The following is a 144,179-nucleotide window of genomic DNA, read 5'->3' on the forward strand; positions in this document are numbered from 1 at the left end:
GGTTCGGAACAGAGGCAGCAGGAATGGCGGCATTCCCAGAAACAGATTCAGTAGAAACCCCAGGGGCAGAGTCCTCATTGGTTGCATTCCCCCCTCATCAAGAGTTTCACCATCGGTATGGTAGTCCACCAGGGCAGCTATCAGCTCAGCCCTAGACTTATCCACACAGTCTAACTCCCTGGCTTCACAAGCACTCTGGAGAGCCTCTAAGCTCATCCGAGTCAATTTACCATTCGCAATAGACTCCATTGCTTGTAATGCAGTTATTTTGTACACACCCAAACCTTAATCGAATAAAGTACAGATATTTTGTAAGTGGCACGGTTATACACTGATTCTTAAAACCATAAGCATCCCAATGCTGCCACCAGTGTAAAGACTGGTAGGGGGTGTCTGTACTTCCGCTCTCTATATGGTAGAGGAGAGGCACAGAAGACCCCAGCCAAGATTCTCTATAAGGTAGCAATGGACGAGCAATCAAGGCCTAGCTTCTCAGGAGGTGATGCAGGCTGGTTCTTAAATACAGTGTAGTCCCCAAACCCCCACAAAGGAATGTCCACACACTGTATTACTGAAAACGCAGTCTTTATATAATTAATATTCAAAGGTATGTACACGATCACAACAACGCACTTTGTACTCGGAAGTCAAGTATGATAAATATATACAATTCTAAAGTGGTACCACCAATGTTATCAAATCTCATTAAAGTGCATCAACTGTACGGTTAAAATGTCACACAAATTAATAACGAGGAAACCAGCAATAGAATTAGGACGGAACGCAAGATGGTTGAAACAGTCGGCAGAATACTGGCCCCGTACCCTAGACACAGTTCTGTGTGGAGATCCCCCCACCTGGGCAACCTGTAAAATAAGATATATCGCACAAGCCCAGTCCATGGGCCTCATTACGACCCAGGCGGTAAGTTACCGCCTGGGTCGTACCTTTACCACCATGGCGTAAACTATGTTTACGCCATGGTGGTTGGCGGATTTACCGCCCCATTCCGAGGTTGGTGGGGCGGTAAGTCCCCAATCCCATTTACCCTTCCCCATTCCCATTTTTGCCCCATAGGGCATAATGGGAGTGGGGAAGGCGTTAATTACGCCACCGTAAATTACGGTGGCGTAATTAACATCAAGGTCCCTTAGCGCCATGGATTTTAACACCTGCAGGTGTTAAAAGCTCCATGGCGCTAAGGGACCTCGGAATCAGGAGGTAAGGGTCGGCGCTGTTTACGGCGCCGTAAACCCCTTACCGCCTGAGTCGTAATGAGGCCCCATATGTTCAATAGTCTCACTTCTTCCTATTAAGGTTTTTACCCCCCCCAATGTACCTGGTGCAGTAGAGTTCTCCGACGATGCGTTGACCGATCCTTCTTGAGTGCCTCCCTTTCAGACGGGAGCCACAGATCGTCGAGAGGTGTCGGGGAACTGGGCGTTCGGTGTCGGGGAATCGACGGCCCTTCTTGAGTGCCCTCCCTTTAAGGCGGGAGTCACGGGTCGTCGAACGTCCGACGGTGAACAGGGTCAACTACGGCAGGGAAGTGGCAGCTTCGTTCCTTGCGGTGCTCGTCGACGACAGAGCGTTGGCGTCCTGCAAGGAAGAGGCGTGCGGGGCACCTCGGTGACGATAGTTCTGGACCGCAAAGAGATGATGAAGAACTGTGGCCCAGCAAGGGCGTCGAGTCGTCGGCGTCTCTGTGGTCCTTAGGTGGCGGGAAATCCACCGGTGGATGCTCCTCGGCGCGTCGACAGTCGGGCCTTCTCCAGCGGGAGACAAGCGGATGACGATGCAGGCGAGAGCGTCCGATGATCAATGACAGTTCTTAGGCAAACGGGAGCACAGCGATTCCGGTCGGCGACGGCGGTCGTCGACAGTGGCGGACAAAAGTCTGAGTGCTTCTCCTTGGAGTTCCGCAGCAGTCCCCGTATCGGGTCTGCAGCCTGTCGTAGGTCTGTCTACCAGGGAGCTTTGGCAAAGATCAGCTGTGCACAATGGTCCCTCGTAGCTCGGGAAGAGAGCACCTTACCAGGTCCTCTCTGGGTCAGTCCTTGGAGGCACAGCAGCTTTCAGATTGTGAAGGAGAGCAACAGCAATTCTTCTCATCCAGCGGGGCTTCAAGGTCAAGCGTCAGTTAATCCAGTTACTCGTCGTAGTGGACTTCAGCTTCTGAACACGATTCCTAGCAGTGAGAGGTCCCCAGATATACTGTTGATCTCCCATTTATTCCGCTGGGTCACACTCAAGCATCCAATCACGACTACGTGCATTCATGCAGGCAGGCAGCCAATCAGGCACACAAGGTATTCAGGCCATTTACTTCTCTCCAGACACTCACAACAAGTTATGTGTATTGGTACAAGTACCGAGCCATTCAACACTCCAAGCTGCATTCATACCGGTTTCGGGCAGGGTTGTCTCAGTCATTGTGTCAACCACCAGATACTAGACACCCACAACACAGAATGCATATTCGTCACACACTCTATTCACCCAGGTCCCACCCACAAGAGGTACCCACAACATACATCACCGGGAAGGCTCCAGCTAGTCTGGCCGGGCCTTCACAACAACACCATATATGGCATTTCCACCCAACAGCCAGTCAGGCGGAATGGACAGAGCCAGGGCTTCCCAGGACTTTGGGAAAACAAGGTAATGGGTAATAGAAAGCAAGAGGCCACCGGGGCCATCTTGTTTTCCATCGGGAATCAACTGATCCCAATGGCAGGGCCGGGGTATCCCAAAATGGAGGATACTCCGCGCACCTGTCAAATTCAGCATGGAGCTGCCACCAGCCCATACCCTGCTCTGCGGGCCACCCACAGGTGCCCAAAAACATACACTAGGGGCACAGGGTTGTACCCCCACCCATGGGTGCCATAAGGGTATCCCACAGGTCCGTTCACCAAACCAAAAGAAAGAGAGCTGCACCGCCAGGAGTCCCACATGAACTCCTGCACGGAAAACACGACAGAACACACGATAAAAAGCAGTAAAGGACTAGGATACGGAGGCCCTGTCCCTCCGATGCATTTCCAGCATAACAGTGCCTGACCCCTTTTTAGATTTTTTAGTTTTATGCTGGTAGAAGATAGAATAGTTGCTGGGATTATCATGCTCCCAGTCACTCTTGCCTTGATAGCTTCCGCAGAGCTACGCAGACTTCCTCGAGCCAAGGTCCTCTTCCATTTCACTATTATTAGAGAGATCAACAGGAGAAATCACTTCTGTTCGGAATACCCGAGCTCCGAGATGGACAAGCTGAGGAACAAGGCTCCAAATATATCACAGGTTTTTACACATCACTTTGAAGCCCTTTTTGGGTGATAATGAAATCCTTGATAAATGCTAATTTAGCATTATCTATCTATCTATTTATCTGTCTATTTATACATATAGGGCCTCATTACACGGAAGGCGGTAATGGTTAACGGTCACCGTTAATGGTAACGGTGACCGTTAACAATTACTGCCTTACTACGAGGTCCCTTAGCGGGTTGGTGCTTTAACGCCTGCTTTTTGCAGGCGTTAAAAACCAACCCGCTAAGGGACCTTGGTGCTAATTACGGCACCGCAAAATTGCGGTGCCGTAATTAGCACCCTCCCCATTCCCATTATGCCCTATGGGGCAAAAATGGGAATTGGCAAGATCAGTGGTGGAAGGGGGAATTACCGCCCCGCCAACCTTGGAATGGGGCGGTAATTCCCCTTTCCACCAAGGCGGTGCCGGTATTTTACCGGCATTGGACCAAGGTGCTAATAGCACCTTGGTCCTCTGCCTTCCGTGTAATGAGGCCCATAGAAAAGGGACATATGTGGATATGTATATGTGTGTGTCTGTTCAAAATGCCACAAACCTGAGATTTGGCATGTGGGTAGACAATGGTCCTCATTACGACCCTGGCGCTAAGTGTTTAACGGCGCCGTAAAAGGCTGCAGTGCCGTTAAACACTTAGCGCCTTACTACGAGGTCCCTTTGCGGGACCCGACCTTAACGGCTGGTCTACACCAGCCGTTAAAGTAGGGACCCGCAAAGGGACCTTGGTGCTAAGTATTGCGGTACCGTACTTAGCACCTTCCCCATTCCCATAGAGCCCTATGGGGCGAAAATGGGAATGGGGAAGGGCCATGGTTCAATGGGGAATTACCGCCACGCCAACCTTGGGATGGGGTGGTAATTCCCCATTGAACCATGGCGGACCCGTTACAACACCGGTACCAACCATGGTGCTAATACCGCCATGGTTTAGCGCCGGTGTTGCAATGAGGGCCAATGTAAAAAGTGTAAAATACACATTTTTCAAAAAATAATTTTAAGCAGTCTGTACTGCTTATTGGTCTTCGCCGTAGGTCTGCCATAGTTTTACATAAACTTCAGCAGTTCATGGTTCCTAAACTCTCCACACTATCAGCATTCTAGCTGACATTAGCGGCACTCACTTTTAAGGTCATGCGGGTAGCAGGAAACGGACAATAGTGTCCGCAATGACGTTGTCTGTCACGTCGTGGCAAATCTCTCATGATAATGACAGGAACTTAATTTCCCGCAGAAGTTGATAAAAGAATGCCATGTCAACAGTACGAAGTTCACATGCTTCAGCCGTACATGTACGGGTATGGCACTCCAAGCTTACACGCTTCAGCCCTACATGTACAGCATTCATGTTGAGGTTGCTGCTGCCTCGGCTGTAGATCGGGACACCAATGATGTTGCTGCTCTAAGGAAGGCATGGTATCAAAGTAAGACAGACGCAAGTGATCACAGTTCAAGGGTGTTTATTGAACTTTATCAGGGGTGTGAAAAACTCCTAATCTAAACCTAAATCTAAGATTGGAGCAAGCTACGACCAACAAATAATAATAATACAGTCCTAGTGGAGTCTAGTCAAATCAAAATGGGCCTATACTAAAAACAAACTATTGCCATACCTTACCGCTATGCTACAAAATAGTGTGGGATAATGTTCACAAAAAGAAAGCAGTGTTCACAATATGATAAGTCAGGATGTTAAGGCCGAGGGCCTCCCTTCCCCATGTTTTTAGCACGAGACAAGGCTGGTCACTCGAGCACAGCACACTCTTGGGCTTCTTTGGCACAAAGTCACAGTTCTTTTTACCAACATCAGGGCCTTTTGTGCCCAAGTCTCTTTTGTTCAAAGTCTCTTGCTTCAGAGGGCCTGATGTACCAGAAACAACAAAGAAAAGTTCCTTTCCAAATATTCCTGTTGGGCGATTTACTCTTCACCCTGGAGCCCCCTCAGCCGGGCTCAGATCCTTCTTTCACAATTAGCCTCCCTCAGTCGGGTTCAGACCATCTTTAATTTTCCCAGCATCCCTCAGTCAGGTTCACATTTGCCACACCAATATCTTCTCGGGTGTGTTACTCTTCACCCCCTCTTCCGGGCTCAGATCCCCTAGTTTACAATTAGTCCCCCTCAGCCGGGCTCAGACCAATTTCAGTTCATAGGCATCCCTTGTCCATAGTGGTAAAGTCTGTCGAGGGCCTGGGTGGTTGTTGTATGCGAGTGTTGGATTGTGTTGGGTGTTTGATTGTGTGTAATTTTGTTGGCCGATCCACATGTATAGTACAAATGAGGTGTGTAGGAGGGGAGCAGAAAACGGGTGCTTAATGCATTGGGTACTCTCAGTTCCTCTAGGTCGCTAATCTGTAAATGTCTATCCAAATGTGACGCATGGCTAATCTTTATAATTCTATCTAAACGTGACGCGAGGCTAATCTTCAGAATTCTATCTAAATGTGACGCACGGCTAATCTTTACAATGACGTCTAATTATATCTACCAGTAGAATATTTACATCCACAATTAGGCCGTTAACTCTCAGAAGACTGTTTACTAATAACACTGGCGGGATCCAAACAGCACAAAGTTTGTGGTTACTGTTTGAAGGGGTTGCTCAAAAAGATACCTGGAAAATTCGTTTTGGCAGGTTGTGGATAGGAATAGCCATAGACATTAGCAGTGCTCCAGATAAGGTTTTGAGGTGGGAGTATTTTATTCCCCATTTTTAAACTTTGAGAGTAAATGTGATTTCAAGAGAGTAAAAATGACTTTTCTCCTTTGCAAGAGAGTCAAATGTATGCGACATCCAGCCGATGTGTGCAAAAACTGTAGATAAATCATTACCATGCGAAAGCTTTGTGCATTGGGACAGAATACACCTTTCATTATTTCTCTAAGGTCTGGCCATTACATCTCTCCTGTATATATTTAAATGTTGAAAACACAAACATCTAGCCAAATACATAGCAAAGCAACAGTAATTGTATTCTGTGTTTTGAGATTCGATAGCAGAATTGTCTTTTGATGTTTAATGAAAGTCCTCAGTTCCTGGGCCATTACTACCTAATGGTATGCCAGTGTTATGATGCAACAGTGCAGAAAGGCAAGGACTCATACTAAAATCTATACCTAATCTCATGGTCAAATGGATAGTTATATAGCGCTTTTGGCAAAGCACTGTACATAGAACATATGTATCACAATTGGTACTCCTTTATCAACCTCGAAAGGATGAAAAGCTGAGTTGCCCTTGCTGGGATTCGAACCTGCAACCTACAGATCACACACAGATCGCAGCAACAAGTGCTCAACCGGCTGAGCTATCTTATTGGCTAACATCCGTTAGAGGTCGGAAAACTGAGTATCGACTGAGGTATAATAATCAGTGCCTAGATATTGGACAAACCATATATGAAGCTCTACATAAAGTTAAATACCTATCTGGATTATCACAGGGACATGTTTTGCTGAGTTTCTATTTCAATTACAAATGTAATTCATTTGTTTGTTTTTGAACAGTGCTTGCTCTTCCTGGAGAGTCAGGTGTTGGATGTTTTAATTGTAGTCTTGCTTGAAGATTTGAGAGGCTAGAACACCTGTGATTGATGTAATGACAATCACTCACCCTTGAGCAAAGACTCTGCTGCCACTGACCATTTATAGTAATGTGCCCCATTGACTGCAAGGGTGAATAGATGTAAACTAGACCGTGCATACTCATCATTTTATACACTGGGCCTCATTATGAGTTTGGAGGTAGCCATGCCGTCATTACCAGCATGGCTACCTCCAAACACGGGTCCGGGTCACGCAAAAGGGGACTTACTGGGCCATTCCGACCTTGGAGGGCCCGATAATTCCCTTTCGTGGGACCCGGAACCGGTATATCCACATTCCCATTTGAGCCCCCATAAAGCTCAATGGGAATGGGGAGGATGCTAACAACGGGCCCGTTATCAACGGGCCTGTTGTTAGCATCCTGTTCTGCTAGCAGGTCCCGCTCTGCACGTCTGGTCTGGTCTAGCCAGGCGTACAGAGCGGGACCTGCTGCAGAACTCGTAATATGGCTGCCCGGAATGAACGGTGCCAGTCCCGTACCGACACCGTTCATTCCGTGGCCGCCACAATCCTAATGAGGCCCACTGTTTTTATAATTAGATTGTAAATTAAATTATAAGTGCAAAAATGATCTGCCTCTTCATGATTATGCACACAGCACAAGAACTCTGAAAAATACAATTGTGCAATACTGTTTTGCTTTCACTGTAGGAAAAAAGCATACTTTGTTACAAAAGATGAATTGTCAATTGCAACTTGCAGGCCGATTCATGGAATCAACGTGCACCGAAAAAACGGCGCACGCGTGCGAAAACGTGCGATTCGCAGAGAAACAGCGAAAATCGCAGTGCAAGTGCGATTATCGCACAGAAAACATCGCACATCAATTCATGGAAGTCCGTGCACGCTCGAAATGTGGGATGTGCGCTGAGAAAGTGCGCGGCGCACGCTGGCGCACAGGTCAACGAACGCCGTGCGATAAGGCCACAGCGAATTCGCACATAGCGCGGCGCACATAACAAAAGTAGGCGTAACACGGGGCGTCACACGCAGAATGGGGAACAACTCGTGAAAATGTGGGCGTCACGGGGGAAGTACAGGAGGCAAGTGCGCAGAACGCCCACACGCTCGCCTACAACTCGTATTCATGGAATCGAACAGGGAATTATAGCGCACGGCCAAAGACGCGCACAGGCCCATACATGTCCGCCACACGAAAGCAGGCGGTAGCGTCCCTGCGCAGGAAAAAAATGTGCGCCAAAGTCCTACACGCGTGAGAAGGCCCACACGCGATCGGGCCTGGGGGAGCGTGTGCGTGTATATCAGGGGTGCGCGTGAAGTTCCACACGCGATTGGGCTGCCTGCAGGTATTTCAGGGGCTCGCAGGTGTATTTACATGCGACCGGGCCTGGGGGAGCGGGGTACGTGTATTCCAGGGGCTCGCAGGTGTTTTTACACGTGACCGGGCCTGGGGGAGCGGGGTACGTGTATTCCAGGGGCTCGCGGGTGTTTTAACACGCGATCGGGCCTGGGGGAGCGGGGTACGTGTATCCCAGGGGCTTGCGGGTGTTTTTACACGCGATCGGGCCTGGGGGAGCGGGGTACGTGTATACCAGGGGTGCGCGTGAAGTTCCACACGCGATTGGGCTGCGTGCGGGCATTTCAGGGGCTCGCGGGTGTTTTTACATGCGATCGGGCCTGGGGGAGCGGGGTACGTGTATTCCAGGGGTGCGCGTGAAGTTCCACACGCGATTGGGCTGCCTGCGGGTATTTCAGGGGCTCGCGGATGTATTTACACGCGACCGGGCCTGGGGGAGCAGGGTACGTGTATTCCAGGGGCTCGCGGGTGTTTTAACACGCGATCGGGCCTGGGGGAGCGGGGTACGTGTATTCCAGGGGCTCGCGGGTGTTTTTACACGCGATCGGGCCTGGGGGAGCGCGGTACGTGTATACCAGGGGTGCGCGTGAAGTTCCACACGCGATTGGGCTGCGTGCGGGCATTTCAGGGGCTCGCGGGTGTTTTTACACACGATCGGGCCTGGGGGAGCGGGGTACGTGTATTCCAGGGGCTCGCGGGTGTTTTTCACGCGATCGGGCCTGGGGGGGAGCGGGGTACCACTCACCGTCTGCCTTGCGTGTAGAAGAACGCGTAGCCAACACCCGCTGTGAAGTAATAGCGTGTGAACCCCAACGGATGGAAAACACACTCCCGCACGAAAAGCACATACAGAGCAGTGTAAAGGCACGCGGGATCTCCAAGCCCTGCCAGGGCAAGGCCCGTGCGCGAAACTCCACAGACGCGCTTACGCTGTAAGGGCCTTTGGTCCAATGAAATCGCGTACGCGTGCTGACGCGCTTACGCGCTAAGGCCCTTTCCTCGAATTTCACGCTGACGTGCAGGATTTTCACGTGCCAAATCACTCCGTATCAAGCTGGCCACGCGAAAACACACGGAAGACCACGCTCCTGCCCAGAAGGCCGAATCACTGCCCCCCAGTGCCCCGAGCAGCCTCCCACGTGCCATCTGCTGCCTGCCTGCCTGCCTGCCTGCTGCCACCGTGCCCTGCCATTTGGTGCCTGCACATCAGCCATCTGCAGGGGTCCAGTTGCTGTGTCCACCCCTGCTGGAACAGAAGACTCCCGACTCGGATAACATCGCTCCACAGCCCAGCCCCAGGACCCAGTTGCCCACCCACTCCTGCCCCTGGGGTTTCCATGTCGGGCACATCAACATCTGACACCAGTGGCAACCCCCGGCCAGAGGGGCAGAGGGGCACCAGCTTCACTGCCACCGAAGTTGGTGTCCTGGTGGAGCAAGTCCTGGGGCAGTATGATGCCCTCTTCGGATCGTCCCGCGCCAACAAGGAAGGACGGGAGAGGATCTGGGCCGACTGTGTGGTTGCCATCAACGCGGAGGGGGTGGCAACCCGCACCATCCAGAAGGTCAAGAAGCGCTGGGAGGACTTGAGGTCCAAGACCCTCATAAAGGCCCGGCGCCTCGTGGAGGGGGGCCGGGGCCGCATGAGTTCCATCCAGATGAGGGTCCTGGAACGCGTACACCCAGCGCTCCACACCCAGGTCCTTGAGAGGGAGACCCGTCTGGAGTTGAGCGGTAAGTGGCCAAGCATTGCTGTGTGAGACAGGGCATGTTGCAGTGTGCTGGTTGTCTGATACTTGCCTGCATGTGTGACATAGGCCATGTACGCATGTATGTGTGCAGGGACATCATGGTAATGCATGTGCGACCAGTAATGTGTGAACCGCACGGTTGTTGCATGTGTTTAAATGCGACATGGGGAGCCCTGTGCAGATTGCACACATGAGAGCATGGCAGTCTCTGTTCCTGGACATGGGTGGGGGTGAGGGATGGGTGCTGATGCCAGGTACATATATGGTATCCATGTCTGTGTGCCTGACCTGCGTGTCTGTGACTTGTGAATGCCATGGATGCATGACACATGTCTGTGACAATTTACAGCTTCACTGATGCAGCCTAGTCATCCTTGTATGCACTGTGATTGGGGTGTACGGGGCCAGATGGATGTGACTGAGGTGAAGTGTGTGCATGTGATAGGCATGACCCATGATGCATGTGAGTACCATTACATTGTATGATTCGAGAGTCCATTGGACATGTATGGAAATGTCCATGGCATGCACCATGACTGTCACTGTCTGTGTTATGCCTGGACTGACACATGTGTTGTGGAGTGACATGATGGAAGTGTACTTTGACGGTGGCACTCATCTGCTATTGCTTCCTGTCTAGGGGACCATTGTACAGTACCCTGATGCTTGTGTTCTATGTCTCCCTCTACGCAGCGGCTAGTGAAGAAGAGGGCGGAGACGGCGCTGTGGAGCAAGGCGGCAGGGATGCCCCCACGGCTGCAGCGGAAGGGGTGGGTGAGCCCCCACAGGGGCCTGCTACGGCGGTAGACGGTGAGGAGCCATCCAGGTTGGTGGTTTCCACAGAGGAGGAGGAGGCCGCCACTGAGGCGCACATGGGGCCTGGTGGGGGCATCCCTGCTGGTGCAAGTGGTGCAGTCCAGGGGCAGGGGCAGGAGGCAGCACAGGTCACTGTGGAGGGGCCTGTGCATGTCGCTGTCCCTGACCCTGTGGGTGCACCACCATGCACCAGCAGGGATGCCCCATCCCAGGCCTGTCCGCAGGTAGAGGGGATGTCCATGTCATCTGACTCCCCTCCACCTGCGGACGAGGGGACCCCTGGCCGTATGGAGAAGGTCCTGATTGGGGTCGCGATGCGCACGGCTGTGATTCGTGATGCCGTGCGTGCTTCCCAGGAGGAGCACGCACGTCATCACGAAGAGCACCGTGCCGACGTGGCCCAATTGGGATCGTCCATGTTCGGGGGTTTCCTGCATGTGTCGGCCAATCTGGCGGCCATCAGTCGGAAGTCAGAGGTCCAGCAGGGGTGGACACCACAGCAACTGGACCCCAGCAGATGGAGGATGTGACGGCATCATCGGGCAGGGCACGTGCACGACGGCGTCGGTGGTTTCCATCAGCCTGAATGCCGTCGTGCTGGCACAGGCAGTTGCGTCGGAGGCAGCAGCAGGCTCAACATGGGAGGCATCATGGCTCGGGGCCATCAACATCAGGGGTGCAGGCATCGGCCGGAGGGCAGGAGAACCCTGGAATGGGAGTGGCTTCTGTGTGGGAGCGGTTGTGCCAGCAGATAGGTGTGGAGCGGCAGCGGGCAGAGGAGGAACTGCTCACAATGGTCAGGGCGGAGGACTCCATGCGGAGGGCGCTGAGGCGGGCTGAGTGCCTCGAGGGTCTTCGCAGGGAGTTGGAGCTGGACACTGCATTATCCCTGCGGGACCTCGGGGCCAGGGAACATGCCCGCCTCCAAGCCATTGACCAGGAGTTCAATGATGCCCTGGCCCATGACAACAACCAGTGAGCCGTCGGACTAGCTCGCTGCCTTTGTATATAGTTATATAGTTAGTGTTAGGTTTCCTTTAATTTCTTTTTTTTATTTGGTTGCGATTGGACAATGCGCCACATTTTTGTATATAGTTCAGTTTTTAGTTAGTTGTCATAGTTAGGTTTCATTTGGTTGGGCTCATGGATCCGGGATTATCTTGTAAATAGTTCTTCAATGGCTTTTTTTATTTTTTGGATTTTTTTCATGGACATTCATCTTCTTTTGGTTGTTTTGCTTTGTGGTTTTTCTCATTTCATTTCCATTCAAGTTGATTTTCAATACATTTTTATTTTCATCCTTCAATGTGTCGTATCATCTCATTGCTTTCATGCATGTCATGTTGGGTGTTTTAACATTAACTTGCAGCCATTGTGTGTGACAGACATGTGTTCATTTGCATGATTTACATTGGGTGTCTAACATGTAATTGCCTTTGATATGTGGGTGGATGTGATAGTTGGTTGGGCCTTTTGGCAGGGGAGGATGGCCATTACGGACATGATTGGGGATTGTTGGGACCCAGGTGCAGGGGGGCATGGATGGGACATGGGCGAGGGCCTGGTGGAGGGTGCCCCTGCACTGCTGGGGGGAAGGAGGTGGGGAACATGAGTTGGACATGGGTGGGGGCTTGCTGGCAGGTGCCCCACAGTGCTGGGGGTGGGGGTGGTGCGAGACATGGGTGGGGGCCTGGTGGAGGGTGCCCCTGCACTGCTGGGGGGTGGGGGTGGTGGGGAACATGAGTTGGACATGGGTGGGGGCCTGCTGGCAGGTGCCCCGCAGTGCTGGGGGGTGGGGGTGCAAGGGGACATGAGTTGGTGATCATTAGTGCAAGGAGACATGTGCCTTTGCTGGGGGGCATGCCCATGTTGGGTGGGCTGCCTGCGGGACATGACCAGGGATGCAGGGTAGTCCCCTGTGGTGCGGGCTGCCTGCAGGGGCCGTGGAGGGTGAACAGGGAACACCTGGGAGGACCCACACTGGCAAATCACATGTAGGACTCCCCGGCACCCCTGAAATACACGTACCCTGCAGAAATCGCGTGTGGAACTTCTCGCGCACCCCTGAAATACACGCACACGCTCCCCCAGGCCCGATCGCGTGTGAAACTACCCGCGAGCCCCTGGAATACACGCGCCCAGGCCAATCGCGTGTGGAACTTCTCGCGCACCTCTGAAATACACGTGCCCAGGCCAATCACGTGTGGAACTTCCCGCGCACCCCTGAAATACACGCGCCCAGGGCAATCGCGTGTGGAACTTCTCGCGCACCCCTGAATTACACGCACACGCTCCCCAAGGCCCGATCGCGTGTGAAACCACCTGCGAGCCCCTGAAATACACGCGCCCAGGCCAATCGCGTGTGGAACTTCTCGCGCACCTCTGAAATATGCGCGCCCAGGCCAATCGCGTTTGGAACTTCTCGCGCACCCCTGTAATACACGCACACGCTCCCCCAGGCCCGATCGCGTGTGAAACCACCCGCAAGCCCCTGAAATACACGCGCCCAGGCCAATCGCGTGTGGAACTTCTCGCACACCCCTGTAATACACGCACACGCTCCCCCAGGCCCGATCGCGTGTGAAACCACCCGTGAGCCCCTGAAATACACGCGCCCAGGCCAATCGCGTGTGGAACTTCCCGCGCACCCCTGAAATACACGCACCCGGTGCAATCGCGTGTGGTACTTCTCGCGCACCCCTGAATTACACGCACACGCTCCCCCAGGCCCGATCGTGTGTGAAACCACCCGCGAGCCCCTGAAATACACGCGCCCAGGCCAAACGCGTGTGGAACTTCTCGCGCACCTCTGAAATACACGCGCCCAGGCCAATCGCGTGTGGAACTTCTTGCGCACCCCGCTCCCCCAGGCCCGATCGCGTGTGAAACAACCCGCGAGCCCCTGAAATACACGCGCCCAGGCCAATCGCGTGTGGAACTTCTCGCGCACCCCTGAAATACAAGCACACGCTCCCCCAGGCCAGGTCGCGTGTGTTACTTCTCGCACTGGTACAGGGTTGGCGCAGCCCTTTGCGATGGTTTTGCGATCTTGATGGCTTTTCCTTGCGCAAGGGCGTTCTCGGGGGCGTAACTGGCGCTGCTGCAGGGTCACTGCGCCACTCTGCGCCACGTCTGCTTTTGGAGGTGGGAATCCATGAATACGCTGTGCGCGGAAATTGGTTTTATCGCACGCGGCTGGCGCAGACATTTGCACGGGCACGCTGTGCGCCAGCCGCGTGCGACACTTTTGGAAGGGATTACATGAATCGGCCTGTTAGTTTTCCGTCTTATTCTTATACAGTCCTAAAATGCTAGGAAAATAAATATGCACAGTGCGTCTGTTTGCCCAATTACCATCCACACACAACACAGCAGAAGCTGAATGGAAAGAAACCATTCCTTTTATCACAGTGTGCAGTTTCTTTTTTTGAAAGGCTTCAGAGAAATAAATTGTGTTTCGGAGACTTTTCTCCATGGCTTGCAATTACATCCATGTAGATACAAATCAAAAGAAGCCTTCTGGTTTCTGTCAAGTAACCTGACCTTTGCACTGCCTTCTGCTCTAAACCTGTGTGTCAATGTACACAGGAAAATAATAAAGCGGTCGTATTTACAAGACTTTCTTGTGGAAAAAGGTCTGGTACGAACCATATCTGGAGGCCTGGACATCAGAATGCCCATGGGCAGTCAATAGGGAGTAGGTGGTAAATAACCAGACAACATCCACAAGCTGTGTGCTCCTTCTCATATCCCATCTCCCTCCTACCATTACTCCAATGCATGGGGTTTTGGCTTACAGGAGGTACTTATTTTACATAGATTTCAGCTTTTACCCCCAATGATGAAATTAAAGGACCCCAGAGCTGGGAGAAAAGCCCTGCAGGGGGCGCTGTATAGAAGAGCCCAGCTCATTCCCTCTCCTGGGAGAGATTTCCTCCAGGATTATTCAGTCTATTCCAATAAACCTAGGAGAAGGTCCTGACCATTTCCTACCTCACTCCAGATGATGATAAGTGCCTCAGAGCTGGGAGGGAAGCCCTGCAGGGGGCGCTGTATAGAAGAGCCCAGCTCAATCCCTCTCCTGGGAGAGATTTCCTCCAGGATTATTCAGGTATTTCTATAAACCCAGGAGAAGGTCCTGACCATTTCCTACCTGACCCCAGATGATGATAAGAGCCCCAGAGCAGGGAGGAAAGCCTTGCAGGGGGTGCTGTGTAGAAGATTCCAGATCAATCCATCTCGTTGGAGAGATTTCCTCCAGGATTATTCAGTCTATTCCTATAAACCCAGGAGAACGTCCTGAACATTTCGTACTTGACCCCAAATGATAAGAGCCGGGAAGAAAGCCCTGCAGGGGGCGCTGTATAGAAGAGCCCAGCTAAATCCCTCACCTGGGAGAGATTTCCTCCAGGATTATTCAGTTTATTTCTATAAACCCAGGAAAAGGTCTCCGACCATTTCCTACATGGCCCCAAAAGATTTATTTATTTTGGCATCTCGGCGCATGTACATATTCAATAAAAATATTACACAGTGGCAAGGATTCAGAGGAATAATGGTAGCAGGAACATAGCATTGTAAGGTACGATACTCAGGTTAAATGGTTACAAGCAGAGTCACAAGAATTTCAGCAATTTAGAGCCTGGTTATCAGCTTTTTACGGAAGGTCCAGAAGGATGGTTCAGCTCTTAGAGACCGGGGTAAGGTGTTCCAGATTTTAGCAGCGACCACTGGGAAACTGCTACCCCCTACTTTCTGAGAGAAATTTGGAAAGAACTTCAGAGAGCGACATGGGTCTCCAAGGAGACCCTGTGCAGGGAGTCCTAAACCCCTCCCTCACATCCTGTCCCCCCCAGACATACAGGCAGTGGAGTAACTTTGCTGAAAATGTTGAGGGGGGGACGACATCTAAAGAAAAGGTGCCCCAGCCAAATGAATGGGGACAAAATAGTGTGCCATGAAAGTTGGGGGGGACAAACACCCCCAACCCACCTAAAATGACGCTCATGCATACAGGCGCCTAAGGAGGGCTTCTGCGTAGAAGCCCGCGAAAAGACAGTGAACAAAGGAGTCAAACCTGGTTTGGCGCGCAGAGTAAAACACGAGAAAGGCTTTTACAAAAAGAAATGTAATAAAACATGTATGGTCTAGCGGGTTTAAGTTCGAGGCTACCAAGATAGCCTAAAACAATACAAGGTTATTTAAGATAACTGCGGTAGGAAAAATAGGGTAGTTACACTCCCCGGGGTCCGTGCAGTCCCTTAACACATTGGTCTGTGTAAACGGCATTACACTGATGGGAGGGAGGGGGAGTATTAGCAGGGACTTTGGCAGACATGCCAACATTCCGACTCACCTGGGCAGGAGATTTAATCAGGGAAATTGGGAGTCACACATTTTCCCATAGGGATGCATTGGCATTCATGCCAACATTCTGAGGCACCTAGGAGGGAAATTTCACGAGAGAATTCGGGAGACATTAATTTCCCCATAGGCATAAATTGGGGCTAGAATTATTTGGGGTGGGAGAACGTGAAAAAAAGCAATATTTTTCAGTTCAAAATCGGGAGTCTCCCGCCTAAATCGGGAGGGTTGGCATGTCTGCATTGGGGCTAGAAGTATTTTAGGTGGGAGAACGTGAAAAATAGCAATATTATTTCACGAAAAGTCAGGAGTCTCCCACCTAAATCGGGAGGGTTGGCATGTATGCTTTGGCCCCTAGGAAATGTGAATGGGGGTGATGATAAAGGGGGAGGGTGAATAATGCAGCGTGCTGTGTGAAATAAGACTGGTTTTAAAATCCATTGAGATTTTTTGTCTCACATTACTTTGCATGGTCCCATGCAGGATGGGAAACTAAATCTAAAGCCATACTTATTTTGCGCAAGCTGTGTCTATGACAATTCATATAGTGTAAGTTTACTTTATTATGAGATGCTATTTTATTATGTTGTGTGCATTATTTTCAAGGCATTTCTTTAAATAAAGTCTTAATATGTTTATATAAAGTAAACCAGGCAATTGCTTTAAATTACTACAAAAATAACATAGGGCCTCATTACACGGAAGGCGGTAATGGTTAACGGTCACTGTTAATGGTAACGGTGACCGTTAACCATTACCGCCTTACTACGAGGTCCCTTAGCGGGTTGGTGCTTTAACGCCTGCTTTTTGCAGGCGTTAAAAACCAACCCGCTAAGGGACCTTGGTGCTAATTACGGCACCGCAAAATTGCGGTGCCGTAATTAGCACCTTCCCCATTCCCATTATGCTCTATGGGGCAAAAATGGGAATGGGGAAGGGCAGTGGTGGAAGGGGGAATTACCGCCCCACCAACCTTGGAATGGGGCGGTAATTCCCCTTTCCACCAAGGCGGTGCTGGTATTTTACTGGCATGGACCAAGGTGCTAATAGCACCTTGGTCCTCCGCCTTCCATGTAATGAGGCCCATAGAGTCGAGTGGTGGCAAGGCAGTTTAAATCCCCATTGTCCGTGTGGATCTATTTCAGATTTACTGTGTGTCGTCTTTATGTGGTAAATCTGATGATGACTTTTCATCTTAAAGTGGAGGCTTTACTTATAGCATCCTGTTGGGGGAAAATCTTCTACTTTTAGGTCAATTCCACCACTTTTTTACCACGCTGCCAGATTTGTAATGCCGTCTGTTGTCAGGTAATACTCAGGTTGTGTTGAAAAGCCGTACGCTTAGCAACTGTGCATAGTGAACTCCCACTCCAGAGACCTTGCAGTGGGAATGCAACCACTCCTGGGTTATCCCAAAAGTGGGAGGCTTCAGAAATTAAAACCTGCTTAAAAAGCAGGCGCCTGCTGCCTAAATCTAGTGGGCTGGGGGCTGGCAAGTACAGAGGGTAGTGGCCTGCACGCCCCCCAGCATAGAATGCATGCAGTCATGAGGAGGGGTGGCCACCTCTCCCCTCAGGAGTGGCTCTTGCCTTCCTCATGAGGAGTGGTGGCCACCTCTCCTCTCAGGAGTGGCTCCTGCCTTCCCCATGGGGAGGGGCCGAGGAGGGGTGGCCACCTCTCCTCTCAGGAGTGGCTCCTGCCTTCCTCATGGGGAGAGGCCGTCACCTCTCCCCTCAGGAGTGGCTCCTGCCTTCCTCATGGGGAGAGGCCGTCACCTCTCCCCTCAGGAGTGGCTCCTGCCTTCGTCATGAGGAGGGGTGGCCACCTCTCTTCCCTCAGGAGTGGCTCCTGCCTTCCTCAGGAGGAGGGGTGGCCACCTCTCCTCTCAGGAGTGGCTCCTGCCTTCCTCATGGGGAGGGGCCGAGGAGGGGTGGCCACCTCTCCTCTCAGGAGTGGCTCCTGCCTTCCTCATGGGGAGAGGCCGTCACCTCTCCCCTCAGGAGTGGCTCCTGCCTTCCTCATGGGGAGAGGCTGTCACCTCTCCCCTCAGGAGGGGCTCCTGCCTTCCTCATGGGGAGGGGCGGCCACCTCTCCCCTCAGGAGTGGCTCCCGGCCACCTCTCCTCTCAGGAGGGGCTCCTGCCTTCCTCATGGGGAGGGGCGGCCACCTCTCCCCTCAGGAGTGGCTCCTGCCTTCCTCATGGGGAGGGGCGGCCACCTCTCCCCCCAGGAGTGGCTCCCGGCCACCTCTCCTCTCAGGAGGGGCTCCTGCCTTCCTCATGGGGAGGGGCGGCCACCTCTCCCCTCAGGAGTGGCTCCTGCCTTCCTCACGGGGAGGGGCGGCCACCTCTCCCCTCAGGAGGGGCTCCTACCTTCCTCATGGGGAGGGGCGGCCACCTCTCCCCTCAGGATTGGCTCCCGGCCACCTCTCCTCTCAGGAGTGGCTCCTGCCTTCCTCATGGGGAGGGGCGGCCACCTCTCCCCTCGGGAGTGGCTCCTGCCTTCCTCATGGGGAGGGGCGGCCACCTCTTCCCTCGGGAGTGGCTCCTGCCTTCCTCATGGGGAGGGGCGGCCACCTCTTCCCTCGGGAGTGGCTCCTGCCTTCCTCATGGGGAGGGGCGGCCACCTCTCCCCTCGGGAGGGGCTCCTGCCTTCCTCATGGGGAGGGGCGGCCACCTCTCCGCTCGGGAGTGGCTCCCGCCTTCCTCATGGGGAGGGGAGGCCACCTCTTCCCTCGGGAGTGGCTCCCACCTTCCTCATGGGGAGGGGCGGCGACCTCTCCCCTCGGGAGTGGCTCCCGCCTTCCTCATGGGGAGGGGCGGCCACCTCTCCGCTCAGGAGGGGCTCCCGCCTTCCTCATGGGGAGGGGCGGCCACCTCTCCCCTCAGGAGGGGCTCCTGAGGGGCTCCTGCCTTCCTCATGGGGAGGGGCGGCCACCTCTCCCCTCAGGAGTGGCTCCTGCCTTCCTCACGGGGAGGGGCGGCCACCTCTCCCCTCAGGAGGGGCTCCTGCCTTCCTCATGGGGAGGGGCGGCCACCTCTCCCCTCAGGAGTGGCTCCCGGCCACCTCTCCTCTCAGGAGGGGCTCCTGCCTTCCTCATGGGGAGGGGCGGCCACCTCTCCCCTCAGGAGTGGCTCCTGCCTTCCTCACGGGGAGGGGCGGCCACCTCTCCCCTCAGGAGGGGCTCCTGCCTTCCTCATGGGGGGGGGCGGCCACCTCTCCCCTCAGGAGTGGCTCCCGGCCACCTCTCCTCTCAGGAGGGGCTCCTGCCTTCCTCATGGGGAGGGGCGGCCACCTCTCCCCTCAGGAGTGGCTCCTGCCTTCCTCATGGGGAGGGGCGGCCACCTCTCCCCTCAGGATTGGCTCCCGGCCACCTCTCCTCTCAGGAGTGGCTCCTGCCTTCCTCATGGGGAGGGGCGGCCACCTCTCCCCTCAGGATTGGCTCCCGGCCACCTCTCCTCTCAGGAGTGGCTCCTGCCTTCCTCATGGGGAGGGGCGGCCACCTCTCCCCTCAGGATTGGCTCCCGGCCACCTCTCCTCTCAGGAGTGGCTCCTGCCTTCCTCATGGGGAGGGGCGGCCACCTCTCCCCTCAGGAGTGGCTCCTGCCTTCCTCATGGGGAGGGGCGGCCACCTCTCCCCTCAGGAGTGGCTCCTGCCTTCCTCATGGGGAGGGGCGGCCAGGCTCCTGCCTTCCTGAAGCTCTAGTAAAGTCTCCTCTTTCTCTGTAGGGCCTCCTGGGGCCCAGCATCGTTATTCCCCATTGCAGAGCTCCCTAATAAAGGAGCTGTAGCTCGCGGGGTTATTCCCCATTGCCCTCCCGCCCCACAACTCGCCATTGTTATTTCTCTTTGGTAAGCCCCGCCCCCCGCGCGTCATCGCCAGTGGACGGAAGTCGCGGCTCGGGAGGGTTATTCCTCATTGATAAGCCCCGCCCCCCGCGCGTCATCGCCAGTGGACGGAAGTCACGGCTCGGGAGGGTTATTCCTCATTGATAAGCCCCGCCCCCCGCGCGTCATCGCCAGTGGACGGAAGTCGCGGCTCGGGAGGGTTATTCCTCATTGATAAGCCCCGCCCCAGCCCGCGTCATCGCCAGGAGACAGGGACGCTTGCTATTAACCCTTTGGCGGTGCTCTGGGCTGAGGAGGGAAGTTTCCGGGCCCCTGTGCATGCACAGAGAGGAGCAGAGCTAAGGACTGGGGCCACAGCTGTGCAGCAGGCCTGAGGACGGGCCCATAGGAGGCGCTCTCACTCTGGCCTGCAGCTACTGCACACATCATCCCTCCTGGGCGAGCCCTTGCACTCTGAAGCACCATGCTCTGCCAGGCCTCCAGCCTGGGCCATGCCCCCCACCCCTGACACCTCCAGGGGGGCAGGCAGGGAGGGGGAGCTGGGCGGTGTGTGCCAGAAGCCCCTGACACCTCCAGGGGGGCAGACAGGAAGGGGGAGCTGGGCGGTGTGTGCCAGAAGCCCCTGACACCCCTAGGGGGGCAGGCAGGAAGAAGGGAGCTGGGCGGTGTGTGCCAGAAGCCCCTGACACCCCCAGGGGGGCGGGCAGGCAGGGGGGAGCTGGGCGGTGTGTGCCAGAAGCCCCTGACACCCCCAGGGGGGCAGGCAGCCAGGGGGGAGCTGGGCTCTGGGGGTGTCAGGCAGCCAGGGGGGAGCTGGGCGGTGTGTGCCAGAAGCTGCTGAGGGTTGCAACATGAAGACCGGGGAAAGCACCGAGAGCACAGGTGCAGAAGGGGGCAAGAGGAAGCCTAAGCTGCAGGGGAGGGGGCCCTCCTCCAGGGCCACACTCTTGGGGTCCCCAGGCCAGGAGCCACAGCAGCTGATGCCGCCACCACCACAGGCCCCTCAAGTGCACCCGCCGGAGCAGCAGCTGCTAGCAGTGCTGAAGCAGGAGGAGCGAGGAATAATACCACTAACACCCATGCAGCCGGTGGACCACAAAAGGAGCTCTTGGGCATGGCGCTATTTCAGCGCTGCCCCAGGGGAACCCCAAAACAAAAAGGCCTCAAAGGTTGTATGCCACCTCTGTGGGGAGGTGGCAGGCCGGGGAAAAGGCCCCCATTTTACCACCACAAGCATGCTGAGGCACCTAGGTAGGAGGCATGTCAATGTTACTGCCGGTGCCTCTGCGGCGGCCAAACCTCCTACCACTGCCATCCACAAAAGGAAATGCCCACGGCAGCCAGCAGCAAAACCTCCCCACCCAGAAGGAGACAGGGACCGGCAGTTGTCCTGGGATTTCTTTTCCCAGGTATGCAGTATCTGTCATGCGGTAGTGTCGGGGGCAACAGTCCGGGACAGGGGTAAAGCCAGAGTGGCACACCTAAACCGCTTTCATGCAGACACATGGAAGACCCACCTGAGCCATGCTCAGTAAAAACCCCAATTTCATGTTTTCCAAGTTTTCATTCACCACTTTTTATCCTACACCTGCAAACAAAATAGAAAATGTGAAAATCCCACCCAAAAATACAATAACAAATAAAAGCAGAAAGCAACCAGTTTATGCTGCTCACTATGCTGAATTCCTCCCACTTAATAATGGTGCCATTCTAATTATTGTTTCACATTTTAACAGTAATCATTTAGTTACGCTTTTTCTGAAGCACATATAAATTCCTGTGACTCCCCTGAGTAAAACTCATTTTCTGAGGACCAGAACTGGACTATTCAGATAATCTACGGCTCTAAAGACCTATTAGGTCCCAGCTGGGCTCGCTGTTAGTCATGTACTTCAGACAGTTTTATTAATTAAGCTGCCCTCAATTAGTGTTCAGCAGTGGATCCAAAGAAGCAGGTGGTCCTAGCAGATCTTACCATTAATGAGGTACATCTGACATTTGTTTATTAATGCAAAACCAAAAGGTGATGGCTGGAAGTTTTCAAATCCATCATAACCACTGGCGTTGCTCTGGGCAACCCTGCAGACCATCGTTCTTCGCCTGCCAAGCCATTACAGAAGGGGAAAGACCATATGCAAATCAGGCTTGGTCCCACCCCAAAAGGGCAAGTCCAGCCCGAACTGCTAGGTCACATCCCTTCTGCACAAGACCACAAGCATCCACAGTCTGCATCAGTCTTCAAAAGTGGATACAAAGAATCTTGTGGCTCCAACGGGTCTCCCCTGCTAAAACATGCCTCTGACACCTTTGTTGTTAGAGTCTCTGAATGTTCGTGTTATTCAAGGTATTGGTAAAGTACAATTCACTGCATGAGTGAGAAACACAGGATCATTCTGTCTCTGCATTTGATGAAATTCCTTTGACTGGCTTAAGTGGAATTAGCCCTGTGTTTTTCTCACAGACTAGATTGTTCTTTGAAAAATGGTTCTAGCTCTCCCTCACAGAAAATAGTCTATCTGAGAAATGTCCATTGCTCTACCTTGCAGACAAGCCATTATCTGATCAATTGGCCCGTCTATCCCTCGCAGAAAAAATGTACTGCAATACATTTAAGGCCATGTTACTGCAGGCCCAAACCTGCATTTCTGTCATAATAACCTGCTATAACTATTTGTGGTGAGATTGGTGGACCTAGCTCAGTCTTTCACAGACACAAAGATGGTTTCTCTGCTTCCATCGGCATTGCATTTGCTAGCACTGATCACCCTCCTCAAACATAGTCAATGAGTACATACGTGAAATCAAGTTCTCTGACTCACAGTCACCAACCTCCTTGGACAGCAATGCTTGGGGGAATAGTGGCCTCATTATGAGTTCAGCCGTGTTGTCAAAAACGGTGATAATGTAGTGGTAACAGAGTTACCACTGCATTACTGCTGCATTACCATACTGCCGAACTATGGGTTTGGAGGAAAACCTGCCAGTAATGTCGACAACATCTTCATAAATGGGTGCTAACTCCACATAACTGCCACTTGTAATCAGACGGTAATTCCACTGGACCAAGTGGCGGTAACAGTAAATCCGTTTGGTGCTATCCTGGTGGATTTACCACCGAGATACCACCAAACTCATAATGAGGCCCTTGAGATAGCTTTTCATGAAAGCAATTTTATTTCAGTAAATACTGGTGGGAGGGTGGCTCAGAATCTTACAAGCTAATCAGGAAAGGACGGGCCAGATCTGCTTCGTTGACAAGTTGCCAAAACCTCTCCTGTAGTTTGAAAGGCACTACACTGTGTCTCAACCCGTTGCTTTTCCGGGATTATTAGTGGTATACCTTCCCTTAGTGGGGCATGCTCCCTGCAAATGAGGCAAGTGGCTTCTTCAAACGGTCTCAAGAGATGCGCACTGTGCACTGTAAGGAATGAAGCAGAACACCATCTGGTACTTCATGCTGCAAGATGTCTTCTTTTGGCCCAGCATTCTTTGACCCAGTGGAGTTCCACGTTCCACCTTCTGGACACATCTCGCACAAGGAGTTGAAATGGTAAGTTGTTCTTTGCCTGATTTTTAACCAGGCTTCCCTTGCCTTCACAGAATGGCGAAAATGGCCACCTGTTTTCTTTGCAGTAGCCACCAAAGTAACAATACTGCTGCTCACCTTAAAAAAGTCATTTATTTTGTATTTATTTATTAATTTATTCATTCATTCATTATTTTGAATAACAATAGATTTCTAAAACAATACAATTATTTATTTTACAGTTATTTATATAGCACCTTGATCCACAGCGCTGAACACAATACAATGGTTGCTACGCAAATGGCAGCACAACAAATGAATATCATACCAAGTCAGGTCAAAGGTGGATATGAAAAACTAAATTCAACTCTAGACTTAAATTATTAAGAGGAAAAGGCACAGTCTTAAAGATGTTGTTTTAGGAATTTCTTAAGTGAAGACAAAGAAGAGCAAGAAGGGATGTCCAGTGGACGAGCGTTCCAGAGTTTAGGAGTGAGATGTTGAAAAGATTGAGAATGGGTGCTTGGAGGGAATTGGAAAGTAAGAAAAAACTGATACGAGCAATGAGAACTAGTTGTATTATAGAAGAAAACAATGGGCCTCATTACGAGTTTGCCGGCCCGGGAACTACGGTACCAGTAAGCATGCCGCTGCATCCGCCTTCCCCATTCCCATTCGGGAATGGGGTAGAACATTTTCTGGCATCCTCAAATGGGCAATTACCGGATCCGCCGGGTTTGTAATACCCCGGTTATTGCGCATACCAGGGTGCTGGAAAAATGACGACTGCGGCGACAGCCGTGCCTGTATTGCAGGCACGGCTACCGCCAGAGTCGTAATGAGGCCCAATATCAGAAAAATAAGCAGTTGCAAGTGCATAAACACATTTAAAAGTACTACAAAGAAATTGAAACTGGAAACAAGCTGGAATTGGAAGCGAGAGAAGGTGAGCCAAATTAGAAGAAATTCTGGCAGAAAACCCAAGATGACAAACAAACACGAACCCCAGCATGTGATATAGAACATAAAGCAATACGTGCATATAGACAGCCAGATGTGTCGTGAACAATAGTTTGTAAAAGGAGTTTAGTGGAAGAAAAGGTAAGATGCCACATTTGATATATATTGAAAAGTTGAACACGCAAGTATACACAATAGAGAGATTCATCTTGGTAGGACAGATTTGCATAAAAAATTAAGCCGGAGTGGCAAGCACTCTTAGCAATAGGTAATTGTAGCGGATGGCATGAAATGAATGAGGCAGAGTTGATAGCAGGAAAAAAAGCAATGTCAAGCTTCTTTCGATTAAGACAAAGAAAATCCCAACCAAGAATTGCCTGGAAACACAATGTAGCCTGTGGTGGCATGTGTAGCAACCCGGTACGTTCTACATGCATTGTACGCCAAAGAAGACATAGGGCTGGGGAGGAAGGACCTGATTAAGGGACTTTGGGGTTATGGATACACAGAGGGATGTGCAAAGGATAAGATTTGTTTAACTGCAAAGGTTGATTTAAACATTTTTATTATATATTTTGGATAGTGTCGTTATTTTAATGGCATTTTGCTGATTAATAAATGAAGTGAATGAACAAATCGATAGATAGTAGTCGTTGATGGAGGTTGTTCATAAAGGAGGGATAGTAAAGGAACATGTGGGTGTCTTGTGAAGGTCAGGGTCCAATATTATTGAGGCTAGCGGGTTAGTGTAGAGCGTAACGGGAAGAGGACCCAATACTGAATCCTGAGGCATCCGTAAAGGTAGTAGGCAAGGTAAAGACGTAGAGCTTTTCAAGACCCAGAGAAAGTATGATTCGTTAGATAAAATGGAAACCAATTCAAGACAGAACCAGAGGACCCAAAAGATGACAACCAACTAATGCATGCACTGTTCTTTCCAAGACTTTACCTAAGTATGTAAGAAAAGAGATGGGATGGAATTTAGGAGTTCGGAAGATTCAAGATTGTCTTTCTTCAAGAGAGGAATAATAGAAGGTCTCTGGAAAGCATCAGATTGAATGGAAATGGTACAAAGAGTAACCAAAAGGGAGATTGAGAAGGAAAAATAAGGTTGACTAATGATACTTGTAGAGGCCGTGTTGGGTGGGAGCCACTTCAGTTCCAGATACAGTTGAGAAATGATAAAAAGAAGGTACATAATAGGTAGCAGTGAAAATATTCCTGCAACTCGCAGAGGGGCTTGGATTACAAGTAGATCTGGTCGTTTTAACTTTATTCAAAGAATAAAACATTATTAGAGTTAAAGCAAGCTGCTGAGATGAACCCTTAGATGATACGAGAGACTGAACATGGTAATCTTTGGCAGCTTTAGTGGTAGCAAGAACGTGTATTTGTTTTTCTACCATATGCATTCAGCACAGCAAAGCCGAGTTCTAAGAAGCGTTATTGGGTCCGGGAGCCAAGGCCGAGGAGGTATGCCCTTAGATATGAAAGGAGATAATGGGCATAGCTTATTGAATTATGATAAAGTAATAGAATGAAAATCTTCTGGTATAGAATCAGCATTAGATCTAGAAAGTATTGGGTAAAGAGAGAGTAGAACAAATCGAGTCAATCAGAGCTGAAGATTAAGTCCTGAATACATGGCAATACGTCTAGCAGAGATTGTTGTGGCGTATCAGACTATGCAAGTAATGGGCAAAGCCTGGTGCACAGTGGAATCATCCCTTTCGCAATGAAGACACTATGGCCCTCATTACAACCCCAGCGCTAAACCATGGCGCTATTAGCACCATGGTTGGTGCCGGTGTTGTAACAAGTCCGCCATGGTAGAATGGGGAAATACCGCCCCATTCCAAGGTTGGCGGGGCGGTATTTCCCCATTTCACCATGGCCCTTCCCCATTCCCATTTTCGCCCCATAGGGCTCAATAGGATTGGGGAAGGCGCTAAGTATGGTACCGCAAATTGCAGTACTGTAATTAGCACCCAGGTCCCTTTGCGGGTCCCTACTTTAACGGCTGGTAAAACCAGCCGTTAAGGTCGGATCCCGCAAAGGGACCTCGTTATCAGGCGTTAAGGGTTTAACGGCGCCAACACCTTTTATGGCGCCGTTAAACCCTTAACGCCAGGGTCGTAATTTCACGCCTAGAAACACGTGTGTACAGGTGCGTTATAAATGACTCATCATATCATATTACAGCATGGTGCCGGTGTTTCCACTTACCCCATTCCCATGGAGTCCTATCGGACTCCATGGGAATGGGGATTTACCGAATTCCGCCTCCGGAATTACCGGGTCACCGGGGTTGTAATACCCCGGTGATTCCGGGAATCACGGAGGCGGAATGGTAATACGAGTCTGGCGGTAACCTGCCGGTTTTTCCGGCTCGGTTACCGCCGGACTCATAATGAGGCCCATTGATAATGAGCTCCTCCTTCCAGATATAGCACCGATCCTTCACCTCTTTCCTCTATTTCCCTCTTTTTCTTACCAACCTCTACCAGTCTGATAATGCTTTGTTTTGCTCCACCTCTCATGACTTCTTTGTTCTACTCCCCTGGCTCTTTTCGGTCTCGGGCCCTGGGTTATTCTCATTCTCTCCTCTGTTTCTATTTCTTCCCAGACTTCTAGTTAATTCTCATCCCAGCCCACTCAGTGTTTCTCCTTCCAGGCCTCTGAGTCCTTTTCATTCCAGCCCTCTGGGTAATTCCCTTCCCAATAATCTGTTCCATTATCTTCCCAGCTGTCTTGGTGTTCTTCCTCCCATCCCTGTGGGTCTTTCTCCTCCCATCCCTGTGGGTCTTTCTCCTCCCATCCCTGTGGGTCTTTCTCCTCCCATCCCTGTGGTCTTTCTCCTCCCAGAACTCTGGGCCTTTCTCCTCCCAGAACTCTGGGTCTTTCTCCTCCCAGAACTCTGGGTCTGTCTCCTCCCAGAACTCTGGGTCTGTCTCCTCCCAGAACTCTGGGTCTTTCTCCTCCCAGCCCTCTGGGTCTTTTTTCCTCCCAGCCCTCTGGGTCTTTTTTCCTCCCAGCCCTCTGGGCCTTTCTGCTCCCAGCCCTCTGGGCCTTTCTGCTCCCAGCCCTCTTGGTCTTTCTCCTTTCAGCCCTCTGGGTCTTTCTCCTTTCAGCCCTCTGGGTCTTTCTCCTTTCAGCCCTCTGGGTCTTTTTTCCTCCCAACCCCATGGGTCTTTCTGCTCCCAGCCCTCTGGGTCTTTCTCCTTTCAGCCCTCTGGGTCTTTATGCTTTCAGCCCTCTGGATGTTTCTCTTCTCAGCTCTTTGGGTCTTTCTCCTCCCGGCCCTCTGGGGTTTTCTCGTTTCAGCTCTCAGCTTCTTTCTCCTCTCAGTCCCCTGGGTCTTTCTCCTCTCAGTCCCCTGGTTCTTTCTCCTCTCAGCCCCCTACGTATTTCTCCACTCTGCCCTCTGGTTCACCCTCTTCCAAGCCCTCTAGTTCTTTATCTTCTCTGCTCTCTGGGTGTCCTCCTCCTAGCTTTCTGGCTCCTTTTCCTACCCGCCCTTGGGGTTTTCTTTATCAAAGCCATCCGAGCTCTCCACGTCCAGGTTCTGTCTTTCCACACACTCCTGAGCCTCCCCTGTAGCCTTCTGTGCCCAGCCTTCTGTGCCCAGCCTTCTGGACCTTTCCCCCCTCTCCTATCTCCTTCTCTTCCAAGGGTCCAAGGGCTCTCCTCTATCCCGTAGTCAGCCCATGTGGCTCCTACTCGAGCTCCTTCTGTTCACCTCTCTAGTCTGCTCTGAGGGAACTCTTCCTCCTAACTCGTACCACCTTCCACAGGACTTGCCTTTTCTAGAGCGTTGGCCCTGCCTTCCAGCCGCCCTCTGGCTTAAGGGAACAGGGGTGAGTTTCCATAGGTACCTGGGATAGGGATCGGCTGACAGACCCCATCTGAGTGATCCTCCCTGTGTCCGCTGTGCTCCGCCCTCAGATCAGCTGGTCTTGAGTATGAGTGTGGAGGCTTGGAAGCCTGCAGTCTGTCTAATCATGGATTTTTAAAATGATGTGTTTACTAATAATTTGGATAACTGGAAATAATGTGTGAAATAGTAAAGTTGGCATTAGTGAAATCGCAGACGACTGTTTCTATGGAAACGAGGAGTAGTGTTGTTACCAGGCATAATGACACTGGGATCGCTCTGGTAACTCTGAAATACACAATCTGGGAAGGCTTTGCTAACGGGGGCCCTTCTGGCCAGTGACCAGCTAAAGGTGCATTATGGCACCTCGAAATGATGGGCTCACAGCCATGGGGGGGGGGCATAGTGACAGTGCAGGCACACGGGCATGATAGAAGCATGGAAGTGTGGCACGCGTTTGATAACTGGACCTGAAATTCGAAGGTTTGGAAACATTGCAATGATTTGCCAGCTGTGAGTCATGGAACATAGAACTGACAAGATAACGGGCCATTATGGAGACAACTCATTGTCTGCTGACGCGACATTATGTGCCAAGTATGTGCTTGCTGCCTGTAATGATGAGCTACATAGAGAAAGAAAGAGAAGCTGAGCACATGGGGAAAGGGGGTGTGCGAGCCTGGGGAATGCCACTTCCAGCTGGATATTTGTGTGTATATCGCCTATAAAGCCATGTGCCTTTTCTCTGTCTCTATAAAGGTCCGTAATCTTTGAACATACCAACAATCACTGCTGCAGTTTATAAAGAATCTCTGGTGGATAGGGAAGATTGAAGAAGTAGTAAAATCACTTGGCTGGAAACATCAGCGCTCATGGGGGGGGGGGTGGAGGCTGATCATTCTCGCAGTAATCGCTGAGAGTCCGGGATCCCTCTGCCAGTGAGGGCGGCTGGAGTGAGTGCAGGGGGGCCCTCTGCCAGTGAGGGCGGCTGGAGGGAGTGCAGGGGGGCCCTCTGCCAGTGAGGGCGGCTGGAGTGCAGGGGGGCTCTCTGCCAGTGAGGGCGGCTGGAGTGAGTGCAGGGGGGCCCTCTGCCAGTGAGGGCGGCTGGAGTGAGTGCAGGGGGGCCCTCTGCCAGTGAGGGCGGCTGGAGTGAGTGCAGGGGGGCCCTCTGCCAGTGAGGGCGGCTGGAGTGCAGGGGGGCCCTCTGCCAGTGAGGGCGGCTGGAGTGCAGGGGGGCCCTCTGCCAGTGAGGGCGGCTGGAGTGCAGGGGGGCCCTCTGCCAGTGAGGACGGCTGGAGTGCAGGGGGGCCCTCTGCCAGTGAGGGCGGCTGGAGTGAGTGCAGGGGTGCCCTCTGCCAGTGAGGGCGGCTGGAGTGAGTGCAGGGGGGCCCTCTGCCAGTGAGGGCGGCTGGAGTGAGTGCAGGGGGGCCCTCTGCCAGTGAGGGCGGCTGGAGGGAGTGCAGGGGGGCCCTCTGCCAGTGAGGGCGGCTGGAGTGCAGGGGGGCTCTCTGCCAGTGAGGGCGGCTGGAGTGAGTGCAGGGGGGCCCTCTGCCAGTGAGGGCGGCTGGAGTGAGTGCAGGGGGGCCCTCTGCCAGTGAGGGCGGCTGGAGTGAGTGCAGGGGGGCCCTCTGCCAGTGAGGGCGGCTGGAGTGCAGGGGGGCCCTCTGCCAGTGAGGGCGGCTGGAGTGCAGGGGGGCCCTCTGCCAGTGAGGGCGGCTGGAGTGCAGGGGGGCCCTCTGCCAGTGAGGACGGCTGGAGTGCAGGGGGGCCCTCTGCCAGTGAGGGCGGCTGGAGTGAGTGCAGGGGTGCCCTCTGCCAGTGAGGGCGGCTGGAGTGAGTGCAGGGGGGCCCTCTGCCAGTGAGGGCGGCTGGAGTGAGTGCAGGGGGGCCCTCTGCCAGTGAGGGCGGCTGGAGGGAGTGCAGGGGGGCCCTCTGCCAGTGAGGGCGGCTGGAGTGCAGGGGGGCTCTCTGCCAGTGAGGGCGGCTGGAGTGAGTGCAGGGGGGCCCTCTGCCAGTGAGGGCGGCTGGAGTGAGTGCAGGGGGGCCCTCTGCCAGTGAGGACGGCTGGAGTGCAGGGGGGCCCTCTGCCAGTGAGGACGGCTGGAGTGCAGGGGGGCCGGTGCCCTCTGCCAGTGAGGGCGGCTGGAGTGAGTGCAGGGGGGCCCTCTGCCAGTGAGGGCGGCTGGAGTGAGTGCAGGGGGGCCCTCTGCCAGTGAGGGCGGCTGGAGTGCAGGGGGGCCCTCTGCCAGTGAGGGCGGCTGGAGTGCAGGGGGGCCCTCTGCCAGTGAGGACGGCTGGAGTGCAGGGGGGCCCACTTCCACTGATTTCCAAGACTCCACGAACCAAGTAAAGGTTGATGGGGGGCATGGGGCCCTTCTGCCAGGCCTAACCAGCCCTGTCGTGGGCAAAGTGTTGAAGATGGGGAGGAATCTTATTGCGGGAATAAGCGGGCTATGTGCACCTCTTGAAGATTAATCTTGGGAATCCTCTCCTCTCCAGTAAACTAGGGACGGGGGTGGCCAGCAGAGTCCTCTACAGTGTGGACCGACCTGAGAATGAAAAGCGGGCCACAGAGGGGGGCTGCCTTACTAACAGCCTGAAGAACTAGTGAAAGGTGTGAAGTTTAAAGATGAAGAGGATTCGGTCACTTGTGATGGCCAGGATGTTGGAAAAGAACCGAGGATTGACAGCCCCGTTTCAGGTAAGAGCTTTCTTTACCTGCCTGCAACATTCCCCCTAATGCCATGTCATGATTTGGAATGTACTGTGGTCAGCAGTGTTTAGCGTCAGGGAATCCGTCTGCGAGCTCGTGTGTGATGTAGAACAGGGAGCGAGCACTCACGCTTCCTGCCCAGGCTCATTCCTTTGGCGAAGAGATTTAGCTTCGAGTAGGGCCTTATTTGGCAGATAATTGTTTATCAATACCAATCATGCGCTAGAATATGAAATTCCTTCGAGCAGGCCACATGGAGCATGTGTTTGCAGTTACTCTGTGCCAGCTATCGGACAGTAAAGCTCACGATGAGGGCACACAATACAACAGGAGCCTCATTTACTGTGGTGGCACATGAAGGGCAGATGAGTATAAATGAAAGATGTGCAGACACTCACGTGTGAAAGCTTTGTGCATAATGCTGGTTTATGAGGAAGGAAGATGCCAGGTACTGCTTTCTGGAGGTCACCGGGACCCCTTAAGTAAAGTGGCTGATGCCCTTCCACCTGACTAGGCATTTAAAGGATTGAACGCAGGTGGTGCGGATGCTGTGTGATCCATGGCTGATGCTGTGTGATCCTTGGCTGATGCTGTGTGATCCTTGGCTGATGCTGTGTGATCCTTGGCTGATGCTGTGTGATCCATGGCTGACGCTGTGTGATCCATGGCTGACGCTGTGTGATCCATGGCTGACGCTGTGTGATCCATGGCTGATGCTGTGTGATCCATGGCTGATGCTGTGTGATCCTTGGCTGATGCTGTGTGATCCTTAGTTGATGCTGTGTGATCCTTGCAATGCTGTGTGATCCTTGCAATGCTGTGTGATCCTTGCAATGCTGTGTGATCCATGGCTGATGCTGTGTGATCCTTGGCTGATGCTGTGTGACCCTTGGCTGATGCTGTGTGATCCATGGCTGACGCTGTGTGATCCTTGGCTGACGCTGTGTGATCCTTGGCTGACGCTGTGTGATCCATGGCTGACGCTGTGTGATCCATGGCTGACGCTGTGTGATCCATGGCTGACGCTGTGTGATCCTTGGCTGACGCTGTGTGATCCTTGGCTGACGCCGTGTGATCCATGGCTGATGCCGTGTGATCCTTGCAATGCCGTGTGATCCTTGGCTGATGCTGTGTGATCCATGGCTGATGCCGTGTGATCCTTGGCTGATGCCGTGTGATCCTTGGCTGATGCCGTGTGATCCTTGGCTGATGCTGTGTGATCCATGGCTGATGCTGTGTGATCCTTGGCTGATGCTGTGTGATCCATGGCTGATGCTGTGTGATCCATGGCTGATGCTGTGTGATCCTTGGCTGATGCTGTGTGATCCTTGCAATGCTGTGTGATCCATGGCTGATGCTGTGTGATCCTTGGCTGATGCTGTGTGACCCTTGGCTGATGCTGTGTGACCCTTGGCTGATGCTGTGTGACCCTTGGCTGATGCTGTGTGATCCTTGGCTGATGCTGTGTGATCCTTGGCTGATGCTGTGTGATCCTTGGCTGATGCTGTGTGATCCATGGCTGATGCTGTGTGATCCATGGCTGATGCTGTGTGATCCATGGCTGATGCTGTGTGATCCATGGCTGATGCTGTGTGATCCATGGCTGATGCTGTGTGACCCTTGGCTGATGCTGTGTGACCCTTGGCTGATGCTGTGTGATCCTTGGCTGATGCTGTGTGATCCTTGGCTGATGCTGTGTGACCCTTGGCTGATGCTGTGTGATACTTGGCTGATGCTGTGTGACCCTTGGCTGATGCTGTGTGATCCTTGGCTGATGCTGTGTGATCCTTGCAATGCTGTTGTGTTTGGGAGCTGACACATATGTGACCGTCCCACTGAATAACTAAGCGTTTGCCAGTTCACAGTGCCTGTTTTCTAAATTGTTTTCACTTGCCTATTTTTATTGGGATCTGCTTGGGACCTCTTTTGGGGATACATTTGAAGTGTAAGTGACGGAATTAGGTTTGGGACACAGGACTGTGGACTATTTACTTTTTACAGATATTCAGATGCATGCTTAGTTTTATTTGAGGCAGGGAAACTCCTCCTAGTTATAGGGACAGGCAGGGTAGTTTTCCCTATTTTCAATTCAAAAAAGGTTTATGGCAACAAATGTGCCACAAGTGTGCTCCCTTTGTGTCCCGCGTCTACTTCTGCACTGTTACAATATATCCTCTCTTTTCTCTGTCATCGAACTCCCCCAGTCTCCCCTCTCTCCAACATTCCTTGTTCCCTTGTTTTCTCTCTCTCTCTCTCTCTCTCTCTCTCTCTCTCTCTCTCTCTCTCTCTCTCTCTCTCTCTCTCTCTCTCTCTCTCTCTCTCTCTCCTCCCCCCCCCCCGCCCCCTCACTCTTGCCTTTTATAGCCCAGCGTACCCTATTGTGGAGTTCCTCCTGCCACCCGTTAGCCCTCCATGTCACATGCTTCCCTTGGCCGATCTCCGTCTAAGCTATTACGCTGGGTTTTGGAAGTCTTCGCGCCCTGCCCCCTTTTTTAGTCTCCACATGCTCCGGATGCTCTTTCTCCTTATTGTTCGCCTCGTGGGCTGGTGGATCTTGTTTCCACCTGGGTTTGGGGATGATGTGTGTCTTTCCCTGTTCCCCTGCAGTATCTCTTCACGCTCAGTCCATTGTCTGTTGCCCCAGCATTATTCTGGGAACCGTCTGGGGTTGGTGGGTCAGTGTTTGGCATCTCATCCATTTTGGACAGGGAAAGACCCAGTCCATTCCATTTCTAGTCTCGATAACATTCCCCTTGTTCTGGTCCTTATTTTCCTGGCTGCTCCCAGGTACATTAGGGGAGTTGTGGTTCTCAATGTCAATCATTTTTACTCACCTTTATTTTGGGTAATTGCCCAGAAAAGCACAAACACAATAAATAAAATAAAAAATACAACCGTATTAAAAATATAAATCATGATAAGGAGACAGATAAAGGATTACATGAGATACATGTTAAAATATAAGACCTATAAAACCATGGAACCCAGACTGGATCAGGCAGTTCATAATTCTCAAATGTTCCTTCTCCAATCGCAGGCGTTGATAGTATAGTCAGACATTCCAAAGGCGACTTCAGAGTGTGATATGGCATAAGCGGAGAGCTGACAGGGCAGAGGCTGATGGGTCTTGCGGCAGGGAGATTGGTACCAATATCCCTGCACATGTCGATTCACTTTGGGTGGGCGGGGGTTATGGACATGGAATGACACTAGAAACTTCTGGCCTTCGGGGGTGCTGTTCAGCAGCCTAGAAAATGGCTGCCCTCCTCTGAGCTCCATATCACTGTTAATATGTAAATGACCACGCTTCACGCTGATGCTTGTCTTTATAGAGAGGCTTTATTTCTTTAGTTCATCCAAGAGAAAGGCCCCCAGCTGTGGCTGTCCTCCTGCTCTCAATCCTCTCTCTCTCTGCTGCTAGAATGTGGAACCTTTGCTTAATCATAACAACAAAGGTTCCTTGGTAACTAGGTTACATGGCAGCAGCTGAATTGATGTGATTGTAAACTCAATGAAGTAAATGTAACCACCTCCTAACACCTCCCTTCCTTTTACCAAAATATAAGTATTTGCCTAAACTAGATAATAGATTTCATTGAACATAAGTAGTTCATTATTTACATAGGGCCTCATTCCGAGTACGGCGCTAACCAATGGCGCTATTAACGCCTTGGTTGACGCCGTACCCGGACCGGCAGCGCCTTGGTGGATGGCGGAATTACCGCCCCATTCCAAGGTTGGCGGGGCGGTAATTCCCCAATCCCCATTTACCCTTCCCCATTCCCATTCTTGCCCCATAGGGCATAATGGGAGTGGGGAAGGCGTTAATTACGCCACCGTAAATTCCGGTGGCGTAATTAACATCAAGGTCCCTTAGCGCCATGGTTTTTAACACCTGCTAAAAGCAGGTGTTAAAACCTCCATGGCGCAAAGGGAACTCGGAGTATGGCGGTAAGGGATTACCGCCACCGCTCTCGTTAGCGGTGGCCGCTATCCCTTACCGCCATACTCGGAATGAGGCCCATAGTATCTGATACACCGCTATATGAAGAAATAATTAAATTGCTTTAAATACCTTGCAGTGCAGTTACAAGTTGTTGTTTACCTTTTTGCAAATTGCTATCCTCTCCTTGTTCCAGACCCCACCCCCTTTAACAAGCACCGAAGATCCCAAATCTTTAACAACTTGTTTGGGCTGTGAAAATATGGATGCACCTTTGCGCACCTTGGTGGGAAGTTTGATCTTGATCCAATCACCTTCCTCAAGACTGAATTCTCTACAAGCATTCTTCCTGTCATATTGCTCCTTGGATCTGACCCCAGATTCAAATATCTTCTCTCTCACTCCCTCCAGATCTATTCCTACGAATTTTGACCTTCCCATCCAGCCTGGACACATGTGTGAGTTAGGTTTCCTCCCTCTTAATAGTTCAAATGGGGATACACCCGTAACACTGTGTGGTGCTAGTCTATATTGGAATGTTCTCTCCATTATGGTCCTGATCCAGTCACCTCCTGTTGCTACCGCAATTCTAATTGCATCCATGAGAGTGCGGTTGAAGCGTTCTACACACCCATTGGTCTGGGGATGATATAATGAAGTGGTTACTTGTTCTATTCCATGGTTACTCAAGAACTCTCTAAATTCCTTGGAAACCAATTGGGTCCCATTATCTGATAAACACTTTCTGGGGAATCCCTCTCTCCAAAATAATTGCTCCAAACATTTAATGATGCTACTGCTGGATATGTCTCTTAGTGTAAATATTTCGGGCCACTTGGATAATAAATCTATGACAACCAGTACATAGGTGTCTCTCCCACCCTTGATATTGAAAGGCCCTAGTAAGTCTAAAGCAACCTCATCCCATGGAACTGTGGATGGCTTTCTAACAGTCATGGGTACTTTTTGAATCCTGAGACCCTTATTACCTTCAATGCAATCACAACAATTGTTGACCACTTCTTCAGTGTCTTTGTCAAGATTAGGCCACCAAAATTCTGCTCTAACCAAGCCTTTGGTTCTAGGCAGTCCCAAATGCCCAACATGAGCTAGCTCAATTATTAATTTTCTCATTTTAATAGGTACAACCATCTGATGTCCTCTATGTAAGTATCCTTTATCAATCCAGAGTTCTTCCTTAACTTTGGCAAACCCGCCTAAATCACCAATATAGTTTCTTATTCTGTTCTGCGTCACCAATGTTAAAACTCTCTGGTACAATTCATCCTCTGAACATGCATTGTCCCACTCCTCTTTCTTTACTGACTCATGAACCTGAAATATTTCAACACCTTTCTCACGAGTCAGAGGAGACTCCTCAGACACTGTTTCTCTCACTACTGATCTGGATAAGGCATCAGCAACTACGTTGGTTTCACCACTAATGTGAAGCATATCATATTGCAGGCCTTGTAGGGATGTCACCCACTTCATGATGCGTCTGGAGACTCCCTCCAGACCACCTTTGGTAAATATTCCTATTAGGGGTTTATGGTCTGTACATACTGTGAATTCTCTGCCCCACAAATATCTTTTGAACTTTTCCACTCCCCAGACACAAGCCAATGCTTCCTTTTCTACCACTGAATATCTGTTCTCAGGTCCTTTGAGAGATCTAGAGGCAAATGCTATGGTGTGTAAGCCCTCCTGATCTTCCTGCATTAGGACTGCCCCAATACCATAGTCACTTGCATCCACAAATAGTAATGAATGTCTACTTTCTTCAAACGTTTTCAAGATGGGTGCATTGACTATAGCATCTTTAATCTTACCAAACTCTTCCTCACAAGATTCATTCCACTTGAACGTAACACCTTTACGAGTCAAACATCCTCATGTTCCTTGACAAATTTGCCAACCCTCTAACAAACTTGCCATAAAATTCAACCAGACCTAGAAAAGATAGTATATCTGCTTTGGATTTTGGTGCTTCCATCTTGCGAATAGCTTCTATGGCCTTTTCTTTGGGTTTGATCCCTTCACCTGTAATTTCATGACCTAGATATTCAACTTTGTCAGTTTTGAATATGCATTTCTCTAACGATACTGTAAGGCCAGCCTCTTTGAATATGTTCAACACTCTCTCTAACCTTTTATCATGTTCTGCTTCATTTTTCCCACATACTAGCACATCATCCTGGTAACACATGACACCTCTCTCTCCTCCCAGTAATCTGTACATGACGTTCTGAAATACACTAGCTGCTGAAATCAATCCAAATGGCATTCTTATACATCTGAAAAGGCCAATAGGGGTAATGAAAGCTGTGAGATCTCTCGAATCAGGGTGTAATTCTACTTGGTGATATGCAGATTTGAGGTCAATAAGAGAAAATACTTTGGAATCAGACACCCCTGCCAATAAATCATCTATTCTGGGTAAAGGAAATTTGTCAGCCACTACATTTTTATTCAGGTGTCTAAGGTCTATGCATATCCGCAGAGATCCACTGCTCTTTCTCACTATTACAATTGGACTAACCCACTCTGAGGAATCAATTCTCTCTATCACCCCTTCACTTTCCATTTTATTCAATTCACTCTCTACATCTTTTCTCAGGGCCAAGGGAATGGTCCGTAATTTGGCAACTTTGGGAATGGCATCCCTTTTCAAACGAATTTTGTGCACAAATCCCTTCAAGCACCCTAACTTAGTGCCACTCATATGCCCTCTGGCCCCTTCCATAACAATGCTCGAGACCGATTTTCCACCGGATTTTCCACCTTCAACAGTCAAAACCTGTTCTGGGTGGCTTGCTTCAAGTCTTATCTTGAGCTCTGCCTGATCGCTCCAGGACAACAGCTCTCCACCTCTGTTGGCTACATGGATAGTCCCTAACGCCTTCCTGTCTTTGAATTGGAGCTCAGCTTCAAAGCACCCTAAAATTTCTATGGGCACATCTCCATAAGCATTTGCTCTGACTACATTCTCCCACAATGTACAACATCCAAATTTCTCCTTCCACACTTGCACACTTATCAAAGTATAATCTGCTCCACTGTCCATGAGCATTGATACTGGCACCCCTCCAACTAACACAGTTGCATATGGTTTCTTTTTCTTGACCTTCCCATCAATGGCATTGACTGAAAATATAACTTCTCTACCAGCATCATCAATTGATATAAATTCTTGATCTGCATTGACTTCATGTATTTGACTTGGGGCGGTATAAAAATTCCTACAGCATCTAGCCATGTGTCCTCTGACCCCACATTCATTACATATAATGTTTGATGCATAACATTCTTTGTCAGATGCTTTGTGAAATAGACTCCCACATCTGAAACACCTCCTAATTGATGCACCTCTAGGATAACCAGAGTCCCTGCCACCCCTGAATGTAACATTCTCACTGGGCGACCCTCTGGTAGATGATCCTTGTCCCCATGCTCTGGTAAAGGGACCTTGGCGACCCTCAGGTCTCCTACCCATTTGCCAAGTGCGACGCGCAGTTGCCGCACCTCTCTGCATCACTCTCGAAACCTTATGTATGGCAGCTTCATTGTCATCAGTTTTGGGCTTATCTTGAGATGTATTATCCACTTGAAGCATTTGTATACATTTGTCTGTGTGTTCTATCATTTTCGCTATCTCAATTGCTCTATCAAGAGAAGGATTTCTTTCCTTCCATAACTCCTTCCTGATGTTATCATTAGAACACTTAATCATGAGTTGGTCCCTGACATGCTCATCTCGACAATGGTCAAATCTACATTTGATGGCTAAACCTCTAAGAGCAGTTACAAATTCCTCAATACTCTCTCCAGTTTTTTGAGTTCTCGTGGCAAATTTGTACCTTTCAAGAATTATATTTTCTCCAACACAGTAGTGTTTGTCTAATTTTGCTAATGTTTTCTCATATGGACCCCCATCAGGAATGTCTGGAGGTTCTGGTAGTTTTTTGACCACTTCCTGTCCTGCGGCACCTAAACAGTGAAATAGGAGCGCCTCTTTGCGCTCATTGGAGAAATTGGGTCCAAATGCTGCCAGTGCATATTTTTGAAAACCCTCTTTCCAGTCTATCCAACGCACTCTGGGCTCACCTGGTGTAGGCAGGAAGAAAATTGGGGCTGGGACGTTTGCCATGTTGTGAATTAATTAATGTCACCCCCAGGTAGGAAACCTTACACAGCCACACTGTCACTTACTTGTACTTAAATTTTATAAGGTGTGATTTCAGGTGGAACCTGTGCTGATATTGGGCCTCATTACGACCCTGGCGCTAAGTGAAAAACGATGGCGGTAAATGGTTACCGCCATCGTTTTCCGCCAGGTCCGATCATGACTCGTGACCGTAAACTACGATGCCAATAGCGGCATCGTAGTTAACGCTGCCGCTAACTGCGCTAAGGGTGCGCGCACGCGACCGCCCACACCGTACTTAGCGCCATGGCGGAAAGGTACGCAAATGCCGACCCAAGCGGACATGCACCTAACGCCATCACCGAGGCCGCTAAGTACCTTACCGCCATGGTGCAAATAACGCCATCGCGAACCAACCGTAAAGGGCCATGTCAAGTGAATGCAGCTGCCACAGGTGCACAGAAACAGCACAGGTGAAGGCAATACAGACTCAGGGGAGTACAAAAAGAGCACACCCCACCCCTACCCACACCCAGTCACACTCCACAATGATGCCAATACGACTAGCAATGTTGGGGCTGGAGGACCTGATAGCAATGCATGTGCTACTACAACAGCAACAACAACAACAGGCAGCACAGAGGAGACGCAGGAGGAGAAGGAGGGCAAGGCAGGCCCAGCAAGCCCCACCAGCACAGCCAGTGCCACCACGCAGGCAGCCCCCAATCCCACGCATCAGAGCCAATCCAAACAACCTCACTGCTGAGCAGATCCACACCCTGTACCGTTTGGACCGGGACACCATCACCGCCATCGTAGACATGACACACAACGACATCGTCAGCATGATAGAAAGTCCAACCGCCATCCCCCCCCCTACTGAAGGTAGTGGCTGTACTCCACTTCCTGGCCACAGGCACCTACCAGCACACAGTGGGGCACCTGCATGGCATTTCACAACCATTATTCTCACGAACACTCATCCAAGTGCTCGATGCCCTCCTCAAGCACACAGACGACCACATCTCATTACCACGGACTGCCCAGGAGATTGCAAACACCAAAGTGGGTTTCCATGCACTAGCCAGCATACCCGGTTGCATTGGTGCCATCGACTGCACCCATGTGGAATTGGTGGTTCCACGTGCCATGGAGGTACCGTACCGCAACCGGAAACAGTTCCACTCTATCAACGTGCAAATGGTCTGTGACTCCAACAAGATCATCACACATTGTTGTGCCCGATTCCCCGGATCAACCCATGATTCTATGGTCCTGAGGAACTCCACAATACCACGCTACATGGAGCGACATGCAGGCCCAAGATCCTGGCTACTCGGTGAGTGCAATGTCATGGAAGTGGGCATGGGAATGACGTACCAGTGCATACTCCACCTGGCAGAAAGGGGGGGGGGATGATGCATACTCCACCTGGCAGAAAGGGGGGGGGGGATGATGCATACTCCACCTGGCTGTGAGTAACACAGAGAACGGAGACAGAGGAAGGGCACTCACAATGCACACAACCCCTCTGCATACATAGGGTGATGGCATGCAAAACAGGCCATGGCAGCAATGAGCATATACTGGTTGCATTGTGTGAATAAATTAGTGCATGTAGAAGTGAGCCAAGGTAACAGTTCCATGCCAGCCATGGTGGAACATCATGTTCCTGATCAGACAACATGACTGACACATACATTCTCGCCTAGATACAGGTGATGCAGCCTATCCCCTGAAGAGGTGGCTCCTCACACCAGTCCGGAACCCGCAGAACCAGCACGAGGAGGACTTCAACCGTGCACATACACGTACTCGTGTGGTCATAGAGCAGACATTCGGCCTCCTGAAGGCACGGTTCCGAAGCCTCAGCAGGTCTGGTGGGGCACTCCTGTATGGCCATGAGAAGGTGGCAAAGATCGTCATGGCATGTGTCATGCTGCACAATATGTGCGTCAGACGGAATGTGCCCCTGCCCCCTGACGCAGAACTGCAACCACCTGACGATGAGGATGAGGAGGGTGCAGATGGGGCGCCACCACATGGAGGAGGCGATGCACAGGAGGGGCGTGCCATGCGCCAAAGTATCATCGACCACTGCTTCTAGCACACACGGCTGGTGTTTATCGCATGGAGACTGCACTTGGGGCACTGTGTGTCTCTGGGACATGCACACTGTGGACTGTACACCAAAAAAGCACACATACGCAATGAAAATGTCCACACATTTCTTTTTTTGAAAGAAAAAAGTGTATTGGAACTATGAACTGTCGTGTCACACCCCCTCCCACCTCCCCCCTGCACACCCCAACACACCCCCTCCCACCTCCCACCTCCCCCCTGCACACCCCAACACACCCCCTCCCACCTCCCCCCTGCACACCCCAACACACCCCCTCCCACCTCCCCCCTGCACACCCCAACACTCCCCATGTAGGTGTCAACAGATGCCTGTGACAGTGTCCACAGGCCGTCACAAGCCCCCTCTCCCGGCCCCCGGGGCACCCCTGGCTGTGGAGCGCAGGTTGCGTCCGGAACGTCGCACGGGGCTGCTCTGCGCAGAACTGGCAGTGGAGGATGTCCCTGGCTGCCCCTGTGCATGCTGCTCCTGTACTGTGTGGGTGAGGTCAGTGACCGCACGACGCAAGCCCGCAAGTTCGGCACAGATGTCCCGGGACATGGCCTGCATGGCATCCCTCAGGGTGGCAGTGCTCTGCGCCACTTCGGCCCTTAGTGTCTCCGTGGCCTGTTCAATGCTAAACCTAGCCCCCACACATTCCGCGGCATGCTCATCCAGCATTGTGGACAGTTGATGCTGCCGTTGAGTGATGTCCTCGAGGGACTGCTGGCCGTGCTGGCCCATGGCCAGTGCAGGTGGAGTGATGGAGGGGCTGCTCCCCTCCTGTGGAGTGTGGACAGGGCATGGGGTGGAAGGCCACTCCTCTGCCTCAGTGTGCCCCTGTGTGTCACCCTCATGGGGGCTGGCGTCTGAGAAACAGGGGGAATGTAGTTGGTCAGTGGGGCTTCTGACCTCCTGCTCCATGTCCGAGTCAGAACATGCAGCTGTTGCAGCTGTCTCCCCGATGTTGCTGCTGGCCGCTGACCCCCTGCCTTCTGTGGCAGGCAATGTCGGTGGAGGTGGAGCAGCTGCTGCTGGCCTGCTGCCAACAGGGGTGCTTGCCGGTGGGACCTCCGGTATGCCTGCAGTGGGACCTGCTTGTCGTGGGGTCTGCCTCACTGCAGCTGAGGTTGAGGGTGCAGGGACGTTGTTGTTGGACTTCGCTCTCTTCGGCGCAGGGGTGTCCTGGTCCTCTGGGTGTGATTCTGTGCCTGTGGTGGAGCAAAGGTGGGAGGGCGTTATTGATGGGTCTACGGACTTTGGAATGACAATGGTTGACATTATTTTGGCCAGTGGATGAGGCAGATTTCAGGCAGTGCCATGCAGGTTGTCTCCTTTTAGTGTGGTATGTGGATGCAGGTATGCGGGTGCCAGCAGTGTATGCAGGGTGGTGCTCGCATGTGGCTATGGGCAGTATTGATTTGTGTTGCATTTACACTCTAGGGCAACCTTGTGCTACACATGATTGGACTGCTGTGACTATGGCATGTCTTGTATGAGGCACCTACCTTCATCGCCTGATGTCGGGGCTCCCCTTTCCATCCGTCCAACGCCTTCGATGGATTCCATGCCGATGGTGGTTGCACAGATCTCCTCCCACGGTTGGAGTTTCAGGGGGGATTCCGACCCTCCACCGGTTCCCTGGGCAAGGTTGCGGTTTGCTGAGATGACGGCTCTGACCCGTATGCGCAGGTCATCCCAGCGCTTCCGGCACTGCTGTGGGGTGCGGGGTACGGTCCCCACCGCGCTGACGCGCTCAGCCACCAGGGCCCAGATGGCCTTCTTCTTCCCGATTGCTGTCCTGGTCATTTCAGGGGAGAAAACAACACCTGCGTTGTCCTGCAGGGTCTCCGCTAGCATGCAGAGTTCCTCCCGGCTGAATCGCTCCTGGCGCTGGCGGTCACATGCCTTTTTCACGGATTTTGGCATTTTCGGGAACTTGGATGGGTGGGTGTTTGGTTGGGACAGGTGTCAGGGTTGGGTCTGGTGTTGTTTGGTAGGATGGCGATGGATTGTGTTTTTAAAGATGGCCGACGGGCTGCTTCCCGTTCCGGCGCGATGACGCTATTTCCGGTTTGGCCTTTTACGGCCGCCGCTAATTACGGTGGCCGTAAATTACGGTGGCCGCTACTTACGCTGGCGGAAGGGCACCTTGCTCGCTTAGCGATGCCGGTAGGGGCCTTTTCCGCCATGGCGTTAATTGCATTACCGCCATGGCGTAATGCTCATGCGCGATGGGTCGTGATGTGGCGCTCTTTACGCCATCGTCCCACGGCGTAAACGCTCATTACGCCATGGCGGTAATGACGGGCGATTACCGCCAGGGTCGTAATGAGGCCCATTGTCAGCGCTGTCTGTGGTAGTTGCAATTTGTGATCCACAGGTCAGCCTCCTCCGTAATCCACAGGTGATCCAATTTGTGATCCACAGGTCATCCAACCTCCTCAATATTCGTGCTCAGCTCCAGTATGCTTTTATGGTTCTCTCCACTGCCAGGCACTGACTTCTTTCTTGGTGCTCCGCTCCAAAATGCGCTTTGCTGGTTTACTCCGCTCCAGGAGGATGGCCGTGTTTCTCGCCTGCTATTACACAACACATCTAGTGTAACACTCCGTCCATTTGCATCCAAACTGTAATCAATATTGCTGCAGTGTTGCTGCTGCTGGGGGCCTTTTCTCCTTGGCCCAATCCTCGTCGCCAATGTTAATATGTAAATGACCACGCTTCACGCTGATGCTTGTCTTTATAGAGAGGCTTTATTTCTTTAGTTCATCCAAGAGAAAGGCCCCCAGCTGTGGCTGTCCTCCTGCTCTCAATCCTCTCTCTCTCTGCTGCTAGAATGTGGAACCTTTGCTTAATCATAACAACAAAGGTTCCTTGGTAACTAGGTTACATGGCAGCAGCTGAATTGATGTGATTGTAAACTCAATGAAGTAAATGTAACCACCTCCTAACAATCACCCACAAACGAAATCGGCACCATAGACCCGAAAACGGGACAAAACACAGATGCAGTGAGTTCCAGAGGGTGTCAGAGAAGCTGGAGCACAAACTGCCAGACTCGCGGACTGTGAGCCCCTGCACAGCGGCGCCAACAACAGCCGGACCTGAGGCGGCTTGTGTGCTTCTCTCCTAACTGGACAGTCAGCGCGGAGTGCGGTGGCGGGGAGGTCAGCCCCTGGCACGCCCACTGCACAGCAGGGCGCCGACTTGGAGCTCGTGCCGAGGGGGCGAACTATAACTACATTGACACCAACATTGCAACCCTAAGCGCTAAAATAGAGAGGGAGACTGCCAGGGTGACGGAGGCGGAGACCCAGATTGGGACCGCGGAAGATGATATTATGGAACTGAAAACCCAAGTAAACTCCATGTCCAAAGACCTTAAGTGTGCCCTGCAGAAATGTTATAATCTGGAATCCCACCCCAGGTGAAACAACATCCGCATAGTGGGCCTGCCAGAGGGGGTTGGCAGAGACCCCATGGAGGTCACAATCAAGTCTCTTCTGAAGGAACTCCTGGGTACCCGCCCTTCTCCACATAATTTGTGGTTGAGCGCACTGTCAGATCACCTGCAGTTAGACCAAAACCCGGCACTCCACCCGGGCCAGTGCTGAACCAACTGCTAAATTATCGCAACCGTGACCTCATCCTTCAACTGGCAAGGGAGAAGAGCCCCCTACGATATGAGTCAGCGATCATCCACATATACCCGGACTTCTCCACAACAGTTCAGCAGGAACGGAAAACATTTGCAGGTGTGAAGAAGCTACTGAGGGACAGATCGGTGCACTATGCAATGTTATTCCCTGCAAGACTGAGATTTCAACACCAGGGGAAAACACTATTCTTTACAATACCTACGGAGGCCATTGCAGGCATCGAAGCGCATATACCCCTACCCCACTGCAGCATTGAGAGCGAAGAACCAGCCGGGATCAACGCCTAGGCAGAGAAACCAAACTCCTTTAACGTCTATGGTGAAATATCTCAACATGTTATCCTGTCAGTAAACGACGGGTGATAGCAACTTGAGGGTATTAGAGGTTAAGCAACAGTTTCCCCATGCACTTCTGCACTGTTCGATTAGTGTATGAGGGCCGCAGAGTTCCGAGGCGGACCCATGTTGGGTGGGGTGGGGGGCACACCCGCCCTGATTGGGGATGGGGATGGGGATGTGGATGAGGATGAGGAAGGGGCGGGTGGCAATATTTGGGAGGGCAAAAAAATGTAAAACGTGTTTTGGCAGACACAATAGGGCAGGGAAGGGAGGCGTGCTAAAACGGGACATATGGGACAGTAGTCACTATAGCTCGGTGGGACACCACGAAGTAACCTCATGAGAGGGATTAACTTGATGAGTTGGAATGTTAGGGGTCTGGGAAACCACAAGAACGCCCGCAAAGTGATGGCCTACACCAGGAGACACAGGGTTAATGTCCTCTTCCTCCAAAATACGCACTCTACTGTGTCTATATACTGCCAGATTGCACCCACGTGGGGTCCCAACAGATTCTTCATGGTGTACTCAACCCAGTCCCACAGAGTTATACTGATATATAAAAGGGACCCGAATCGACCGGGAGGGCAGGTATGTGATGGTGCACGGGGTGCTGGAGGGTGTGGAGTTGTTGATGGTTAATACATAGGAACCGAATGTGGACTCACATGACTTCGACACGGCTATAGCGGACACTATCTGCACATACCCACTGATTCCGGTGCTATGGGTGGGGGATATGAACTGTATAATAGACTAAGGACTAGACCGTACGGGGACAGCCCCTAAACCACTGTCTAGAAGTAGCTGCAGCCTCATGGAGCAAATGGGGAAGCTTGACTTAAGGGACATTTGGAGAGTAATGAACCCACACATCCACCAATACACATTCTACTCATCCGTCCATGACATGGCCTCCTGTATAGATCTGATATTAATTCCAAAACATTAGGTGGGTAAAGTATCCAGCTGTACCATCATGCCTCGAACGCTCTCAGACCACTCCCCTGTTATTGTGTCACTATCGCTGGGGGGGGGGGGCTAACACCACTTCACGCTAGCGATTTAAGTCAGAGGCACTCCAAGACGTAGTGTTCAAAGCAGAAATTGAGGGGGGACACAAGCACCTACTTCCACCATAATATAACCGGGGAAACATCATATGGTATGATATGGCAAGAATTCAAGGCCTATATTAGGGGAATGGTGATAGCTAAAGAATTTGGAGTAATAAAAACAATTAGATGGGAATTGACTAATTGTGACCTCCCACTCATAGTACTTGAAAGCATCTACATGTCCAACCCAGACCCTACAACCAAAGCCAACATACACTCATCACTAGAACAGTTTAAGTCCCTTGCACTCAGGGAGGTTAGGTACTTTACAAGACCAACAGCGGCCAGACGATACGGGGAGGGCGAAAGGCCCGGCAGGTTGCTAGCTGGATTGGTACGGGAAGGGAAGGACCCCCCCTTATGTTGAGGGAATCCTAACTGAACAGGGGGTAAGCAAGCACTCAGACCAAGAGATACTAGAAGGGTTTGAGCAATTCTATGCAAAATTGTATAAGGCGGCCCGAAATGGGGGACGTGAGTAATTGAAGTGATACTTGAAGGAATATTGCTTTCCAGATTATCCGCGAGGGCCATGGAAGAAATTAACATCCCATTTACGGCAGAGGAAATAATTAAGGTAATAGGGGAACTCCCAAGAGACAAGGCCCCAGGACCGGACGGCCTAACGGCTGAATTCTACATGGCCTACAGCTCATTACTAGCTCCCCACTTACTGAAATTGTGGGAAGATGCACTGAGCTGTTCGGAACTACCCGACACGCAACGAGGCAAACCACCTAACGAGTGCAGGTCATGCAGACCCCTGTCACTAATCAACGAGGACACAAAAATCTTCGCCAAAATCATTGCAAACAGAATCCCTCCCCTTATGCTGCACTTAGTACACAGTGATCAGGCAGGGTTTATACCAGGCAGGTCCAGAGCTCTGAATATCCGCCACCTCTTCAATATAATGACATGTATCAAACCGGATACTGCGGTGGTAGCAGTGACCCTTGACGCGCAAAAGGCCTTAGACATGGCATCCTTGGAGTATGCGTTAATTGTTCTAGAGAAATGCGGCCTAGGTGAAGATATGATTACATTTATCAAACTCATCTACATAAACCCAATGGCCAGAGTGGCAGTAAACGCACAACTCTCAGGGGTACTGCGATTAGAGAGGGGTACTCGCCAGGGCTGCCCCCTGTCCCCTTCTATTCGCTCTAATTATTGAGCCAATGGCGGACATGATCCGTGAACAGCACAGGAACAGGGGTATCAGACTACTAGGCCCTCAAGACATCATTTCGCTCTACGCTGATGATGTCTTACTTTACAGAAGAGAACCCAGCGTAAACCTAGACCCGAATACGGGATATAACAGAGTTCGGGACTTCCTCCAGCTTTACGTTTAATTACACTAAATTTGAAATATTCCCTCTCACAGAACAAACAGGCAGGCCCACAGGGACATACCTACTAAAATGGTCACCAGGGAGGGGGGCTGTTCAAGCACTTCGATGGGTTGCATCACTTAGCAGATGGCACCCTCCCTGGCGCAGCGACAGCCCTGCAAATCAAAAAGGATGACTCATTTAAGTAGTATTTTACCGGAAAAGGTGGGCATTCAGCTCACATATGTGGCGTGGGCTTATTCTTCTGTGAGGTTGAGCAATTCTGGGGTGAAGGGTTGTTAGGCAGAATCCTGTGCAGTGCCCTTAGGGACCACTACACACAATTAAGACTACATGTGGTGATACAAGTTTTACCTTTGGTACAAGCCTGTACTACTATGTCATAGTAGTAGCAGTGGCGGAGCAGCCAGGCTTATCTCAAGAGTGTATGAGCAGTAGCAGAGATTACACAAAGGGACCACAATTACTGTGATTCTAGTAAACACTGACTCAAGGTTTCAGGTAGAAAAATATAAGTACATTTATTTTTAAACCATTCGTTTTAAACACAACACTTCTATTAAACTTCAATAAAAACCACATGTTAAATATACTACAACTAACCAATTCACTTTGTACAGTAAGTCTCAGGGTAAGTACCCTGTGTTTGAATGAACTGGTCTTAGGCACAAAAACACGTTACTGCGGATATGAATGCGATCACCTTTTGACAGTTCGGTCTATTAAACAAACGCATATCCGTGACATGAAATGCTACCGGAGCAAAAACACACTTAGCACCTGAGATACCCAGAGGGAGTTGGGGGCAAAAATCATAGGCAATATTTTGGTTAGGCAGGCAGAATCAAGAAACGCTCAGGGACAGGAGTTCAAAAGTCAAAGGGCCGGAGTTGCCGAAGATCACACGGTCTAACAGTTCACGATTCAACGGAGCCAAAAGTACTTCGATATTGTCAATGTTCGGAAGCAAAAGTTATAAGAAGGAGGGAAGGCAAGATCAGCCCTTGGAAATGAAGAAAAAGGGATTCACCCAGTTTCCTCAACAGAACACAGTACCTTGTTCCAATGGTGCAGCTGGTGCCCTGGCAGTTGTTCCTGTTGGTTTCCCGAAGACCCACGATTCCTGGAGCTTCGTCGAGAAGGAGGACGTCTGAAGGGGGTCTGCACCACACACGGATGAGGCCGGCAGCAGCGACACGGAATAAAAGGTGCGCTCCTTAAAAACAGGAGAGGCTCTTCAGGTGGCTATTCAGTGTGCAGCGATTTCGACCATGGAAGAGAATCCTCTGGCTGTAGAAGATGAGCTGGTTATCCCCACTAAGCTCAAGGGAAGAAGACTCCGGACTGGATCTTCTCTGAGTCGTTGAAGAGCAGATGGCTCAGGACTGCAGCAGGGCTTCACCAGGACGGGGTAGTTGCAGCAGCCGTTGTTCTCTCCGCTTCTCTTCAGTTCCTTGTAGTTCCAGTGGCGACTCTCTGACTGGCCCAAGATACCTGCCTTTTATGCGAAAAACCCCCATTCACACAGCCTGGATGTCAATCACCCAGCAGGGAGGTTGTCCAGCCCGGACAACTACCCTGGCCAATCATGACAAAGTGCGACTTGGGTTTCCTAGGATACCCTGTGCAGGGGGTGACTACACCCCTCCCTCACATTCAGCCCACCTAGACACCCAGGCGCCTTGAGGAGTGCTTCTGGGCAGAAGCCCGCCCAAAGACAGTGACCAAAGAAGGCAAACCTAGTTTGCCACGCAAAGTAAAACACAAGAAGGACTTTAACAAAAAGAAATGGCGAATAAACCCAACCGGAGCCAAATGAAAGACGATTTGGACAAGCGGGTTTATGTTCGAGGATAATATAATAGCCAAGAACAGTACCACGTTTATCTAATATAATCACGGTAGAAAAGTTAGGGTAGATACCACTGCCACCAGCCAAGTCTAAAAGTTAAAAGAGCGAAACAATGCTCTAGGAGGTACAGATAAAAAGGGATACAAGTTAACCCTTTCCAGTACTCCATGGAAGATGGGGTGTACTGGATCTGTGGTAGATTGACTAAGTAAAGTTAATGGTAACTTTACCCTTTTCTGGGGGACAGTAGTCGCCTCAGAAATGGAGTCGAGGGAAGTCTCAAAGACAACCCGGTGCCACGGCACGGAAGGTGCTGTGTGACACACACAAAGAAGGGGGCTACTGAAGTGGTGTACTTCAGAGTCCACAATCACAAAAACAGATGGAATCACATAGCAAAACACAGGTAAGAATGGGGGAAAAGCTCTCACTCTTACCAGGTGGAAAAAAATAAACTCCAGAAATCCAGCAAAGCTGCTGGGGGACTCACTAGGTGAGGGAAATTAGCCATAAATGAGAATTCTCCCTAACAAGGGTCCTCTTTATTCCCTAATCTGCAAATGAAAATCGTGGCACTTCTTAGCCTATGTGACGATTTCATCATATGCCGTCACTTCTCCCCGAGGGGGAGCCCCTTTCCATGAGGCCAGGGAGGTGAGGCTGCTACCCGATAGTCTCCCTGCTGGTGGTATAATACAGGAGGATCTCATGCGGAGGGACAAACACCTGGGTAGAATTAGGCACAGCATCCCGACCTAACCTTCCCAAACCCTTTGCCACCTTTTAACCAACCTCCATTTGCAACTGTGACATTATACCATTGACTTACTCCAGTACGGAGATGAAGAAGAATGCCTGGGCGGCAAGTACTGACACGAAGAGGATGCACGGATGCAGGAAGAAAACTCCTGTGATCCCAGGGGAGCGTTCTAGCTTTCCAGGAAGAAACATACCTGTACAGACTTCAAAAACCATAGAGGAGCTTGACACCATGCCAAGCCGTCACCGGAGACCCTTTGTTCATGGAAGCTGTTTGACGCAGGAGATTCAAAGGGCTAGAGACTGCGACGCCATCGGAGGAGGAGACATGTCTTTAGCGAGTGCAACACAACACCCTGCAAGAAGCTGGCAAGGCAGTAGCATGGCCTCCAGGACGAGGTGGACCGTGCGGTCTGTAACAGGTGCTGATACTGCAGGAAGACAGACTGCAGAGCCGCCGCTGCAAAGCAGAAGCCGTCGGAAGCAACTGAAGACCAAGGCAATTGCAGATCCCAGGAGCGACGGGAGCCTGACAGGAAGCTCCCAGAAGGTATGGGAAAGAGCAGGCCGAACAGTGGGGGCATGAAAGGGTCTTGGTGATCGATTAACGGCACATGGGGAAACGGAGGCAAGCATAAGTCCCCTAACTTGAAAGAAAGCACAAGTGAACTTTGCATTAGAAGACATCTTCCTCGTGTCAGTGATAGTACCAAAACCACTGACGACCAGAGAAAGGTCAAAGACCCCAATGTGAGAGAGTGTGACGTTTGCCTCTGAGGATGTCTTCCTCATGTTGGTGGTAGCCCCAAGGCCACTAACCGTCAGAAAAGGGTTGAGGACCCCAACGGTAGAGGGCAAGATAAAAATACGTGCCATCTTCCTCGTGGCAGGAAAGTGAACCAAGTGGGCCAAGTCAAAGAAGAGGTGAAATCAGAAACCAGGGTCTGGGACCCAATACCAGAGAGAGATACAAGTCATTTTCCTCGTGTCAGTACTTGGCTGGGAAGTGAACCAGGGGTTCTACGTTATTTTGCCGCGGGATTTTTCGTCGCAGGACTTTTCATCGCCGTTTTTTTATCGAAAAAGACTCAGTTTTATTTTGAATTTTTTTGGGGGGGTTAGCCCCCCAAACCCCCTTTTTAAATGTTTTTTTAAAATTATTCCCTTTCACCCGCAAATATTTATTTAATTTTTAACCCCCCCAAAAAAAAAGAACCGATGATTTTTTTTTCGATAAAAAAACGGCGATGAAAAGTCCCGCGACAAAAAATCCTGCGCCAAAAGAACTTTATACCGAACCAAGTGGGCCAAGTCAAAGAAGAGGTGAAATCAGAAACCAGGGTCTGGGACCCAATACCAGAAAGAGATACGAGTCATCTTCCTTGTGTCAGTACTTGGCAGGGAAGTGAACCAAGTGGGCCAAGTCAAAGAAGAGGTGAAAGAGAAACCAGGGTCTGGGACCCAATACCAGAGAGAGATACGAGTCATCTTCCTCGTGTCAGTACTTGGCAGGAAAGTGAGCATAGCGAGGAACACTAGAGGGGCACTTGTGGAATTAGAACGTTATGCTGTACTACTAGTAGGCTGTAATACTGTATCAATATTCTTTTCACGTGGGAACCTCCTGGACTGCAAATACCAGCAGCCCCTCTCCCTATTTTGTATCAGCATAGGCGCATTAGCACCGGCTCATTTGGGGCAAGCTGGTCTGCATCACTCCACGTCATATGTGGAAACGTGGCCACAATCGAGGTAGCTGAAGAATGGGACTACGATCGAGAGAAGCGTACGTTTGTGCCTTCTTTAATCTTTTATTCGAGTTGGTAAGTGCAATCATGGGTCTTCACTCAGTACTTAAATTGATACTGGCCGCTCAAAAACTTGCACGTGAAGTGATTGTAAATAAATACTTAGGCTAAAACTGTTAGAGCCAGAGACGATTCAAACACACAACACAGTCATGGTCTACATCTACAAGCAGAAAACAAAACAACAGCAACCCAATTACCTCTCTCTCAGTCCACCGTGATGGCTGGGTAATGGAGTGTGAACTATGTTGTCTATTTCATAGGCACAAGCTTACATACAAGGTCATGCTAAAAACCTTGGACACATTAAAACAAAATTTATTTATGTAATATAACATTTCTAAAAACACATATAATTCATTATGAGTGATTTCCACAAGGCACATCATACAAATATATAAACACTTATATTGATTTCTTACAAACCCAGTATAGGGTACAAACAGGTGGGGTTAGTATGTGACAAATATTGGTTGTCAAATAGCTGTCATTGCTGTAGTTTCTTAGACCTTTTCTTACAGGTGAAACCTTGAATGTGGGAGACAGATGTTACAGTCTCTATTTTGTTTAGACAGATCTCTTAATATGTCTAATGGATGTCTACATATGTTTCAGCTAGAGTCCCATGTCGACACCATCCCTGGTGTCTCGCTCTTTGGTTTTAAGCCCTCTTCAGGACAGGTAATTTCTTTATTAGTGTCGTAATATTCGTGTATTCCCCAGTGGTTCAGAGCTTGCAATTACTGGTCAGTATCTCTTGGTTGGACTGGAGCTTTTCGCAAACCTTTATCAAGAGGAGATATCTTCCTTCTTTTTAAGGCTGCGTTATGCTATTGCCTCTATCTTTTCCTTCCCCTTTGTGAAGGTTGGACCGTATCTTGCTTAATGGTGCCCAGGTCTCCACTCTGGCGCTGGTCGCGTGATCTTTACCACTGAGAGGGTCCAGAGAAAATAGAAAGACGAAAACCCGATTTCTAACGAAAACATCACGAATCTAAAGTTCTTTTCAGAAGAACTGACATCTTATCAAGGCAGCCATTACACACGCCTTGGGAAAGATCACGCGACCAGCGCCAGAGTCCAGCCTACTTCTTGTAGCCGCTCAGCTATATGGAAGATGGTGCGGAAGTTGGATCTACAAATGTTATTGTGGGAGTCAACCCAAGATCTTCATTGCCTACCCAGAGTATAGGTGGTCAGAACCTCCAGAATTACACAAGTGCCACTGAAAGCCACATCTGAATCAGAATGGATGGACCTGTGCATTATTGACAATGGGCATATTTCATCAAGTGGGGGATTGCTGCATAGGTTTTGGGGCTGGAGTGATCGACAGAGACTATCGTGGCGTGCGTAAGGGTACTTTTATTACATTATATTTGTGAACTAATCATGGTTCAGGAGGAGGGTCGTATAGCCCAGTTGATTTGTGAGCTATACCTTCCCACATGGCTAAAAGAGGTTCAGACACTAGAGGAAAGAGAAAGAGGTGACACTGGGTTTGGGTCCTCCTATTCTCTCCCCCAGGCATCCCCTAGAGCCAGTGAACATAGTCCCCTCAGGAGCATGGAGCCGCAGCAATCGGAATCAATGGGGCAGACAGTACAGTGCCATATCGAGACTGAAGAGCCCCCTGTAAAGATGGTTTTCTTAAGCCTAAAGGAACAATCCCTCTCTTGATCTGCTTTTGATGCCACCATATCCACAGACAAGGATAGATAAGGAACAGAGCCGTCCTTTGTAGAAGATAAGGAGACTCCTGTACTGAACGATTATAAATGTGAATGGAGATGGCCAGTCTAGATGTCAGTTCAGAAATCATTATTGATCTATCCTATTCCTATCTTTTAGTGGGAGGCTAGGGGGCGACCAAGACCCAGGGGCATGTCCTTATTTGGTTCTTTTGACATTCTGGGATTCTAGGCAATAAACGTGGATTTGTTGGTAAACTCTGGGACAAAAGATGTCTAGGAACAGTGTAGGTGAGGCCACCTTAGAATCCTTAGCTGGCATCGTTGTTCCTTTTTCTAGAATCAGAATGGATGCAGTGGCTCCCGTGAGTTCCTTAGAGGGCCGTAATCAATATATTTTAGTCTTACTGGATTACACTACACAGAGGCCTTCCCTATGACGCTAAACACCACCCAACATATCTTCAAACATCTTCTGCCCTACTTTACATGGGTGGACTTCCTGAGTGGCCATGGTGCCGCGTTCATATCCAAAATTATAACTGAACTAAAAGAACTGCTAAGAATTGACACTCCCCGCACCTCCATCTACCACCTTCAGCCTGATGGTTTAGTGGTGTGTTTCAATCAAACCCTAGATAACTAAAAATGTGCTTTAGAGGATGCAAGGAACTGGGAAGAACTATTAGAATGGGAACGATTTAACACACAAAAAACTCCCCAAGATCCACTGCTTTTTCTCCATTTGAAATGGTCCGTGACACCTACAGGAGGTATATAGGGAGTGGGAGGCAAGCAGCAGTAGAACCTCATGCACCTCGAAACCATGGCAACTTTAAAAGGAGCTCTACAAATTGTTGTAACCTTGAGAAAAGGATGCCTGATACATTAAAGTTTTGGTAAGTACCGGCACAGGAAAACTGTTGTGTAAAATTAGACCACTTTTAACCTGAAAGTGCCGGTCTCTTTGTCGTATCCACTCAGCTATATCATGCTCTCTTTCCACACAAAATCGTACACCAAACACATCATCAGCTCTGAGTATAAAAAACAAGATGTACTGACTTTGTTGTTAATGATACACTGCTAATGAGCTTCACGTTATTCACTGTAACTGACTGTTATTCAAACACTCTTTTAACATGTTAGCCATTCACCTTCCAGCCTCCTTATTGTATATAGCATAATAATGCTTTCAACCTCTGCTTCATTCAACAGATAATGGGTCTGCTATCAAAAGCAATAGTCATCACTTTCCTCAGATGATCCGGATTGGGACGAAGCCACACCATTGTGCAGAGATGAGAGAAGCTTTCAAAGGTTGGGTTGGACATATGCAAGCATCAACGGATCCATGCTAGGGAACAGCTGCAACAGCACACAGAGTGTATGAAAAGCTTCACCCGAAGGTTAGACATATGCAGGCATCAACGGATCCATGCTAGGGAACAACTGCAACAGCGCACAGAGTGTATGTAAAGCGTCACCCGAAGGTTGACATATGCAAGCATCAAAGGATCCATGCTAGGGAACAACTGCAACAGCGCACAGAGTGTATGTAAAGCTTCACCCGAAGGTTGACATATGCAAGCATCAAAGGATCCATGCTAGGGAACAACTGCAACAGTGCACAGAGTGCATGAAAAGCTTCACCCGAAGGTTGGACATATGCAAGCATCAACGGATCCATGCTAGGGAACAGCTGCAACAGCACACAGAGTGCATGAAAAGCTTCACCCGAAGGTTGGACATATGCAAGCATCAACAGATCCATGCTAGGGAACAGCTGCAACAGCGCACAGAGTGTATGAAAAGCTTCACCCGAAGGTTGGACATATGCAAGCATCAACGGATCCATGCTAGGGAACAGCTGCAACAGCACACAGAGTGTATGAAAAGCTTCACCCGAAGGTTAGACATATGCAGGCATCAACGGATCCATGCTAGGGAACAACTGCAACAGCGCACAGAGTGTATGTAAAGCTTCACCCGAAGGTTGACATATGCAAGCATCAAAGGATCCATGCTAGGGAACAACTGCAACAGCGCACAGAGTGTATGTAAAGCTTCACCCGAAGGTTGACATATGCAAGCATCAAAGGATCCATGCTAGGGAACAACTGCAACAGTGCACAGAGTGCATGAAAAGCTTCACTCACAGGTTGACATATGCAGGCATCAACGGATCCATGCTAGGGAACAACTGCAACAGTGCACAGAGTGCATGAAAAGCTTCACCCGAAGGTTGACATATGCAAGCATCAAAGGATCCATGCTAGGGAACAACTGCAACAGCACACAGAGTGTATGTAAAGCTTCGCTCACAGGTTGGACATATGCAGGCATCAACGGATCCATGCTAGGGAACAACTGCAACAGCGCACAGAGTGTATGTAAAGCTTCACCCAAAGGTTGACATATGCAAGCATCAAAGGATCCATGCTAGGGAACAACTGCAACAGTGCACAGAGTGCATGAAAAGCTTCACTCAAAGGTTGACATATGCAGGCATCAAAGGATCCATGCTAGGGAACAACTGCAACAGCACACAGTGTATGAAAAGCTTCACCCGAAGGTTGGACATATGCAAGCATCAAAGGATCCATGCTAGGGACCAGCTGCAACAGTGCACAGAGTGCATGAAAAGCTTCACTCAAAGGTTGACATATGCAAGTATCAAAGGATCCATGCTAGGGAACAACTGCAACAGCGCACAGAGTGTATGAAAAGCTTCACTCAGAACTCAACTATAATGAAACATCAACAATTAGAAAGTTGGGAGGATCGCAACGTGTGCACAGCTTGTGTCAAGCACTTTAGCCAAAGTTCATACTTGGTTCAGTATCTGATACCTCAGAGATGGGAGATGCCACACCAATGTACCGAATGTAAAAAGGTTAATCCTGAACTTCGGTTTGAGTATGCATACAGAGGAAAAGTTCTACGCGTGCACAATGAGTTAAGCCTGAAACAGCATCAAAGGTGTCACACAGGAGCGAGACCGTACCAGTGAACAGAGTGCGATAAAAGCTTCACTGAGAGATCACATCTGAACATCGGTACAGAGGAGAAAACCTACGGGTGCATAGAGTGTGGGAAGCACTTTTGGGATGAGTCATACTTGAGGTGACATCAGAGATCTGACCCGGCCGAAAGAGCGTACCAATGTACAAAGTGCAAGAGAAGATTCAGTCACATGTCTGACCAGTGCGAGCATCAGAGGACCCTTACATAGGAGAAACCTTACAAGTACCCCATTTGTGTTAAAAAATGTAGCACTCACTTTAACATTAGACGACACCAAAGATCACACTCTGAGGTGGGACCATACCAGTGTATTGAGTGTGAGAGAAGTTTCACCAGAAGTCCGATCTGTGACACATCACAGGATCCATGCAGACGAGAAGCCCCTTGAGTGCACTGAGTGTGGTGAACATTTTAGTCAACATCAGCTCTGAGGGTGCATCAGAGAGACCACATGGGGAGGGTCTCACCAGTGTACATAGTGCGAGAAGCACTTCATGCTGAGGGTGAATCTCTTGAGACTTCAAAGGGCCCATTCTGGTGAGAAGCCCTATGAGTGCATAGAGTGCAGCAAACCCTTCAATGGGTCCTCTACCCTAAGGCAACATCGGAGATCCCACACAGCGAAGTACCGCCCTTCTCAGAAGACACGCAAGGGAGCCTGCGCAATGCTTAATGTGCATTACTCTGATGGCCTCACTGACAGCAAAGGCCACAGGGGAAAGGGGTAGGGAAGCATACGATTTAGTGGGAGGGCGTGGGGAAGAGTATTGGGGTAAACTGGGCTACAGAGAACAGGACATCCTTACACACATTTAAAAACAAAAAAAGAAATTGGTTCATCAGCATTCGGCATCTCTGGATTGCACCGATCCCGCTTGGAAGATGTAATCATTCGATATTTTATACCGCTTTGATCCAAAGCACTTTACATGACACATATTTACATACATTATTATTACTCAATCGAAATTGGTAATCACTTTATTGATCTCAGAGGGATGAAAGACTGAGTCGACCTTGCCAGATCACATCAAGGAGTGCTTAACCTGCTGAGCCATCTTAGTGGCTAAGATGAGAAAGGGAACGAGCTGGAGGTTGCAGGCAGCACATGTCCGCTAAATAGTGATTGGCATTCTACAGAGAGGACCAGGAAAGGGATTATGCAAAAGTTCTTATACCATCCCAACTTTGGTGCACATGGCCTAAAGGTCCAGTAATGTTTCTTCATGTGTGCGAGGAGTCTGTCCTCTGGCAAATCCTACACCCATGTTTAAGGTACATAACGTAAGACTGCAACCAGGTCACTATGACTCTTGCATCAGGCATTAATGGTATCAGGATGGCCCCGGGGGCTGGCTATGTTGCCATTTCCAAGAAAAAAATACTTTTTTGTCAAAGATGCTCTGCTTATTAGGGCTAACTCCAAATGCCCATGCTAGGACTCAAGTCAGGCAATTTGCCAATGATGAATAAACAATCTTCCACGATGCGGACTGACTTCCTTTGAGTAAGCCTCTCTGTGGTTAATCACTTTCCTGTGTTTGATTCCTTTGCAATTTTGGAAAATGGAACAATGAGTTTTCATACAGAATCTATTATTTCTCATTTATTTCCCTATTATTAAGATTCTTTTTGTGTTTTCTTGTAAAATTAAACACTTTCTCCCAGGCTCTATCTTTGTTCCATGGAAGCAGCATAGAAGGTTTAACCCACTGCTTCAGCCACTGTCCAGCATGTACATGCGTGTACACCTCACCTGAAGGCTAGTCATTAGCAGCTGACCATTGCCTGACCCACACCCACTAAACACACTCAGGATGGGAGAGTGGCAAGTTCTAGCATGCAGATCAGCACTAGCCATAAAAGAAATCAAATACCGAACCAACTAGTCCTGCAGTCAAGTTTATTCATGTGGGTTCTCCGCAAATGAGGGAAAATTGGCAAACTGTGGGACACCAGGAACTGGTCTGCCACAAATCAATAGCGTTTTATTTAAAGTTCTTCACCAAATTAGATTTTAAAAAAACGAGTATACGGGGTAAATAGTCAGGTGACAGTTCACAGAGAAATGGGTGACCAGAGGTGAACAGATACATTTTTCAAGAGCTGTATGCATTTGATAGATTAGCAACAAAACTACATTGTGGAATTGTGGAGAACTGGGGTGCATTTACCTCGATCTGGGGGGTGGTGCAGGATGCAGCGGAAACAATGAGGGATGCAGGCAAGAGCCGAAAGATCATGGAAGATCATCGTAGGCTCAATACTTGCCCCTCGCTGACCCAGTCGTGGATGTTGTGAGTGGTTAGCAATGTATGACAGACACAAAGGTGTTGTTTTCTCAATGTCTGTCATATTCATTAAAAGTAAAGAGGGGGTGAGATAAACGCCCATCTGTCCCCATCCTAACGAGAATGTTCCCACCTAGAAAACTAAAACTAAAGAAAGATGACCTGGTGTCCAAATGTATCCGACCCTCTCACTAATACATATAATCAAAGTGTACAAGGGACATATATCTGATTTCAGTTCAACAAAACAGTGCAAAAAGTTCAAACTTGCACTTTTCCCAAAGTACTCCTTGCGTCCAAGGTTTGACTGCCTTCTCCAGGATCAAGTCCATTGTAAAGAGTTTGATTGAACAAAGTTCTATTTAGTTCAACACAAAATGTCTTTTCCATTAAATATGGTCTTCCACTTGGGAAAGTAAATGTCTCTTTCATAAAACACTTGTTCAAAACAGTTTTCTCCACAAAGTGTTCTTCCCAGGATGTAAAGCAGATATAAGGATGCCACAATAGTCTTTCAATGGAATACCTTTGTCATGAAAGCACAGCAAATGTTGTTTGTTACACAACAGTTCTTCAGGATGATAAGGTTAACAGTTTCTTTCCACAACACCTTTTTGCCACGACACACTTCTTCAAAACAACAGTTTCTTTCCTGGTTTGCTCGGCTGCCAGGATGAAAAACTCCTACAACTGCGATTAGTCTTTTCTGTTAGTGTTTCTAATATTTGTTCCAGGTTTCTCCACACCAGTATCCCATGTTTGGAAAATTGAACAATGTCTGCCTGTCTTTATAGTCTCCTGAATGTTGGCAATGTGGGTTATAGGTTTCCCCAAACTGGCATCTCAATAAAGGAGAGTTGTGCCCATGTTGCCACTTAACTGCTTCTGTATAGTCTTTTGGCTGTTGGCAATGTGGGTTACAGGTTTCCACAAGTTGTTATCTCATAAAAGGAGAATTCCGCCCTTGTTGCCTCTTTACTTGTTTGTTATTTATAATGATCTATTACTGCAAAATGTTCTTCTCAGAGCGCCCCAGGGTTACATTTTCCTTCAAGGCCAACTCACCAGTCTATGCGTAACTCCTTGCTGCTGCAGCGGACCTTCTGCAGTCTAACCATACCATTGACAGTTCCTGCATAACTTCAGCAGACTGCACAGCTCTTCTCTGGCACTCCTCAGGCTCTGTCGGGTCGCTGCCTCCTCCGGCACACCAGAGCAACTCGCGTCAGGTCAGGAGCTCATCTCCCACACAGCTCGGCTTCTCTCCCCGCTGCCGTCCACAACTCTGCTTCTTGCTGCACTTACTCTGCAAAACCATACGCCTTATCTTCCCACATCAGCTTCTGCTGCTGCTCTTCCTTCTGCGGCATCCACCTTTCGGCCTTCGGCAACCTTCCCGACTTCATTAGCCTCTCTCCTGACTGCTTCTGCCTGTTACTCTTCCCCTTAGCTGTGTCTCATTTCCAAGTTTAAATGTCCAGCTCAGGTATTATGTATCCTGAAGTCCATAGTGGTTTTGGTTCTTTTACATTCATTTAGTTCTGATTGCTCTGTGAACTTAGAGTTATCAGAGTTAGACAATGTTATATAAATGGTTTGTGATTTAACATTGAGGTTAGGACCAAAGTAACAAGATAAAGTAATTAGTTAAAATAATTACTCACTCATGAGCAGCAGGTAATTTTCAGGGCACCTCTATTCCTGGCTTCTCCCCTACTCAGTGGGCTGTCAATGGCTGTGTCTGTGATTGTTATTCCAGCTGCAGGCTGGTTGATATCCCAAACCTGTGTCCTCAAACATACTCTGGTCAGCAACTCCTGCTCTGCATTGCTCAGCACTTCCGTGGATATATCTTATGTGGCCAGCTGAGGGCGCTGCAGCTGGGGCCCCCTCTCACAACTCCAGTAAGCGTCCCTGTCTTTTTGTATCCCACTCGTCGCCAGTTGTTGTGGGCTCAGAAATGAAGCACAGAAGAAGCCGGAGATGGGGAAGAGTCAAACTGCCTTTATTAGGCTAAGTAGGTACCTGGAGAGCTGCGCACTGGCATGTTTGTAAATTGGTGACACATAGGTTTACGGCCTAAAGGTAACATTTGTATTAGCAAAACTTGGTAAAGGGTTAAGAAATATTACGCTACACAAACAAACAATGCTTGTAGGATAAATAAAGTCAGTAAGGAAATGTTCCATCATATAACTTGGTATTTATTCATCTAAAAAAATATTTGAAGGAAAGACATGCTGGAAGTGTGTTAAGTGCCAAGTGGTTGGATACGAGGGAATAGTGTGTGCTAAGGATAACCTTGTAGTAAATGTAATGCTTACTTTTTTATTAATATATTGTGGTTAGTTTATTTACAAACTTTTCACAAATAGTATTTCTCTACATAATTAGTAGACAACAAATACCAAATATCACAAATATATGATTATTTCAGATAAATAACTTAATACTCTTTAAAACCCAAGTCTACAATCCACAAATCCCATAAAATCTATCAAAATGGATTGTAATACATTGGAAACAACCTCAAAGTGGTACTATTGAATTCATTACTATCCCAGGCTAATTGGCCCTGGGTTGCAACACATTGCCAATATATCATACAATTTTGTTAAAAAACGAAGTAATGAAAACATTAGTGCACGATAGTCACACCAAGAGGCGTAGCCAGGATTGTCTACCAAGTGGGGCCCGAAGCTAATGTAGTTGGTCCTGCCAAAGTGACAGTAACATCTGTAAAATGCCCACACATTGCTGCGGAGTGGGCATCTTGTATGCCAAGTCCCTTTTGTGTTAATAAAAGAAATCTAAAGAGCCAAAAAATGCGAAGCATGAGATACGAGAAAAACAAAACTATATTGTAACTGCCAAGGCAGGGAAATATCTAAAAGACATTCAAATTCGAGTAGAGTGAGAGCATGGTTATATCGTGGTTACAGAAAGCAAAAAAGCAACATTTGTTACTAATTTCTTCAACAGTCATTGGCTGGTGTGAGTTACCGTATATGTGCACTACACATATACATTACACAATTTCATTGCCCTATTCTACCCATGTGGTAACAGTGACGTATATCCTAGTTAGCTCATGTTCAATGAATTCATATCCCTTCTCACGCTCCATGATTGGATGGTGAATGTGAAAACATGTAACAGCCTGATGTAGTCTATTGGCTCTTCCAGGAGGAGTAGATATGAAGTGAGTAAGCCCAGAACTCTCGACCAATCGTAATGTGAGATGTGATAGTGTGACACAAATTATAACATTTAAGTTCCGTCCTAAATGATCTAAGCGGTTGGCACCAGAATACTGTTCTCATCATTAAGAACTGTGTACTATCAGTTAATTTTGCAACTACTTGGCATGTCCTTCCTGGTTTTCATGAGTTCACCTGTCTGGATTCTGACCTCACATGCTGGGGCCTAGCTGCTGACAAACTTTACTCTCTCATAATGGCACAAGTGTGAGTGTGTTTTGTGCAGTGTATATTGTCATGAAACGGTCTTCATTTTGCTTAGATGTGTACTACTGTATTGATCTGTGGTTCCTGGTTAATGCTATTGTATGAGTAATATTGCTTGTGTGTGGTGTGGCTTCTGTAGGGAAGGCATGGTATCACAAGTATTGACACTGACACAATGGATACAATTTGTAAAACCCTTTATAGAAGTTGTTAGGGCTGGTGAAACTCCTATTCTGCCCTATAACTAAGATGGGAGTAGGCCCGACCATCAAACGATAAACAAAACAGTCCTAGTGGAGTTTGTCAAATCAAAATGGCCTATGCCAACAAAAACCTAATGCCTGCCCTATCTCTTGTACAAAAAGTGTAAAAAGGAGACAATGTATGCAAAAGGAAAAGTCAATGTTCAAATGATAATGTGGCTGAACCAGCTCTCCTCCCAATGTTGGGTGTCAAGGGGTAAGACGATCCTTGTAGACAGAATGACACACTCTGCAGTGGATCAAGGCCTGCCTGCCCATCCATGTTTTAAAGTGCCTTTCTCTGACTTTCAAAATAATGGTTCAACCAAAATGGTCACAAAGGTCCCCCTTTGCCGGGCTCAGACCTTTCACCACACAGTTCTCGTAGTTCTCCCCTCTGCCAGGCTCAGACCTCTCATGATTCAGTTTACACAAAGTTGCAAGGGGTCTCCCTTACCCAAGCTTAATATATATCGGGTCTCCCTCAATCGTGCTCGGACCACTTTAGGATGTCGAAGTCTTTCAAATGTGCATGGCTTTTCATTACAGATCACTGCAGGATCATTTCGACTGACTATTTACTTTCACTCTTGCTGTTTGTTCTCTCTCTAGCTTAAACAATGCACCTTTCACAGAGACTTTCGAATGGGCTACTACCTTTCACCGGACCACTCCATTACTTAGTATCACTGATCTTGCAGCTGTATTTTACTTTAAAGTTGATTCACAGGTCTGCCTTTCTTTGCGTCCCATCCCCACGGGTGCTGCCTTCACTTGTGATATGACGTTGCTACTTCATTTGCTTTAACACACCAAGGTGTCTCAGGTCGCTTGCCAACTCAGTGGCTGTGTGTGTTTCTTTCTTGTTTTACGTTCTCATATTTTCGAGTCAAGGTTAGTACCACAGGCTAGATCTCGCCTCCTCAACACAAGTCATTCAACCGGGAAGATCGCTGGCGTCCTTGAAACACAATGCAATCTTCACTTGTGGGATCTGGCCTTCTCCACGTGTCTTTCACGGTCTGCCAGTGGCAACGACCTCCAGTAGGGAAGCCTTGGGGTTTTTTGGGCTGATGCCCTCATCCATTGGTCCGTTGCTCTGCTCGAGTAGGTGTGCCTTCGTCCCAGAAGTTCTACTCATTCTCGTGTTCCGCCTTGCTCCGAGTGTGTCTTTAGGTGTTGCCTTTTATTCGTGTGAGGAGAGCGAATTGGTATCAGGTGTTATGCACTTAGGGTAAAGAGCCTGACTTTGCCTGACCCGATTAACGGGACATGTCCAGTACAATGTTAGTCTGGTTGCTCTCAGTCACCCGCTTCCTCTGCCCAGTGTTTGTGTAAAAAGGGGATAGGATGGGTAGATTAACAAAAAAAGGGGGGAATACTGCATCTCCCATTGGAGTAGCAGAAGTAGTCAGTAACGAGAGTAGGAGTAAGTCGGCTGCACTAGGAGGCAAAGGAAAATCATCAGAATGTGTGGCAGTGCAGGTACTGATGACTGCGCTTGTGGCTGTGGCGGACGCGGTGCTGTAGGTGACGTTCGTCTTTCATTCAATAATTTATTTATTAATTCATTGGATGCATGCAAATATTTTTTGGACTTCTAATTGAAACCCCCTACCCATACTCCTAATAGCTTCTTCTTGCTTTTGCTGGTCATGGGCTAAGGCTTTTCCAGCGCAAGGCATAAAATAAGCAGTTTCGCATAGCAGTTTGCTATGCAATTCTCTGTTTGCTAATCAAATTGACACTTGTGTAGCAAAGCTTGTTATTTAAGTTGCCATGTTCAATCAAAGCACAGCAAGCCATGCATTCCTCTCTTGCCCTCAGTGCTCTCTTCACTCTCTTTTCTCTGTTCACCTCAAGTGCTAATGGAGCGAAGTGCAGCAGTAATCATCTCCTCCTCTAAGTGCCAAAGGCCTGTGTGGGTTTGCTAGGCAAAAATTGCATTTTTCGTTTTCAAATAATTGCAAACCAGAAGTAATCGGGATGATAGTTTTAGTGATAATTTTACTAAGCTAACTACATCCTGTCTGGCAAAGACCAGTATGTGTTTTATATTTTTTTTTAAAGACAGTCATGCAATTCAATCCTAAAAATATAAGTTGTTAAATAATGCATAATTACATTATTGGCACTGTAATACACTGCTTTGTGTCCCTGTATTACGGCGAAGGTTAGGTTAGTGCAGCTAAATCCTGTATTAAAATTTGTTGATGAAGATCCATCATATTCACAAGTGAACACTTTTGAAAATGTACATGATCACACGATCAAATGCTTTTTATTGCAAGCCTATTTTTGTAACTTGCTGGTTGCATACATCTGTGCAATTGGTGCTCAATCCATGAGCTGATCCCATACACATTAACTTTCTATGTATCTGCCTTCTGCTTTATACCAGCTATCCTGAAAGCAAGATGACCACAAACTACAATATTACATCTAGTTTGCCCAATTCTGTGCTTGCTACACCATCCACTCTGCGTAGTTGTCTACTTTCTTTCCTCTTACATAATGAATACACAAAGCTAACTAGATGTTTACGCAAAGTAGTGATCAATAGTTCCATCCAGTTGCTACATCTGCAGGTGTACAGCACTACCTTACACTGTAGTAAGCGTGCAGAACTCAATGTGGTTTAGAATTATGTTAGTACAACATTGCTAATCAAATAGGTCTGTTTGCTAATCAATACAATTTTAATTAGCAAACTCTGCTAATCAATTTTTGAAAACTAATTTATGCCTTGCAGCTTGTGTAATGTGTCTACATGCGTGTTTCTCTCTGCTTTGGGTGGCTTCCTTTCGCCAATCCCTAACAACGTCAAACGCAGCAGGTCCCGCTTTCTTATGCAACAATACAGACTCCAAATGCTGAATTCTAGTCAACTCAAAACATCCCAATTCTGGCCATTGAAGCTCTGGTTCATGTCTGGTTTGACAATGCCAAATACTATTGAACACTATAGCTCCTAAACCAAACTTGACGTACATGTCATATGCCAGCGACCATGCGGGTGGAGCCAGTTGACTATGTTCCAAACCATTCGGTTGTCTTCTTCTGCAACAAATCGTTGCCCAACAAGATGGCAACTTGCTGAGACCAGGCATGTCTGAAAAAGCAGTTCTACCTGGCCAATATGATACACGTAAAATATTTATCAAAACAAATATCAAGTACTGTCAGTTTGAAACAGACTCACCTGATTCCAAGTCAAGTATCAAAGATCAAAGTATCCCCCATCAAACTGAACCCTCGTTGTGGCTGGCTGTCTTCCCAAAAAGCCTATAGTCAGGGAATCTCGTTGTGATGACCTCTGAATCGTGGCATACAGAGATTGCAAGTAAGCAGTCTGCTGAGGAATCGCGACTCAGCGTCCAGGGGCCCCCTATGCTCACTGATCTCGGTCCGTCAACTCTGTCCTCGCAAAGCGATGGGTCATTATTGGGGTAGCCCCACGTTGGGCACATCTGTTAGTCCAAAAATATGAGGCTACTGCAAAGAAATGAAGACACACAGGTCACGAGGAACAAATATATAACCAACAGTTTCTCCAGCATGGGGTCTGGCATGGATTCACATGCTCATGAATATTCCCCGTCGTCAGGCTGGGAATCCTCGGTAAAGAAAAAATCAGTTTCAGTTTTGTTTCTTAACTGTCTTTCTACTAGTAACCAATCACTGGTCTCAGGGTCATTGCCCCCAGCCAATGACTTCCCTCTACCTAAGCCCCTCATCTGGCAGCCATCTTCAGATTTTTACGGCACGTTCAAGTGTTAGGAGTCCTCGTGCTTAGCTCTCAAGCTTTTACTGTGTATATGTGGTTTTTCAAAGAGTTTACTCTTATTTTTTCGGTCAGTTCGAGCCTGAAGCCCCACCGATTCTTCTTCAGATTAACGGGGACCCATTTCGGAAATATGTACGCCCCTCAGGGGCGAATTTTCATTGAATTCCACTTCTTGGAGGATTCCGGAAGATCTTTGAGGCCTACCCCGCGTTGGACATGGCCCAGGACAAAGGAGATTCGACACCCACTGGATCCAAGCTGTTTAGGAACTGCCCAGGATGTGGACTGCAGAACGTCTTTGAGGACGAACACTCCCGGGGCCTCTACTACCTGCACGCCGACAAGTCGCACGTGGAGGAGGACTGTACGTTCTGCAAGAACATGTCTGTTCGTACCATGAAGGACCGTCATAAACGACTCTCACTGGCTGGAGGCAAAGAGCCCAGCAGCAGGTGAGAAGAAGAAGTCTGAGCGGTCTTCTAAGACCTTTGAGGGTGCTCCGGCGACGGGGGCCCAACAAAAGGCAAAGCACTGCGAGTCTGCGGGCACCAGGAGTGCAGTTGGTTCGGGCTCCTCGGCTGCCAGGCAGCGCACGATGTCACCGACACCGTCAACCATGAGCCAATGCTGCGGCTCGGTGAAAAGGAAGTCGGAGAACCCGGGTAAGCTTCAGGAAAAGCCCTGGTCGATCCCGATGGAGAAAGCCAAGGGGGGGGCCAGGTGGTGACCCTACCCCCACGGTGAAGGCCTCAGACACGTCCAAGGTTGTGAAGGCCCCGATTCACCAGACTAAGGCCTCGATTGAGGGAGTCGTGGTGGCTCTGGCGAAGCCTGCAGGGGTGACCCCAGTGGAGACTACTTCCGGGCTAGAGTTTCCTTGCCACCCCAGAGGGAATCGTCTTTCCAGCCTATCGAAAAGACCCCCGTAAAACCCTGCGATGAGGAGGAGGGGGGGCACGGTAGCCCTAACAGACTCAGATACCTCCTCCGACGATGAGCTGTCTGGCATCAAAAATATCCTGGACAAGAAGTTCGAGGAAGTCAGGACCTACGTGAAGGATCCCAACGAGGCGGACGTAGAGAGTGACAGTGGGGCCGACGAGGAGCGGCGGGCCGTGGAGGAAACGGAGGACACCACACCTCAGCCGACACTCCCGTCGTAACCGATGCCTACGCCGCAGGCCAATTCGGGAGCAATCTTGATGGCTTTGCAGACCCTGTGTACAGAGATAAGGACAAGGTTGCCCTTACCCCCAGTGGACGACCCAGCGGCGCCTGGACCGTTGGGGAGCCCACCGAACAAGTGGAGGCGAGTCCATCCTCCCCCTCCCTTCCATCCTTCACCTCCAACCCCTCCCCGAGGGACGAGACGGGGAAGGAGACGGCGACGACGGGTACTGACAGCGGTGGCGACGATGGAATGGATCTTCCGTCACCTCCCACCCTGACGTCCCCTCCAAACGAAATTGGCTCCTTTCACGCCATGATTGCCAGGGCCGCGGACCTCTTCCAGCTGTGCCCGAAGGAACAGAAGAAACGGGATTTCTTTACCAATGACGGGAAGCCAAGAGGAAAACCGTACTCTCAGTCCCACTGTTGTACGACATATGGGACGAAGGGCTGTCCCTTTCGAAGAACCCGTCCACCGCCCCTGCGAAGAGAGACCAGTATGAGAAGAAGTACCGGGTCCCATACTCCACTCCTATGTGCCGAGGAGACCTGATTCAGTAGTCTCCTCGGCAGCCAAGAAGAAAGCGGCAGGGGTGACGGCGTCATCTTCCCCTTTCCCACTGGACGGCGAGGGGAAGAAGCTAGATGCCATGGGACGTCGGGGTATCTTGTTGGTGACGACGACCATCAAGGCAGCCAACACCCTCGTGATCGTGGCCCGCTATGATAGGGAGCTGTGGTTCAAGATCGCTCCTATCCTGGACTTCCTCCCGGACGACAAGAGGGCGGAAGCCCTGGAAATCCTGCAAGAGGGCGAGGTGGCTTCGGATCACGCCATCACGGTAGCTGCGGACATTGCCGATACCAGATTTCATCAGATGGGCAACAGCGTTTGCCTGCGCCGGGGCAGTTGGCCCAGGGCCACCGATTTCCGTCAGGAAGTGCAGACCAGGGCACTGGACATGCCCTTCGACGGAAACAACCTGTTCGGCAAAGCAGTGGACGAGTCACTGCAGGCCATAAAGGCGGACACCGAGACGGCCCGTGCCTTGGGCACTCTCCATCAGCGACAGTGGTCCTTTCGGACCTGCGGAGGCAAATCCCAAGGTGCCTCCAAAGGATTCAGCGGCAGTTCCTCGTACCGCCAAGCAGCCCGTTCCTCGTCGCAGGAAGCTTACAGAGGCCGCAGCAAGGCCGTTGGATACCGTCGTCGTCATCGCCAAGGAGCCCAGGGTGGCAAAGCCTCGGCAAAACAGGACTGAACCGGCCGTGACTTCAGGCCCCCACCTGAGCACCCCGGTGGGAGGCCAGCTGGTGAACTTTGTTGGCGTGTGGGAGTCCATCTCCACTGACCGTTGGGTGCTGGATGCCGTGGCCCACGGGCACACTCTGGAGTTCCAAAGGAAGTGCCCCCGTTTCCCACCTCTGGCCAGGAAAGAAAACCACGTTCCACAGCTGCTTCTGGAGGTAGGAGCCATGCTGAGAAAGGGCATGATAGAACTCGTCCCAAAGAGGCTCCGGAGTATACTCATGATACTTCCTCATCTGAAAGAAGACCGGTGGCTGGCGGCCCATCCTAGACCTTCGCCGCCTCAACAAATACATCAAATCCCAGAAGTTCCAGATGGTTACCCTTCAGCAAGTGCTGGAACAGCTGGAGGAAGGCGACTTCCTATCGTCGTTCGACTTGGAGGATGCCTACTTCCACATCCCCATACACAAAGGACATTGAAAGTTCCTACGTTTCGTGGTCCAAGGGCGGCACTACCAGTTCAAGGCTCTGCCCTTCAGGATGAAGTCGGCGCTAAGGGTCTTTACCAAGTGCCTGGCACTGGTGGCGGCGCGGCTGCGCCTTCAGGGGATCCATATATACCCCTACCTGGACGATTGGCTCATCCGAGCAAAGTCAAGAGAACTCGCCGTCGACCACACAGCGAAGACTGTCCGCCTGCTCACGGAACTAGGAGTAGCGAGTGGGAACTTTGCGAAGTTCCACTCGGTACGGGCGCAGGACGCCCTGTTCCTGGGAGCCAGACTCGACACAGTGGCGCGGTTGGCCTCGCCGTCAGAGGAAAGGACGAAGGCCATCCTGGGCAAGGTGTAACGGCTGTTGACCACAGAAGTGGCCATGGTGAGGTCTATCAAATCCCTGCTTGGCATGATGTCATTGTGCATCTACCTTGTGCGTCTGTGCAGGTTGCGGATGCGGCCACTGCAGGAGTTCCTCGACGCCCGTTGGATGCAAGTGGCGGGAAGCTTCGAAGACAAGATCTCCCTATACAAGACTTTCCATCAAGGGATCCAGTGGTGGGGCACCCGCGCACATCTCGCGGCAGGCATGGACTTCCAGACTCCAGCACACCAGAAAACCGTGATGACGGACGCCTCCCTGGAGGGATGGGGAGCACACACCGGAGATCTCCACGCAAGAGGCCTTTGGCTCCCGGAGGAGAGGTCCCTGCACATCAACGTCCTGGAGCCCCGAGCCGTGTTCTGGGCCCTCAGGTCTTTCCTTCCGTCCCTCAAGGGCAAAGTGGTATGGGTCTTCACCGACAACACCACCACAATGTTCTACATCTGGAAACAGGAGGGCACCAGATCCCCGGCCCTGTCCAAGGAAGCACAGGATCTCTGGCACTGGGCAGTCACCCAGGGGATGTTCCTGGTACCTTTTCATCTGGCAGAAGTAAAGAACACTGTCGCCGACTCACTCAGCAGGGAGTTGCGCTTTTGCCACGAGTGAGAGCTTCAGCAGGATCAAGTGGATCTCCTAGTCCGACGGTGGGGCAATCCCCAGATTGATCTGTTTGCGACAGTGATGAACACCAAGTGCCGGAGGTTTGCCAGCAGGTTTCCCCAACCGGGAAGCATGGCCGATGCATTCTCCTTCCCCTGGGACGGCCTGTTCCTGTATGGGTTCCAACCGTTGCTGTTGCTTCTGCGTCTCATCAGTCAACTCAGACGGTCAACCGGACCTTCTGGACATGTCAGCATCCCCCCCCAGTCAAACTGCCGACGGACGTGGATCTTCTCGCCAGGGAAGGAGGCGCCACCCTACATCACGACCCGAGATAGCTGAACCTGCAGGCCTGGCTCCTGCAGCACTAGAGTTCGGAGGCTACGATATCTTTGTGGACTGCAAGGACGTGCTTGCAAAAGCCAGGGCGTCTTCGACTCTTAAGTGCTATGGACATAAGTGTAAGAGGTCCTCTGTCTGGTGCTGTGCACAGAAGATCAACCCTCTATGGATTACGGCCCCTCACGTGCTGCCGTACTTGCTGTCGCTGGCCACGGCGGGGCTGGCATATGCCTCCATCAAAATCCATCTGGCGGCTATCTCCTGCTACACCAGAACTCCAGGGCGGTCGACACTGTGGTCTCATCGCCTGGTGAAGGAGTTCATGAAAGGACTGTTCCCCTTGTTCCCGCCGGTAAAGGATCCGGCCCTGGCGTGGGAGTTCAATGTGGTGCTGACCAGGCTCATGGGTCCGCCATTCGAGCCCTTGCATTCGGCACCGCTGAAGTTCCTATCGTGGAAGACAGCATTTCTTGTGGCTATCACCTCTACACGACGTGTGGGAGAGATCCAGGCCCTCTCCTGTAAGCCTCCATATCTGACATTCCATGAGATGAGGGTAGTGCTGAGGATGCACCCCTCCTTCATGCTCAAGGTGCCATCGGACTTCCATCTCAATGAGCCCTTGGTGTTACCTGCTTTCTTCCCGTCGCCTTCGGCGCCGGCTGAGAGGACTTTGCACTCGCTGGATGTGGCTAGAGCGCTGAAGTTCTACTTGGACTGCACAAACAGTTTTCGGAAGACATCACAGCTGTTTGTGAACTTTGGCCCTTTGAACCAAGGGAAGGCCCTCTCGAAGGCTTCCATTTCCAGATGGCTCTCCAGCTGTATCATGCACTGTCACCGGTTGGCAAACCGAACGTTGCCCGGCCGTCCAGGAGCCCATTCAACCAGAGTGATCGCTGCTACTACGGCTTTCCTGTCTGGTGTGCCCCTGCTGGACATCTGCAGGGCTGCTACGTGGAGGTCGATGCACACCTTCACCAAATTCTACTGCGTCGACCGGGATTTCAGGGAGGAGTACAGAGTCGGCCAGGCAGTGCTGCGCAACCTGTTTGCTCGAAGGTGAGCCTGGTGAAGAGGTAAGAGATGCTTACTGTTGAGCCTTGCCACCTCCTGTGGTTGTGCATGTGTGTACTGCTATGTATTCTTGTATTCATTAGCATGTGACTCCATGCCAGACCCCATGCTGCAGAAGGAACAAGTTACTTACCTGTAACTGTTGTTCTCCAGCATGGGTCTGGCATGGATTCACATGCAAATCCTCCCGCCTACCCCTCTCCGGCTCGTCTCTTGGTCCTACTGCCACTTTACATGCTACCAAATCTGAAGATGGCTGCCAGAGGAGGGGCTTAGGTAGAGGGCAGTCATTGGCTGGGTGCAGTATGACCCAGAGACCAGTGATTGGTTACTAGTAGAAAGACAGTTCAGAAACGAAACTGAAACTGATATTTTCTTTACCGAGGATTCCCAGCCTGACGACAGGGAATATTCATGAGCATGTGAATCCATGCCAGACCCATGCTGGAGAACAACAGTTACAGGTAAGTAACTTGTTCCTTATTTCTTGCTTAAGCGGACCCAAATTCCTCAATGCATGTGTACAGGCATAGAGAAGAAGAGCTAAGACCCGGAGGAGTGGGCATACTTTATACATCTTAAACAACATGGCAAATTTGTTCTAACCCATCACGTGATGCGGGTTCATGACCACCAGACGTGGGCATTTTACCATAACATCTGGTCCGATAGCACAGCAAGTAGAGCGCTTGCTTTCACATCTGTGTAGAGCCTGTTGAAGCAGGTTCGAATCCCGGCAGGGCCAAACTCAGCCTTTCATCCTTCTGAGGTCGATAAATGAGCACCACACACCGTGGGCAATAAGCAGCGCTCAGATACCTGAGGGTTTGTAGCGCTATATAAATGCTAAATTATTATTATTATTATAGCAACACATGCTGGAGCACTCGGCGTCATCTCTCAGACAATTTAATGTCTGGGAACAGAGCGGAGTGGGGTCTAGGAGTATATTGTGTTCCTAACAGAAGGTAACATTTCTTGCGCTACATTATCTATGTTATTTCTAGACTAAAAGGTCAGCCTGCATTTCGACTCCGTAACTTGGTCTTTCAAAACCTCATATGCCCTGAATTGTGCTTCCTTTTAATCTTTTAGATGCACATCCAGAATTAGCTACAGAAAGGGCACGAGAGCCCAGGAAGACAGGAAGGCACCCAATTTATAGATTACCTATGTTCGTGCCAGTACTTCAAGGCTCCAAGTTAAAGACCAACAATGTGCTCAGCAGATTTAGCATTCCTGTGCAGGGGCATTTTTGAGGAGCTTTCGAAGCAGTGACTTTGTGAATCTTTACCGCGTTCGGAATGAAAACTCTGTAAAGAGAACAAAACGACCAAGATAGCATTCGAGAACCGCAAGGGCGTGGTTCAATGTGTGTGCGCTTCGGCCGTTTTTACACCTGAGCATAGCACATGCTTGAGCTTTCCCAGCACAAGATGACAGTTCCGTTCTCAGGAATCAGGACCTTTGGTGGTCAAGTCTCTTTTCTACAAAAAGTCTATTGCAGCTGAGGTCCTGATGTGTTAAAAAATAACAAACATAAAGTTCCTTTCTAATGTACGTTGAGTGATGACTTCACCCCTAGGTCCCCCTCTTCCAGGCTCAGACCCTTCTCATATGTTTGCCTCCCTCTGTCTGGTTCACTACGGCATTCACTTGTCATTGGGTGATGGTTTTTCATCCCTGAATCGCCCTCTTCCGGGCTCAGACTCCTCTCAAATGTTAGCCTCCCTCCGTCGGGTTCACTACGGCTTTTTGCAAATGATCTCAATTGTTGCATTCACAAGTTTTAATGTCTTTTTAAACAATTCACTGTGGACCTCCCTCTGTCTGGTTCACTCCTGTCCACACAATGTTCCTTTTGCTTTCTCACTTTTCGGGATTCATCTTCCTTAGCTTTCCAATGGTTTGTCTGTCAAAGACTTTCGACTGTACAGAGGATTTTGCTAGATCCTTGTATGACCACTTTGACCATTTCCTTGTGGCTTTCCTAAGGCTTTCTGGTATCGGTAGTCACTCGGGTAAGTCCCTTAATGTAAACAGTTCTTTGAACTTCCCTTAATTTGTCACTATGCAACTTTCTTTCAACACAGTTTGGTTTCTTATCGGCTCTCGCCTCGACTCACTGGCTGTGATGAATCACTTGGCTGTTCTTTTATCTGGAGTCAAGGACGTTACCATGGTAGCAGGCGTCTCCCTCTCTCCTGCGTATCAGAGTAGGCATGCTCTGTGTACTGTTAACATCTGCTGCAACATACGTTGGCTATTGTTCGCGACCTTACGATTCCTTCTACAGAGGCTTTGCGGGTTTGGGTCCGAAAGGGCAAGGTCACTTCTCTCCTTGTCACCCTCTTGATTCTCGACGCCTTTCTCCTCATCTTGAACTGCCATGCTTGGATAGATGTCTCGTTGTGTGGTCTGCCTTGCTCCATCTTTTATCCCTGTGGGGAAGGGAACGGGCTGTCAGGTGTGTGTGATTCTGGTCATTTGCCTGACTTTGCCTGACCCTTGTATTGGGACATGTCAGGTAAAGGGCTCTGGTGTTAGTCCGTTGTCTTTCGTGATGTGCAAAAGTGTTCATGTCGGAAAGAAGTGTGTGGGGGAGTGTTTGAGTATCCTACGTGGTAAGATGGGGAAAATGTGTTCTAAGTAGGGGGATACTGCATCTCACCCATCGGTGTCCCACTTCCACTCTCTGAAGACCCCTCATCCAGGCGATCCTTCCTCACTGGTCCACCCCCAGGAACTGGATCCAATAGTGATGGCTGTGTCCTGGCCACCTGGATGACAGATCCCTGGGGACCAGTCAGGAAGACACCTTCAGGTTTCTCACACACTTCTGAAGTGTCATTCACAGATTGTTCTTAAATCTCTAAGGGCTGCACATGAGCAAACCAAAGGTTTCATACCGTCACTACGATTCGGAAGCTTGGAACGACTACCATCTCTCCAGACCTACTTGAGGTGCCAACTCTCCAGACCTCAAGGTCCTATCACCTAAGACCTACTTGAGGTCCCATCTCTCCAGACATACGTGAGGTCCCATCTCTCCAGACCTACTCTAGGTCCCATCACCTAAGACCTACTCAAGGTCCCATCACCTAACACCTACTCAAGGTCCCATCTCTCCAGACATACTTGAGGTCCCATCTCTCCAGACCTACTCTAGGTCCCATCACCTAACACCTACTCAAGGTCCCATCTCTCCAGAACTACTCGAGGTCCCATCTCTCCAGACCCACTCGAGGTGCCATCTCTCCAGTCCTACTCTAGATCCCATCACCTAAGACCCAGTCAAGGTCCCATCTCTCCAGACCTACTCGAGGTCCCATCTTTCCAGACCTACTCGAGGTCCCATCTCTCCAGACCCACTCGAGGTCCCATCTCTCCAGACCCACTCGAGGTCCCATCTCTCCAGACCCACTCCAGGTGCCATCTCTCCAGTCCTACTCTAGGTCCCATCACCTTAGACCTACCTGAGGTCCCATCTCTCCAGACCTACTCAAGATCCCATCTCTCCAGACCCACTCGAGGTGCCATCTCTCCAGACCTACTCAAGGTCCCATCACCTAAGACCTAGTCGAGGTCCCATCTCTCCAGACCTACTCGAGGTCCCATCTCTCCAGACCCACTTGAGGTGCCATCTCTCCAGACCTACTCAAGGTCCCATCAACTAAGACCTACTCTAGGTCCCATCTCTCCAGACCTACTCTAGGTCCCATCTCTCCAGACCTACTCTAGGTCCCATCTTGCCAGACCCACTCGAGGTCCCATCTCTCCAGACCCACTCGAGGTCCCATCCCTCCAGACCCACTCGAGGTCCCACCCCTCCAGACCCACTCAAGGTCCCATCTCTCCAGACCTACTCTAGGTCCCATCTCTCTAGACCTACTGGAGGTCCCATCTCTCCAGACCCACTCGAGGTGCATCTCTCCAGACCTACTCAAGGTCCCATCACCTAAGACCTACTCAAGGTCCCATCTACCCAGACCCACTTGAGGTGCCATCTCTCCAGACCTACTCGAGGTCCCATCACCTCCAGACCCACTCGAGGTGCCATCTCTCCAGACCTACTCAAGGTCCCATCACCTAAGACCCACTCGAGGTGGCATCTCTCCAGACCTACTCAAGGTCCCATCACCTAAGACCTACTCGAGGTCTCATCTCTCCAGACCCACTCGAGTTCCCATCTCTCCAGACGCACTCAAGGTCCCATTTCTCCAGACCTACTCAAGGTCCCATCACCTAAGACCTACTCGAGGTGCCATCTCTCCAGACCCACTTGAGGTGCCATCTCTCCAGACCCACTTGAGGTGCCATCTCTCCAGACCTACTCAAGGTCCCATCACCTAAGACCTACTCTAGGTCCCATCTCTCCAGACCTACTCTAGGTCCCATCTCTCCAGACCTACTCTAGGTCCCATCTCTCCAGACCTACTCTAGGTCCCATCTCTCCAGACCTACTCGAGGTCCCATCACTCCAGACCTACTCGAGGTCCCATCACTCCAGACCTACTCGAGGTCCCATCACTCCAGACCTACTCGAGGTCCCATCACTCCAGACCTACTCGAGGTCCCATCACCTAAGACCTACTTGAGGTCCCATCTCTCCAGACCCACTCGAGGTGCCATCTCTCCAGACCTACTCTAGGTCACATCTCTCCAGACCTACTCTAGGTCACATCTCTCCAGACCTACTCGAGGTGCCATCTCTCCAGACCTATTCAAGGTCCCATCTCTCCAGACCCACTAGGGGATCCCCGGTGGCCAGTCAGGAAGACACCTTCAGGTTTCTCACACACTTTTAAAGTGTCATTCACAGATTGTTCTTAAATCTCTAAGGGCTGCACATGAGCAAACCAAAGGTTTCATACCGTCACTACGATTCGGCAGCTTGGAACGACTACCATCTCTCCAGACCTACTTGAGGTGCCAACTCTCCAGACCTCAAGGTCCTATCACCTAAGACCTACTTGAGGTCCCATCTCTCCAGACATACTTGAGGTCCCATCTCTCCAGACCTACTCTAGGTCCCATCACCTAAGACCCACTCGAGGTGCCATCTCTCCAGACCTACTCGAGGTGCCATCTCTCGAGACCCACTCGAGGTGCCATCTCTCCAGACCCACTCGAGGTGCCATCACCCAAGACCTACTTGAGATCCCATCTCTCCAGACCCACTCGAGGTCCCATCTCTCCAGACCCACTCTAGGTCCCATCCCTCCAGACCCACTCGAGGTCCCATCTCTCCAGACCTACTCTAGGTCCCATCTCTCTAGACCTACTGGAGGTCCCATCTCTCCAGACCCACTCGAGGTGCATCTCTCCAGACCTACTCAAGGTCCCATCACCTCCACACCCACTCAAGGTCCCATCACCTAAGACCTACTCGAGGTCCCATCACCTAAGACCTACTCGAGGTCCCATCTCTCCAGACCCACTCGAGGTGGCATCTCTCCAGACCTACTCAAGGTCCCATCACCTAAGTCCTACTCAAGGTCCCATCTCTCCAGGCCCACTCGAGTTCCCATCTCTCCAGACGCACTCAAGGTCCCATCACCTCCAGACCTACTCAAGGTCCCACCACCTAAGACCTACTCGAGGTGCCATCTCTCCAGACCCACTCGAGGTGCCATCTCTCCAGACCTACTCTAGGTCCCATCACCTAAGACCTACTTGAGGTCCCATCTCTCCAGATCTACTCAAGGTCTCATCACCTAAGACCTACTCTAGATCCCATGTCTCCAGACCTACTGTAGGTCCCATCTCTCCAGACCTACTGTAGGTCCCATCTCTCCAGACCTACTGTAGGTCCCATCTCTCCAGACCTACTTGAGGTCCCATCACTCCAGACCTACTTGAGGTCCCATCACCTAAGACCTACTTGAGGTCCCATCACCTAAGACCTACTTGAGGTCCCATCACCTAAGACCTACTTGAGGTCCCATCTCTCCAGACCCACTCGAGGTGCCATCTCTCCAGACCTACTCTAGGTCTCATCTCTCCAGACCCACTCTAGGTCCCATCTCTCCAGACCTACTCGAGGTGCCTTCTCTCCCGACCTACTCAAGGTCCCATCATCTAAGACCTACTCGAGGCCCCATCTCTCCAGACCCACTCGGGGATCCGCGGGGATCAGTCAGGAAGACACCTTCAAGTTTCTCACACACTTCTGAAACTATGATTCGGAAGCTTGGAACGACTACCATCTCTCCAGACCTACTTGAGGTGCCAACTCTCCAGACCTACTCGAGGTGCCATCTCTCCAGACCTACTCAAGGTCCCATCACCTCCAGACCCACTCAAGGTCCCATCACCTCCAGACCCACTCAAGGTCCCATCACCTAAGACCTACTCGAGGTGCCATCTCTCCAGACCCACTCGAGGTGCCATCTCTCCAGACCTACTCTAGGTCCCATCACCTAAGACCTACTTGAGGTCCCATCTCTCCAGATCTACTCTAGGTCTCATCACCTAAGACCTACTCTAGATCCCATCTCTCCAGACCTACTCTAGGTCCCATCTCTCCAGACCTACTTGAGGTTCCATCTCTCCAGACCCACTCAAGGTGCCATCTCTCCAGACCTACTCTAGGTCTCATCTCTCCAGACCCACTCGAGGTGCCATCTCTCCAGACCTACTCGAGGTGCCTTCTCTCCCGACCTACTCAAGGTCCCATCATCTAAGACCTACTCGAGGTACCATCTCTCCAGACCCACTCGGGGATACCCGGGGATCAGTCAGGAAGACACCTTCAAGTTTCTCACACACTTCTGAAACTACGATTCGGAAGCTTGGAACGACTACCATCTCTCCAGACCTACTCGAGGTGCCAACTCTCCAGACCTACTCGAGGTGCCATCTCTCCAGACCTACTCGAGGTGCCATCTCTCCAGACCTACTCTAGGTCCCATCTCTCCACTCGAGGTGCCATCTCTCCAGACCTACTCTAGGTCCCATCTCTCCAGACCTACTCGAGGTCCCATCTCACCAGGCCCACTTGAGGTCCCATCACCTAAGACCTACTCGAGGTCCCATCTCTCCAGACCCACTCGAGGTGCCATCTCTCCAGATCTACTTAAGGTCCCATCACCTAAGACCTACTCCAGGTCCCATCTCTCCAGAACTACTCCAGGTCCCATCTCTCCAGACCTACTTAAGGTCCCATCTCTCCAGACCTACTTAAGACCTACTCCAGGTCCCATCTCGCCACACCTACTCCAGGTCCCATCTCGCCACACCTACTCCAGGTCCCATCTCTCCAGACCTAATCAATGGCCCATCTCTCCAGACCTACTCTAGGTCCCATCTCTCCAGACCTACTCTAGGTCCCATCTCTCCAGACCTACTCTAGGTCCCATCTCTCCAGACCTACTCTAGGTCCCATCTCTCCAGACCTACTTGAGGTGCCATCTCTCCTGACCTACTCGAGGTCCCATCTCTCCAGACCCACTCGAGGTCCCATCTCTCCAGACCTACTTGAGGTTCCATCACCTAAGACCTACTTGAGGTCCCATCTCTCCAGACCTACTCTGGGTCCCATCACCTAAGACCTACTTGAGGTCCCATCTCTCCAGACCCACTCAAGGTCCCATCTCTCCAGACGTACTCAAGGTCCCATCACCTAAAACCTACTCGAGGTCCCATCTCTCCAGACCTACTCGAGGTGCCATCTCTCCAGACCTTCTCGAGGTCCCATCTCTCCAGACCTTCTCGAGGTCCCATCTCTCCAGACCTTCTCGAGGTCCCATCTCTCCAGACCTACTCTGGGTCCCATCTCTCCAGACCTACTCTGGGTCCCATCACCTAAGACCTACTTGAGGTCCCATCACCTAAGACCTACTTGAGGTCCCATCTCTCCAGACCTACTCGAGGTCCCATCTCTCCAGACCTACTCTAGGTCCCATCTCTCCAGACCTACTCTAGGTCCCATCTCTCCAGACCTACTCTGGGTCCCATCACCTAAGACCTACTTGAGGTCCCATCTCTCCAGACCCACTCAAGGTCCCATCTCTCCAGACGTACTCAAGGTCCCATCACCTAAGACCTACTCGAGGTCCCATCTCTCCAGACCTACTTGAGGTCCCATCTCTCCAGACCTACTTGAGGTCCCATCTCTCCAGACCTTCTCGAGGTCCCATCTCTCCAGACCTTCTCTAGAGTCCCATCTCTCCAGACCTACTCGAGGTCCCATCTCTCCAGACCCACTCGAGGTGGCATCTCTCCAGACCTACTCAAGGTCCCACACCTAAGTCCTACTCAAGGTCCCATCTCTCCAGGCCCACTCGAGTTCCCATCTCTCCAGACGCACTCAAGGTCCCATCACCTCCAGACCTACTTGAGGTCCCATCACCTAAGACCTACTCGAGGTGCCATCTCTCCAGACCCACTCGAGGTGCCATCTCTCCAGACCTACTCAAGGTCTCATCACCTAAGACCTACTCTAGATCCCATCTCTCCAGACCTACTCTAGGTCCCATCTCTCCAGACCTACTTGAAGTCCCATCACTCCAGACCTACTCAAGGTCCCATCACCTAAGACCTACTTGAGGTCCCATCTCTCCAGACCCACTCGAGGTGCCATCTCTCCAGACCTACTTGAGGTCCCATCATCTAAGACCTACTCTAGGTCTCATCACCTAAGACCCACTCGAGGGGCCATCTCTCCAGACCTACTCAAGGTCTCATCACCTAAGACCTACTCTAGATCCCATCTCTCCAGACCTACTCTAGGTCCCATCTCTCCAGACCTACTTGAAGTCCCATCATTCCAGACCTACTCAAGGTCCCATCACCTAAGACCTACTTGAGGTCCCATCTCTCCAGACCCACTCGAGGTGCCATCTCTCCAGACCTACTTGAGGTCCCATCATCTAAGACCTACTCTAGGTCTCATCACCTAAGACCCACTCGAGGGGCCATCTCTCCAGACCTACTCAAGGTCCCATCACCTCCAGACATACTTGAGGTCCCATCTCTCCAGACCTACTCGAGGTCCCATCTCTCCAGACCTACTCGAGGTCCCATCTCTCCAGACCTACTCGAGGTCCCATCTCTCCAGACCTCCTCTAGGTCCCAACTCTCCGGACCCACTCGAGGTCCCATCTCTCCAGACCTACTCTAGGTCCCATTACTCAAGGTCCCATCTCTCCAGACCTACCCGAGGTCCCATCTCTCCAGACCTACTCGAGGTCCCATCTCTCCAGACCTACTCGAGGTCCCATCACCTAAGACCTACTCGAGGTCCCATCACCTAAGACCTACTCGAGGTCCCATCTCTCCAGACCTAATCAATGGCCCATCTCTCCAGACCTACTCTAGGTCCCATCTCTCCAGACCTACTTGAGGTGCCATCTCTCCAGACCTACTTGAGGTCACATCTCTCCAGACCTACTCAATGTCCCATCACCTAAGACCTACTTGAGGTCCCATCTCTCCAGACCTACCCGAGGTCCCATCTCTCCAGACCCACTCGAGGTCCCATCTCTCCAGACCTACTCGAGGTCCCATCACCTAAGACCTACTCGAGGTCCCATCACCTAAGACCTACTCGAGGTCCCCTCACCTAAGACCTACTCGAGGTCCCATCTCTCCAGACCTAATCAATGGCCCATCTCTCCAGACCTACTCTAGGTCCCATCTCTCCAGACCTACTTGAGGTGCCATCTCTCCAGACCTACTTGAGGTCACATCTCTCCAGATCTACTTAAGGTCCCATCACCTAAGACCTACTCCAGGTCCCATCTCGCCACACCTACTCTAGGTCCCATCACCTAAGACCTACTCAAGGTCCCATCTCTCCAGACCTAATCAATGGCCCATCTCTCCAGACCTACTCTAGGTCCCATCTCTCCAGACCTACTCTAGGTCCCATCTCTCCAGACCTACTTGAGGTGCCATCTCTCCAGACCTACTTGAGGTCCCATCTCTCCAGACCTACTCGAGGTCCCATCACCTCCAGACCTACTCGAGGTCCCATCTCTCCAGACCTACTCGAGGTCCCATCTCTCCAGACCTACTCTAGGTCCCATCTCTCCAGACCTACTCTAGGTCCCATCTCTCCAGACCTACTCGAGGTCCCATCTCTCTAGACCTACTTGAGGTCCCATCTCTCCAGACCTACTCGGGGTCCCATCTTTCCAGACCTACTCAAGGTCCCATCACCTCCAGACATACTTGAGGTCCCATCTCTCCAGACCTACTCGAGGTCCCATCTCTCCAGACCTACTCGAGGTCCCATCTCTCCAGACCTACTCGAGGTCCCATCTCTCCAGACCTCCTCTAGGTCCCAACTCTCCGGACCCACTCGAGGTCCCATCTCTCCAGACCTACTCTAGGTCCCATTACTCAAGGTCCCATCTCTCCAGACCTATCCGAGGTCCCATCTCTCCAGACCTACTCGAGGTCCCATCTCTCCAGACCTACTCGAGGTCCCATCACCTAAGACCTACTCGAGGTCCCATCACCTAAGACCTACTCGAGGTCCCATCTCTCCAGACCTAATCAATGGCCCATCTCTCCAGACCTACTCTAGGTCCCATCTCTCCAGACCTACTTGAGGTGCCATCTCTCCAGACCTACTTGAGGTCACATCTCTCCAGACCTACTCAATGTCCCATCTCTCCAGACCTACTCGAGGTGCCATCACCTCCAGAGTAGGCACAATATTCAGACAGAATCAAAGTCTAGAACATGGTGCTGGAAATGTAATTACATAATTATGATATCTGGTTTTTCCCAGTGCAAATTAGCGTATTATTTATATGACAAGTTGATTATCCTCTTGTTCGTGCAACACAAATCCTTTTCATATGATTTAATTTTAATATTCGTTGGATTAGTCACTCGATCCTCCCTATCGTTTCCCAGTTCTTTCAGAATGTGCTTGTTTGTTCTTACAAAGTTGTTCAAAGCTGGAATCGAATTTTCTTTCATGCAAATATTTAACTCCTCAAATAAGGAGTTATCCAGCAGTTCCAAATGTTTTCCAAAACACACATGAGAGTAATAAACAAGGCAATAAATCTCTCTTTCAGTGAAGTTCATGAAAGCTTTGTTTTCAGCACCAAACGTGCTGCAGCTCCCCATCTAAGGTGAGCATTTTAACTGACGCATTTCTTAAATAAACCTTCTCAAACACTCATGAACATTGTTGAGCACCTGGGATCTGATGATGACAATGACTGTGTTCCATTGCTAATGTGATTGCATTGCTGGCACCTTGAGCCAGCATGAACTATGTACAAGTGAACTATCTACATCATAACACACCTCCTTTCCTTTGACAAAGACAATTTAATGAATGAGTGACCCAAGGAGGATGATCATGGTTGATACCAAACGACAGACCTGAAGTATGTACAGGTGGGCTAAATGCATGGTAACACACCTCCTTACCTTTGATAGAGGGAAAATTAAAACATCAAGGTAAAGAAAAAAACAGCTCTGTGGGTAAGTAATAGTTCAGGAGGAGCTAAACAGGTTTGTGCAACTACATTTCTGCTAAACGCTCCTTGTTCCAAATCTCTCCTCCCTCCACCCTAACAGAATTTCCAAGATCATCACTCAGTCTCCTGGCTTTAGCGTATTTATTATCTGACTTCCTGGTCCACCTTGGAAGTTTAATTTTAAGCCCATTTCCTTTCTTGACACTCATCAACTTGGATCCATGTCTGTCATCATACCATCTCTTGCAATCCTCAACTCTTAAGTCTAATCCATTCTTTCACTGACTGGAGATCCTCACTCACGGTCTTCGCACGACCTATCCACCCAGGTACCAACATAAACTCAAATGGGGTAACACCTATACTGAAAAACTCTCCAACTCAATTCCCTTTTCCAGTCAGAATTAAATTGCACAGCCATGCGTATTCCATCCATTAGCGCCCTATTGAATATTCCTATGCACCCGTTACTTTGCCAGTGATAAAGTGCAGTTATTTTCTGTATAATCCCGTTCTTGACTGCCCAACCTTGAAATTCATTGGAGACAAATTGGGGACCATTGTCTGACACAACCACAGCGGTCCAACCTTCCCTCCAAAATATGTTTTCGAGAAACGCAACCACTTTCTTTGTTATGTTATGGTGTATTTGTATAGCGCCTTCTATACCATTGGTATGATCTCAAAGCGCTGTGGGTGGAACGCCCTCGGGGACCGCTGTCCAGGTCAGTGGAGAGAGTAGGGTAGTAAATAGTGCTTGCATGCACTCAGTATGTGTGCACCAGTGCGGTTTACATGGTGTGTAGCTGCATTTTAATGCTAATGCTAGGTGTGGTTGTGTGAGGACATTGAATGTGTGTAGCAAGGCTGTTGGCCTCAGAGTTTGCATTCTGGCAGTGGTGTATCTTGTGTATGAGATTATGTGTGCAAATGGGCCATTTCTTTTTGTGGGCTATAGCTATGTTCTAAAGACTGTTGAGGTGTTCATGGATGTGTGTAGGTATGTGTGCAGCGCGACCGAAATTGATCATGGGGTATAGCTGCATTCTATTGTTTGTTGGTGTAGAGGAGTGAGCATATCGGTATGTGTGAGTGTCTGTGTGGATTGGTGGGAGAAGCCTATTTCAGATTACCTTCCAGTGCCCACTGCACTGATAGTATCTATTCTAAAGGTTCGGAACATTTGTTCGCCGGGTGGGATTCTCAGTCTAGCGCAGAGTTTGTTCTGATTACCGGGCTTCAGTTAGTCTTTCCCTATTTGGCAGTGTCATCGGTGTTGAGAGGCCCTATTCCTAATTTTTATTGGGTTAAGCGAATTGAAGGTCTATGGTTATCCCTGTGTCTTGCTGAGTCTGCCATTATTTATTAGGAAGATACTTCTCATTGTACAGGACCATCCAGTTCTGTTCTATCAGACTTACGAGTTCTAGCTAGATTCTATAAATGGTGTTGAGTGGACCCAGGGACCAGCAACAGCTGCTATGATCATCCCTGTGTCTCGTTGAGTCTGCCATTATTTATTAGGAAGATACCTTCTCATTGTATAGGACCATCCAGTTCTGTTCTATCAGACTTACGAGTCCTAGCTAGATTCGATAACTGGTGTTCAGTGGACCCAGGGACCAGCAACAGCCGCTATGGTCATCTCTGTGTCTTATTGGGTATGTAGATTGCTTATTGGAGGACACCATCTCAGCGTGCCTTAACTTCAGTTCTGTTCTATCGGACATACAAGTACATACTAGGTATGAAGACCAGTACTCGGTGAGCCTGAAGGTCAGGCAACAGATCAGGCCTTGATGTAAGAGGTGTGTCTGAACTGGCAGTGTTACATGCAGCAGGGGCTTCAGTGTTCCTGATCTGGTGTGCGTTGAGAGTACTGATGGAAGGTGGCAGCACCTCGACGTCACTTGCAGGAGCTTTCCTTGCCAGATTCCTGGCCTGATTCAGAGCGTATTCCCTTGAGGTGGAACAGAGTCAGCCCATTGCTGAAGCTCGGTTATGAGTGCCATTGGGCCCATTTTCCAGATCCCGGGTAATTCTTTACAGCTGGTTGATGGTTATTCCTGTCGTAGTTTATGGTTTGAATTGCTGAATTATATCATATAATTGTCCCTTCCGAGAGCTAAGGGTGCTAGGGAGCTCATCTGGTTAGAGAGCGTAGTACATATCTGCAAGTCCAACCCAAGCATACTTGATACTGCGCCCCTGGTGAGGAGCTCATGGCATCAATTGCCAGGCAGATCAGGGTAGCATGCGTTGATCAGAGACCACCTATCTAGATGGGATGCATGGCTAATCTCTGCACCGATCTATCCAAATGTAACACATTGCTAATCTTCCTAATATGTCTCTTGTAACATATTTCCTGCCTCCAAAATAGATTTGGGCGCAACACTATTTAATTTCCCGCAAACAACATCTAAATCCTGCATGGCGTTTGCCCTTCAGTATATATGTAGGTGCAACACATTTCCTTCCACAATTCAGTACAATGGCCAATGGCTGACTATGAAGTGTATCACAATGGCTGACTATGAAGCGTATCACAATGGCTGACTATGAAGCGTATCACAATGACTATGTAGGGTAGCACAAATCAACTCAGAAGCTAACTAAGTCAGCACCGTTTACAAAATAGTAATAGGGCCTCATTACGGGTTTGGCGGTAGCCGTGCCCTTATTAAGGGCATGACTACCGCCAAACTCGCTACCGGCCCAGCACCCGCGAATGGGCCATTACGAGATGAATGGGCCGGTAATTGCCCATTCACGGGTGCCGGTATGGCCGGCCTCCCGATCCCCATTCTGCCCCATAGGGCAGAATGGGGGTCGGGAGCATGGTTGCACTGGAACCGTTAAAAACGGTGCTGGTGCAATCATGAGTTCTGCTTGCGGGTGCCGGTCTGCACGCCTGGTCAGACCAGACCAGGCAGTCCAGCACCAGCAAGCAGGACTCGTAATGTGGCGGCGTCGGTAGCACTACTGGCGCCGTTGTTTCCTTTCCGCCAGATTCATAATGAGGCCCATAGTGTAAGAGTGGCTGGGTTTCTGGAGCACAGTAATGGTTGTGTTTCCCGCCCGTATCGCCTTAAAATGGCTCGTTACAGGGTGTGGCACATTCAATACAAATTAGCTATGGTGCCGAACGTAATGACTAACTATGGGGCGCAGCACAGTTATATCTCAGAAAACTGCAGGGACATATAACACAGCTATACCAACGGTTCTGGCATGAGGTATGGCTACGGTATGTGATTTAGGCTCCATCTAGAGTATAGCTATTTTACACACTTAGACCGAGTGCCAAAATGGGTACGTTACAATTAGGCTTGATAATAGGTAATAAGAGTAGTGGGGGTTTTCTGGAGTAGAGTAATAGCTGTACTCCTCACCCACACCACACTTACCTTACCCCTTGCTGTAGGTTGTCTGCGTCAGGCTTCCCAGGCGAATATGGGCAAACACGGAGTGGAGCTGCTTCTTCGAGAGCTGCCCTTTGCCTTGGGCTCTTAGCCTGGGAGGGCTGGCGATGAATGGTGTTTCCTGATCATGGATTACTAACTGCAACAGGGGAAACTACAGACAATGGACAGGCACCCCTGACTCCCTCAGCCAATTGCTATCAAACATGGGAGGGGAGAGGAAAAGTGAACAGAAACAAACAAAGTACTACACCCCCCAAGGCATTGCTTTCTAGAAGTTGAACCAGCCGGAAAAAATCCACTTAAAACACAGATAAAACCCTTCAAAAAGGACCTAAACAGGCTGGAAACCTATGACAAGGTGCATAGTGTGCAGGATGACTATGGATTCCCAACTGCAAGCCAGGGAAACTACTGACAATAGACAAACACACCAGCAGAAAAAACGATTTGTAATTTCCACTTAAAACATAGATAAAACCTCCCCAAAAGACCCCCAAACAGGCTTGAAACATCTTAACAGGTTCGTACTGTACAGGATGCCTAAGGATTACTCTTTGAGGTAATTAATGTCTCTGATTATTCCTACCTCTGGCCACTTTGTGAGTAAATCCATTACCACTATGACATATGTATCCTGTGTCCTCCAAAATTTAGGGGACCTAACAAATCAATTTGTTACATGTGGCGTCCCCCAGGGCTCCTGTGTTTCCCCCACACTATACAATGTGTTTACAAAACCCCTCTTCGACATACTGGACCACCTGGGTGTCATCTACACGAATTACGCAGATGACACTCAAATACTCATCCCACTAACAGACGATTACTCCACCGACAACACAGTAATCAACAACTTTTATTCCATTATCCAAGAATGGATTGTCAAACACGGCTTCTGCCTCAACGATGACAAGACCGAGCTTCTTCTCCTAGGCTCCCAATCCAGACTCAATAAACTCGACAAACTTTATCAGACATTCACCATTGACGGCAACAACATTTCTGTCTCCAACAGCGTCAAAACTCTTGGTATTTACCTTGTCTCCTCCCTTACATTGACAAATCAACGCTATCTCATCCGCCACCGCTTACACATGTAAGCTCATCAATACCAGTAGACCTTACCTCTCGACCTCCAACTGCAACACCCTAGCCAGAGCACTAGTACTCTCCAAAGTCGACTATTGCAACGCTCTCTACCTGGTTACCAGCCAAAAGAACATCAACAAGCTTCAAGTTATCCAAAATAACGCACTAAGAGCAGCTATGAACATACCTAAACACGAGCACATCTCTGACGCCAGACGCGACTGTCAATGGCTATCTATACCTCAGAGAATCGAATATAAAACACTCTCTCTCACACACAAATGCTTATCCAACCAAGCACCCAGATACCTCTCGGACAACTTCACGCACCACACCCCATCTCGCCCAACTAGATCAGCCCAAACACATTGCTTAAATATCCCCAGATTTAAGCTCCAAAAAGCAGGCGGCACAAGCTTCCCTGTGCTTGCTGCTAAACTCTGGAACTCACTACCAACCGATCTCAGATCCGAACCATCCTTTCACCGATTCAGACACAGCGCCAAAACTTGGCTACTGGCCAAAGAAGTCTAAAACGCCAATTTATTACCACACAAATGCACATACTGCCTGTATAATCTGCACAATCAATTTAAAACCTTGTAAATACGTTATGATCTGTATATTATCAGTAACTGTGTTACAATGTGTATATTATTAGCAACTGTATTATAATGTCGATACTACTTATAATGTTTACCTACGCTTACCATGCCTGTAATACTTTGACTACTTTGTAACCATGTCAAGCGCCTGGATGCCCCTGGGCCAGGCGGCGCTATATAAATAATAAACTAAACCAATTGCTATGGTATCCCACACCATTTTGGGACTATCTGGTATCTTCATGGGAGGAACTCTCGTTCCTAACACCTTGTCCCTGTCTCTACACTGTTCACACTCCATTCCTGGCCACCAGAAGTCCATTCAGATAAGGGCTTTGGTTCTACTGATTCCCATGTGCGACCTATGTCCAAGATCAATAACCTTCTCAGACATGCCCTCTGGCATCACTAAACACTGGCCTCTAAACAACATGCCATCTATCACGCTTAAGTCGTCTTCCACAACAAATTCTAATGATTGCAGTCTCATGATCCACTTTGAGATGCACCTGGACACACCATCCAACCCTTTTTTATTAACAATTGCTACAAGAGGCTTATGATCAGTGCAGACTTTGAACCTCCTCCCATACAAATATACCTTGAATTTCATAATGGCACACATGATGGCCAATGCTTCTTGTTCAATAACTGAATAACGACTTTCCATCTCCTTAAGAGACCATGAGGCGTACGCTACCGTGTATTGACTTGAGTCTACTTCTTGCATCAACAACTCCACCAAGTCCACATTCCGATGCATCTGTGTAGACCACAGTGTTAGCCTCTTCTCTGAACCCTTGTAAAAAGGGAGCTTTTGTTATGTCTCCTTTTATCAATTCAAATTCTTTCTGACACTGTTCACTCCACTCAAACACAACCTCTGTTCTGGTTAATCTTCTTCTGCCAGTTTTACATGCCAGCCCTCTTACAAACTTTCCATAATATTCAATCAGACCAAGAAAGGAAGACACTTCATTCTTATTGGTTGGGACAGGCATATCTACAATAGCTTGCGCCGTTCTCCCTTCCTTTCGACTTTACACCTTTACCAGAAATGCTGTAGCCTAGGTAATCTACCTGTTTCTTCCTGAATTTACATTTCTCCAGGGTTATAGTCAGACCTGCAGTTTCTAGCTTCTTTAACACTTGTTTTGAGTCTACTATCATGTTGTTTGACATCCTCTCCGCACACTAAAATGCTATGCATGGCACGCTGAAAACACTGGCAGCAGAAATCAGTCCAAACGGCATTTTAACACATCTAAACAGGCCGATATACGTAATAAACGTGAGTATGTCATAAGATGGATGCATTTTTACTTGATGATATGCAGAGTTTAAATCTAACAAAGAAAATATTTTGGAGCCATTGAGATTGGTGATCATCTTATCGATTTTTGGTAATGGGAATCTGTCCGTAACAACATTTCTGTTAACTTCTTGAGGTCTATGCATAAACGCATTGTGCCATTAGCCTTTTTTACAATAACAATGGGGTTCATCCACTGCAAGGCTTCCGCCTCCTCAATTATGCCATCTTTCACCATTCTGTCAAGTTCTGTTTCCACTTCCTTTTTATATGCCAAGGGCACTAGCCCAACTTTAGCAGCAAACCAAATTGCCCGTTCTTGAAAACTTTGGGTGACCACTTCTCCATTTCATCTTTATCATACTCTCCTCCGTTCTTTTCTTCTTTGGGAGTGTTTTCTACTACAGTGTTTTCAATTACATTGCACCCATAATACACCTGTTCGTCTCAATTAGTATCTAATTTTATCCCCAAGCTTGCTTCACAGCTCCAAAAGAGTCGATTTCCTTCCACATTTGTTGCATATACCTTGGGTTGAACTGTTTTCCCTCTAAATGTTATTTCTGTGTCCAGCTCTTCTATAACTTTTCACCATATGCATTGGTTTTAACTTTTGGATCTTTCAGTGCGCAATTCTTTAAACTCTCTTGCCATGACTTCTAACTGACTAGTGTATAATCTGCGGGCCCTGGTATATTTACCATGACAATAAAGACACTGATGCACTCCCTCTGAAGTACACTTTCTGCTGCGTGTGCTATCCTGGGTTGGGTTCACTTTTGGGTTTCTAATTTTCTTCGGTCCTCCTTTTTCTAGCTTTGCACTGCTCAGGCAGCCAAGTAACAGTATGGTCCATGGCAAAGCTGAGGTGAGGCCTCCTGCACCCCAGGTCTGATTTTTGTAATTGTGCATTTGTTGTTCTTTCCGGAGTGCCCTGGCACTGTATGAGCTCCCTGCCTGCCCTTCTGTGTTCTTATCCCCACCTCGTGCCCTGCTCCCTGCCCCGATTGGCTAACTGTATCTGCATCCCGAACAGGGACCTAGACCCTCCTTCGCTACCTCCTGCATGCCACTTTGGTCCCTGGCAACGCTGCGGTGAGGCCTCCTGAAACCCCAGTGCATATTTTTGTAATTGTGCATTTGTTGTTCTTTCCGGAGCGCCCTGGCAATGTGTGTGCTCTATGCCTGCCATTCCATGTTCTTATCCCGCATAGTGTCTCGCCCCCTTCCTTCTATTGAGTAACTGTATCTGCATCCCGAATGGGGACCTAGTCCCTCATTCAGCACCTCATGCGCGCCACTCTGGTCCCTGTTGATGCTGAGGTGAGGAGGTGAGGCCCCTTGCCCACCAGTGCTAGTTTTTGTAATTGAGCATTTGTTTTTCTTTCCAGAGCACCCCGGCGCTGTCTGAGCTCCCCGCCTCGTGTCCTGCCCCTCCCCCGATTGGCTAACTGTATCTGCATCCCGAATGGGGACCTAGTCCTTCATTCAGCACCTCATGCGCGCCACTTTTGTCCCTGGCGACTCTGAGGTGAGGCCCCCGGCACCCCAGTGCTAATTTCTGTAATTGTGCATTTGTTTTTCTTTCCAGAGAGGCCCGGTGCTGTGTGAGATCCCTGCCTGCCCTTCCATGTCCTTCTCCCCACCTCATGTCCCACCCCTTCCCCCGATTGGCACATAGAATCCCATTAGTAGCATAGCGCTAGGGCAGTCCTTTGCCTGTAGCAGCCCTAGCGGCTAAGGACCCCAAGGCAAAGGGCAGTTCCTACAGGGACAACTCCATACTATGTATGCAGGTGCCAGCATGGGATGCAGCCACCCACTAACATAAACCAAGCCTAAACTACCAACTACCCCTCAATCCTTCAGTGACATATATAACCAAACAGACTCACTGTGCCCCATCACCTACCTCATTCACTGCACTGAGCTCAAGGAAAAGGATCAGCAGTGCTCCTACCTGAGTCTCTGGGTGCAGTTTCAAACTCTGACTGTTCCCTCTAACAACAGCTAACAGTTCCCTGCTGCAACCGCAATCAACAAGGTGGTTGCAAAGGCATAATTCCATCCGCAAATCAGCAGTAGCAACCGGCTGCAGTGCCCAGAAGCGCCAAACGAGGAACAGACTGCCGTCAACCAGCATCAACAGATAAGGTAGGCACAATCTCACTGATACTAATTACCACTTTAGCATTCACCGCACCATACACCACCACCACCGGAAAGAAGTACAGCCACCACTCACATCCATCACATTCACTAGGAAATCCATTGTGAACACAACCTATTTTTAAAAAAACAATTGTATTTTGTAACCTAGGCTTCTCTCCAACTATACAGGATTCTCAAATCTAGGTGTGTTCTCCCGTACCCAAATTGTATTGTATAACCTAGGCCTCTCTCCCACTATACAGGATTTTCAATCTAGGTGTGTACTCCCATACCAAAATTGTATTGTGTAACCTAGGCCTCTCCCTCACTGTCAGGATTCTCAAATCTTGGTGTGTTCTCCCATATCTGCCTATTGTATTGTGAAACCCAGGTCATTCTCTCCCACTGTGCAGGATTCTCAAATCTAGGTGTGTTCTCCTGGAACCAAATTGTAATGTGTAACCTAGGCCTCTCTCCCACTGTACGGGGTTCTCAAATCTGGGTGTGCTCTCCGAGACCCAAATTGTATTGTGAAACCCAGGTCTCTCTCCCACTATACAGGAGTCTGAAATCTAGGTGTGTTCTCCCGTACCCAAATTGTATTGTGAGACCTTGGCCTCTCTCCCAGTATATATGATTCTGAAATCTAGGTGTGTTCTCCTGCATACAAATTGTATTGTGAACTGAGGTCTCTCTCCCACTATACAGGATTCTCAAATCTAGGTGTGTTCTCCCATATATGCCTATTGTATTGTGAAACCCAGGTCTCTCTCCGACTATACAGGAATCTCAAATATGGGTATGTCTCACCCATATCAACCTATAGTAGCTATGGTATTGTAAAGCCTAGGCCTTTATATCAATCTCCAAAAACCCCAAATCTAGGTGTGCTCTCCCTATCTGCCTATTTATCGTGAAACCTAGGCCTTCAACCACTAGACAGGAATACCAAGCTATGTCTACCTCTGATTTCTGTCTTTTGTATTGTGAGACCTAGCAACCGTTCCAGTAGACAGGAACCTCGAATCTAGGTGTGTTCCCCATCGCATGCCATTTGCCTAACCACAGGACCTCACCACCTTCGGGGAACAGCCACATAAAAGTAATTGCTTAGAGCCGCATCTTTGCCCCAGTCAAACGCGAACCCACAGTCTAATTCAAGAGCTAGTTAGACCAACAGCGTGCATCCCCAGATTGAAAACCCTTAGTAACCGGACCGTGCCCTGCTTAGACACACAGCCATCGGAAGACAGAAGTCCGGACCTAGAACAACCAACGAGGAATCCCACAACATCTACAACTCAGCCTTTCGCAGGCACTTCCGCCATACTTACAACAGCAACCCTCAAGAGCATCTTCACCACCGGATCGCAAACAACCTACAAAGAAACAAGCCAACAGAGTACACCCCATCAACACAACTGAAGAGAACAAATCTCAACAATAATTTAAACCGCACAAAGCCCTACAGGCGGGCTACAACCCCTGTAAACAAAGTCTGAGCTATCGCACCACCAACACCGCTGAAGATGCCCTGTCAAAGAGCAGGACGCCGCCAAAAAGAAACGGAAAATAGAACAAACCAAGTGGATAAACGCCCAACTCCAGCTCAAACCACCCCAAATACAGAACACACAATGAAAAAACACCCCAGCCAACAAAGCAAACTTCACAAGAAGCGATAAATCCCTATATACAACACTGTATCTCGCAACCACCTCATCGCCTCGACAACTCATCAGCGCTAATGCGCCCAGGCACGGCGAGAACCAACCGGAACCCAGCAGGAAGAGAAGAGATGACCCAAGATGGGAAAGGAATGAAACCAACGCCCTCACCCCTTACATTACAAAAACACAACGGCACCGCGAGCAACCACAGCAAAACATAGAGGACGAAGAAGCAGAAGAATTTATCATCAACTCGACAATCATCCTAACAGATCCCTTCTGCAAGGAGGCAGAATACATGGAGCACCAACCAAATTGAGACCTAAACAAAGAAGAGGCCCAACAGAACAACCACAAGACAGCGCAAGGATTACAAATCAATTCAAATTGCATCAATAAGATCCACTGTAACCTCATCAAGGCCAGATCAATGTCCAAGCATGCCACAGTGATCTTGGAACTCCTATGCAGAGGTGGTATCGACATCCTATTCATAACCGAAACATGGCTAGACGACAACTACAAAACTACATCCCTGACAACTTCAAGTCTTCACAATTAAACAGGAAAAACAAAAGAGGAGGAGGGCAGGCGATAGCATACAAGGAACATCTCAAAATTAAATTGGATGAACAACTAAACATAAAAAACTGTGAATCCATGATCCTTCACCTAACAGCAAATCCCAATACAAACCTCAGATTCTTTCTGGTATACAGACTACCAACATATGATACAAGCTTCACCAACGTATTCTCTGAAGCCATCCCCAACCTAGCCATCGAGCAGGAACACCTGGTAATCTTCAGAGACCTTAACATCTGGTTTGACGAACTCACAGAAATCACTAGTCAAACAATTGATGACAATGAAACTACATCAGCTAGTCAAAGGCGCAACCCACACTGCAGGACATACACTAGACGCAATCTACACCAATAAAATTCTCATTGCCACGACTACAGATCCTCTCTAGCGACCACCTCGTCATTCCATCTCATCAGCAGCCTACACTGCCAAACTCATCAACGCTTGCAGACCCTACTTATCAGCAGACTGTTGCCCAACATTAGCAAGAGCCCTCATTCTGTCGAAACTCTACTATTGGAATATCCTCCTGGCTGGCACAGCGACTAGCAGTATCCAAAAACTACAGGTAATGCAAAACAACGCCTTACAGGCAGCAATAAACATACCAAGAAGAGAACATATCTCTGAAAGCAGACACAAAGTGAGTTGGTTACCGGTTCAGGACCGGATCAAATTCAAAACAATGGCAATCGCCCACGAATTCCTCACTAACATAGCTCCTAAATATCTTACCAAACTGCTTACTCCAACCCAAACGACCAAGCCCACACGCTCTGCTTCAGCATTCCTTCTCACGGTTCCGAAATTCAAATGAATCAAGGCTGGGGGACGCAGCTTCCCAGTTGTGGCAGCCAAAGGTTGGAAAGCCCTACCTTTAGACATCAGAGCCAACCCTTCACACTCCTCTTTTCGTAGAAAACCTAAGGCCTGGTTCTTCACCTCCAATGTGTAGCCCTTGCTGCCTCAATGCTTACAGTATCTTCACTATCCAATATGCTTCTGTAACTACATCTGCTCTACTTCATTTGTAAATTACTTATGTGAATAAGATGCACATGTACATATTATTGATTATTATACTTACAGGACCAATGTATCTGTAAATATCTTATGTCTGTAAATATGTTTAATTTGATATATGCCAAATTTATGTTTTCTATTGTTGCCTGTACCGTATTACCTGCTCTCCAGCGCCCAGATACCCACGGGTTTGGTGCGCTCTACAAATGTTAAATAAACGGCAAAAAACCAGACAATCTGCCAACTATCATGAAAGGAAACTGGAGAGCCGTCAGAGCTAGCAACCTAGCAGAACAATTAGAAATCAATAAACCACTGACAACGACCCTGGATGAAGCCGACATCGAAATAAAAAAAAAGAACTACATCATAAATGACAAAAATGTCCCCCTCAACACTGAGGGCTGGGGCCTGCTACTCTGATTTGCAACCACACAAAATATTGTTCAAATATTCAACCCAAGAACATCATTGCTGCAGGGTTTTGCCAATGTAGACCCAGAGTCCCTGGTGAGCCTAACAAGTGGTATGACAACATACAAGGTATTGGTTCAACCACTGTGCATAGACCATTGATCAGTCCTCTCCTTAATATACAGTTATATCAATAGCAAATGAGAGTTTTCAACAGATTCTTCACGTTCAATTGAACTTCAATTGGTGATTAATATGCTCCTGTCAACACGTGTTTCGACCATACAGAACACAGGTCTTCTTCAGGGCCAATGTATCACCTTTCTTCTTCTGTTTAAATATTCTAACTAAATAATTGAATGATATCCAGCAGCTTACATATAACCTTGCTGGCTGGACTAAGAGATCTAATCCCCTTTGTTTATTCAGAAAAACAATTTTTCTGAATAAACATCACACTCATCAATCCAGAGTAGACTATGCCAACAGCCTATAGATAGGAATGCCAGAAAAACGTCAGCACATCCAGAACGCTGCAGCAAGACTCCTGCTCAGACAACCACGAAGAGAACACATTACCCCAGAACTGAAAATGCTACACTGGTTACCAATAAAAGAGAATAAAGTTCAAAACGATGAGCATAACGCACAGAGCAGTCCACAGCCAGGGAGCAGAGTTCCTAAAGAAAAAAATAACCATATACCACCCAACAAGGTCACTCAGATAATGTTTGGCATTAGCACAAACAATTGTTTGTGCATTCATGGGCTACACAGGCTAGGGATCTACATGGCGAGAAGGGCACCATATCTCTTATAGAGGCAGATAAATGGTAGAGAACCAGGGCCTGGGGAGAGCAAGACCTTAAAGGGGTAGAGGGAAATCCAAGGAGAGGCAAAGCCTGGGGGACATGTAGGGAGGGAGCTAGACCATGGGGGAGAGCAAATCCCTGAAAGAGAGCCTGCCTCAGGGTGAGAACAAGACCTTAAAGGGGAAGATGGAGATCCAAGGAGAGAGCAACATCCTGGGAGAGAAACAGAGGAAGAGAACCTAGAGCGTAGGAGATATGGAAATGAGAACCAGACCCTGCGAGAGAAACAGAGGAAGAGAAGCCAGTGCCTGGGAGAGATATGGAGATGAGAGCCAGACCCAGTGAGAGAAACAGAGGGAGGGAGCTATAGCCTGGAGGAGATATAGAGATGTGAAGCAGATCCTACGACAGAAACGGAGGAAGACATCCAGAACCTGGGATAGATATGGAGATGAGAGCCAGGCCATGCGAGAGAAATGGAAGAAGAGAAGCCAGATCATTGGAGAGAGGTGGATGTGAGAGCCAGACCCTGCGAGAGAAACAGAGGAAGAGAAGTCACAATCCCCATTTACTCCAGCTGGTTGCAGTTTTGTGTCGGGACTTCTTTGTCTCCCCAAATTCCCCACAAGTATTTGTTTTATCTAAAATGCGCTGTTCTCTAAGCAGAGACCCTATATATTCTCTTATGAGTCTCTAAACTGTGTTTTCTGAATGTTAATGTGTGCACAGCCAGTTTTGCGCTTGCACACTGCCAACCGCTCTTTTCTCAATTTTTGAATTTAGTGACGCTCGCAAAGTTCTTGTGGGCATTCCAATTTTGTCATGATTTGGGATTTGTCTAATTTTGTCAGATATTATTCGTAATGGTTTTGCCTAGGTTTCTCTTTTTGAGTGGCAATCCCATTTTGTAGGCCTTCCTCCAACCCCAGTGAGATTGCGAGTAGATGTTGACCCCGGCAGGTGCCTGGTAGTTCTCGTTTGAATCTAGATTAGGACTTCTGCCTCTGGTTCTTTAGGCCAGGCTTCTTTTCATGCAGCTTTTTGTTCACCCCTGCACTATTCTACTAGATTATCATTCATCGCTGCACTATTCTACTAGATTATCGTTCCGCCCTGCACTATTCTACTAGATTATCTATTTTTGGGATAAGGAATAATTCGTTACAGCGACGTTGGTACTTGTCGCCCTGTTCATGACAACATGTACAACATTTTTATAGAGCACATACGTTTGACCATCTCTCTAAGCCCAGCAAATGTCTGAAATGCAAGAAGCTAATTGGGAAGATCTCCTGGTGACTTGTTTGTCTAGAAAGCCGAGTGTTTTCATACATTATGTTGTATATTAGAGCTGCATGTAAACACTCAGGATATTAACTGCACAACTTGATATGCATTCAAACCCAGACATCTGTGCCAAAGGAAATCTATCTGGGGAAGCCATTGTGGGTTGCTTATAAGGGCATCTTGGTACCTGGAAGACTTGATGATAATTGCCAGGGGACCACTCCGGTGGTGGTAGTGCGTGGTACAAATATCCTTTGACATTAACATAATCCCACAATGGTTCAGGTGGCATAGAATGAGTAGTGAGATGTTGACTTTTCCTGTGACGTTTGTTTGCAAGTGAAATATCCGACAGAAAAATCCGTTGAACTCCTGATGCCCTTTGCGATGCAAAAAGTCCCTACACTATTAGACATGTTTTTATTTGATCACTGCCCTTCCACTGCTTAAGGAGAGAGCAACAGTGTGTGTTGTCAGGATCTGTTTTAAAGGTTGATGCACTTTACAGCATTGACACTATTACCGTAGTCACTGGAGAGAGCACACGTCTATGACAGTATTACCGCAGTCACAGGACACTATTACCGCAGTCACTGGAGAGGGCACACGCCCGTGACACTATTACCGCAGTCACTGGAGAGGGCACACGCCTCTGACACTATTACCGCGGTCACTGATGAGGGCACACGCATGTGACACTATTACCATAGTCACTGGAGAGGGCACACGTCTGTGACAGTATTACCGCAGTCACAGGACACTATTAGCGCAGTCACTGGAGAGAGCACACGTCTATGACAGTATTACCGCAGTCACAGGACACTATTAGCGTAGTCACTGGAGAGGGCACACGCCCGTGACACTATTACCGCAGTCACTGGAGAGGGCACACGCCTCTGACACTATTACCGCGGTCACTGATGAGGGCACACGCATGTGACACTATTACCATAGTCACTGGAGAGGGCACACGTCTGTGACAGTATTACCGCAGTCACAGGACACTATTAGCGCAGTCACTGGAGAGGGCACACGTCTGTGACAGTATTACCGCAGTCACAGGACACTATTAGCGCAGTCACTGGAGAGGGCACACGCCTCTGACACTATTACCGCAGTCACTGATGAGGGCACACGCCTGTGACACTATTACCGTAGTTACTGGAGAGGGCACACGTCTGTGACAGTATTACCACAGTCACTGGACACTATTAGCGCAGTCACTGGAGAGGGCACACGCCTCTGACACTATTACCGCAGTCACTGATGAGGGCACACGCCTGTGACAGTATTACCGCAGTCACAGGACACTATTAGCGCAGTCACTGGAGAGGGCACACGTCTGTGACAGTATTACCGCAGTCACAGGACACTATTAGCGCAGTTACTGGAGAGGGCACACGCCTCTGACACTATTACCGCAGTCACTGATGAGGGCACACGCCTGTGACACTATTACCGCAGCCACTGGAGACACTATTAGCGCAGTCACTGGGAGGGCACACGCCTGTGACACTATTAGCGCAGTCACTGGAGACACTATTAGCGCAGTCACTGGGAGGGCACACGCCTGTGACACTATTACCGCAGTCACTGGAGAGGGCACACGCCTGTGACACTATTACCGCAGTCACTGGAGACACTATTACCGCAGTCACTGGAGACACTATTACCGCAGTCACTGGGAGGGCACACGCCTGTGACACTATTACCGCAGTCACTGGAGACACTATTACCGCAGTCACTGGGAGGGCACACGCCTGTGACACTATTACCGCAGTCACTGGAGACACTATTACCGCAGTCACTGGAGACACTATTACAGCAGTCACTGGAGAGGGCACACGCCTGTGACACTATTACCGCAGTCACTGGAGACACTATTACCGCAGTCACTGGAGAGGGCACACGCCTGTGACACTATTACCGCAGTCACTGGAGACACTATTACCGCAGTCACTGGAGACACTATTACCGCAGTCACTGCAGAGGGCACACGCCTGTGACACTATTACCGCAGTCACTGGAGACACTATAACCGCAGTCACTGGGAGGGCACACGCCTGTGACACTATTACCGCAGTCACTGGAGACACTATTACCACAGTCACTGGAGACACTATTACCGCAGTCACTGGAGACACTATTACCGCAGTCACTGGAGACACTATTACCGCAGTCACTGGGAGGGCACACGCCTGTGACACTATTACCGCAGTCACTGGAGACACTATTACCGCAGTCACTGGAGACACTATTACCACAGTCACTGGGAGGGCACACGCCTGTGACACTATTACCGCAGTCACTGGAGACACTATTACCGCAGTCACTGGAGACACTATTACCGCAGTCACTGGAGAGGGCACACATTTGTATATATACTTACTGTCTTCAGGAAATACTGCACATCTTGATAACTGACTGAGGTACTGAATTAATGTTACAGATTTAAGAGACTTGTTGAAGATCAACATATATTTGTCCTGCTCATTTGAACTTCAATCAAGTGGACAAAGGGAGGGAAGTAATTGGAGATTAGAACTCTATCTAATCCCTTCCCCCATACTTTAGACACTTCCGACTGAAGCACTCCTCCTATCCCTGACAATTAGCAACAGTGTCAAACTCAAGGCACCATGTCGTCAGCCCTCAAGACCAGATAAATCCTTCCACTTCTCAAGAAATCAACACTGGACACTGACGACTTCAGCAACTACTGCCTGATTACCCATCTTCCCTTCCTAGGTAAGATACTTTAGAAAGCAGTAGCCACGCAACTCCTCCAGCCCATTGACGACAACAACCTACTTCAGTCCTACCAATCTGACTTCAGACCCAGATGCAGCACAGAAACTGTTACCATCAAGGTGGTTGATGATATCCTTAAAATCCTTGATGATGACCATTCTTGCCTCCTGTTCTCCTTGACCTCTCTGCAGCATTCAAAATAGTAGACCAGCAGACGCTCATTGGTTATCTACATCGCTGCCTGGGGATTAGTGAGACTGTCCCCAGCGGGTTCCAGTCCTACTTTGCTAATCACCACCAGTTTGTGCAAATGGATTCCTCTAGATTCCTCTAGATCACCAACTCTACACATCACCTGAGGACCCGGCAAGGTCCATCCTGTGCCCCATGATCTTCAATCTTTACATGGAACCACACAAACCCTCCTCGCTCCACACACCATCCTCATCCACCAATAAGCAAATGACACGCAGATGACACGCAGATCGCTGTCCGGTCATTTGGTCGACAGAAAATTGGCCGACAGACAAATGGTCGAATTTTTTTTTATTTTTATATATATTTTTCAGGTTTTCGTTTAGGAAAAAAAGGGTTTTTAAGCAAAAAAAGAGGGTTGGTGGGGGGACCCCTCCCCCCAAAAAAAGAAAGTGAAAATACAAAAAAAAAAAAAATCGACCATTTGTCTTTCGACCAAATTGCGTCGACCATTTGTCCTGTCGACCTTTTTTTTTTTCGACCAAATGGCCGGTAACCACGCCGATCTACCTCAATACATCCTCCATTGAAGACATCCACAGGATCACAGCCTGCCTCACAATAATCCAGTTCTGGATGTCCAGTGCTTACTTGAAGCTCAACCCCTCCAAGGGAGAATTTCTACTGCTGACCAACAACACCATCCATCCAAACCTAGCTCTCTGCTATGAACCTTAAGGGCTTCACATTCCAGCTGACCACCTGTGCCAAGTCCCTTGGGTTCGACATACACCTCTCCTTCAACCAAGACATTGCAATAAAGACCGAAACGGCTTGGTACCAACTTGCTTTACTGTGGAAAATCAATTCCTTCATTCCAGAAAACAACTGCAGATCTGCTGACCAAACCTAGCTACTCTTCCACCTAGGTGGTGCCATTACCCTTTTAGAAGGCTTTAAAGTGACTACCTTGGCACCTCTGAGATGTGTTCTGCATGCTGCAGCACAACCCATCAAATGACTCCTCATCGAACAAATTACTCATGTTCTTTTGGAAGAATTATTCTTTATTATTTGCAGCATAAAGCACTGTCTCTGCTGCAAGCCTGCATTATTTTCAAATCATGCTGCATCATCTACAAGACTGTCCCCCTGAAGTCCCACAGAAACCCAGCATCTCCCGAGACCTGCGATCCACCAGAAGTAGGGATATAGGCAGACTTGAACTCCACTGGTGCAGGAAGGAAAGAGCCAGAACACAGGCCTTTTTTTGTCTACACCCCAAGACTCTGGAACCAACACCCAGTCAACATCAGACTTGCCACTGCTACTTCTACAGTTCAGGAAGGAGCTCAAGATCCTCCTCTTCAAGGAATGTCTCTTTTCTAACACCTAGGTCCATTCCCCATCCACTCCCCACCATACCCGAGAGCCAGTGATCTACTCCTCACTGTTTCCTCGCCTGGTTGCTTGTAGATCCTTTGCTCCCAAATTGCCTGGCCTCTACTGTTAGCTCCCACTCCCTTGTTTCTCTGCTTCCCTCACTGTGCTCTTCCCCCTATAATTGTAGAGAGTCTGTTGCTTCCCGAAGCTAGAGCCGTGCTCAATAAAATTCCATAATACTAATAATGAGTATTAAGATACCTTGACATAATTAGTACTATGGGGTGAGCAATTATATACAAATCAGCATTTTTCAGGAGGAATTTAGCACTTCTTTGTGTCACCCAAAATGTTTACTTTTTGTTTCATGAGTCCAATGCCTGAAGCAAATGGTGCGATGGTGCTGCACATTTACAATGCTGACACCAGCTCCTTGTCACTAGGCTAGAGATTTATTATGAATTTTAAATATGCTAAACCCTGGATCTTATTAGTTATTTTTGTTTTTTGGACCAAAATAAATTTGGTAATTTCTAATGATGTTTTTTTCCGCTTACTTAATGGACAGCCACTGTGAACATTTCCAGGTTGCTTGGCTGGAGGCATAAGACTGATTCCAGAAGTTGTGCTTCGCTCCGGCAGCAGTGGATCATTACATATAAAACCACCCCTATCATCATTGCTGGGCTTCCCTGAAAACATGATCGGCTAAATAAATGCCTTCATTGATCCATTCAATCGTTTTGTATGAACCCATCTTGCCATCTGGTCATTTTGCAGTCCTTGCAGATCTACACACCAAGTGAAGGTCTTCAATTACTCCTCGGAGGGGTGCAGACCTATCCCTGAGGACTGCCGAGTCGTTATTTCAATCTATTGGTTGGCACCACTGCACAGTTGGGTACCAAAGTTCTCCTTGTACAGATGCATTTCATCAGGACTGTTTGGGTCTGTTGCGTCTCGCCTGGCATGCTCTGCCCTTCTGCACAGTTGGTGGACCAAGTCCCTTCTGGGCGAGGGGAGAGCAGACATTACCAGTAGGGATGCCCATGGCCTCCTTGTGCACGTGCATCTGCATGGCTTTCCCAGGCATCGTGTGATTAAAGCTCCACTAATCAGCTGCTTTGGCTCTGCTCCATCTTAGAGGTACTGGGGGGTGGGGTTAGTTTGCTTTCATATCCAGTACTCTCCTTCCAAAACTTTGTAAACTGCACATAACTTTTTGATAATTATTATATCCTCAGTTGATATTTTAAGTTCAGGAATAGTTTGACAATTTGGTTTTGGCCCCTTCTAAATCATTTTCTTTCATCCACCTTATAAACTACTGTGCAGTAAAAGGACCCAATCAGGGAAACGACACCCTCGCCTCAAGACTGACTTCCATCCAATAGGCAAGGCCACCACTATCATATTCATCCAATTAAGGTCCTTGGCGACTCCATCATGTGGCTTACAAGGAGCCTAAATGCATAGAAGATGGTTGACCTCCATCAGTCGCGATGACATGAAGCGACTCCCTGGATCTACTAGGATCTCACTTAAGACATGATTCTTCACCATGCTTGTGACGGCAATTGAAGGTCAAAGAGCAGCTTCCAGCTATCCATAGCACATACATGTGTCTGTTCTCCTGCAGACCTTCCATTTTCATGGCTATCCCCCACCATAAAGAGTTTTCCTCTAGCTAAACCCATTTTCTCAGGGCATCAGTTGTTTCGACGTTTTGTGATCCTACCACACCAACCAGATTTCCAGAATCGTCTGAAAAGTTCTGGACTGATGGCATACCTCAGACACATTTCCCTCTTGTCCACACCATTTCTCCACATCCCCAGACTTGGGCAACATCAGGGTTCTCAGTCTATAGTTGAGGTGAGAGCCGATCTTATCACTGACTGCTCTATTGGCCTCCTGTCTGGCACTGGCCGTTCTCAGGAATATCCCCCAAAAACAGCCTCAGTTTCACCCTTGGGACTTGATCTAATCAGTGGTTTGTGTCCACCTTAAATACGCATTAAGGGCTCCTGCTTCCTGTGCATGTTCTCCATTTCCTTCGGTCCTCCCGTCCGTCATTCTCCATTTGGAGAGCACCATTTGTCAGTAGTATTAGTTCCAGCGGTTGTCCACCCACTGCTCCTTTCTGTGGAGATATCATTATGGCTCTTGAATTCAATACTGTCCCATAGCTCCATCAGTTGTGCCTTTCCAGGACATCTGTTTCTCCAGCAAACATTGGAGTTGAGTCTTCCTTGTTCCCACAAATCGCGCTCCTGTGGGTGAGCCTCAATTCTTTCCACAGAATATGTCCCTGTCAGGGAGCCTCTCTTGTTCCCACAGATCATGCCTCTGTGAGTGAGTCTCTATAGTGTAAACAAGTCATGCTCCTGTGAGTGACTCTGTATTGTGTAAACAAGTCATGCACCTGTGAGTGAGTCTCTATAGTGTAGCCAGAGTGAGTCTCTATAGTATAAAAAAGTCATGCTCCTGTTAGTGAGTCTCTATAGTGTAAACAAGTCATGCTCCTGTGAGTGAGTCTCTATAGTGTAGACAAGTCATGCTCCTGTGAGTGAGTCTCTATAGTGTAGACAAGTCATGCTCCTGTGAGTGAGTCTCTATAGTGTACACATGTCATGCTCCTGTGAGTGAGTCCCTATAGTGTAAACAAGTCATACACCTATGGGGGAGCCTCTGTAGATCCCACAGGCCATGCTTCTGTGTTAAGGATGTGTGGTTTCCACAGATCATACACCTGTAGGTGACCCTCAATTGTTTCTGCAGGTCATGCTCCTGTGGGCCTGCCTCCCGTTTCCTCTGATCATGCTCCTGTGGAGGAGCCCATTTTTCCACAAGTCATGCTCCTGTGAGTGAGTCTCTATAGTGTACACAAGTCATGCTCCTGTGAGTGAGTCCCTATAGTGTAAACAAATCATGCTCCTATAAGTGAGCCTCTGTTGTTTCTACAAATCAGGCTTCTGTGGGTGACCTCGGTTGTTCTTAAAGAGTATATTCTCCTGTGTGTGAGCCTCTGTTGTTTCCCCAGATCGTGCTCCTGCGGGTGAGGATCAGTTGTTTCCACAGATCGTGCTCCTCTGGTTGCGCATCTGTTGTTTCTCCAAGTCGTGACTCTCTGAAAGAGCCCCCCCTGTTTCGACAGATCATGCTCCTGTGGGTAAGCATTTATGATCGTGGTCTCGCCAAGGAGAGGTCAATGTTCTTAGATTCCCAGCTGTGGTACTTCAATGCACTGCTCATGTGTAACAGCCAGCATCACCTTGCTTTCCTGAAGGCCTAAAAACCCAACTCTACAACAGCCATAATCCTCTACACACACTGAAGTAGGCGGCATCGGTATCTAGCATGACCTGTTGGGAAATGATCACTCGATTGAAGTCACCATTGTTTTTCAGCCGCAGGGGCAGCTTTCTATTCTGTCAAAGAGTGCATTGAGGTTGGCCTGCAACTACAGGTGTGGCAATGTGTTCTGCTCGGGTGCGTGGTAATGTAAGTGTTCTAGCACTGCCTGGAAAGTGCTCAGGGGTGCAGTCATGAAAGTCATCTTGCGAGGCAGCTATGGCTGTGCCCGGATCATGTTCAGCAGGGGTCATCCCTGGACTCCGCTCTGCACAGGGTTGTCCACTAGGTCTTTTGAAATGCCTTGTGCTTCCTCCAACCGGGTCTTGATCATTGTAGGCGGTGACAAAAGTTCCTTGCTGATGGGCGACTGTGAGTGGAACTGCTTCATGCCGCTGACTTGTCTTTCTGATACTGCAGCGTGCCAGGTGGTGCTCATGTCTTACTGGAGGGGTCGCTATTTCTCTACTTGTTGTTTATTCTCACCTGGCTCCATGAGGAGACACCTGCTGATCAGGGTGGCTGGAGCACATCCAATGGAGGAGTGTGAAGTGGTGCAATAGTTGAACAGGAAACAATATACTTCTTGCTCGAGATTGGCATGATACTCTGTGGCGATGTGAGTTACCCTGTTTAATATGCACAGAAAATGCTTGAACCCAGCATGGAAGGATCTCCTGGTATGCCTGAGCACTCAGTGTATTCAAAGAGTTCATGCCCTTGGAATGATATGATATGATATGGTATTTGTAACGCGCCTATACACAGGACGAGGCAGGGAGGGGAGGAACAAGGGGAGACAAAACAAACGATCCTACTAGGCCAGGTGTCATTCAGATCGCGCAAGTGCAGGGGTGGGGGAGGGGGGAAAAGTGGAAGGGGAGGGGGGGGAAGTGCAGTAAAGGTAAGTGGCGTAAGTAATAAATAAAAAAGGGCCAGCTAGTGGCAAGTGCAAGATAAGTGCAGAACAAGTGCTGGGGAAGGGGGGGGGGCTGTAGGGATACAGAGACAGTCCCGTAGTGCAGAGGGGTTCCAGGGGATCAGTGACTGGGACCAGGACCGAAGGCAGTTTAGAGTGGTCCAGTTGCAGGATCAGTGCAGTTTAGTGAAGAATTAATTAGCTGTTCAGCAGGGGAGAGGGAGAGAGAAAGCAGAAGCAAAGAGGAAGGTTTTGAGGTGCTTCCGGAACCGGAGGTGGTTCTCCTCAAGTTTCAGGGAGGCAGGAAGGCTGTTCCAGAGGGAGGCCCCTGCCGCGGAGAGAGATCTACCCCCAGCTCGTTGCTTCGAGAAGCGGCTAACCCTGAGGGAGTTGGAGTCGGATGAGCGAAGGGCTCGGGGAGGAAGATATTTGGGAAGAGAGAGTTGAAGGTATTTAGGACCCAGGCCCCAGAAGGCCTTGTGGACAATGCGGAGGGTTTTGAACTTGATCCTCGCAGCCACAGGGAGCCAGTGTAGAGATTTCAGTCCTGGAGAGATACGGTCCCTGGGCTTGAGGCCAAGGACAAGTCTCGCAGTTCTGTTCTGGATGAGTTGCAGAGGGCGGAGAGTGGAGGCAGGCAGATTAAGATAGAGGCTGTTACAGTAGTCCAGCTTCGAGAGAACCAGGGCTCGGGAGACAGTGAGCTTCTGGGGGAAGGAGAGGAAGGGAAGAATACCTCTGAGGAGGTGCAGCTGGTAATGTGACTTCTTAGAGACGTCAGATATATGAGGAGAGAAGGAGAGTGTGGAGTCGAAGATGACCTGGAGGTCTCTTCTCTCTTGCCTGTACTTGTGCGGTCTCTTGCGCGGATGACACCCATTTCTTTTTTGGGGCGATGCATTGGCTGCTGTTGGATATGGCATCTGTGAGACAGGCATGGTATCAGAGAGATGCAGACTCAAAAGTATTAGTTTTAAAATCTTCATTTGCTAAGGTTCCTGGGGTGGTGGAATGCATGACTGGCGCCAACTCTAAAAGGATGGTGCCCTTAACTGATGTCTCTAACGGCTGTTGTCTAATAGTCCCAAATAAAAGTCGGTCTGTGTCTAAACCTATGCCTGCCCTCACGCTGTACAAAAATGAGATAGGAAGTCTTTTGAAAAGGAAAAATAGTGGTACAACAAAAATGGCAAAACCAAAGTTGGTGTCAGGTGGTCTTCTCAACAGGTGCAATTTGGCCAGTGTCACAAGATGGGTTCACTCACCAGGGCTGTTTGTACGACCTTCTCCACAGGGCCCTTACAGTGAGCTCAAACACATCCACTGTCCTTGAGTTCCTTGGGATTCCCTCCCCAAAGCTTTAACTTGTTCGCTTTCAACTTTCAATGCAGAACACAAAAAAGTCAGTTTCTTCAATAGCCCTCTCAAGGTTCCCTTCCCCAAGCTTAGGCCTCTTCCAGCTTTCAAAACGCAAAACACAAAATTAGCTGGCCAGGATGTGCCTTTTCCATCTACAATCTTTCCTGCATATCATCCTCTTATGGGGTAGAATCAGAGGCTTTCGAAAATGCTACGCTCTTTGCTTTTCCCCAGTCGGACAACTCTGGCCCTTCGTCCCTCTCTTGGTTTGTTACTTTCACTTCCTTTTGCACTTTTTATCTTCAGGTCCTTCCTGCACCATTTTCCTATGTTAATTCGATTTGCACTGACCTTGTTAATCTTGCACGCTTCTTTCATGCATTCGCACACTCTTCCACTTGCTTCCTTCTTTTTGGGTCACTCGCACTCTTTTTTTATACCGTCCTTTCCCTTCGTGCCTCTTGTACATTCGTCTATGGCCTTCTTGCCCCTTTTGGGTCGCTTGCACCCTCTGTTATACTGTCCTTTCCCTTTGTGCCGCTTGTACCTTTTCCCAATGCCTTCTGGCGCCCCTCGGGTCGCTCGCACCCCCTTTCATACCGTCCTTTCCTTCGTGCCTTTTGTACATTCGTACATGGCCTTCTTGCCCCCTTTTGGTCGCTCACACCCTCTTTCATACCGTCCTTTCCTTCGAGCCTCTTGCACCTTTTCTCACAGGCTTCCGGCCCGCTTTCATTCATAGCGTTTCATTGTCCAACACACACACACATCCTGCGCTTACACTGTAACTTGTATCTTTGTTGAAGACTTTCCGTCAGCTTCAAATGAACGCCCATTCAAATGCAGCCCTCTTTCTCACGTGTTTCTGGCGTTGCCCAGTATCGCGCTCTTCACAACTCGGCTCTGCAAAGCTTTCAGACTCACCAGGATGACTCTTGTGCCGCCGCTTCACTCTGGCTCTTCGTTACGAGGTCAGGGTCTCACCACCTGCCCGTCAGACACTGCTGGGCTGTCTCACCGGCCCAGGGGAACGAGCATTCACATACACAGGTTCTGCGGGGCACCAGCACGCCTCTCAGTCGGCTCCCGTACATGGACCCTTCTTAGCTCCCCGGAGACACAGCTCCCGTACCGCGCTTATGCCCTTTTGCGTGACAGTTCCTCAGCGTGTAAGCATCCCAGTCTCTGGTTCTGGGAAGCTCTGGCGTCTTGCCTCTCCTCCCAGCTCGTTCTCTTGCTTGCTCACCTACTCGCTCATACCTTTGTGTCAGTCCATACCTTTTATAGTTAAAAGACCAGTCAAGTGGAGTCAGGTGTGAATGGCTACTATTGAATGTGTGACTCTATTAGTGGGACAACCTGAGTTCTTTCTATGGCAGGTTGCCCTTACTTTCCCCATGTTATTCCTATGGGTTATCTTTATTGATCCTATTTGCCTCCTCCTCGTCTCAGTATTTGTTGTAAATGGGGAGGGGGTGATGGTATAAGATTGAAAATACCTCAATTTTTCAATACCAGGTGTAAAGACTTGTTGGGGTGCCTTAAGGTGGAGAATTGAGGTTGTGTTGCTTTGTTTACAAGAGGGGAATATCTGGGAGGGGACAAGGGGGGGGGGGGGGGGAGTTCCCAGTTCTTCTTCTAAGTGTCGAGGAAGGAAAAACAAGGTTAGTGCTAAGAGTTAAAGAGGGGTTCAGTCTTTCTAGATAACCCTGATATTTTGTCATCCCTTTTGGTGAGGGGAGGTTAAGGTTCAGGATGGGACTGGAGTAACGATATCGCATGACCAAAGAGGGTGGGTAGGAAGGATTGGGACACGGAACAGGGGCATACCATGTCTCGCCTTCCTACGCTCTCTACGCAGAACCCATAGACCCCGTGCCCAGGTGAACCTCCCTCGCTGATCTGCCCCCAGGGTTGGGATGCAAGAGTGATGGCCCTTCATGGCCACCTGAGCAATGGATCCCCGGGGACTACTTGTGAGAATGCCCACAGGTTTCTCATATATCTCAACTTCTGGATACATTTTGCCAAATTCTAGTTTAAGCTCCGTTAAATCCACTAATCAAGGGCTCTTCTGACTCACTAACAACACAGACCATGCGGCCACATCTCACGTGATGTAAAACAAAAAGAAAGCCCCTGTTGGGAAATACTCGAGCCTGCACAAAAAATTAAAATCACACGGAGTTATGAATATTGAATATTTCTTGGGATCTCTCCCAGATCTTTCTGGAATTGATAGCCGACACTATTTCTGAGCTCCTTCCTCTGGTCCAGGGCTTCCTGAATCTCCTCTTGAGATATTTCTGGAGGCTCCAATCCTCGGAGGTGTGTGGGTAAAGGAGTACTCTACTTCTGAATCATATTGACCTTTTCTCCCCAACTTTCCATGTTTTGTTTCAGCAACAAATTCTCTGTCCTAACTGCTCTCAACTCTTGTTTTAAATCTAATAAAACCTTGGAGTATTTAACTTGGGCCTTTCAAACTATTAGGTCCCTTTCTCCAACCGATCGTAGGAGCAGCTGAACCCCACAGTTCCTTTCCTACTGCTCTGCGAACCACTGATTGAAACAGCGGTACACAGGTCAGCTCAGAGTGAAAGGGCAATTGGATAAAACAAAAAACAACACAGGATTTCTTCAAAATTGCCACTTGTACTGGCATCTAAATGTTTTAACACAATTGTCCACATCTAATACTTAAATCATTTACCCCCATGTTTATCTAAATACCTGTGTATCCCTCCGCTGATGTCGAGAGGATATTGGACTCACTTCTGAAATCTTTAGATTGTTCCAAAATACGATAGTTGTGCTCTCAGAATCTCTTATATGAAAACACTAATGGAGTCCAGAAGTCTCTACCCTTGTTTTCCTTTTTTAAAGGTCAATAGCCTATTTGCATTGACTCAGCTTCAAGTGGCATTTCACAGCGCATTTAAAACACTCCCCAAGTATTCTGTCTGCACCAAGCAACTGTACTCCGTTTTTCACCTTCGAGTTCTTCACAGTAGTTTCACAATTTTAATGCAGTCTATTTCTTCCCTTTCGTTTGCTTTTCTTATCTATTTTCTTCTTAAAGTCTTTCCTTTCTTTTCAGTTTGCAGGGACTGCAGCGGCCCCCTCGAACACACCGCAGAGTGCATCCTAAGAAGAAGGAAGGAACAAGTTGCTTATCTGTAACTGTTGTTCTCCAGCATGGGTCTGGCATGGATTCACATGCTCATGAATATTCCCCGTCGTCAGGCTTGGAATCCTCGGTAAAGAAAAAATCAGTATCAGTTTCGTTTCTGATCTGTCTTTCTTAGTAATAACCAATCACTGATCTCTGGGTCATACTGCCCCCAGCCAATGACTGCCCTCTCCCTAAGCCCCGCCTCTGGCAGCCATCCTCAGATTTGGTAGCACGCCAAGTGGCAGTATGACCAAGCGAAGAGCCGCAGAGGGGTAGGTGGGAGGGTTCGCATGTGAATCCATGCCAGACCCATGCTGGAGAACAACAGTTACAAGTAAGTAACTTGTTCCTTCTCCAGCATGGGGTCTGGCATGGATTCACATGCTCATGAATAAAAGAATACATAGCAGTACACACATGCACAACCACGGGAGGTGGCAACAGACTCAACATTAAGCAATACAACAACTCAACATTAAGCATCTCTTACCTCCTCACCAGGCTCATCTTAAGCGAACAGGTTGCGCAGCACTGCTTGGCCGACCCTGGACTCCTCCCTGGAGTCCCGATCGACGCAGTAGAATCTTGTGAAGGTGTGCGTCGACCTCCATGTAGCAGCCCTGCAGATGTCCAGCAGGGGCACACCAGACAGGAACGCTGTGGTAGCAGCGATCGCTCTGGTCGAATGGGCTCTCGGACTGCCGGGCAGCGGTCGGTTTGCCAACCGGTGACAGTGCATAATGCAGTCAGAGAGCCATCTGGAAATGGAAGTCTTCGAGAGAGCCTTCCCTTGATTCACAGTCCCAAAGTTTACAAAAAGTTGTGACGTCTTCCGAAAACTGTTTGTGCGGTCCATGTAGAACTTCAGCGCTCTAGCTACATCCAGCAAGTGCAAAGTCCTCTTGGCCGGCGTCGAAGGCGACGGGAAGAAAACTGGTAACACCAAGGGCTCGTTGAGGTGGAAGTTCGACGGCACCTTGGGCATGAAGGAGGGGTGCGTCCTCAGCACTACCCTCATCTCATGGAATGTCAGATATGGAGGCTTACAGGAGAGGGCCTGGATCTCTCCCACTCGTCGTGCGGAGGTGATGGCCACGAGGAACGCTGTCTTCCACAACAGGAACTTCAAAGGCGCGGAATGCATAGGCTCGATTGGGGCCCCCCATGAGCCTGGTCAGCACCACATTAAGCTCCCACGCCGGGGCAGGAGCCTTCACCGGCGGGAACGATCGGAATAGTCCCTTCATAAATTCCTTCACCAGGCGATGAGACCACAAGGATGTCTGTCCCGTAGTCCTGGTATATCGGGAGATGGCCGCCAGATGTATTTTGATGGAGGCGTGAGCCAGTCCAGCTTTGGCCAGCAACAGTAGGTACGGCAGCACTTGAGGGGCAGTAATCCGCAGAGGGTTAATCTTCTGTGCACGGCACCAGACAGAGAACCTCTTCCACTTATGTCTGTAGCACTTGAGGGTGGAGGACGCCCTGGCCTTTGCAAGAACCTCTCTGCAATCAGCCGAGATATCGTACCCTCCAAACTCCAGCGCTGCAGGAGCGAGGCCTGCAAGTTAATCGACTGCGGATCGTGATGGAGAATGGCGCCTCCTTTTCTGGAGAGAAGATCCATGTCCGCCGGCAGCTTGACTGGTGGGGACGTTGACAAGTCCAGAAGGTCCGGGAACCAGATCTGCCTCGGCCACGCCGGTGCGACGAGGATCATCCTGCACCTGGACTTCTTGAGCTGGTTGATGAGGCGGAGCAGCAACGGCAAGGAGGGAAGGCGTATAGACTTTCATATACAAAAAGACAGTCCGATATTTCCAAAGGTGTCACTGAACACTCTTCCCACAACAAAAGTGGTATCAATTATCACAACATTTTATTAAGATTCTGAATTTCATAAAACAATCATAAAAATGATCATAGTACATAAAACATATACATTTTGTTTAAAACCACACAAGTAGAAACACCGTGAGTAATATTTGCAGTTATTCTTTAAGGATCGAAGAGGAAGCAGGTCATTTTTTACAGTGGCTCAATCTACAAAATAGATACCTTAAATTCACTAGCAATGTAAGCAACAATGAAGTTAATTATTTAGATATCAGTATATACCATCAGAATGGATCACTTTTAGTTCGACCATATACCAAAACTACTGATAAGAATGCCTTGTTACATTTTAAGAGTCATCATGCCCAACATGTGAAGAATAACCTCCCCTTTGGCCAATTTCTGCGGTTAAAAAAGAAAAGCAGCACTAATGAATCGTATGAGAATGGAGCTAATAATTTGATTACCAAGCTGGTACATCGGGGCTACCCTGCCCCCTTGGTAAAAAAAGCAGCTAAGAGGGCCTTTAATAATAATCGAGAATCCCTCCTTGACCAGCAAATTCAAAGAGAAAGAAAGACAAAGGAGACACCTCTAGTATTTGTTAATACGTTCAGTAATTTGTCATACAAAATCAAGGGCATTGTGACAAGAAATTGGAATAAGATCATGGCCAAGGAAGTGGGGAGACCCATTGTAGCCTTCAAAAAAAAAGTACCACCGTATGAAATTTGATAATGAGAAATGATGCGAGTATCAAAAAGAGGCCATTGCAGCAAACCAATCTATGGGGTCTCCCCCCAGTGGTCGGGCATTTTCCCTGTGGTAATTGTTCTATGTGTACCCAAACAAGAAAAACAGTAAATGTAGATTTGGGCTTGGACAGGATGTGGAACATCAAAGAACATACCAATTGTAACACTAACAATGTGATTTACTTGCTTGTATGTCCATGTAAACGGATTTATATTGGCAAAACAAATAGGAAATGTAGAACTAGAATGATTGAACATAGGAGCTGCATCAGGAATAAGATGGAACAAGCTCCTGTGACCAAACATTTTATAGAAATGGAACATTCATGTAACGATTTTGAGTGGTGTATTTTGAAACAGGTCAAGGGTCAGTCACAGATGGCTATTAACAGAAATCTATTACATCTGGAACAGAAACTCATCTTCTTGTCCAAAAGTTATATCAAGGGTCTGAATGAAGGTGTCGAATGGCATAATGCCTAATTAGGTAAATAGAGAATAATGATAAGGTTTCTCCTTAACCTACTAGAATGTTCATGAATTTACCTTTGTATAACAACTAGATCTGGAGTTTATGACACCCCTTGGTTTGGGGGTTTGCATATGTGGTACCCATCTGTGGGGTTTGACCTTTATTTCTCGTATAATGAAATGTAAAGTTGATGTGTCACGAAATAATGCCAATGGGAATAGTGATATGTAATACTGCTTATGACACTGTTTCCAACATTTATGTGACATGGAGTTTGATTGTGGGGTATTTGCATTCGTCTTGCCATCAAATGTGGCGCCAATGTGTTGATATACAACAATGTTTTTGGCTTCAGGGTATTGGTTTTTCCTGTTGATTGGGGTAGACCTACACACCACGTGATGGCCACGCAGTCTCGCGTATTTCCACCAAGAAATAGGAGGTTTGAAATGAAATTTGATGAGTTCCTCTACAGGGCAGGTATTTCTGTACTCTGAGTCACTCTATAAGAGAGATGACTGTGAACTTTCTAAATACAGGGAGTTGGGCTTACCTCCTGATCCCGTAAAGGTACAAGGTTGCCGCTATTGTGTTTTGGGGCTCTTTTTTGTATAAGCACATTCGGCGCCTACAAATCCCATAACCACATAGGTTAGCCACACTGTCCCAGAAGGACATAGGCATGTCGTTATCCGGCTTCACGGCAGCTTTGGGTGTTTGCACGCGGCGCCTACGAGTCCCAGAACTACGCAGGCTGCTTCCAATGGCCGCGTGACATGTTTTCAAACGTGTCCTTGGCGCGGTGACGTCATCGCGTGCCGTTAGGCGCGCGATGACATCACTGCGTCACGTATTTGGGTCATTATTCCCGCAAATCTCGCGGGCGGCCAAATCCTAGCAGGGACACAGGATTGGTGCTACCGAGGTTGGCAGTGGAGAGAAAGCACTCACAAGTGAGTGAGGCAAGGGTTTTTGAGAAACTCCATGGTGGAGGTGTCATTTTACTGAATAATTTAGGATGATAAGTATCTGAATGGGGGGTCTATTTCTTACAGATATTTGACCCTATAAGGGTAGTGGAGTTTTGGCACTTACCCCTACATAGGAAAAATCCTTATGGAACACTCGGGACAGAGATGTTCAGCCATACTGTAACGTAACCCTGCATTGATATAGGTACGATTGTTCACCTATTTTTTTTAGCCCAGGAAGTGAATAAATATGGGAATTTTTTGATAAATCCCCTATTAATTTTGCCATTATTGCACACTACTTTAGAGAAGGGAGTAAGAAGGAAACGCAAGAATCCCTGAAGAAATCGGGAATCTGCAACACATAACAGAAAAAGCCCAAAATTCATTATTGGGAAGAGAGGTATGTAACTCAAGACATATCCTTTACCCTTTGAGGGATGAGGGTTTATATGTTTCATGTCAATAGAGATTGATACTTGATAACTAGATACTAATAGGGTTTCCATTTATTCTTTTGATCAACAGAGTTCTCCCCTAGAAAAGAAGAATTGTTAAATTCCGGCACAAAACAATTTCCCCTGGTGAATGTCCTACATCACTGTATCTTAAGGACAGAAACTTGTACAAGTCGGGTTGTTTGTATTACACCAATAGGAAATAGGCCATTAGTAGTGTGGCATAGGAATCAGAGTGTGAGTTGTACACACAGTGTATGATCCTTAAAGAATAACTGCAAATATTACTCACTTATGGTGTTTCTACTTGTGTGGTTTTAAACATAATGTATAGTATAGGTTTTATGTATGATCATTTTTATGATTGTTTTATGAAATTCAGAATCTTAATAAAATGTTGTGATAATTGATACCACTTTTGTTGTGGGAAGAGTGTTCAGTGACACCTATGGAAATATCGGACTGTCTTTTTGTATATGAAAGTGTATTCTCACAGAGCAAGAGGTCTGTTTTATCCCTACCTGTGACTCAGAACCGTTTTGAGAATAGGGAACGCGTATAGAAACAGGCCGTCCCAAGGGAACAAGAAAGCATCGCCCATGCTCCTCGGCTGTGGGAACCTGCTGGCGAACCTCTGGCACTTGGAGTTCGTCACCGTCGCAAACAGGTCGATCTGGGGTTTGCCCCATCGTTGGAAGAGTCGATCCACTTGATCCTGGCGCAGTTCCCACTTGTGGCACGAGCGCAGCTCCATGCTGAGTGAGTCGGTGATGGTGTTTTCTATTCCTGCCAGGTGGAAGGGAACCAGAAACATCCCATGGACGACTGCCCAGTGCCACAGATCATGGGCCTCCTTGGATAGGGCTGGGGATCTGGTGCCTCCTTGCTTCCATATATAGAACATCGTGGTGGTGTTGTCGGTGAAGATCCTCACCACTTTGCCCTTGAGGGATGGAAGGAACGACTTGAGAGCCCAGAACACTGCTCGGAGCTCCAGAATGTTGATGTGGAGAGACCTCTCCTCTGGGAGCCAAAGGCCTCTTGCCTGGAGGTCTCCGGTGTGGGCCCCCCAACCCTCTAGAGAGGCGTCCGTCGTCACCATCTCCTGAAACGCCGGCATTTGAAATTCCGTGCCTGTTGTGAGGTAAGCACGGATGCCCCACCATGAGATCGCCCAACGGAACTCCTCGTCGAGAGGGATCCTGTCCTCGAAACAGCCCCTCGCCTGAAGCCAGCGGGCGTCGGGGAACTCCTGTAGCGGACACATCCGAAGTCTGCAAAGGGGTACAAGATAGATGCATGAGGACATCATCCCGAGGAGGGACTTGATGGACCTCACCCTGGCCACGTCCGTGGCTAGCAGGCGCCACACCTTGCCCAGGATGGTCTTGGTCCTCTCCTCCGAAGGGGAGGCCAATTGCCCCACTGTATCGAGCTTTGCTCCCAGAAACAGTGCTATCTGCGATGGGGCCAGGCGGGATTTGGGGTAGTTGATGGAGAACCCCAGCTCCGTGAGCAACCGGACGGTCCTCGCCATGTGCTCGACGGCGAGTTCCCTTGTCCTTGCCCGGATTAGCCAGTCGTCCAGGTAGGGGTAAACGTGGATCCCCTGCAGGCGCAGCCGCGCCGCCACTGGTGCCCGGCACTTGGTGAAAACCCTGGGTGCTGACTTTAATCCGAACGGTAGAGCTCTGAATTGGTAGTGGCGTCCCTGAACCACAAACCTGAGGAACTTCCTGTGCCTTTTTAGAATAGGGATGTGGAAGTAAGCATCCTCCAGGTCCAAAGACGACAGGAAGTCGCCTTCCTCCAGCTGTCCCAGCACGTGCTGGAGGGTGACCATCCTGAATTTCTGCACCTTGATGTACTTGTTTAAGCGCTGCAGGTCCAGGATGGGGCGCCAACTGCCAGTCTTCTTCCTGACGAGGAAGTACCTTGAGTAACTCCGGAGCCCCAGAGCCTTCTGGGGACGAGCTTGATGGCACCTTTCTTGAGCATCGCCCTTACCTCCAACAGCAGTTGAGGGACGTGATTTTCCTTCCTGGCCACGGGAGGAATGCGAAGGCACTTCTTTTGGAATTCCAGCAAGTGCCCGTTGGCCACGGTGTCCAACAACCAACGGTCGGTGGAGATGAACTCCCACACGCCAACGAACTTCGTCAACTGGCCTCCCACCGGGGTGCTTCGGTGGGGGCCAGACAACACGGCCGGGTCAGTCTTGCTTGGAGGCGGCCTTGCCGCCTTGGCGACGATGGCGGGATCCCCCCTGCTTGCCGCGACCTCTGTAGGCCTCCTGGGAAGAGGAGCGGGCCGCCTGGCGGTAAGTGGAGGAGCCACCGCTGGAACCTTTGGAGGCACCCCGTCTGCCTCCGGAGCTCCGAAAGGGCCGTCGCTGTTGAAGCACCCCTAGGGCCCGGGCCGTCTCCGAGTCGGTCTTGATGGCCTGTAGAGACTCGTCCACCGCCTTACCAAAGAGGTTGTTGACGTCGAACGGCATGTCCAACACTCTGGTCTGGACGTCCTGGCGAAAGTCTGTTGCCTTGAGCCATCCTCGTCGTCGGAGGCAAACTCTGTTGCCCAGTTGGCGAAAAAAACCAGTATCGGCAATGTCCGTTGCCACCGTAATGGCGTGATCCGACACGACCTCGCCTTCCTGCAGAATTTCTATGGCCTCCGCCCTCTTGTCGTCAGGTAGGAAGTCTAGCAGGGGAGCTATCTTGAACCAGAGCTCCCTGTCGTAGCGGGCCACGATCGCTAAGGCATTGGCCGCCTTAATCGTCGTCGCCGCCGACGAGATGACTCGTCGTCCCATGGAGTCCAACTTCTCGCCCTCGCTGTCCAGCGGTGAAGTGGAAGTTGAAGCCGCCGCACCCGCTGCCTTTTTCTTAGCCGCTGCCGAGGCAACAGAGTCCGGCGTGGGCTGGGCCCTGAGGCGCAAGGGGGCGGCATCGGGGACTCGGTACTTCTTCTCGTACCTGTCCCTCTTGGCAGGTGCCATGGAAGGGTTCTTGAGGACCGCGAGCCCCTCGTTCCAGACGTCGTCGAGCAAAGGCACTGCGAGGACCGTCTTCCTCTTGGCCTCTCGTCGTTGGTATAGAAACCCTTCCTTTTTTTTGTTCTTCAGGGCAGAGCTGTAAGAGCTCGGATGCCCTGGTTATCATGGCGTGGAAAGAGCCAATTTCGTCGCCTGGGGCAGCCTGGGGGGGTGGTGATGACGGGATGTGTGTCATCCCCGCCATCATAGTCCGTCCCCGTCGCTGTGTCCGTCGCCGTATCCTCTCTAGGGTCCGGCGAGGACGAGGGGTCCACAGGTCTCGCAGGCACAAAGGGCGGAGCGGGGTGGCCTCTCCTCCGCTTGTTCGGAGGGCTTCCCGACGGGCCTGGTTCTGGATCCTCCGTCAGGGTCTGTGGTAATCTAGTCCTTATCTCGGTACATAAGGATTGGATTGCCAACAAAATGGCCGCCGAGCTATCCTGTGGCTCGGGTACCTCAATGTCGCCATCGTCGCTATCCTCGATCACGTCAGCAGGGGCTGCCCCCTGGGATCAAACCCTCTCGAACCTCTTGTTGAAGCCTACGAACCTCTCCTTGAGGCCTATGCTCTCGTTGAGGCCTATGGACCTCTCGTTGAGGCCTTTCTCGGTTTCTACCAGCTCCTCCTCAGAGGCTGATTCCGAGTCTGTAATGGCCACGGCCCCCCCTCTTTTTCCACCGGGGGCTTCACGGGGGTCTTAACGATGGGCTGGAAAGAGGATTCCCTCCGCGGTGGCAGGGATACTCTGGGCCCAGAGGCCGTTTCCACTGGCATAGTCTCATCCGGCTTCGCAAGAGTCGCAGCGACCACTTCGGCAGACCCCTTTGCCGGATGGATCAAAGCCCTCACCACCTTAGGTGCGTCCTGGGCCTTTGCCTTGAGGGGAGGGTCAGCACCTCGCTCCCCCTTCGAGATCGACCGGGTCCGCTCCAGCGGCTTACCCGGGTTCTCGGACTTCCTCTTCCCCGAACCAGAGCACTGGCTCGTGATTGAACGTGCCGGGGAAGTGGCACCCTGTCTGGCAGCTGAAGAGCCCGACCTTTCGGCGCTCCCGGTGCCCACGGACTTGCGGTGCTTGGCCTTCTGTTGAGCCCCCATTGCCGGGGCGCCCTCACAGGAGTTAGAAGCCGCTCAGACTTTTTCTTCGCCTTCTCACCTGCTGTGCGCTTCTCCAGCCAGGCGGCAGGAACGACGATCTTGTTTGGTCAGTTCCGAAAGGTTCTTGCAGAACGCACAGTCCTTCTCCATGTGTGTCTTGTCCTCATGAAGTCAGTAGAGACAACGCAAGTGCTCGTCCTCCTTGGAAACGTTCTGCAATCCGCATCCAGGGCAGCACCTCAACAGCTTGGATCCGGGCGTCGAGCTTTCCTTGTCCTGGGCCATGTCCATTGAAGTAGGCCGCAGATCTTCTGGAATCCTCCAAGAAGTGTAAACTCGACGAAAACTTCACCCTTGAGGGGCGTAGAAGAATTCCGAAACGGCTACCCGTTGTCGGAAGTAGAAACGGTGGAGCTTGAAGCTCGAATAAACCAAAAAATTAGAAAATCTCCTGAAGAAGCGTAAAAATGCAGTAAAAAACTTGAGAGCTAAACACGAGGACTCCCAACACTTGAGCGTGCAGTAAAAATCTGAAGATGGCTGCCAGAGGCGGGGCTTAGGGAGAGGGCAGTCATTGGCTGGGGGCAGGATGACCCAGAGATCAGTGATTGGTTACTACTAAGAAAGACAGATAAGAAACGAAACTGATACTGATTTTTTGTTTACCGAGGATTCCCAGCCTGACGACGGGGAATCTTCATGAGCATGTGAACCCATGCCAGACCCCATGCTGGAGAATAAAACAAAACGGCGACTGGGAACTACTCGTAAACTGCCGGCAACGCGACAGGAGTCTGATGCAAAGAAAAACTGAGGGAAGAGCGCGATATGCTCAGGGTCCAGTTTTAAGATCACACCAAGGTTCTTCTCACACAAGCATCACTGTATTAAAACGCTGTTCACTTCACAGATAAAATCGTTTCAGTTCAAAAGGAAAGCATGTAACTCATTTAGCACGTTCAGAGCTGAATTAACTTTTTTAAATAATTTGAAGTATCCTGAAGGTTAGAGACCTCATGCAGTCTCAAATATATACAATTGAAAAACTGGCTCAGAATTGAGCTTTAAAACGCTGCGCTCCCACCAGTGTGTACTTTCTTCTGAAGGAAACTGCTATTCTCTCCGACTTAGTGTCATATTCCAAAGGCCTCCTGAAGAACAAGTCCTGTCTTCTCAAAGGTGACTGATGAAAGGCAGCTGGAATTGGTCAGCAGTCCAAACCTGCCCTCAACATTCTTTTTTGGATTCCTACTGACTTACACCACCATCTTGGCCTGGGCCAGACTGCAATCCTTCATCTTGAAAATAGTTGAACCCTGATTTCTGAAAATAGGCCGTTAAGGAATTTCTTCACTAAATAATTGAATTTTTTATTCAAGACCAAACCACCTGAACACCTTCTCAAACTTAGTAGCTGCCTACCCCTCCAGACCATTGCTACCATCCAGGCCTTACCCCCGCCCCCCCTACACTCCGCAGAGAGTAATGAGGTGAGATTTCAATCCGCAATCATGTGGACCATGGTATTTTAAGGTCCCGGGCCTCAGCATCTCTCATAATGCATAATGGCGTCATGTGGTGATCTCCTGTTGTGGCATCGTGGGGTTAGCCAGGGGTTTCTCCACTCGCCATCCCAGGGCTCCTTATTATGTGGGTAGTGGCGGTACCCAGCTCCCTGTGTACCCCCACCATCCAGATCAAGGGTACTTTGTCACACTTGGCACTAGAGGGAAGACAAGAACACCATAAGCATCTTTAATGTACAGAAGACGGCAACTGGGTAAATGGCACACAGCGTCATGCAAGAATCTACCGGCCACCCACAGACTTATCAGCAGCCGAACTAGAGCCACAAAATAGCCACAAGGAAGGGGCTTTAATGGTGTAAATAATATTCCTGAAGGATAAGGTGTGTGCCATTGACTGTTTAGGAAGGGAACAAATTGACAATGATGTTTGAAAATAAAACATTACATTTCAGAAGCCTCAAAGTGACCTTACTTTCGATACTTCAGAATGAAAAGCCAGGTCTATATTAGTAAATAGCGTATTTTATTTTAACAGAGCATGAATGCAATTTCATAAGTAAATATAAAACCAGGTTTTAAAGGGTATAAAAATACAAGTTGTCAAAAGGCCACTGATTCGTGTGAAGGAAAAGCTGTGCTAATATTTAACGGCATGACAACTCTTACAACAAAGCTTTGATTCTTTGGTTCTCACAACAGTCTGCCCGAATAACTCCCCGTGCCCCAGATGCCCGCCCACAGTCTGAACAATGCGTGCTTTTGCGGGCAGTTGTGAGAGCTTGAAGTGTGTGCTGCAGGCAGGTCCCTGGGCTGCTGGAAGATCCTCTGGATGGCCATTTGCAGAACAGCTCTAACCTGTGGAAAAATAGGGTATGCAATCTGTGGGGGAAATCCCAGTCAGTAAAGGGTTATACCAAGTCCCAAAAGCTGTAAAATGACAGCAAAGCAACACATGGAGTTCACAATGTAACCCTTCAAATGAGGCCCCACCTCCATTAAACTGTACTCAGGGCTGCAGATGATGGAGAAAGGCAGGCAATCGCAACGTCTACCCTGAACTATCAGACACATCTAAATTATGAAAAGAAAACTCTCCAGTGACGCCATGCTCATGGTATCCACAAGTTGTACAGGATAACTGGCATCGCCTATACAATGCAGGATGCCGAAACTCTCTCCGTTCACGGATGGAACTGCATGGAACCATGGCTTCCTTCTCCGCGACGCTGCAGATTTCGTTATAAATCAGACATGCACACACACTGGACTTGCAGGCTGCACTACTCACCCTGATGCAGTAGCTCCCGTGGCGTACTATTTTGGCTACCAATGCATGGAAAGCAGATCAAGACATCCTAGGACCATTCTATGAATAGGTCTATTCCCCAGGCCCATAAATTCTCACACTCGGTGCTAGGATTTGAATCGTCTCTGCCGGCCATGTAGTGTCTGGTTCTGTGCTTCACTAGTCCCACCGCCGAAGAGCCCAGCTCTACGCGGAAAACCATTGTAGCCCAGGGGCCAGATTACAGAAACATTGCATCAATGAAAGTGCAAAAGTGCACAGGTTTGCCCTATTTCTACAAACACGGGGTCCGAAAAGAACACCATTGCACCATGACAAGTGCATTTTAGCATGTTATAAGCACTAGTGCAAAAAGTGTCTAGTGCGAAAAAGATACATTTTCACGACATGTTTGCACCACACTGAACAGTATTAGCAGCACGAGGACAAACTTTGAAAATGTATCTTTTTCATACCAAGCCAAACTGCAAGGACAGCCATCGGCGACCCGAGGGCGGGCTGGGTTCATGTTTGCAGAATGCTCCGATCATGAGAGCGCACAGTCTCTGGCCCCCACTATACCTGGGGGCCCTCTCCGGAGGTCTGGTTGAAGCGTTGCATGCGCTCTCTCGCAAGCTCCCTTGTGGACACCAGGTTCGTTGGGCGGCTGATCCCGGTTCCTTGAGAGACGGGCAATGTCTCGGAAGGTGGCCCCTTATCCCGCACATTTGCTCAGCAAGGGTCACTTCAATCATATCGGTTTAGAATAGTTCTTTATGGCAGAATTCCAGCAGAAATAGTGGCAAAAATAAAACAGAAGGTACTTTTTTTAACCAATCAGCTGAAACAATCAGAGGAGCTGGGCCAATCCATTTCAAGATTTCATGGTAACCTAACTTCCTGTCTGAAGCTCCTCCTCTTCCTTTGCTTCTCTCAACAGATAAGTGCTTTCACTTTCTCTCTCATGACCGCTACATTTGTTTGACATTATGGATAGTATGTCACCATTGTGTTATCAAGTATTTTGCGTATTGCCTGGGATTGACCTCAATCCTGGATATGGCGGAACTCTGAATCCCTTGTGACTACACGGGGGCAGGCTGATTATGCGGTAAACCTCTAGCACCTCACACGCCTTGCTGTGAGTGAAGTCACTCTTCCTCAGATCCTATACATCCCACCCTCTCCTCTCACTCGGCATCGGGCAGTTAGACTGCCCAGGGCATGAAACTACATTTTCTCCAGCACGCGGTGCAAATATGCAGCTACACGTGGTGGATGAGCACAGCGAGGTATGCTTGCTAGACGTTCCAAATATTTTTGTTCAGCAGCGGGCCCTGCACATGCGTGCTCACCTGCCCCTCGTTTTGCATGGCTTTCAACCTTTCGTATTCCGGAACAGGTGAAAACACCCGATTTTACTTTTTTGGCGTATGGAAGCTCAGTAAAGTGTATAGGTGTCTAAAGGGCTCGGCAGGTGAATACTTCAGGGCTGTAGACCCCTTCCAAAAGTGTGTGACTTGAGCGGTATGGTGTGGACGGTCTTTTTCTTAGCTCCTCTGGTGCTTCACGCCGCATGCCTGCAACAGCAGAAGAGTGGTTCTCATCATTACTTTGGGGCACCAAGTATTTACTTTTAATAAAGTTCCTTATTTTCTGCGAAAGACAGTATTTTCATCGAGCTCCTCCCCTGGCACATTTCAGCCTGCTAGAACTCTTTGGACTATGTACAACAGGAGGGGGAGTCGGGGGGTGGGGGGTTATCAATAATGTGTAGAAGAAACCTGAACTATTGGGAGTAGTTTCTCAAGAGTAATTAAGAATATCAGGACCCCCTCCTTAGCACTCAGCTTCAGGAGAGTGTTGGGGAACTGAGTACACTACACAGTACAGTACAGCACACAGAAATAAAGGGCTCGGTTCCCGTTAATAAATGATTGGACGCCATGGAAGATTTGTGGGGTCACTAGATATCAGGGCCCTCAGTTGCATGGATCATGTAGGGTGGCCCTGCCATGCTTCTAGATGTCGCCAGCCCTTTCGCAAAGGTCATGACCTACTGGAACCTACTATTGTAGCAAACCGAGTCCAGAGAGCCACCTATTTTCACACCAATGCAAATTGTGCCATTTCAACAGAAAGGACAGGCCTGCTTCTGAGGCCAGAGACTGACAGACTACTGTTTGGCAATGAATTCTCCAATTAACTGGGGAAATGTGTCAATACTTATACAGCTCCAGATAAAACAGGATCTTTAAAGAGATTCATGTTTTTGGAAGAACTGTGTGTAGATGGGGCCACAGGCCCAGTTGTGTCAGCCACCATGGAGGCATTGGAGAAACTCCAGATAACCCGCCATCACTGCAGCTTGGCCGCCTTTTGATTACCATTCTGCCAGTTGGGGGGCGCACAGCTCAGGTTATGCAGGAGTGGGGGGCTATACCAGATAATGCTTAACTCCAGACTATTTGGGGGTCTTGCTTGGAATTTACAGGATGATCAGTGCAACCAAGGACACATTCTTCTTCCAATTCTCTCGGGAGGGCGGTATTGATGAGCAAGGCGGTAGCGACCATGCAAAGCTAAAAAGCCATTGTGCCAGTGCAAGGTAATCCTCAAGGTTTATTATGCAACCTTTTCCTAATGCGCAGCAAAGAAAAATAGCAGCCAGTACCAATCTGAGGGAATGGAACAGATGGATCCTTTTACCAGCGCTTCAAGATGGAGGGCATGGAGATGCTTGGAGATTGAGATGGAGATGGAGGTGGAGATTGGTTAATGCCTCTGGACCTACAGGACGCTGGACCGCACAGTCCTGACTTTTACTTCCTAAAGGAGATTTCTTCAATTCCCTTGGGCTGGCCATTCCTGGGAATTCACAAGCATTCCACTTGGACCTTTCCTCCATGCCATGGACTTTTTATTAAACCTATGAAGCTGGTAGTGGCGTGACATCAAGCGCCATGTATATGGATGACCATCTGTGCGGATGGCATGACATTCATACCCTAGTACTAGGCAGACGTGCAAGTCCAAGTGACCTTTGCAGTAGATCTCTTGCAGAAATTAGGGTTCCTTAATAACTAACAGATGTCCAAGCTTGTCTCTTTGCAAACTATGGGGTTTCTAGGCTTTCAGGTAGACCTTGCTTCTGTGACACTTATTCTCTCTCAGCGCAAGGTGAGTGCATTCCAGAAGGGCATTTTCCATGCTCCCCAATGGGGCAAAGTCTGTCTCAGGGACCCAACAGGTTGGTCAGACTGCAGCATCTATTCAGGCCATCGTCCATGTCATATAAGGGTTTCGAATGACTGCCAGAGTTGTGTGTGGTGTACTGCCTTAACGCTTATGAGCCGATGAAGTGCGGGCATACTCTCCCTGACTGCCGGCACCTGCTGCTCACATTCAGACGTCTCTTCCAGCCTGTCTCAGCATCCATACTAGCATACCGGATGTGCAGGATTCCGTCTCTGGCAGGATGGACAACTTTCTCCAGCATTGGCTCTTTCATACATTCACATGCTGTGAATATTCCCTGTTGTTCGGCTGGGAATCCTCACTTACCTTTTGATTCCCCTTGCCATAGGCAAGAAGAACCTTCATTTTGTAGCCTAACCCCCTTGTTATGGGTGCTTTTGGTCATCACAAATGGGACCTCGAGTAGCCCTAGACTAGACCCTCCTCTTCATCTTCAGATTCAGAGTGAGTCCCCTGGTTTTCCACAGTCAGAACATTTAGGTTAAAATCTTCAAAACAACAACTTCAAAAGGAGAAGCACTTTCTCTACACAACATCAAGTACACTCTTCAAGGTGAGGAATTTTTGTGAGGATGGAGGGGAAAAAGGCGACCCCTTTTTTAAGCCCTGTGCCATTTGTGAACTCAGAAATGTATATGAGGGAGATAGGCACTCCGACTGCATATACTACACCCACCACACTGTGGAAAACTGCCGAGGTCTTAGTTCTAAGATTCTCGAAGGCTAGTATGCTGGCTCACAAGGAGGCGGGTTTGGGGGGTGGGGGGACTACCCCGAATACCCTTCCAACATCAAGTCGACCAATAGCATGGGACCTGACCCGTCGACTATGCCACATAGAGCTACCTCGTCATCTCACAAATCCAGAGCGTCCACAACACTCTGTAAACTGCACTAGTCCACAAAGAAGGCCATGGACAAAGGCCACACAAGTACGGTCCTGTCACCCCATCCTACAATGTCGTCAGTGGGGAAAGGCACACCCCCCGAATCACAAGAAATCATGGAAGGAAGGCCAGTCGACGGGAGGACGGAACTTCCTCAGGAGGTGCAACCTCAACAACCAGAAGAGACCACACAACACATCAGCCACGTCTCCCCTTTCCAGTACTTCAAGGTAATACCAGAGGAGTTACTACATTATGAGGAGGATACCAACTTCGAGGCGCAACATCAGCAGTCAGACTCGGAACAGTCAGCGATATTACAGGAGGAGGCTCCAGCTACACCAGCAACACCAGGGAGCCATATTCAGGAAGGGGATCTAACAGTTCCACAGCCGCAAGAGCAGGCAGGTCCGGCACTGCAGCCACAAGAAGAGGCAGACCCAGCTCCACTCACCTACAAATTCAACAAAGGGAAACAAGGGCACTGTTGACCAACCCACAGGCCCAACTATCCATGCAAGTCCTCTCATCCCTGCAGAGGGTCATCACCCAGCATGATGCAGCTTTAATGAGACCAGGGATGCCGGCCTTGCCACCACCTCAACCAGCGGTACCATGGGTACCACACCAATCTCCGGTAAGACCCAGGTCTACTTCGCGGTAGAAGATCAGCAAGGTCCTCCAAGGGGGTGCTCGCAATCCAGGTCAATTTGCCAACCCCCCCCCCCCCCCGACGCCCCAGCATCCCCCGCACTTCAACCAATACGCAAGGGCAGGAGTGTGTCACCAGCACTAACCTCCCTATCACACAAAAGGAGCCGTAACGTTTCACCACCGACCCGAAGAAGGGGAACTAATAGATACTGATGCAGATGAACCCCGGACACCACATCCTCGTCAACCACTCCGTGAAGGGACGATGATTGGGACACAGATTCCACCCAGGAGTTTCCCCACGACGAGGCATCAGCAAAGTCACCGCCCCTTCACGTCATCACGCGAATCCATTCTACAGTCATGAGGTTGTGCAAGGAGTTCGGCCTCCTCGCTTTGTAGGATGAGAAAGAATGCTTATTATTTGTCCATATGGGTAAGAGGAGAAACTCACTGGTCTCAATTCCCACCCTTGACCATGTCTGGCAAAAAGGGACTACAGTGAATGAAGTGATCATTCACGATTCCAGCAGTGAAAAGCTGTCTCGACAAAAAGTGCAACCCACCAGAAAATGCACCAAAATGTTTCACTTCCCAGCCATCTCCGGAGTCAGTGGGTTCGGTGGCGGCAAGCCGCAAAGCTAAATCGGAAAAACAATGCCCTATACCACCGGACAATGAAGCACGGAAGCAGGACACTTTTGGTAAGATCTTAGCGATTGGAACCACAACAGTTAAAGCAGCCAACTCCATCACCATCATTGCCAGGTGTGATGGGGAGATGCGGCATAAAAACGCACCAATCCTGGAGCATCTCCCAGAAGAGAAGGGTAAGCAGGCCAAGGCAATCCTGAAAGAAGGAGAAGAATCCGCCTCCTGGGTATTAACATGGCAGTGAACCTGGCAGAAACAGACAAGCGTGGCTCTGATGTACAGAGTTCCGGCTGGAGGGCCACCATAAAGTAGTGGACATGTCCTTTGAGGGTGATGAGCTGTTCAGTCCCAAGATCGACGAAGCTCTAAAGACAATTAAAATAGACACCGACACAGTCAGTCATTAACAATCCTACAGAACCGTCAACCTTTTCTTCAGTTTAGGGGAGCAGCCGGCAGAACATCCATGTCCTCATCCAACAAGGGACGTCAATACTGAAGAGGCTCAGCATATTACTTTCTAGCGTACAAGAGAGCCTACCCAGGGATACCACAAATCAAAAGACTTTCGAAAAACTCAGCGCTGCAAGCAGCCCTCCAGGTCCCAAAGGGGACGGCAGGGTAAGACAACAGTGACAATCCAGCCCACGACACCCTGGGAGGGAGGATCTTGAGGTTCCCCTGAGACTGGAGAGAAATAACAAAGGACACATGGGTGCTAGATCTAGTAGTATACAGGCACTTACTGGAGTGCAAACAAACCCCCCTCCCATACCTCCAAACCACAACCACAGGCGCACAAGACCGGGCTCCTATGAAAAGTACAGCTCATGTTGCAAAAAAAAGCCATAGAAAACGTCCCTAGGGACCAAAGGGGAAAGAGAGTGTACTCCCAATACTTCATCTGCAAACCAGATGGAAAATGGAGCCCATTCTAGACCTGAGGAGGTTGAACAAATGTATAAAGTGCCAAAAGTTCGCTATGATCACATTACAGCAGGTCATAGAAGCAATGTAGCACCACGACTACCTCGCATCCCTGGATCTCCAGGACGCATACCTTCACGTACCCATCCACCCAGGGCAGCGCAAATAACTCTGGTTTGTTGTTGGAAAATTGCACTACCAGTTCAAGGTCCTGCCATTGGGCCTGAATTCGGCTGCGCCCTGCTTCACAAAGTAACTCGCGCCAGTGGCAGTCAGCCTACGCAGACAAGGGCACCACGTCTATCCTTATTTAGACTGGCTGGTGCGCTTCTCCAGGCAGGGAGCACAATCTTCTATAGCGGCAACAGTGGGCCTATTACAAACATTGGGCTTCACCATCAACTACAAGAAATCCCTCTTGCAGCCATCCAGGAAGCTCATATTCCTGGGAGCGGAATTCACAACCCAGGAGCCCAGTGCGTCCCTCCAGCGACAGGGTACCATCACGCCCTACTAAAGACATACACACCGAACAAGGTGAAAACAGTGCGGCAATGCATGCAGCTGCTCAGGACGATGGGGTCACGATGGGGTCATGCATGCCGCTGGACCTGTACTGCAGACTCCATATGAGACCACTACAAGAATTCCTGGCAGCCAACCGGTCTCAGATCACCGGATCATGGATGGGAAAAAGTGCGTATCGCTCTCAAGCTGCACTCACAGCTTCAGTGGTGGGCGAACAAAGCCAATGTCTGCAGGGAGAAAACGTCTCAGGAACCAACACCCAAAAAAACTCTGGTTACAGACGCCTCTGTCCAGGGGTGGGGCACTCACGTGGACCTGCTACACGTCAAGGGGTTATGAACAGCACAGGAGGCATCACTCATATAAATGTACTCAAACTCAGAGTGGTTCCGTGGGCATTCAAATCATTCCTCCCGATACTGGAGATCCAAACAGTCAAAGTCCTCACAGACGACACCACCACAATGTATTGAAGAGATCCAGGACATAGTCCAAGGAAGCTCAACTGACATGGCACTGGGCCATTGCCCACAGGATCAGCATACAGGAATTTCACCTTCCGGGGATACAGAATCAGACGGCAGACAGCCTCAGCAGACAAATGTCCCAGAAACACGAATGTGAACTCAACTCCTCGACGCTCCAATCACTGTTCCAACCCCGGGGTCAACCAACGGTAGACCTATTCACCACAATGCACAACAAAAAGTGTGGCAGGTACGCCAGCAGGACCCCCAAAAGGGCTCAATGGGAGATAGGCTTGCCTTTCCAAGGGACAGCATCTTCGTGCCTGCGTTCCCGATCCTTTGCAGAATACAGACGAGCAAGTGGCACACCTGCAAGGTGATCCACATTGCTCCAGACTGGTCTTGCCAGACCTGGTACTCGGATGTGGTTCAGCCCTCCAGGGACAAACCCATCCGACTCAGCAATCAGCCAGACACCATAACACAAGGCAATGGGAAAATTCTGCACCACGACCTCTAAATCACTTTGCCTGACAGCGTATCTCCTGATTTTGCAGAGTTCAGAAGCTTGAACATATCACAAGAATGACGGCAAGAGCTTCCGCCACTAACAACTCATACCGCATGAACTGGAAATGATTTCGCAAATAGTGCAAAACCCAACGCCAGTAACACCAGAAGTGCTGAACCCGTTACGGGTGACGCCAGAGGATGTACTGCCATACCTGCTCGGCCTGGCCAAACAAGGCCTTGCCCACAAATCCATTAAAGTGCACTTGGCAGCCATCACTAGGTACACCAGATGCAAAAAAAGGGGTGTCCCTCTACGCACGCAGAATCAAAGCATTTCCTCAAAGGCCTTTTCAGGGGTTTTCCACCAGTAAGCTGAATATCTCCAGAATGGAGCCTCAACGCTGTGCTCCCATGGCTCATGAACAAACCGTTTGAACCTATGGCCTCCACACCACTGAGATACTTGTCGTGGAAAGGCACCTTTCTGGTGGCTATTACAAAGCTAGGCGGGTGTCGGAGTTGCAAACCCTTGCAATAAACCAACCATACTTATAGTTTCAAAATGACAAGGTACTTTTCATGACAAACCCACGATTCGTTCCCGAAGTACCCACGGATTTTCATAAGAACTTCATGATAACCTTACAGTTTTTTGTTTTTTTTAGCAAGCCCTCATCACCGGCAGAGGTGGCATTACACTTACTCTACCTCATGCGAGCATTGAAATACTACATTGACAGGACGCAGTCCTTCAGGAAATCAACGCAACTTTTCGTAGTGTATGGCCCGAAGAATAAAGGCAACGCTCTATCCAAACAAAGCATAACTAGGTGGATCTCATCAGCCATTGATTTCTGCCACAAGCCAGCCTGAAAGCCCCTTCAGGCACCCCCACGTGCACATTCAACAAGCGGCATGGTGGTCAGGCGGCCTCGATCGCAGACATCTGCCATTCGGCCACCTGGTCAGTGCTGCATACGTTCTCGAGGCACTTCTGCCGAGGAAGCAACATGCTGATGAAGTGCAGACAGGGAGAGCAGTCCTACAGCGCCTGATCCTATAGATGTAGTGTAAGGTTTGCTGGGTGGCTTTTATCTGTAGGCACCTCCAGTGCCTGCATCCTCCTACATAGTTTATTCACAGCATGTGAACCTATGAAAGATCCAATGTTGGAGGAGAATGTTTCTTACCTGTAACTCCTATTCTCCAGCATTGGTATCTTTCATAGATTCACAGGCGCCCTCATTCCACCCCAGCAGGTAAAACCACACACACCTCAGGGACATCGGGTACCACGCGATCAGAATCTGAGGGGAAGAGGAAGAAGAGGGTATAGTCTAGAGCTATTCGTGGTCCCATTGGTGGGGACCAAAACACCCATAACAAGGGTGTTAGGACACACAATGTAAGTTTGTCTTGCCTATGGCCAGGGGAATCAAAAAGTAACTGAGGATTCCCAGCCGGACGATGGCGTTATTCACAGCATGTGAATCGATGAAAGATACCAATGCTGGAGAACAGGAGTTACAGGTAAGAAATTTTCTCTTTTGCTTTCACTGGCCATTTTGGCTACAGGGAGCTATAATGCCCAATGCCATTTTCATGCTATCGTAAACTGAAGGCTGATTGGTCAGGTGAGTCCATTTTTAAGGAGTATGATTTTGAGCCAATACATATGAGGCATTGTTACTGGTGCGTAAGAATGTAGAACACTTGTACTAGACTAGTACAGGGGAGGTCTAATTCATGGAGGCAAGCATTATCCCACTCTCCTTGTGATCAAATGTGGCTTCATGTACTTGCTGCTGTCTGGGTTTTAGAGCTTGCTGCCTGCTCGTGGTCGACTGTATTTTTCTTCTTTCAGGTGAGAAACCGAAAGCCCCCACCCCGATTTCTGTGCTTATCCGAGTGGGTCTCCTGTCGGTGCAGGATTCTATCATGCTGGCTGATGGTGTCTAGCCCTCTTCGGCAGCAGTTCGACGTCTGAATGATGCCTCAGGAGGCTGTGTATTCTGGGTTTGTTCCTTTTGCTTTTACCACCAACAGGGATGCAATCATGACTTCATAAAAAGGGTCTCTTTTCCTTATCATGCAGACTGTTCTGCAAAGAAAGAGGAGGAGCCTCGGACTGGAAGGAAGGGCACCATGAAAGGTTTGGATTGGCAGTTCTAGGTTTGTTCCTGCTGACTGGTTCGAAAAAAATATTGTGAGTTCTCTATGTTTCATGGGAAATGTAGTTCTGGCTGTTAGAACTGTGGCGACTTTCCAGTCGAGAAGGATAATGTATGATGCTCACCCGTGGGTCCATACATAGAATTAGAACGTCCTTAAAATACTAATCAAATATGGGTAATGTACATGGTTTTAGGATTCTGGCCAGAGTACATTTTTCTAAATTTCTTACATTCATACTTTCAGAGCCTTCTCTCCTTTCCAATTCCTACGTATCCGGTCTCTTCTGCCACCAGCTCTGCCATCGTCCTTTGCCAGACGGGTTTCTCTCAATATTTCTTTTCCAACAAGCCCTTGTTTTCCATATACCATCGTTTGCCTTGCTCCTCTACCCCCGTTCGCCCAGGCCTTCTGTAATGCAGTGCGACGCCCAGACCTTCTGTAATGCAGTGCGACGCCCAGGCCTTCTGTAATGCAGTGCGACGCCCAGGCCTTCTGTAATGCAGTGCGACGCCCAGGCCTTCTGTAATGCAGTGCGACGCCCAGGCCTTCTGTAATGCAGTGCGACGCCCAGGCCTTCTGTAATGCAGTGCGACGCCCAGGCCTTCTGTAATGCAGTGCGACGCCCAGGCCTTCTGTAATGCAGTGCGACGCCCAGACCTTCTGTAATGCAGTGCGACGCCCAGACCTTCTGTAATGCAGTGCGACGCCCAGACCTTCTGTAATGCAGTGCGACGCCCAGACCTTCTGTAATGCAGTGCGACGCCCAGACCTTCTGTAATGCAGTGCGACGGCCAGGCCTTCTGTAATACAGTGGGACGCCCAGGACTTCTGTAATGCAGTGCGACGCCCAGGACTTCTGTAATGCAGTGGGACGCCCAGGACTTCTGTAATGCAGTGGGACGCCCAGGACTTCTGTAATGCAGTGGGACGCCCAGGACTTCTGTAATGCAGTGGGACGCCCAGGACTTCTGTAATGCAGTGGGACGCCCAGACCTTCTGTAATGCAGTGCGACGCCCAGACCTTCTGTAATGCAGTGGGACGGCCAGGCCTTCTGTAATGCAGTGGGACGGCCAGGCCTTCTGTAATGCAGTGCAACGCCCAGGCCTTCTGTAATGCAGTGCGACGCCCAGACCTTCTGTAATGCAGTGCGACGCCCAGGACTTCTGTAATGCAGTGGGATGCCCAGGACTTCTGTAATGCAGTGCGACGCCCGGGACTTCTGTAATGCAGTGGGACGCCCGGGACCTTCTGTAATGCAGTGCGACGGCCAGGCCTTCTGTAATACAGTGCGACGCCCAGGACTTCTGTAATGCAGTGGAACGCCCAGACCTTCTGTAATGCAGTGCGACGGCCAGGCCTTCTGTAATGCAGTGCGACGCCCAGACCTTCTGTAATGCAGTGCGACGCCCAGACCTTCTGTAATGCAGTGCGAAGGCCAGGCCTTCTGTAATACAGTGCGACGCCCAGGACTTCTGTAATGCAGTGGGACGCCCAGACCTTCTGTAATGCAGTGCGATGGCCAGGCCTTCTGTAATGCAGTGCGACACCCACCCCAGAGCCATTTAAGGATTGGTGGTATTGCATTGCACCATTTCTTGCATTCTCTTTTACAGCCAACGCCATCAACAGTAAAACCTCAACGTCTCATGCAATTCCAGGGAATCCTTGGATCGGGATCCAGCCATAGAGTGAATCGCCTGCCACTTGTCACCACGCTAGTTCTAAGCACCTCAGACAGCCCATTTTACAGAGTCAACTTCGTGCATAGACTCACCTCTTTTGTGTAGTGCAGATTTGCCAGCAATCATTGTTCACTAAATTCTTGAATTCACTTTTTTCGCCTCTCTCTTTCTCAACCTCAGGGGGGCACCAATCACAAAGCTGAGTTTGGAGATGGGTTTAGATTCTGCGTGGCTAGAAGTGTTCCCGATTTCTTCCAGATTCACCAGAAATGTAGACATTACCTATTAATCTTAGTAATGAGAATAGCTATTCTGTCCTTAGAGTCGTGTATTCCTGTTGCATTCCATCCTTCATTGCAATACTCCCAAGGCCACAGCAGCAGACTCATTTCTTGTCATCACGGCGGCCTTTTTTGTCACATGACACCCGTATCCAGTCCTGCGAGAGTGTCTATCCAGTACTTCATTAGGCCTCTTGGAGGATCACTTGACTGAATGCTCTCCAGGCAAGTTGCTGAAAAAGATGAACTTATCGTTTTTAATGGACGTCATCAGGCTAGCAGGTCAACAAGCAACAACCCTCTCACCTTTGGTGTGAAGACTAGATTTTGGAATCTAAACTAGGCGTGGTCAGGGGGGCTCTAAGATCTAGATCTGGAAGTACCTTCTCCTGGATAAATTCAGGATGTTGTTTACCGCAGCCGTCGCTACTGCCCACTCACTATGTGTGGGCTGCAGATGAAGCAGGAGTTATTGGGGACACGCCACCATAAGGCACAGTGTTAGGTTGCATGTGCAGCGGCGGCGTCGGTTTCCTGCAGTAGCATATCCTGCTCTGCATTCTGATAGCAGCCCATTGCAGCAGCATGCCAGCCTGCACAGGATGAGTGGTGGACAGACGTCTCACATACAAAGCAGACACCACGGTTCCAGGTAGCGAGTGGGGATCAGGTGTTAGTCCAAATATATCACGTGAATGGAATGAAGGCAACATTGCCCAGCATGCACTGCCTTCAGTAATGGGCCAGGTAATGCAGGGGCGCAGGAAGGTCTCTGGGCTCATCTCCTTGCTGCATGTAAGAGGTGGCCCGACCGCATCACACTCTGGCAGCGCCTGCACCATAAAAGGCTTCCAGCAGCAAGTTCACCATCATAACGAATGGGCCCACAACCATCAGATTCCCGGGAACAACCCCCCCCCGCCCCCCCCCCGGTCCCTGGTCTGGACGCAGCGACTTACAACGCAATATGAGCAGCTGTGGAGAAGGGATTTAACACTTGGCAAGAAGCAAGTCTGCCCCCAGTATATGGGGCCGAGTAAAGTAGGGTCCTGATCTAGAGTGTAGTGTTTGTCAGTGGCACGTACATCTGAGCAACGTTAATACTAGAATGATGTTGCGGGAGCTTCCTTGATGCAATGCTGCAACTGTAGCTGGTCATTTTGCGCAATGTTTTGTGGGGGACTGATGTATGGGAACTTAATTTGCCAGCCTCTAGGGATTGGACTTTGCTGCTGCATTCATTTCAGGACCCTGTGTTAGTATTACATTGGGTTAGTGGGCTCTTTGCAGAAGAGTTACGTGTACGCAATCAGAGACCTCGATTAATGACGGCACAGAATAAGAATTGAGTAATAACACTTACAATCGTACGTACATGCAGTTAATGTTGGCACACAACAGTGTGTGCATGTAATGTTTCTTCACACATGAACAGGTTTCATTCAGTTAAAAAAAAATGAAAAATGTATTCCGTCCAGTTCAGGGGTTCAGTGCATTTCTCATAGGTGGAGTAGATAAACGAAACCACACTACTTTTCAAAGCCTGCCCAAGTCGACGGATAAACAAGTTGCAGTGTCTATTCTGAAGCCATCAAGCTGTTGTCCCATCATAATTTCATGGCCAGGGATTTTGAATATTATTCCATCTCATGATAGTCACTGATGAGGTCATGTGGGGCTTCTCACTGGTGCGAGTGGTACAGAAGAGATTACTATTGAGGCTGCAATGCTAGTTAGGGAGTTGTTCAGCTCATGGGACTTGTGAGGTTATCCGTTAAAGTGTCAATGTTTACCTGTTCTCAGATGTCATCGCGGGGTTGGTGGTGAATTCGAATATGTTGATTAAGGTTACTTTTCCAGCAAAAGTCTCTCTCGCATTGAGTACATTTGTACGGCCTCTCTCCCGTATGCAGCCTCATGTGTCCATCCAGGTGATCTTTCCTAATGAACTTTTTGTCGCAGCAAGGACACACATATGGTCTCTCGCCTGTATGTGTTCTATAGTGCTGGCTGAGTTGAAACTTCTGGAAGAATCTTCTATCACACTGTGTGCAGGCATAGGCCCTCTCCCTGGAATGCGATGCCATGTGCTTAAGAAGCTCGCACCTCATACTGAAGCATCTATTGCACACGCTGCACTCGTGTGATGGCGGGAGGTGGCCATTGAGCACCGGGCGCGTACCTGCATCACTCTCACAATTCTTACGTTTCTGTGATATTATGATTTTGGCTCTTCCTTGGTGCACACTAACGTGTCCCACATCACTGAAGCCACGAGGATCTGCGGTAGATTCTACTTCCTTTTCCTGGCGCCTGCCGAACCAGATTTTGGTTGCAGGGTTTTGGCCCCTGTGAGCGCTCTGTGTCATGGAGTTTCGTACCGCTAGAGAAGACGTGCGGGATGACGTTTCATCACATTCCAGAGTTTCTCGAAATTTACTTTGAAACTCCGTGGGCCCATCATCTGTTGGATTTAAATGACAGACGGTCATTATTTTCAATTTCTAAGACCAGTTCTTCTTAAATACTCCCAATAGTGATACGTGTAAAAGAGCTACATTACATTTCACTAAACACAGAAGTAACATTTTCTAAATAAAAAAAGACGAGCTCCAAACCTTTAATCAAACGTTTCTCAGAGCAGACATGTTGGTGTTAAGCCGGCAAGTCCAAAGTAATTGTCTGCTAAAGTCTTTTAGAATTGTGTTAGGTAAGAATTGGTGTAGTAACACTGTGTGAGACTACACAGCACTTATCTGCTTGGTATTAGGTAACCCACTTTTTGGTATAGGTCTGTACTACACAAGTTGGTAGTGTGACTGAGCAGCCAGGCCTATCTCAAGAGGGGTAAATGTCAGCTGTAGAGCTGTACCAGTGGAATTCGTAAATACATGTGACCAAGTGACACTGACACTCAAGGTTTTGGTTATAAATAGTTATTTATTTAATTAACATACATTTTTAAATAAGCGTACTTTAAAAATATAATTCATGTAACAGAAGTAAATATACATGTAACCTAAGCCTAACGCCTACCTGTACTGCTTGCGCCCACTTACGTTCGGGTTTGGTGCGCCATACAAATAATAAACAAACAAAAACAAACTTTAAAAATACTTTTCAGAACCAAGACAAGTTTGTGGATAATCTTTGGATATGCTTCTTACACACTTCCTACACCCTGAGGTGACTTCAATCACAAGGACAGTAATGGCACTTATATATCACACTAGTTATACTTTACTTTGCAGATTCTTAGGTTGCAGAAAGGAAAGGTTAGGGAAGAAAAAAGGGTTAAACAGGTTCTCAGTATGTGTGAGGATAACAAATTCTTCCAATGAAATCTAGACAAGCCTTTCCCAGCAGTAACCGTTCACAACAAGCTACCACCGATGAAGGACAAACATGATCAAAGTCAATGGACTAGAAGAGTCTTCAGGGAGCCAGGACAGCCAAAGTCAATTGGAGCACAGTCTCTGGAGCTGAGATACTTCTTAGATTAGAAACATTCTTGCACAAAGTTAGAGAGTTTGTAGAAAATCATGTGTAGGATCACAAGCTGTTAAGCCTGTGGAAAGAGTTGGCATCAACTCTAAAAGGTGAGCCACTGCAATTCCCAAGTGAGAAAAGCACAGCTCAAAGGCAATGAGGTAAGTGCCCCAAGTCTGAACAGTACCTCTGGTTTGAAGAAGAGTGGTCCAGCTGGATTCCGTTTTGCTACAGAAGTGCAGACCCCCTGTTCCCGAGCCTCAGTCCTGGGGACAAGAGGGAGGACGTCTGGAGGGCTCCTGCGGCAGTACTTGGGAGGTCATTGCCAGCTACGGGCTCTTTACTCGGTTCAGCAGCACTTTGCAGTTCCAGCGCTTAGCAAACAGCTCCTGGAGCTTCTAGCCGGATTCAGGTTCACTCGACTACAGATAACTCGACCCCTGGCACTCGGTTCCTGCAGCAATGAAGAAGTACAGCCAGGCGGGGAAGATGGCCCAGTGGAGTTCGTCCCCGGGGTTAGTTGGTCCCACTAACCCAAGGGGAGAAGTCGTCCCTTCCAGAGTGTCTCTTGATGATCAGAAAAAGGAGTTTCAGCACAGCAGCAGGGCTTCACCGGGCAATTCAAAGGTCTAGGAGAATGCAGCAAGCTAGATTCACGGTTTCTTCGTCAGGTCTTTCTCCCAGTGGCCGACTCTGCCTTTCGTTCCAAAACCCTTGCTTTTTAAGCAGGTTTCCCCCATTCATGCACAGCCTAGACTGTCAATCACACAGCAGGGTGGCTGTCCTTGAAGGTCAGCCAGCCAATCAGGACCAGTTGCATTCAGGCATTCCTAGAGACAAAGGACAGGGGAGTTTAGGGAGCTTCCCTCACTTCCTGCCTTTCCAGACACACTGGAGCCAGAGGAGGGCTTCTGAGCTGAAGCCCATCAAAGGCAAAATTAACAAAGTGCTCAAATCTGCCTCGACGCAGAGTAAAACCCAAAACAGACCTCACTAACAGTAAATGGCGAAAAGGTCAGCCTGCGGTAGAAACGCACAATGGTAGGAAAAATGACACCACTCCGGTGCTGAGAAATATTGTGATGGTGGCGATGTATTGCTGAGGCTATTCTGATAAAGGGAGGATGTTTACCCCCCCCGTCAACCCCACAAAAATGGGAATAACGTCATCCCCTACCTGAACCTGCTGGTGTGGGTGTCAAGGAGGGCGCAGGGTGAGGGCAGCGAAGGCTCAGGTGATGCTAGGCATGGGGAGGCCTCCAATTGTGGCAAGCAAGGGCATATCACATGGTCGTGGCGGCGGTGGTGGCGGCGGCGGTGGCGGTGCAGAGCCATTAGCACCTGAACACTCAGCTGCCCATATGAGAGAAAGATCGCCCTGAACTAGGACCGGACATTCAAGAGACAAGTCATCACACAAGGCAGGCTGAGGGGCACCACTCAGAGGCCAGGGGCCAGGGGGGGTCAATCAGACAAAGAACTGCCCCAGGGGAGGCACTAGCCCCACATCATAACAAAGTAATCCTCAGGGATGGGGCCCACAAGCCAATCCATATACCAGCTGCCCGACGGGAAACACCTGTGCTTCCTTCCTATCAAAAGCCTGGAGGCAGGTCAGGGTGTGGCAGACCAATGTGGCCACCCAAGCGAGAGACGAGCCAAGACCTGCATTAGGGCTTTGGGCCATCTCTCGGGGCGCAGCCACAACTCAGTCCACTTACACAAAAGGTTGGCAGGGAGGGACTTTCCCAGAAGGATGTGCGAGGTGGCTGGAGAGGCGGCCAGAAAGAGCCGAGCCCAGTGGAGAGCAGCTCTGGGATTCTAGGGACAGAAGGATACAGGCGGCTGGAAGAAGACTTTGCAGAGGAGAGGTGGACTATCAGGAGTGAGGAAGAGAAGATGCTGTAACCCAACACCAAAGATAGTGGAGGAACGACCTTGAGGAGCGGTATCAAGGAAGCGCAGGAGAAGATTAGGAGGACGGACAAGAGAAGCGATGGCCTAACGCATAAATAAAACTGGCAGTGTCATGCGGGGGGTGGGGGGGAAGAGGACCCTGTGAAGACTTCAGGGCTGTCTCCTGTCTTTGTGTGGCTCACCTGCTCATTAGAAGGCCCCCCTCATGTCCCGACTCACAGGGTCTGCCAGCAGGATCAGGCTCCCTTGATGGAAGCCGCAAGATGCAGGAGCGCCTTAAATCTGAGACAGAGCACCAAGAAGAGGCGGGCTCGAGCAGTCCAGAAAAGAAGGGTATGGGGACTGAGATCCAAGGTGGAAAGACACAGAAAAGACTACAGAAGAGGCTGTTATGGACCTGTTAGAAAGCAAGACTACACGCACAGGGGTTATTGAGAGACGAACTAAGAGTAACTGTTTATTTGGTTACACTTTAACATCCATGCAAGCTATTTCTAGAACCTGTAGCGTCACCATCCTGCCTTGCTGTTGTGACAAGTCCTCAAGTTTAATACTGTGCTCTCATCTGTACACAGCCCCAAATAAAGCTTTTATTTAATCACATTATTTATTCCCTTTGGCCAATAGTGAAATATGATAATGACGGCGCCGCTCTATGGCGGTGAGAGCTCCTGTTCAATTGCAATGATTTGCAATGGCAGAAATGGAAGTGCTCATTTGGCAGAAAGTCTTGGGCCTTCCGAACTGTGTGCCAACTCCGGTCATTAGACTTGAATGTTGGCTCCGCCCGATGGCTTCCCTACTTAAGTGGAGAACTCGTGTCTTCTATAGAAGCATTTATACCAGCCGCCCCCCTAAAGAAATCGCTAATCTCCAAATTGAACACGCTGATGATATATGGACGATGTGCATTACCTTTGATAAGAGTGTTACGCGCTTCTATTTAACATAAACCGGGCCAGGGAGAAGCTGATGCTTAAGCCGCAGAAAGTAAAGAAAGCCTCATGGCACTACACCCCGGCGTTAAGGGTTAACGACGGCGTTAACCCTTAACGCCGGATTCCCACTTTAACGCCTGCTTTTAGCAGGCGTTAAAGTCCATGGCGCTAACCCGCCATGGTGCTAATTACGCCGCCGTAATTTACGGCGGCGTAATTAGCGCCTTCCCCACTGCCATTATGCCCTATGGGGCAAAAATGGGAATGGGGAAGGGAAAATGGGAAATGGGGATTTACCGCCCCACTCACCTTGGAATGGGGCGGTAAATCCGCCATCCACCATGGTGTAAACGTAGTTTACACCATGGTGGTAAAGTTGGTGCACTTAGCACCAAGGTTGTAATGACCTCCTATGATTGGTGCAACACACGTGACAGCAAAACCGAGTATTCTCTGTCTCACAACATATTTCGACAAGAGAAACCGCACCACAAAGTAGAATCCTACGTTGTTCTTAAGAGAGAATCGGTTATGTAGGTATTATCTGGAAGATGGTGTGATCGAGACTTTGGAGCGCCACCTTATTGGCCCTCATTAGGACCCAAGCCGCCGACCCTTAACGCCTGATGCCAAGGTCCCTTTGCGGGATGGTGATTTTAACGCCTGCTTTTTGCAGGCGTTAAAACCCATGCTGCAAAGGGACCTTGGTGCTAATTATGCCACCGTAATTTACGGTGGCGTAATTAGCGCCTTTCCCCATTCCCATTATGCCCTACGGGGCAAAAATGCGAATGGGGAAGGGTAAAATGGGGATTTACCGCCCCACTCATCTTGGAATGGGGCGGTAAATCCGCCAACCACCATGGTGTAAACGTAGTTTACGCCATGGTGGTAAGGGTACGACCCAGGCGGTAACTTACCGCCTGGGTCGTAATGAGGGCCATTGGGGGTCATTCTGAGTAGGGCGGTAAGGGTTAACGGTCACCGTTAACGAGACCGGCGCCGTTAAACCCTTACCGCCCTATTCCGAGTTCCCTTTGTGGGTTGGTACTTAACACCTGCTTTTTGCAGGCGTTAAAAAACCAACCCGCAAAGGGACCTAGGACCGTAATTTACAGTGCCGTAATTAGCGCCTTCCCCATTCCCATTGAGCCCTATGGGGCAAGAATGGGAATGGGGAAGGGAAAATGGGAAATGGGGATTTACCGCCCCACTCACCTTGGAATGGGGCGGTAAATCCGCCATCCACCATGGTGTAAACGTAGTTTACACCATGGTGGTAAAGTTGGTGCACTTAGCACCAAGGTTGTAATGACCTCCTGGGGGTCATTCCGAGTAGGGCGGTAAGGGTTAACGGTCACCGTTAACGAGACCGGCGCCGTTAAACCCTTACCGCCCTATTCCGGGTTCCCTTTGTGGGTTGGTACTTAACACCTGCTTTTTGCAGGCGTTAAAAAACCAACCCGCAAAGGGACCTAGGAGCTAATTATGGCACCGTAATTTACAGTGCCGTAATTAGCGCCTTCCCCATTCCCATTGAGCCCTATGGGGCAAAAATGGGAATGGGGAAGGGCCCATGGTGAATGGGGAATTACCGACCCCGCCAACCTTGGAATGGGGCGGTAATTCCGCCATTCACCATGGCGGAGTCGGAGAGATAACGGCGTCAACCAAGGCGCTAATAGCGCCTTGGTTAACGCCAGGGTCGGAATGAGGCCCATTGTCCAGAAGACCTAAGCACTTTGAGAGTTTTCTTCAGGAAAGAAGGCTGCATGGACAAGTCCACTTCTGGGAGGGAATCCTTGGGGGGGCTCTGCAGTTTTATGCTTCATCCCCTCTGCTAGCGAGACCCCCAGCACTTCTTTGCTGTATGTCTGGACCTTTTTCCTTGTTCTCCTGAATGAGGGGAGCCCTTTTCACCCCATTCATTCTTTCCTGCTCTAATCATGGGAGCCCTGTCCTATATGTTTTACTTTATATAATGGTGTGATATGATATTTAATCTGTATTGCGCTCGTACACAAGTGCTTCAAAGTCTTTCATGGAGTCTCACTTTCCACCATACCTTTAAAAGGCTCATGTGTTACACTTTTGCAGCACGCAGCACCCTATGTGCAGTGTTGCTGTGCAGCACCCCATGTGCAGTGTTGCTGGCAGCACGCAGCAAGCACCCCATGTGCAGTGTTGCTGGCAGCACGCAGCAAGCACCCCATGTGCAGTGTTGCTGGCAGCACGCAGCAAGCACCCCATGTGCAGTGTTGCTGGCAGAATGCAGCAAGCACCCCATGTGCAGTGTTGCTGGCAGCACGCAGCAAGCACCCCATGTGCAGTGTTGCTGTGCGGCACGCAGCAAGCACACCATGTGCAGTGTTGCTGGCGGCACGCAGCAAGCACCCCATGTGCAGTGTTGCTGTGCGGCGCGCAGCAAGCACCCCATGTGCAGTGTTGCTGTGCGGCACGCAGCAAGCACCCCATGTGCAGTGTTGCTGTGCAGCACGCAGCACCCCATGTGCAGTGTTGCTGTGCAGCACGCAGCACCCCATGTGCAGTGTTGCTGTGCAGCACGCAGCACCCCATGTGCAGTGTTGCTGTGCAGCACGCAGCACCCCATGTGCAGTGTTGCTGTGCAGCACGCAGCACCCCATGTGCAGTGTTGCTGGGGAGCACGCAGCACCCCATGTGCAGTGTTGCTGGGGAGCACGCAGCACCCCATGTGCAGTGTTGCTGTGCAGCACGCAGCACCCCATGTGCAGTGTTGCTTGGGAGCACGCAGCACCCCATGTGCAGTGTTGCTTGGGAGCACGCAGCACCCCATGTGCAGTGTTGCTTGGGAGCACGCAGCACCCCATGTGCAGTGTCGCCGGGGAGCAGGCAGCACCCCATGTGCAGTGTCGCCGGGGAGCAGGCAGCACCCCATGTGCAGTGTCGCCGGGGAGCGTGCAGAACCCCATGTGCAGTGTTGCTATGCAGCACCCTACGTGCAGTGTTGCTGTGCAGCAGGCAACACCCTACGTGCAGTGTTGCTGTGCAGCAGGCAGCACCCTACGTGCAGTGTTGCTGTGCAGCAGGCAGCACCCTACATGCAGTGTTGCTGTGCAGCAGGCAGCACCCTACGTGCAGTGTTGCTGTGCAGCACCCTACGTGCAGTGTTGCTGTGCAGCACCCTATGTGCAGTGTTGCTGTGCAGCAGGCAGCACCCTATGTGCAGTGTTGCTGTGCAGCACGCAACACCCTATGTGCAGTGTTGCAGGGAGCACGCAGCACCCTCTGTGCAGTGTTGCTGTGCAGCAGGCAGCACCCTCTGTGCAGTGTTGCTGTGCAGCAGGCAGCACCCTCTGTGCAGTGTTGCTGTGCAGCACGCAGCACCCTGTGT

The 144,179-nt window shown here is 49.5% G+C and overlaps 1 long non-coding RNA gene across 1 annotated transcript; it reads left to right on the forward strand.

Annotated features, from left to right (window-relative positions):
• Positions 1-20,253: 20,253 nt before the first annotated feature.
• LOC138564292 (uncharacterized) lies at positions 20,254-61,397 on the forward strand. Its single transcript, XR_011300251.1, has 3 exons — positions 20,254-23,576; positions 30,886-31,087; positions 55,113-61,397. It is a non-coding gene; the product is annotated as an uncharacterized lncRNA (long non-coding RNA).
• Positions 61,398-144,179: the final 82,782 nt, after the last annotated feature.

Source organism: Ambystoma mexicanum, chromosome 1p, assembly GCF_040938575.1.
Source record: "Ambystoma mexicanum isolate Mex_15411 chromosome 1p, UKY_AmexF1_1, whole genome shotgun sequence".
Classification (NCBI taxonomy): domain Eukaryota; kingdom Metazoa; phylum Chordata; class Amphibia; order Caudata; family Ambystomatidae; genus Ambystoma; species Ambystoma mexicanum.